This window comes from Capricornis sumatraensis, chromosome 5 (assembly GCF_032405125.1).
Source record: "Capricornis sumatraensis isolate serow.1 chromosome 5, serow.2, whole genome shotgun sequence".
In the NCBI taxonomy this organism is placed as follows: domain Eukaryota; kingdom Metazoa; phylum Chordata; class Mammalia; order Artiodactyla; family Bovidae; genus Capricornis; species Capricornis sumatraensis.
Window position 1 is genome coordinate 75420672 of NC_091073.1, and position 144179 is coordinate 75564850.

General features: G+C 41.3%; 3 protein-coding genes across 3 annotated transcripts; all 3 read left to right on the plus strand.

The window, feature by feature from the left end:
- The first annotated feature begins 39824 nt into the window (after window positions 1-39824).
- On the plus strand, window positions 39825-43132 carry NPVF (neuropeptide VF precursor). Its single transcript, XM_068973403.1, has 3 exons — window positions 39825-39962; window positions 41354-41754; window positions 43081-43132. Exons 1-3 carry the CDS (start codon window positions 39825-39827, stop codon window positions 43130-43132), a joined length of 591 nt encoding a protein of 196 aa, XP_068829504.1.
- A 21817-nt stretch (window positions 43133-64949) lies between these two features.
- On the plus strand, window positions 64950-105637 carry SPMIP4 (sperm microtubule inner protein 4). Its single transcript, XM_068972310.1, has 9 exons — window positions 64950-65083; window positions 74931-75107; window positions 81222-81293; window positions 83388-83417; window positions 90968-91149; window positions 95381-95469; window positions 100683-100857; window positions 101153-101244; window positions 104834-105637. Exons 1-9 carry the CDS (start codon window positions 64950-64952, stop codon window positions 105635-105637), a joined length of 1755 nt encoding a protein of 584 aa, XP_068828411.1.
- Window positions 105638-113309: 7672 nt separating this feature from the next.
- Window positions 113310-118879, plus strand: CYCS (cytochrome c, somatic). Its single transcript, XM_068972350.1, has 3 exons — window positions 113310-113424; window positions 115153-115329; window positions 115440-118879. Exons 2-3 carry the CDS (start codon window positions 115161-115163, stop codon window positions 115586-115588), a joined length of 318 nt encoding a protein of 105 aa, XP_068828451.1. The 5' UTR covers window positions 113310-113424; window positions 115153-115160; the 3' UTR covers window positions 115589-118879.
- The last annotated feature ends 25300 nt before the right edge of the window (window positions 118880-144179 follow it).

A 144179-nucleotide genomic window follows, 5' to 3' on the forward strand; every position in this document is an offset into this window, starting at 1 on the left:
CCTCTTTATTCATAAAATGTTTACAGAATTAAGGTATTCACATGTAGCAATTAATTAGCAACTAATGAGGCACCAAAAAACCCACAAAATTTCTTTCACCAGTAACATAATTTCATGGCTACATAATTCAATTCAACATTTCTTTGTTTACTCAGACTCAGGAATGTCCTTAATTAAGATTTGTTATCATTTCCTGCCTTGATGATTCAGTATCTAGAGTGTCACCAGCCTAAATCAGCACGGGAGTGAAAAGAACACTAGATTTCAAGTCAAAATGCAAATATTAGTTCCATTTGTTACTTTTTAGTTTGAGCAGCTAAGGAGGTTAATTAAATTCTCTCCATCTCCATCTCTTCATGCACAAAATAGAGTAGATAACTTACCCTGACTATTTAATAAAGTTAATTTGTTAAATATGGACATGGATTAGAAGGTTTTCTCCATATGTGTAATGTGTTGACTATACAGAAAAAGAGTCAAAATATACTGTTGCAGAAAAGGTTACAAACCAGTGGTAATTTTTCTTAATTTTTCTGGAAGAGACCACACAAAGTTTAATAACACTAAAGTCCTAACAATGATCATCCCTGTATGGTAGAATGATAAGTGACACTTATTTTGCTCTTTTTTGCTTATATGTAGTTTGTATGTTTTCTATAATAAGAAATGCTAATGGTATAATAAATAAAAAGCCAAATTTTTTAATAATTATTTGTTGAATTATAAAAAATACTTGTTAATTCTAGAACATTTGGAAAATACAAAAAAGCATAAAAAGATTACATATATTAACATGCATTTACCAGTGTGTTACTATAATTCATAAAAGGAACTGCAAGAAACCATCCTTAAGCTTGAGTCCCCATATTCCTTGTTCCTGGTACTCAGAGTTAGACTAAAAAGCAGCTGAATACCTACATATATCAGGCAACATTTTTAGTATGTAAATCTCCATAAGGAACTCAAATTGCTTTGTCCCATGTAATGAGAAGTGAATCATGAAAAGTCATTTCAGCTGGCACTGCTAAAACATATGATGCTGTCAAAAAAGAGCTATATATAAAGCTTGTTTGGGGGACCTTGATTTTAAATAACTGGAAATAAATACATTTTCTCTAAAAGAATAAATTGAAGCAACAGCGTAAATAAGACTTTTAATTCCTTTAAAGGGAAGTAAGTTAAGGGTGAACTTTGGAAAGGGCTTACATTCAGTACTAGAATTCTTTCAAATGCCTCTCGAATCTAAAGCACGAAGTCTAGCTGTTCCATCAGAGTGGCCCTAAATCAGCTCCAAAACTTGGGGAAATGCACTAAGACTAATGTAGACTATTAAGAGCAATACATGGTGCAAACAAATTTCATCCCCTTCTTGTATTACCACCAAATGGGAAACAGAAGGAAATTCATGACTGACTTCGTATGCAGCAAGTATATTTTACATTCTTTCTAAACCTAAAGCCACATATAAGAATTGCATAGTGATCATAGATATAGCTGGTGTCCCAGCAATTCTCTTTCATTCTTTTCAAAAGGCTTTCTGCAGTGGCTAAAACTGTTTACTAAAAATAAACCCAGAGGGAGAAAATAGTTACAAATTATACATCTGATAACAAACTTCTACCTCTTAATAGGCTGTATACAGAAAACCTACAACTAAATGATAAAAAGACAAATAATCCAGTTTTTAAACAAGCAAAGGATCTGACTAGACATTTCTCCAAAGAAGATACACAAACGGCCAGTAAACACATGAAAAATGCTCAATACTATTGGTCATCAGTGAAATACAAATTAAAGTCACAGTGAGATACAATTTCACACCAACTAGGGTGACTATAATCAAACACGTGGAAAATAATATTTTGCCAAGGATATATAAAAATTAGAACCTTCACTTATTGGTAGTTAGAATGTAAAACGGTGCAGCTAGTAGGAAAATAGTCTGGCAGTTCCTTAAAAGACTAAACACAGAATTACCATATGATCCAGCAATTCCACTGTTACACATACACCAAGAGAGATGAAAACATAACTCCGCACAAAAATGTGCACACTGTTCATAGTAGCATTACTCATAACACCCCAAAAGCATAAGCAACTCAAATATCCATCAAGTGATGAATGGAAATATATGGTCATACGACGGAAAATTGTACAAAAAGGAATGAATGCTGACAAGCGCTACAACGTGGATGAATCTTGGAAACATTCAATGAAAAAAGCCAGTCATGAAAGACCACATATTGTATGACTTCATTTTTATATAAAATGTCCAGGGATAAGCTAATCTACAGAGAAAGTCGATTAGTGGTTGCCTAGGGCTGGAGGAGAAGGCGACTGAGGAAAAAACAGAAGTGACTGCTGAAGGCATACGTTTCTTCTTGGAGTGAAAATGAAGTTTTAAAATGAATTGTGGTGATACACGAAAAATACACGAAAAATCGCTGACACTTTAAATTCTCCTTCCTCGATAAACAACCTTTCTGTGTGACTTCTTACTCGGTCCTGCTTCCTCTGATTCTTAAAAGCAAAGTCCAGGAATACCTCTGCCTCCTAGATATGCATCCTGCAATGAGGGTTTGAGGGTTTGCACATCAAGGAATGCCCACTTTACCTTTGCTGGCTCTTTTGAGACTTACAGTCTCTACATTTTCATAAATTCTCCTCCTTTCTGTTACCATTGCCCAGGGAATTTATAGTACCTTGAAAGTGAAAGTGTTAGTTGCTCAGTCACGTCCAACTCTTTTGTGACCCCATGGACTACAGCCCACCAGGCTCCTGTGTCCATGGAACTTCCCAGGCAAGAGTACTGGAGTGCGTTGCCATTTCCCTTCACCAGGAGATCTTCCCGAGCCAAGAATCAAACCTGCATCTCCTGCATCTCCTGTATTGGTACCTTAGTTTCATCAAAACTGTTGCTTGGGAGTTTGTGGGAGTTTTGTGTGTTTTTTTTCTTTTTTTTCTTGTGCTCATTTTGGTGGGGGGATGATTTCTAGAAAGAGCTAGAGGGGCAGTTTTTGTTTTTCTTTTTTTTTCTTGTGCTCATTTTGGTGGGGGGATGATTTCTAGAAAGAGCGAGAGGGGGAGTTTGTTTTTTTTTTTTCTTTTTTTTCTTGTGTTCATTTTGGTGGGGGGATGATTTCTAGAAAGAGCCCAATTTATATTGTAATATTCATGGCAGAAGTATGTCTCTTCATACTTTCTCTGAAACCTTGCTTCATGTGTATTTTTCAAGCTCTTGTCTATTTTTCCTCAAATTTAGTAAAGAAAGTAAAAAGTTTCCATCGTCTTTTATGACCCTTATCTACCACTGTTCTCTTTCTTCTCATTCACCAAATATTTATTAAGTGGCTGCTATTAAGTACTGAGCTCAGTACTACAGTTATAATGTTGACCAAGATCACTGATGTCCCTGCACCCCTGGAGCTTACAATCTGGGAGCAAGAACTCAGATTTAAGTAAGCAACATAAATAATCTGACTTCAATATCTCTATTTTCCCACCCTCCATTCACTTTTCAGTCCTCAGTCCTTCTGATATTATTCAGGCAACATCAGTGGAGAAATTTTCATGGACAAATCCAGTGACCATCTGCTGGTCTTCATCTCACCTTCCTTCTCCACGGCACAGTTCACCATTCCTTTCCATTTAAAATGCACGCTACCTGTATTTCTGTGGCCGTACGTGCTCCTGGTATGCCCTTGCCCTCTGTGTCCTCTGACAGTCCCTGCCGATTCTCATTGAGAGCTGGAGTTCTCCAGGGCTCGGTCCTTAGCCCTCTTCTCTGGTCAGTCCGCATGTCTGCCCTAAGCAACTTCACACACGCACACATACACACAGTTTAGTCACTCTTTCTATGGCAAACAACTCTCAAATGTGTATCTTTAGCTCAGACTTCTCCCTTGAGCTCAAAGTCCATATATCAGCCACCTTCCTAAACATCTGCACCTGGATATCCCTCTTCAATACCAGCTGGAGGGATGGAAAACTGAGTTGATACCTTAATCCCCAAACCTATTAATAAAGCTATATTCCCCAGACTGTTCAATGGCTTTACCATATACTCCATCACCCAATATTAAAACCAGGCATTTATCCTGCCATGTCTCTGCCGCTTCCTGATATCTTCTAATGTATTGTGTTTTAAATCGTCTCCTTCCCTCCAAGCCCATCTTTACTTCCCTTGTTCAAGCGCTCACTGTCCCAGACCCAAACTACTGCCATAGCTCCTTAGCTGGCCTTGCTGCCTCATTGTCTTCTCTCTCATACTACCACTAGCACCAGAGTGATCTTCCTAAAATGCAAACCTAACCGTGACCTATTCCTTTTAAAAACCTTTTAATGTTTCCCCCTTCCACTGGATAAAATATAACCCCCTTGATATAACTGAAAACCCTCCCATGATTTGGCCTCTGCCTGCCACCCCTATGTCTTGTTTCTTTCCTCTTTTCCCTGCCCTATACACTACAGTCTGTGGTATCTCTTGAAAAAGTGAAAGTTTGTCGCTAACTTGTGTCCAACTCTTTCCTGACCCTGTGGACTGTAGCCTGCCAGGCTCCTCTGTCCATGGGGATTCTCCAGGCAAGAGTTTTGGAATGGGTTGCCATGTCCTCCTCCAGGGGATCTTCCCGACCCAGGGATCAAAGCTGCATCTCCTGCTTGGCAGGCAGATTCTTTACCACTGAGCCACCTGGGAAGCCCACTGTATCTCTCTCTCAAACATGTCATGCTAGTTGAAGCCCTATGTCATCCAACATAATCCTTCTTGGATCCCACTCCCTCCGTGTTTCCTGCTTATTCTACGAGATTCAACCTAAGGGCTGCCTCCCCTCTGAAGCCTTGCCTGCCCCCCGCCCACCCCACAATATCACCTCCTCTGAGCCCCTGTTTGATGCCCTAGAGGTACCTAAGAACATCTATTCCATCCTGTTCAAATTCTGTGTTTATTCATCAAGACTTTGGGCTGACTTTGACTAGGCAAGGATGAGGTCTTATTTAATTTTGCACCCCGAGTGGCTTTCCAAGGCCTGACACTCGAATGTTTGTGAGTGAATGAAGGAGGGTGTGAATGAAAGAAGTGTGGCAAGATCAGAGGGTATGGAAAAACACATATACCCCAGTCAGTGGGGAAAGGCATTTTACAGCTATAGTGGTGTTGAAAGACAGGAAATACAGTCCTTCCCCCTGGCTATTAAGTGTTTTACATCAGATCCTTTCTGAGGTGTTAAAAGTTAAATCGATTTCCAGGAAACCATGATTGCTGATATAAAATATGTCCTGAGAGGAGTATTTCCGTCCTAATACTTTCTACACACACGAAAGGGAAGAGTGCACCTTTAGCTCATGTTCAATGTTGTCATCTAGAAGTTCATGCCCTCTCCATCCTCCAGGGCCCTTGTTTGAAGGCTAGTAAATAAGTATGTTGGCCAAGCAGCAGTCTGTGCACAGGTTCTTTGCTGAGCTGCAAAGCCGGCAGATTCTTTGCCATGTAATGAGCCATCTCCCCATCAGTACCTGGTAGTACCTGAGAAAGAGCAGGCCAGGTGGCGCCAAGAGGGACTGGACCAATCTGACCAACATGAGGAACAGGGCTTCAGACATGCAAGGGTCATCACCAGAGCAAGGACAGAGAACCACATCCACTCTAGAAGACAGGTGCTGGATTCTGGGGGTGCCCATGATGAAGCCAAAGCAGGTCCTGGGCCACCATTTAAGGAATCCACAAGTGTTAAGAAGTGTAAGAGGAGCCTTATGTGTTATGTGGTAGCCTGGATGGGAGGAGAGTTTGGAGAAGAATGGATACATCTGTATGGATGGCTAAGTCCCTCCGTTGTTGACCTAAACTATCATAACATCATTCATCAGCTATACCCCAATTCAAAATAAAAAGTCTTTTAAAAACAGAGAGAGGAGCATTGTGTCCCGTGATGGAAGCTCCATGTGAGGGCAGGGGCAGAGGCCAAATGTACAGGTTCAGACTAGACCCAAGTGAACAAAGAAAAGCAAGCAGCTCTACAGTTTCCTGGAAACCCAGATTAGCAATGGCAAGATAGTATTGCTCCCTGAAGCAGTGGCATTCTTGATATGTATAAACAGAGACATGTAATGGACATTTTTTAGTGTTGGGTGCCTAGAATCACGTCCCTATATGTTTTTTTTTTTTTATTAGTGGACACTATCTTTCCTGCAGAAAGCCCATTCCTTGCAGTTTGGGTGGCGCTAACCTCATGCACCCCTGGCTCCAGGGTGGGCATGTGACCCTGACCTGACTTCACATCCCCTCCCCAGCCTGCTGGGGTCCCTAATGTGGTCGATTAGACGTCTCAAGCATCTCGCAGCCATGTTGCCTATCTGACTGAAGAATGAACAAATACAAATGAGAGATGCAGAGAAAATCCATAACATCATTTGATCCCTAAAGCAAGAGGTATCCCTGGGGTTCCTTTCAAGAGAAGTCTGAATCGGGTCTCTATCACCTGCTGAAACGCATTTCTGCCAAGAGCAAGGAGGACTTGCCGAATCTTGGGGCTGGGTTTGCAGTCTGAGCAGAACACCTGGTCTTCAGAGAACTTCTCATACTTCTTTATGTGACTCAGATTTTATGCTGAGATTTTTTTCAAATGAAAAGAGAAGTCTGTATTTTGGGTGATTACTATTTTTTTCTGTCTTTTTGTTGCTCATCTTCTCACACCCACACTCAACCTCCTGGCAGAGGTGAAGGGAGGGGTTGATTGTGAAATAACACTAGACCACATGAAACCACCTATCTATGAGATACTAGAAGCCGTCTTCTGGATACCTAGGGCCCTCCTGTTTAGTGGGCAGGAAGGACACCTAGATCAGAATTACCTGCCAACAGAGAAGCCGGCATAGGCCTGACCTCCACTCAAGTTTAGTTTCCCCCTTAAACTAAAGTGGAGATGGAGGTTTGCTTCATCCTGGTCCCTGCAGGATCCCGTAATGGTCCCATATAATTAGCCTAAAGACATCCCCTGCTGTTTGCCAAGAAAACAAGCAGAATGTGCTAGGAAAATAGAGGAGCTATTCAGCGGTAGATAGCAAGGAAAAGGTGGAAATGTTTGATCTCGTATATAGATATGGCTTTTGTGTTCTCCAAATAATTACTTTTGGTTTACTTTTCTAAAAGACTTGACGGTTGGTTAAGAATGAACAATAAAATTAGATACTAAAAACAAACAAAGCTCTCAGGGGATGGAGCCAGTATAAGAGAAACCCGAAGCCCTGGTGCTCACACTTAGTTGAAAAAAACAGACCTGAGTTTTGTCAGCCCTTCTGCATCTATCAGACCTTCTCTCTTAACACCAATTAACTGAGAGAGGTAAAGCCTTTGATTTTCAGATAAAAGGTCACATCAACGTTCAGAGGAAATTTCAGATATCATTACAGGTCTTATTGGAACTTCTTCCCAGTCTGTATCCCAGAAAAGTTTGAATCTTGTTTCTGCTAGATACAAATCAACAGCCCTGACGAAGACTGTGTCAGAGATGTCATTTAAAAACACTCATATTAAACCAAGAAGGTAGTGGCCAAATTAGAGACAATGTTTGATCCTCTCTCAATTTTCCACTTCTGTAAAGACAGAAACTAATAGCAAATCCTTCTTTATCACTCGTTCTCCTGTTTTTTAAGAGCAACAACTTATTTTAGCAGGTATTTCTTTCTTTTTTCTTGCAAGGGTTTCAGAACATTGGCATGCAGCTGGTAACACAGAAGGAGAAAACAGAAACCACATCCGGAAGTAATCATCTCCCAGTCACTTTAATGGATTATAAATGTTAAAGAGCCCACCAATTAAATTAGCGTGATGGTGTTTCATAAAAAGTTCCATAAATCTTAAATGGAGGTAATGCTCTTCTCATTATACTTAGGGATGAGGAGATAGTAAGACCCAAGACCTTACTACACAACAGTAGCTTTGCTTCATTTCTTCTTGTGCCACCAAATTTAACAGACAATTTGAATAAAGCTATCGCCTCGCATACTCACATAAAATTGAGTTTTATTGCTAACTGGGGCATATTGAAAAGCGAGAGACTAATGGAGCCAAACTTCCCACAATGATTCAATCAATTTGATATCCTTTTAATTTTTAATTATTTATTTATTTAGGAGAACAAGTCGATCTTCCTCTGTTCTTATTCAACCAGTTGATAGTGGAAAGTTCTTATTCTTCCTCTTAAACTTGCAAATGGGATTCTTTTTCTCCGAGGTCCAATCACCATTTCAAAGAGATTTTTATTTTTAAGAGATTCTGTTTTTAATTGGCTACTTAGAAAGCCTATTTTGGAAAACATTGTTTCTCACTGGAGTTAATTTGATCTGTATGGCTCAAAAAAGGGCAAATTCTACCAGAAGGAAAAGAGTATGGACCCTGGAATGCAGTTACTTGGGGCAATAATACTTAGCAACTCGGGGCAGCAGAGGAAGTAGTTCCTCTTTAATATCTCAGCTCAGCCTGCCTTTTGTTATCACTACGCCAGTCTCATTATGTTCGGAAGCAATCACGTGCATCGGACAATTGCTTTTTAAGCACTAAGGAACTTGCTGCAGTAATTTGGTTGTTTCCAATCCTTCTCCAAATAAACACATTCCTCTAACTTTATGAATTTTTATTTAAACTTAGAAACACATTTCCATGGACTCGATCAGCTTGTAGTGAAAATGTAAGAGAAGCAAAGACTGCAAAGGAGTTGGAAGAAATAAGCCCTTTCCAACCTTTTGAAACGCCTGCAACAATAATGAACATATAATGCACAGGCAATAACCCTTCAGTCAAAAAGAAAGACAAACAGAAAAGAGAGCCTTGCATAAAACTTGGGTGATTCTACACTTTAAATAATAAGGTGAGATGTCACAAAGTATTTTGTTATAGGTGATATCTGTTTAATTATAATTCTGTACACTACATTATGTGAGAATCTGAGCAAAGTTGGCTCTCTTTTTCTCTTTTTTTGCTTTAATCCACCCAGGTGTTGTGTTCAGAGATAGGGCTCTAAGTTGTTGGGGGACGTGAAGGGCCGCAGGGAGTGAAGGGTGAGGTCAACACTGAATCCTCTGTAGCAGAGGATCGTATTTACTCCGCTGCCTTCCCACCTTGTTGCTCTTTCCTGTAAGTCGAGTCTGCCCCCTCGTGGTGAAAGTGAGAGGCTGCGCTCACTTCCCAGGACGCCTTCCTCTTCCTTTCTAGGTCAGTGAGAGGGTATTGGGAGCAACTGGTCCCTTCATCACCATCCTGTCCTCGAGCTGCTTTTCATTGCTTCTCCCCACTCTGTTCTCTGTTCCCCTTTTCTTCTCTTACTCCTTCCTTTTGTCTTCTTCCCTCCCCTTGCATTCCAGAGCCATCCACAATATTATTTACCAGCCCAGGCATGAGAGCTAAAATTGCTGCAGACCTTCTGCCTAGGGAGAGGATCTGAGCTCTGATTTAAGGAATTCAGACAATTTCAATAAATCATTAAATAACCGTCACCCCAAAGAGTAATACCATGTCATCAAGAGCTTAACAGACACTGAACAGGAAATTGGGAGACATGGATTTCTCTGGCCTTAGCCTTATCCCTGGAATATGATATGGATGTAACATGTTTGTATGAAAACCAAGAAACCTGGACATAAGCACAACTTAATAGAGAAGCAGGAGGCAGGAAGATAAAGGGGGTTTCTCTGCCCTCGGCACAGAAAAGCAAAAGGGCACATATCTGTCAAGTCCACCCGCTCCTCAGCAAACCACCCCAAATACACAATCTAAGTAAACAAAAGCAATGTTCACTACGTAAAGGCAGCCTCGAGATAAAGCTTCTTGTTCCCCTCATGGACCTGTTCCAATCAGCCTGCCACCCATGGGGCCATCCTGAGCAACCAATCCATCTGGAGTATCATTTCCATCCTATTTCCATCCATTTTCTACACAGAAATTTTTAAAAATTACATTTCTTCAAATATACCTTCAAAGGTGTGAATATTCAAAGGTATATTGCCTTCATTGTCTGTACCTTGTACATTCAGAATCTCTCTCTTTCTCTCTCATACACACACACCCACACACCCTCAAGTTCTCTACTCTAGCCACACTTCTCTCCTGGGTTTCCCCCCACAGCCCTCTCTTTCTCTCCTCCATGTTTTTTCATTTGCTCTTTTCCAGCTTAGATTGTTCTGACTCAAGGCTCATGGCCTTTTGTGAAGTTTGCATCAGTGCAAGGCCCTTTTTATTTTATAAAACTGCATTAGTGCACAGAACAGGACGTGTCACCCAGGGAGATGTAAGTTGAGGGCACTTCCATACCCATAGAAAAGTCTCATGTTGAGGTAAAATACATATATTTTAAAACAACTGTAATTTATGCAGCTATTAATCTTCCAAGGCAAGCGGTAGGGTACGGTGAAATGTTCATAAGCTAACAAGAAAAAACTCAGGTGGCTTATGCCATTGCCAGAATCCTGAGATGGAATTACAGCCCCATAACTCAAAGTTGCCAGCTCTTTCCATTCCCTAATGGAGGTTCTGAAGGACGGGACTCCTGTTCACTTTCCCTGTTTACTCTCTAGCTTCTGCTCTCTCCAGTCACACCAAGAAGCCCCCTACATACTTCCTGATCTACCTTGGAGGCAAAAAGTGTGACAGTTATTAAGCTGCTTCTTTGTTGAAGAAATGCAGAAAGAGGTCTCCGTAACCTCCCAATCCAAGAGCTTGGTATAGGATCATGTGGCAAAACCTCTCTCACAGCAGATATGAATACAATAGAATGCCCACCTGTTGCCTCCAGATCTAGCCAGCATTGACCACTCCCAGGAGCAATAATACGTGGTGCACAAAGCACTCACAGGTGAGGGAAGACCTAAATACCACTCAAGGATTACACTAAATGCCAGTTATTCATCTTTGGTTATTTCTCTAAGGGTAGTCACCAGCCCCCTGCATCAGAATCACCAAGCATGCTTTGTCCTTCCCTCTGCCCAACTTTAGACCTGCTACACCAGGTGGATGTGGCCTACTGAGGGTCGCCCAGGGAGTCCCACACCCTGATTTTACGAAAGGGAAACCACGCCACAGAAATGACGAGAGTTCCGAATGGAGACAAGACTGGATTTTCTGACTCTCCATCCAGCACATCACACTGCCTTAAAGTCAGTTTCCAAATGCCCCTAAAGATGGCTTTGAGAGTTTCATAGTCCTTTGGGACGTACCTGTCACCCGCAAAGCCCATTAACAATTTCTGGGAAATAAAAATAGAATCTGGGTAATAAACTAAAATCTAACCTTTTTTTTTTTTTCCTTTGTGCTTCATCTAATTTCACTTGCTCACTGGGCGCCTGGGGCAAAGGCCTCACACCTGGCCCTTCAGACCAGAGCTCCAAGTGAAGAACCGCCGTGCTGACACCTCAGCTTGGGGACCGTGTGCAGAAGCATCACGTATAGGACAAGATTCAGGATGGCGGCAGTGCCCCTCGTGCAGTGGGGCTGCACCCGGCACTGAGGTCTGAAGCCTGAGCAGCCCAGCTGCACCTGCCCCGGGAGAGATCCGCCCCCTCCTTGAAGAGCCCCTCGGAAACCCTGTAAAGCAGCCCCGCCCATGGCCCGGCCTGGAGGGTGGCTGCCCTAGAGCCCAAGCTGGCCCCTCTGCATTTCTCAAAGCATAAAGCTTCACTTCGCTCCTGAACCAAACTCGGTTTCTCATTCTACTGACTCAAAGAACAACAGGCAGGAGAACCCTTGTTGCGTGCACGCATGCTCAGTCATGTCTGACTGGTAACAATGCCTCTGTTTATGGAATTTTCCAGGCAAGAATCCTGGAATGGGTTGCTATTTCCTTCTCCAGGGGATCTTCCTGACCCAGGGATCGAACCTGCATCTCCTGTGTCTCCTTCATTGAAGGTGGGTGCTTTACTGATGAGCCACCAGGGAGGCCTGAATCTTTGTTGAGACCCGATTCGAAAGGATCAGCAACAAGCCCATATGACCTGGCCCAATACTTTGCTTTCACCCATTCCCCTCGCCTCTGTGCCTTTGACCAAACTATCCTCTCCAGAGTTTTTCCTAGAAAGCATTTCTTTTCATGTGAAAAATATCTTGCAGGAGTGACATCATACACCCAGATGCTGAATGAACAGAACCCAGACCCTGTTTTGCTGACCCTTATCCAAGAAGACTAGTGTTCTCTCTAGAATTTGATGCCATGTTGACATTTGGCTGCCAACTCACTGCTGAAAGCCTTTCGTGTGGAAAAATACATATTCCGAATCGGGGTGATGGATGAGTTGTTAAACTGTCATATCGTCTGTTCCATACTAAGCTAGGTTCTCACTAGGACTATGGAAAGAGAGGGGAAGGATGGAAAGAGATCTTAAAGTCATGACTGATTCTTCCAAATATATGGACAAGAATGCCAACAGGGCATGTTGTAATATGTTCAAGGAAGTTTTCTAATTCTATATTTCAAAAAGCTGAACTCAAGCTGTTGACCTTTCAGCTACATCAGAGCACTGAAATGGGCTCTGTGGATAGCCTTTGTGCGTGAATTGCATACTAGTGTCCTCAGCCTCAGAACTCCCTTGAATTCTGAGAAGTGCTAATTGAAATGCAATGCACATGTTCTTTAGCCTGAGCCTGAGAGAGAAATGTGAGCACTGGACAATGCTGTCAGATAAATATGATGCACAGTAGCAACAATGGTCATGTGTAACCAGCCTAGTGAGTTTGCAAACCAAATCTGAGAGCATTTGGTAGCTCGATTAATTCGCTTTGCCCATCCACCATCTGTTGTTGACTCCAGGAGGCCAGTGTGGGCAGCCCTGCTTGTTTCTGCTGACTTAGGCCAGCTGGAAACTGTCCTTCTAGAGGGATTGGAGGGTGGGGTCTGCAAAAGAACAGAGGTGCTTGGTCCCTGCTCTGATCTCACTCTGTAACTGGGAAATCAGGTTTTATATAAGTACCTCCTTCTGTGTGCTTCAAAACTACTTTTATATCCCTTACCTCTGTTTAAAAATTGTGTAAACTCACAGGTCCACCTGTTTTATATTCTCCCTTGCTGATGACTGAGGGGAGAAATGAGGTCACCTGGTCACAATCAGGCAATTGTTTCTTTTGAGTTGAGCTATAAAACATCACATTTGAATTTTGCTTTATTTTTGGACTGAAATAGTTCATTCTTTCCATAGCAAAGCTTTTCATAACTTGGAGTGCAGTGCCCTAGATAAGCCACATTTGCTTTCTGAATTAGGTAATGAAAGTATTGCTCATCTTTCCCTTGTTCTGCTCCCCCAAACCTATACACTTCACTTGCCTCATTCATTCTTCAATAGAAATGAAACTAGTGCTTCATATAAGAGGGGCTGCAGCTGCTGCTGCTGCTAAGTTGCTTCAGTCGTGTCTGACTCTGTGCGACCCCATAGATGGCAGCCCACCAGGATCCCCCGTCCCTGGGATTCTTCAGGCAAGAACACTGGAGTGGGTTGCCATTTCCTTCTCCAATGCATGAAAGTGAAAAGTGAAAGTGAAGTCGCTCAGTTGTGTCCAACTCTTAGCAACCCCATGGACTGCAGCCTACCAGGTTCCTCTGTCCATGAGATTTTCCAGGCAAGAGTGCTGGAGTGGGGTGCCATTGCCTTCTCCGATAAGAGGGGCAGTGAACTAAATACTGGGGATTCAGAAGTGAAAGCACAGGCCTTGGTTCGTAAGGCACTCACAGGCTAGTGCAAGAAGATAAATAAAGCTATGCTACAAATATTATGATAGAGATTTACACAGGGTACTCATGGCAAAGATTTATAGCTGCCCACCAAAATCGATTCCACTCTTCTTCCCCAGTAATAGAATTTTAGCTGAGTGTAGAGCCAGCTCCCCACCCCCTAGAATTCTGTCCTGAGCAACTAAGCACAGTAACATGACTGAGGTCTCCCCATCAAAAATACAAGTTGGAAGTGTGTGTCACTTCCACAGCTAGGCCTTACATGTGCTCTACACTTTCTTACCATTTACTTCTCATGAACTGGGACATGGATTTATCTGCAAATTCAATTCAGCTACGTAGAACAAAACAGTGCCCTAAGGAGGAGAAACAAGATAGGAGGAACCCTGAATGACTGCACAAAGCAAATGGACCCACTCATCCATCCTGGACTGTTCTGTGAATGAGAAAAAAAAAAAATCTTGGGACTTCCCTCAAGTGGTTAAGACTTCCCCCTCCAAAGCAGGAAGTGTAGATGAGATCTCTGATTAAGGAATTAAGATCCCACATGCTGTGGGGCCAAAAAACCAAAACACAAAACGGAAACAATATTGTAACAAATTCAAAAAGACTTTAAAAACCACCCACATCAAAAAATCTTTGTCCGATAAGCCACTGTTTAGTAGGGCCTCTTTCTTACGACGGGCTTCCCTTGTGGCTCAGCTGGTAAAGAATCCACCTGCAATCCAGGAGACCTGGGTTCAGTCCCTGGGTTGGGAAGATCCCCTGGAGAAGAGAATGGCTACCCACTCCAGTATTCTGGCCTGGAGTATTCCATGAACTATATGGTCCATGGGGTCGCAAAGAGTTGGACACAACTGAGCAACTTTCACTTCACTTCACTTTCTTAGGACAGCTTAGCTTTCACTCTAAGCAATACAACTCTGTGCTCTGTACCCGTAGGACTGAAATGCTGTCTGTAATGGGAATAAACAATTCATCTGAGATTATATCACACTTTGAGTCAATCCACTTTCCCAGCACCTAGCACAGGCTCATAACTGCTTATGAAGGCTGACTACAGAAGCACTATTCTAAAAACAACAGATACACCGAGTGTTAAGGGTCAGAACCAGAAGCAATATTTGAAATGACCTAGAAAGCACTGTGTGGTGGAAAGGGTCTGAGTAGCAGCATCAGAAAAATCTGGATTTGAATCCTAGATCTGCTTTTCACTGCCTATGATCCTTGGGCAAGAATCTTAAGGCCTTTAATCCTTAAAGAAAATTTCTAAATAATAATAAAACAGAGGAGAAGCAAAGGAGTATCTGTCTTGCAGCATGGTTGAGGAATTATAGTAGACATAAGCCAAGCCCAGTGTTGGGGAACCCAATAGCTTTCTATAGGTGATTATTCTTATTAGCATTTTGCAGACCCTGTGAGAAAGGATCTAAATACTCCCCCACTGCAAAGATCATCCTTTCCTGCACTCACTAAGCCTGCTACTGGAATTTGCCTGTGCTAAAAAAATGGAGAATTTTATTTCCTCACCAAGACAGAAGCACATTTTGCTTTGAATCTTCTGTACCCCTCTTCAAATCTAGAATTGTGGACCAAGATAACTTACACCAAGAGAGCAAATACAGTTAATAAAAGCAGAGGAGAAGAGATCTGACTCCTACGTTAAATTTATTTCAGTGCCAGATTTTGCATCACTTTTTCCTGGAAGCCTGTTTCACTGGATTTTAAATGTGGCAAAAGCAGAAACCAAGCCTCATTCATGCCATCCTCCTCCAGCTTAAAACATTTCACACCCTGGCATGCATTCTGCAAACATTCAATAAATACTAAATGAGTCATATAACTTTAGACCCATAAAAGTCTTTAGAGATTATCCAGTCTTGCTCTCATCTTTCAGATCAATTTCATCATCCACTCATTCAGTCAATATATATTTATCAGGCACTATAATGTGCTGACAAATGGGGCTGCACAAGAGAGGTGGACTGTGACATCACAATTGGGTAAAAAGACTTGTTCAAAGTCAAGCTATTAGAATTAGGAATAGCATGTAGGTCTCCCAATGGCAGTGGTCTTTTTATAGAGTCTTGAGCATACTAAGATCTTGCTCAGCAGGGCCCTTGGCTCTCTGAGTTCCCCACTGCCCCCAGATCTTTACAGGGCTGTCTCTTTATCCCTCAAGGCTTTGGCCAAAGAGACTTTGCTTGATCATTCCAATTAAAACTTTTAACAATCTCCTTTCCACAGCTGATGACAAAATCAGCCTATTCATAATGAAAACAAATACGTATCTAATATTCTAAAAGTTAAAAACTCAGTGAATAAAAATATCCTTCATGTTTTGCCCCCTTGAGGTCCTACTCCCCTGAAGGATGACCAGGAAGACTGTGACCTCCCTCCTTTCTTCTTAAATTGTGTCTAAATCTTTTTTCAGTGGATATTTTATCTTGTCTGAAATGATTCCTCATTTTTTAAAAACTTTTTCCATGAAACGTTAATGCTTTTCAATATGTATTTATTATGCTGCGTGTGTATGTAAATATATATGTTTCCCCATGAACAATGTGTGGGAAAGTTAATAAATACATATGTATTTCCATCAAAAAATCAGGAACATGCTCTCTCATAACCACAGTATAGTTATTAAAATCTGTAAAAGTAACATTGATATCCAGATCTCATGCATCCTACAACTATCGTTTAATTTTCATCAGTTGTCCTAACATTTTCTTTTATAGCAAAAGGCAAAAAAGAATTTGTACTACTCAAGAATCCCACACAAGATCATAAATCTCCTTTAGTCTGGAAGAATTCTTCAGTCTATCTTTGTTTTTCCTGACCTTGACATCTGGAAGAATAGAGGTCAATGATCTTATGTAGTAAGTCTCTAAATTCAGGTTGGTCTTCTATTTTCTCAAGATTAGAATCAAGCTATATCTTTTTGACAGGAATCTCACAGATACCGTGTTCTTCTCATTGCATCTTTTCCAGTAACACACAATTTCCATTTATCCCATTTCTGATTATGTTAATTTTGATTACTTGGTTAAAGAGGCTAGATTTTGCCACAGTGGTTACTATTCTTTTCTCGTGTGCTATTAGAGAATACAAAGACATAACATACCCAGAAAAAGCCAGGATGGAATCCCATTATTTTCAAAATAGCACTATATAACTCTCTACTCCTGTTGTCCCGATCACAAACCAGGAGTGACCAAGAGGAATAAATCCTTCTTGAAACAGCCACCTTAAGTGACCAAATTGCCTTACTAAAGTGTGTGGACCAAGAAAAGGTAAGGGACAAAGAATCATACACTTTTCTTAGTTGATTTTTAAGATTGCCATTCCAGCACTCAACAATACTGCAGATGACAGAGAATAGGGAATGTCCACTAAATTCTTTGACTATTAGCCCATTGTTATATGGTCTTTGCAAATGATCCAGAAAGCCTAACAGAGGACACAGTTTAGCTGTAAAGGCCACAATGATGTGGCTAGAGTGGGCTATTTGGATGGAATAGTAGTACCATACCCTGACAAAATGTCAAAGCAGAGGCAATATCAATTGTCCCCCAACGGGATCAAAATTCAGAGGAGTCAATCTGCCAGAAACAGATAGAGGTAATGTTCCATGTAATGCAGCCTCCTTCACCACTGAACAAATAGGCCAACTTTTAGCAGGAGTCGCACGTGTGGTATGCAGTGAAAGACTCTGTATCCATGAGAAGCATCCTTTACAGTGTGCCCAGTCTGTGATGGTGGATGTGTTGCCATGCCCCGTACGATGATGAAACCAGATGGTAATGGTGGCAGTCTTGATCATCGCCTAATTCTAGTTCTTCGGAGCAGAAAACGGACCTTTACCTTTATGTAACTCAAGTGAATTCTGATGGGCAGACACGATGTGTTTACCCAGTTCATGACACAGAGAGGAATGTCTTTAATCTACCAGTCTTAGTCTTCCAAGTGGCAGACCGACTGGCCAGGCCCTTGGTAAACCACCCAAGAGTCAGTAGAGGTCCTTAAGAGTGTTGTCCAAGGCGAAGGTGATTTAGTCCATTGTGCAGAAGTTGGTCTTCCAGAACCGTCTTTGGGGTTGGATGACTGCTGCCACCTAGTGAGTGAAGTCGCTCAGTCATGTCCGACTCTTTGCGACCCCATGAACTGTAGCCTACCAGGCTCCTCCATCCACGGGATTTTCCAGGCAAGAAAACTGGAGTGTGTTGCCATCTCCTTCTCCAGGAGATCTTCCCAACCCAGGTCTCCCGCATTGTAGCCAGACGCTTTACCGTCTGAGCCACCAGGGAAGTCCTGCCACCTAGTGGACACCATCAACTTCCAGCATCAGAGAACTTGGCAAATCTAGGTGAGACCACAGACTTGATTACTCACAGCACAGCAAGCATGACAGGCATTAGCATGCTTACATTGGTTCCTACTGCTCCCAAGTCCTATGAAAGCAATGTGAAGGCCCCAGATAGGATCCCATATGAAGTCACAATTCATGTATATGAACCATCACTACCCATGAGGCATCCAGCAGTGGAAACCATGGCAACAATACACTGAAATGACCCAGGAGCCCCACCCACTAGGCCACTTTAGCTTTGCTTCCCCACTTCAAATAGTGTCCAAATAATGAAGAATGTTGCACTATGGGAGAGAAATACTTACCTTTAAGGATCAACCAATTTTACAGCAACTGGCAAGCAAGCTTACTTTTTTGTCCCAGAGGGAGATATTACCTCGTCCCTCAAAGCTGTTCACTGCAGATACGACTCTAAGAAATAGCCTGGGTTAAGAGAGGTCAGAACATTACATTCTTGAAATATTTAGCAAGATGTGTAGAGAGGCGGGACAGGCCTATGCAGGCATTTTCCCTCTGGAGAAAAGTAATCATTATAAAGGTCTGCATTGTAGCATTCACTTACCAATTTCCCGGTTTAAATACTCCCACCATGGCTGACTTCTAGAGAAGGAAATGGCAACCCACTCCAGTATTCTTGCCTGGAGAATCCCATTGACAGAGGAGCCTGGAGGGGTACAGTTCATGCAGCTGCAAAGAGTCAGACATAACTTAGCAACAAAATGATAACATGGCTGACTTCAAGCTACTATTATGACATTCAAGTCAGAGTTGGGAAGAGATGAACCACCACTTGCTGAACTGCCCATTGGTGATTCTAACTTTAATCAATTATTACTGTGATTATTGCCCTTGACTTTGAAATGCCTATTTGAACCTTTTATTGATATTTTGTTTAGTTCTACACCTGCTTTCACAGACTATTATTTTCCCTACTTTCAAATGTATTCCTGCATAACTTTTCAAGAGTGTATCATTAAATTTTTATAGTTTGTTTACATGTAGTACAAGAGCATCCCTCCTCTTAGGATCCTGAAATAATTTCTGGAGAAGTCTAGCAGGGGGAATATTAAATAATAGATTTAAAAGAACCCATAAATTTGAAATGTTGAGAAATGGGGTGTGAAAGTTCCACTCTCTGGCTGATAGTCAAGCCCTTGCATTTCTTGCTGAATCTTCAGTAAACCATCAAACCAAATTTATACATTTCTGAGTCTGTGGTCATTTCTCCAACATTACCTGATTTGAATTTTCTTCCTAGTATTTATTACTCTCTTAAATTTTCTGCTTTTATTCACTTTGTTGATTATCTTACTGCTTTTAGAGGGCAAAAACAAGGATTTTGTCCATGCTATTTACCATTTTATTCCCAGCACCTAGAGTAGTGTCTAGTATGTAAAAGATACTCAATAAATACACAATAAGTAAATTAATTCTGCTTCCTGTTCTAGTACCTATCTCACCTCATTGGCTGCCTCTGCATTCAGTCACTTTTTTGAATGGTGCTCATGCAAATAGCAATCAAGATGGCAAATAGAAGCTCCACATTTTTCCTCTTATAATTAAACCTTGATTGGGTGTCAGAACATCTGATATCTCAGTGCTGCCATTTATACACCATGTGCTTTATTTCTCAGTTGTATCAGACTCTTTGCGACCCCATAGACTGTAACTCTCCAGGTTCCTCTGTCCATGAGGATTCTCCAGGCAAGAATACTGGAGTGGGTTGCCATGCCCTCCTCCAGGGGATCTTCCCAAATCAGGGATTGAACCCAGGTCTCCCACATTGCAGGCACATTCTTTACCATCTGAGCCAGCACAGAAGCCCGTTTATACACTGTCAAAGCAAACAAGTCATTCAACCTTTCTGTGACTCAGTTTCTCCATCTAGAATGCTCAAGGATCTCCTGAAAGAATGGTTTCAGTTTTCATTGTTGTCTCTGGGGCCATGCAGTGCTGAGTCTGTATCAGTGGGTTTTTATCTCATTCTAGTAACATCTTTGGAGAAGGCAATGGCACCCCACTCCAGTACTCTTGCCTGGAAAATCCCATGGATGGAGGAGCCTGGTGGGCTGCAGTCCATGGGGTCACTAAGAGTCGGCCACGACTGAACAACTTTACTTTCAATTTTCACTTTCATGCACTGGAGAAGGAAATAGCAACCCACTCCAGTGTTCTTGCCTGGAGAATCCCAGGGATGGAGGAGCCTGGTGGGCTGCCATCTATGGGGTCGCACAGAGTCAGACACGACTGAAGCGGCTTAGCAGCAGCAGTGACATCTCTGTGTCTGGAGGGTGGTGGAAGAATAGAGATGAAAAGTTGTAGTCTTGCTTTTCTGTCACCAGTAGAGTGATTCAGAAATTCTGAATTTTCTTTGAAGGCAGTTTTTCAACTTCCCTTTAATCAGGATCCAAACCATTCTTCTGACATGCTTCCCAAATTCATCCGTTATTTCATCTATAAAATGGGGCCAATAACACCTACATCACAAGGTTGTGGTGATAGTTAAATCAGACAACCTAAACTGGTAGTTCTCAAAGTGGGGTTCCTGGACCAGCAGCTCCAGCATCACCTGCCACTAGCTGCTTAGAAATGCACAATCTTGGGCCCTACCCCATTTTCTGAAGCAGAAACTCTGAGGCTGCTGAGCTGCATTGGTTAAAAATCCTTCCAGGTGATTCTGGTTCACATTAAAATTGGAAGAAATGAAATCAGTTAATGCTTGTTTGACCATCAAGTGTCTGCTTTTCACTTATTCATTCATTATTTGTTAGCCACCCAAACCCAGCCCAGCTAAGCTGCAGAACTGTCTGTCCTCACCCCATTTGGCAGATGTGAACAGTAGTGAAGTGAAGTGAAGTGAAAGTCGCTCAGTCATGTCCAACTCTTTGCAACCCCATGGACTGTAACCCACCAGACACCTCTGTCCATGGAATTCTCCAGGCCAGGATACTGGAGTGGGTTGCTGTTACCATCTCCAGGGGATCTTCCCAACCCAGGGATTGAACCCAGGTCTCCCACATTGCAGGCAGCTTCTTTACTGTCTGAGCCACCGGGAAAGCCCAGGAATACTGGAGTAAATCCTCTCTAAAGCCCAACTATCAACATTTGCTTGGGCTGCTTTTGCTCTTGCCCACAGTTACTGCAATTTGACAAAAATTTACCTCCATGTTTATATTTTTCTTTCTTTTATATATTATCTTTTTATTTGTCAGGGAGTTGGTTCAGTAGACAGTTTGTGCATCCACAGGTAGCTAAGTGACTGTCTGCATGGCAGATTTTAGCAGTTGGTGGGACACAAGTTGAAGAACACAGTGTCCTGAATCAAATGGCTCACATCATCTGGGTGACACTGGATAATTAGCCTTGATGAAGCCTGAGTTTTTCTAATAAAAAATGGGGTTAACAACAAGAAAAGTCTCCATTTATTGAGTATCTCCTAGACGCCAAGCACTATGCTGGCTATTTCATATATGATGCATATTACCTAAAATTGGGCTTCCCTGTAGCTCAGCTGGTAAAGAATCTGCCTACAGTGCAGGAGACCCCAGTTCAACTCCTGGGTTGAGAAGATCACTGGAGAAGGGATAGGCTATCCACTCCAGTATTCTTGGGCATCCCTGGTGGCTCAGTTGGTAAAGAATCCACCTGCAATGCAGGAGACCTGGGTTCGATCCCTGGATTGGGAAGATCCCCTGGAGAAGGGAACAGCTACCCACTCCAGTATTCTGCCTGGAGAATTCCATGGACTATATATAATCCATGGAGTAGCAAAGAGTTGGACACGACTGACTGACTTTCACTTTCACCTAATTTAAACAAAAGCCATGAGGTTTTTTTTTTTTCTTTAAACATATCTTAAATACTTCTAACATTTTCAACATGATTTTGCAACATTCAGGGCCCATCATTTCCTTTTTCAGTGTAATTAAATGATAGTAAAGACATTTTGTGGGAAAACAGCACCTAACTGATAACTAGCATTTCAGCAAACTCTGCTAGAATGCCTCAATTCCATTAAGTGAGTGATATCAGTTGGAAAAATGAGGCTAATTTTGCTGCAGGTTTAAAGAAAGAGGAAATAACCTTTAAATGGTAGTCTATCTGCGCTTTGCAGTAGAAGTTCTTAGTTCATACCTAATTGAAAAGCAAGTTGCTGTTGAATATTGAAAATCCTGGAAGAGTTTTTTAAAGTAATTTAATGTAGCATTTTATGGTTGCTTTTGTAGTTTAGAATTTGCGATGGATATCGAGGGATGTATATGCCTTCTGATCCCTTAGATTTAATCAGACTTCTCGCTTGCTTGCTTGCATAATGGTTTATGGTACCTTTGATGATTTGCAGCCAACCTAGCACTTTTAATAATTTACTGTAAAAGCATTTAATTTTTAATGGACAAGAATGGGTAAGAGGTAACTTTTGCATTGGTAAGTGCGCTCCTGAAGACTAGGAAAAAGGAACAGTATATTTAAATTCCAAACATTATTGAAAAACATGAGTCTTTTATTACCAAAATCAAATGCATAATTGAAGAACATACCTAACCCAAAATTATTGTTCATGCCTTATTTAACCAGAAGATAGCACTGCTTTCATGATGCTATCATGAGGATATTTTTTCAAATTCTCATTTTTTTTTCTTATCTTCCATGCTGTTTCAATATTCTGTTCCACTAGATAAAGCATACCTGCCACAGAGTGAGAATATACGTCATTTTATTACATCTTGCTAACCAAGAAAAGCCCAACAAAAGAATAGTTTGTAATGTCTGCTACATAAAAGAAATATCATTTTATATTCATTTTCTTTCAAAGTTTTTCTAAGATCTCAATGTAATGTGCATACCTAGGAATGATTTCACAACTAGTCTTAAAATATCAAGAGTTTCCATGTGGAGAGAAAAATGGGAAGATGCCAGGATAAATATTTTTTAAGACTTGATGGAGGACAAAACATATCTTGCCTTCGGAGGCACATAAAACAAAAAATGCTGCAATAGCCGAATAATCCCTTTTTCAGATATGCCATATGTAAAAATAAGAATGGCTTCACAGGAGTGCTTTCTGGGGAATCAACTAACAGCCTACAGCCCTGGAAATTTACTCTACTCTTCTAACATTCCACAGCTGACTGTCCCCAGGCTCACCCTGAAATGGACTACAGGGAGAACTCTGATGGTCAAGGGTCCAAGTCTGAGCTCTGTTTCTGGACTGCCTTTGGAATTCAGACATCAGAGCAGTTGTGTGAGAATGTGAAACTCATTCTCTTTGTTTGGCCTTCAGTCTTGAGTGTAAACCCTGCTACAGAAGATTGGTTCCCAGGAACCCTCGGTACTTAGCCAAGGAGTCTGTGCCCATCGAAAGTACCCCATCTAAAGAGGAGCATTTGAAGATTCAATCACCATTTCCATGCTTGGTTTCCTGGGATGAAAAAGCAGGTGCCAGCTTTTAACTGGTAAACTAGGACTCTATCTATAGCCCACCATCTTTCGGCTTCCTGGTCAAGGTTATATATAAAACAGCTCTTTTATTAGCCAGATATCCTTACATCCTTATCTCCACTCTACCTAATGAACAGAAACTTCTAGGTCTAATCAGTTGTCCCCCCAGATTTGAGACAGTAGGAATTGCTCCTGAGCAAATTCAGGGGCACCTGAGTTGGGTGACTTTAACAACCCCATGCACACATACCTTTTTCTTCTCTCCAGCTCTCTTAAATTCTTTATCTCATGTCATCAACGTAGGCTTGCTACCTACTTTTAGAGGTAGAGAGCCCTTAGAGATTAGTGGCAATCCACAAACTTTTCACCTGAAGAAGAAACTCTGAACTAGCTAATTCGCCCAAGGCTACATGGAAACAGGGAAACTGGAGTTTACTAAACTGACTGCTTTTCCCATTACATCATATGGTCTCACTCCTCTCTTCCTCTGTCCCTTTCTCCCTCCTCCCTCCCCTCCCCAACTACTGTCATCTCTTCTCTTTTTGTTTTAGGCTTCCTCATGGTGCCAACAGTACCAACGAATGTCACTTAGCTGCAATGGAGCCTTCGTTGCTCAAAACAATACATGGGGAGGTGGGGAGAGAGCAGGTATGCCTCACCCTGCTCTAACAACCTTTCTGGATTAACTCTATTTTTCCTCCTCCTCTTCCAATCAGGTATGCTGCCTCTTTTTTACATTCTGACAACACTTCACAATGAGCAGTTTAACCCCAGCTAATTTGCCAGCCTATTCTCTATGACAGAAACATTATTAAGTTTCCTGGCATATTAATTCCTTTTAATGTCCTTAGTAAGGTTAGGGCTTTGTGAAACAGCTTCAAAAGAGAAAAGGGTAATGTAGAAAAGAGTGTTATAAATGTAGCCTTTTGGGTCCTTACATCCTCCAAACTTTATGGCAACCTAATAAGCACAAGCTGGAATCAAGATTGCCAGGAGAAATATCAATAACCTCAGATATGCAGAAGACACCACCCTTGTGGCAGAAAGTGAAGAGGAACTAACAAGCCTCTTGATGAAAGTGAAAGTGGAGAGTGAAAAAGTTGACTTAAAGCTCAACATTCAGAAAACTAAGATCATGGCATCTAGTCCCATCACTTAGTGGGAAATAGATGGGGAAACAGTAGAAAGAGTGTCAGACTTTATTTTGGGGGGCTCCAAAATCACTGCAGATGGTGACTGCAGCCATGAAATTAAAAGATGCTTACTGCTTGGAAAGAAAGTTATGACCAACCTAGATAGCATATTTAAAAGCAGAGACATTACTTTGCCAACAAGGTCCATCTAGTCAAGGTTATGGTTTTTCCAGTAGTCATGTATGGATGTGAGAGTTGGACAGTGAAGAAAGATGAGCACCGAAGAATTGATGCTTTGAACTGTGGTGTTGGAGAAGACTCTTGAGACTCCCTTGGACTGCAAGGAGATCCAACCAGTCCATCCTAAAGGAGATCAGTCCTGGGTGTTCATTGGAAGGACTGATGTTGAAGCTGAAACTCCAACACTTTGGCTGCCTCATGCGAAGAGTTGACTCATTAGAAAAGACACTAATACTGGGAAGGATTGGGAACAGGAGGAGAAGGGGACGACAGAGAATGAGATGGCTGGATGGCATCACCTACTCAGTGGACATGGGTTTGGGCAGACTTCGGGGGTTGATGATGGACAGGGAGGCCTGGCATGCTGCAATTCATGGGGTCACAAAGAGTCAGACACGACTAAGTGACTGAACTGAACTGAACTGAGTACCTAAAGGGCTTCTCAGGTGGTGCTAGTGGTAAAGAACCTGCCCACCATGGCAGGAAACATAGTGAGACGCAGGTTCAATCCCTGGGTTGGGAGGATCCCCTGGAGGAGGGCATGGCAACCCTCTCCAGTAGTGTTGCCTGGAGAATCCCATGGACAGAGGAGCCTGGAGGGCTACAGTCCATAGGATCACAAAGAGTCAGATATGACTGAAGTGACTTAGCATGCAGCACAAATACATTAAGTGATACATCAAAGGATTAACATCGGCATGGAACTAGGGTAGGGTAGAGGGCTTCCCAGGTGGCTCAGTGGCAAAGAATCCAGAGATGAGGGTTCAATCCCTGCATCAGGAAGAGCCCCTGGAGAAGGGAATAGCAACCCACTCCAGTATTTTTGCCTGAGAAATCCTATGCATGGAGGAGCCTCGTGGGCTACAGTCCATAGCGTCGTAAGGAGTCAGACACAACTGAGGGACTGAAAAGCAACAGAGCAGGGTACAGTCCAGGAGGGAGATCATTAATTCATTTTAGCCCGTCTTTTCAAAGATGGAAAAAATAAATAAAGCAAGAACAAAGGCAGGAAGGAAGGAAGGGAAGAAAATATGCCTAAGCCACAATAAAATTTGTATGCTTGAAAGTTAGAAGTATATCAGAAAAATGTTTTAAATATTGTAAATAAAAGGGCTAAAAGTATAATACAGCCTAGTTTGCAATTCTTCATAATGCTAGGTTTTGGTGAAAAGTAAAAAGGTCTATAAATGTCTTTTTTTATTCTTTTAACAGTTAAAGAGAGGAAAATTCTGAGTTATGGACTGCTAGTGAGTATAGATAAGAAAAATATCTCTGCTATGAACGGGTGCTAGAATTGTTCATATACAGTATATGATTCATGTCTATATAAGGGGAAAAAAACAGACTAAATACCAGTCAATCTTGTATTTTTGGCAGACCAAATGATTAACCATTTCACATCAGAGTCAATCTCAATCTAATCATCTGTCTGGGAATTAGTCACTATAATGGAAAAAAGTACTTAACTCAGAAGGGTTCATTCATTAATCACATATCAACACCCCAGAGAGGTAATTCTTCTGCTGAAGTTCCCAAGCTTTCATTCATTTCTTCAGCAGTTATTTGTTGAACTCTTACAATAAGCCGGGTGCTCTGTAGGACACTGAGAATAAAAACACACTCCTTAAAATAAAGGAAATTGTAGATTAGAGAGAAATAAAAAATAAATAAACTAGCTCATGATCTAAACCTGATATGGACCTGAGAAAAATGCTATGGGAGTAGGGGGTGAAGAGAAGAACTACAGATCCACCCTAGGGCAAGCTGAGAAGCCTTGACAGAGGAAGTGACATCTAAGTCAGACTTAAAGGATAAATTGAAGCTCATCTCAAAGTTCCCAATGAAAACCAAGGCTTAAAAATCGAGGAGCCCCAGTTTATGAACACCTCCATTAGGTCAGTATTTCCCACTATGTTCTTAGATCCTATTTGAAAAAACAGGTTTTCAAGGTCAAAAGAAACTTAGGAATGCTAGAGTCTACCCATTAAATAATTTTCTTTACAGCAGGACTTCTTAGAACCTTCATACAACAAAATATGTACCAACCAAATACATGAAATGACACCCCAAATGTCAACGCCGGTCACTCTAAGAGCAGAGAACTGGAGTGGAGGGAATCGATCCACATGGAGAAGAAAAGGACACAGTGCGGTGATTCCAGCCTTAAGGAAAACCCTCCTCCTTGTAGAACTTGAGGGTCTACTTGGCTATGTAAACATTTTGTCTTATTTGCAGTCTGTTCTCATCGATTTATTTTCATTTTCATTTTGGACTAAGATAAGAAAAGGTGTTTATATGTTCCACTAACGAATATTTGAATCTCTGCTGAAAGAAGCAGCAGATGAATCTTAACATTTATTACTACTGGCATTTATTATACTGCTATCAACACTGCAATCATTCTCATTCCACAAAGACCATCCTTGTCTGACAGGATCCTGGAGAGGCCCTGCCACCATTTTGTTTGGTATCAGTGCTATAAAACTAGGAAACCCAGAGTAAGATGAATGATATACATGCATATGGTTGAAAATTATGTACTAATAACTAAGTCAAATAGAAACCCAGAAATCACTTTTCTTCTTTGTATAATGATCCACCAATAGGTAAAGAATCAGATCTTCCCTTCCTGCTCACTGCATGTATATGAAATAATGTGTTGAATTATGCTTTTTCTATTTGCGAAAAAAGTACAATGTAAGTATATTTTAAGGAACACTAAATATTAATAAAAAGGAGGGAAATGCAAATGTCCTAGATAGCATAGTGAAAGATGGATGACTCAGTGGGTCACTATTCCTGTGAACAGAACTTCAGAAACTACAGATAAAGACAGACTTCAAGCCTCTTATATGACACTATTTAAAGCATTTGCTACCTGTATAATAGGCTGGAAAGGGACTATTCAATTGATGAAGGGAGATTTAGATCTATGACTTACATTATCATGATGAATCCTATATTAATATTAAAGTTCTATCCATCACATTGGAAATTTCCCCCAGAGGGTTTTTAACATTTCCCTGGTGACTGCCTCAATACGTAAATCAATGCCATTCTGAGAGGCCAGAGAAGACTCTCTGCATATAACTTTTTCTACATTACATTTTTTCCCATTTTATTTCTGTACACATTGAGTCCATTTTTGTCTTAGAAAAAAGACACCCTGTCTTCAGATAATCCAAGTTCATATGTCTGTCACAAATGCTCTCGTTGAGCCATTCCATACTATTTCCTATTTCCCTTTTGTCTGCTGATAGTAAAATTAGCGGCTATAAGAGGTCTGCTCCATAGGCTTAGGAAACTTGGCACAAGCTGTTAGTACAAGCAGTAAATGCTGGCCAGCTTATATTTTGTAGCTTGTAAAATGTTGGATATAGTGGCTCAGATTCTTTGGTTGGTGGCCACAAGCCTGCAAATGTCCCATTTCATCAAAATCACTTCAGCAACTGCTGTTCACATGTCCGTCCAAAGAGAGAGAGAGGGTGATGCAATTGGGTCATGTGGGAATGAAGCTGGTCTTTTGATACTAATTTGCAGTGTATTAGGAGCAATGCTGCCCCAGGTTCTCGGGTATATTAGTAACCTGGGGATCTCCTTGACCCTAATTATAAGATGCTCCAAACTGAACTGCAGATGAGATTTGGAGTGGGGGTGAAAGAAAAGCATAACAGGCCAAAAACCATTCACTGATTCCTTCTTCTGCACCAGAAAGAAAACTTGGAAGATAAAAGTCCATCTTCTCTCAGCCTTCCATTTCTGCTCGCCTCTCTCCCAGCCTGCATCCCAGCACCTCTTCCTCAAGCCTACAGTGAACTTTAGAGGAGAGTATAATAAGAATAATAGCAGCAGTGATTGCAGCAACTTTTGAGGGAACTTGCAGGACTGATGACTCAGCCAGCCCTGCAGAGCATTTGCTCAACTTTTTCTCCAAGTGGGCTGGTCAGAACCTTTGACTGGTGGAGCACTGAACAGAGAGAAGAGGACACAATGAGAGGATACCCTTTACCCCACAGCTTAACTTTTTTTCCAGATGTAGCCAACCAACATCACCGTCCCAAATTCCCTTCTTACAATTTACCCCTCGGAAGATGTCCCAGAGGACGGTGTGCATCCTCCGCCCAGGCTCTCACTTGGGGTCAGCATAACTCAGAGCATCCTGAACTCCGTTTGTGGTCAGAGGAAAGGGCTGTGGGACGCAACACTCAGCCTCTTAGATGGAGAGCATCTACTGCCAGCAATGGAAGGGAGAAATTACCTGGCAGATTTTTCATTTGAAAAACTTAATAAATTTTTAAATCTTACTCTTTCAAAAGAAGCCATAAATGGGTCAAATGATACAGAATAGTAAAATGGATGTGATATGAATTCTTTATAATTATGGAAATGGCAGCTTCCTTATTGGTTACATGAGTCATGTAACATGTAATTCCCCATCTTGGGTTATTAATAATGGATACACAGTTATCATATTGTTTTAATGAACACTTCTGAAATACTTTCTGCCACTAAAAGCAAATATTTTATTGTAGACAGATATGGTTGTAGGATTGAACTAGGATGTCCCATTTTTACTACCTCTAGTTTAGTGTAAATACTGTCAAAAACAATGACAGAGAGTGATGAAGCTAATTACCAAAAGAGAATATATATCTATATTTGGGATTATACACAAGAGTCTTATTTTTACTATCTCCAAAATAAACCCTCCTTACTCATCTGTACACAGTTCATTACATAAAGAGAGGGAATTTGGGATTGTTCCCAAGGAAGACTACCCAAGTATCAAGCAAAGAATGGTAAATCTGCCAATTTACTAGAAAAATAAACTTTCTTGCTCAAAAGGCCATGAACCATTCTATTCTGGGTCACAGAACTCACCTGATCTTAGTAAACTCAGTGCAAAGAAATGAGGCAAGCCAGTATCACCACATCTATATAGAGTGTGCGAAACATTTAGGAAACATTTAGGAATGTGAGGCTCAAGTTGAAAAGAGCGTAGAACCGTTAGGGACCAAACCACCTGGTCTTAAAATTCTCAGGATAGACCTTCATATCTGGTGCTAAGCATAATGCTAGAAACGGGAACACCTCCAAATGCCAAAGAGGAACACCTGAGCCAGGGCTCTCACCTGCCAGGGGGAAAAGGGAATCTTACAGGCTCTCAAAGTTGGCATCGCTTTTGATGGATATATGGAGAAATAGCTGGGAACTGTGCCCTTGGCTGCCCCTGGGGAAGGGAGATCTACAATTTATTTTGTTTTGTTTTTATCATCAAAGCCCCACATGAGCCACAAAAATATCACACAAGAACACCTGCTTGCAAAAACAAAGAGACCCAGATGGCACCAATGAAAGCACTTGTCTGCTGGTATCACCGGGGCAGGATAGAGACCTCCTCAGCACCTTTGGAGAGAATGAAGAAATATCCACACCAACACAGGATGGTTCAGATGCCCTTTGATTGCACATTAGAACTTAGTTTTTCACCAGCTTAGCAAGTAGTTTTCCTCTGCACAGTGAATTGGATTCAGGGAGAGAAGAATTCAGGTTCTCTCTAACACTCTGTCTTTCTTACTGTTTTGAATAACTACAGTATTGTCTTCCCAGTAGCACCACCCACCCCCAACTCTTCACAGGTTTGCAGTTGGATCTTCTTTGTTGCTGCAATGGACACACCTTGGCTACAGGTTCAGGATGGGGCACCTTAACTAGACTGGGCCAATCAGAATCCATCCCTGCACACTGAATCTGGAACTGAGATAAGGCAGTTTTTCACAGGGTGGCTGAAATTGCAAAGAGGTCAAATCAGTCAATCCTAAAGGAAATCAACCCTGAATACTCCCTGGAAGGACTGATGCTGAAGCTGAAGCTCTAGTACTTTGGCCACCTGATGCAAAGAGTTGACTCACTGGAAAAGCCCCTGATGCTGGGAAAGACTGAGGACAGGAGGAGAAGGGGGCAACAGAGGATGAGATGGTTGGATGGCATCACCGACTAAATGGACATGAGTTTGAGCAAACTAGAAGACAGTGAAGAATAGGGAAGCCTGGTGTACTGCAAACCATGGGGTCACAAAGAGTCAGACACAATTTAGCAACTGAACAACAACAACAAAACCAAAAGCAAACAGAGAAGCAGAGAGATCAAGACAGCAGTAGGAGGGAATAATGAAGCTGATGCACAGAGAGAAGAAATGAGAATGCAGGAGATGGTCCCACTGGGTGATTAGAGTCCTAGGCTCTAGGTGTTTCATAGATCCCAGTCTCATCCATAAGACATCCCAGTATCTTTCTATTAAATTCTTCATTTTGTTTAAACACATTAGAAATTTCAGGAATGTACAGTCAGGGACTTGAGTACTCTGTCAGGTAAAGGAGAGCCTAGTTTTACAGCTGTGCCAATAATGAAATCCTCAAGCACAAAACATTCATACAAACAGGAAACTGCTCAAGAGGCAAGGAGGTCCTTTTTGAGCTCTCAGGGAATTTTTCTCTCCTTCATCTCTCACCATACCCTGCTTAGCCTGGGTATCAGAACTGTCTAGGGTTCTAGGATTCCTTCTTCCTGGATATTTTAATCCAAATGAGATCAAGTTAAGATATACATGAAGGAAAGTTTTAAAGTGGTAAATTTAAACAAACAAAGCAGCCTAAAGTATATGAAAACATAGGAAGGGCCATTTCTCTGCCCTTGACCTAAAGGTTGGAGAATAGGGTGCAGATAGATGTGGTATTTACTGGAAGATCCACACTGATCTCCTGGTCTGATGCCTCCTGGTCTGATGCCTCCAGGTCAGGGATCATTGGCTACTGCTATCATTAAATCCAGGGATTCCCTGGTGGCTCAGATGGTGAAGCATCTGCCTGCAATGCGGGAGACCCAGGTTCGATCCCTGGGTCGCAAAGATCCCCTGGAGAAGGAAATGGCAACCCACTCCAGTACTCTTGCCTAGAAAATTCCATGGATGGAGGAGCCTGGTGGGCTACAGTCCATGTGGTCGCAAAGAGTCAAACACAACTGAGCGACTTCACTCACATCATTAAATCAGAAGGGGCTCCACCAGGGCTCATCAGTCAAATACCACTATTCTTAGACTTCTCTAGATCATTCAAGACTGTGTTTGTAACCAGCTATGGCTTTCCTGGTAGCTCAGATGGTAAAGAATCTGCCTGCAGTGCAGGAGACCCCAATTGGATTCCTGGATCTGAAAGATCCCCTGGAGAACAGGTAGGCTACCCACTCCGGAATTTTTGAGCTTTCCTGGTGGCTCAGATGGTAAAGAATACACCTGCAATGAAGGAGACCTGGGTTCGATCCCTGGGTTGGGAAATTCCCTGGAGGAGGGCATGGCAACCCACTCCAGTATTCTTGCCTGGAGAATCCCCACAGACAGAGTAGCCTGATGGGCTACAGTTCATGCGGTTACAAAGAACCAGACATAATTGAGCGACTAAGCACAACCAGCATATTGTTCCTAGAAGAGATACGATAGCTTATGCACCTAAGTATGTTCTGAAATGTTTACTAGCTTTGTCTATTTTCTTTACTGTATGTACTCAAAGAGGAAATACCTGATTTGTTAAGTTCACCTGGCACAAAACCCAGTACAGAATTAAATCCAGTAGATATTTAATAGGATTACATTAACACTTACTCAGTTCATTTAACCTCCATTAGTACAGAATTTTCTGTCTAGCTCCTACCTTTTACAATCAGGAGATTACCAGAAAAATCTTCTCCTTTAATTAAATTTATACCCAAATCACTGTAGGTTTAAAGGTATGTTTTTAAGTGCCTCTCCAAATACAACTCTTTGGCTGTGGGCTTTTCGGTTTGCTTGCTCAAAACCGGTTGAGCTTTATATGTCATTGACTTGACTGAGTTTAGCCAGATGCCATGCTGTCATCTTTGGCTATGTCATGGACATGCCTCTTTGGGGGTTCAATAAAACCAGTATTGAAGAGAAGTGTAACCCCCTCATCAGTGATGAAGTCCGGCTGGGTAAACCAAAGACCCACTGCTATGAGGTACACACATGAGCTCAGATCTAGAGCTGAGAGGCAGAAACTATGGCCAAAGCCAAAGCGCTGGAAACAGAAAACAACAAAGTCCAAGTGCCCCTGTGTTAACATAAGTGTGGTCAGAGCCAGGCTAGCTTCCGCTCAGAACCCAAGGCAAGTGCATGACTGCGGTAGATCTGTGAGAGCTCCCAACAGACCTCAGGAGCACAGAAACCACGTGATCCCCAATCAGAAAGTAAAAAAAAAAAAGAAGAACAAAACCACCCATTTGTATGTATATTTCAATTCACCTCCTTTTCTTTTTTTTTCCATCAGAGATAAAAGAGCATCTAAGAGGGTCCATTTGAACAATAAGGCTAATTTTTATTGGTTACCCCTTTGTCCTTATATTCCTCTGTTTAAGATGAGAAATAGTGTTTTAAACACCCTCCAAAACCCATGTCAGCATAGGTTTAAGCAACAGATTTCCTCCCCAGTGAAGGTGTGGCCAGGAAAGTGGGAAAAGTTAGCCTAAGGATTAGGCTCAGTACTTCCTAAGCTGTCTCAAGCTTTCTTTTTTTTTAAAGCAAATGATAATTTGAAGAACACAGTCCACATTTTGGAGTAGAATCCTTCAAAACAAAGATAAAACAAACAAACTCGAGATATTGAAGAAGCACACATCTAGTAAGAAACTAAATTCCTCTGCTCAGGTTGGAAAAACAAGATGGCTGATTACTTATTTTAAAAATATCAAAAGACAAGATCGGCCAAAAACAGAGAAAAAAAAAATCCCCATAAAAGTCTTGGTTTCCATTACCTATATTTGTATAAAAGCTATGTGTTGTTTTAACCAAACATCTGGTCTTTGTCCCTCATGTAGAGAATTCTGAGTTTTCTTGACACTTTGGCAAGAGGTACCACAAACCCCTGCCAGGCTAGTAAAAATCACACATTTTTCCTGCAAGGGAAAAAAATGTCACTAAAAATGAAACATTAAAAAACATAAAAGCTCGACTTGGAAAGCCTTGCTGTGGAGATTCTGCTTCCTAATCAGCCTTGCACAATTGCCTTAACTTCTTTTTTAAACAGTACCATACCATATCATTTGAAAGATCTAATACTAATACTTCAAGTTTATTCAATACATTGTTCTAAAAAATGTCCTTCAGATAAAGGGACCTTGCCATTTAATCACTTTCTAGAATAAATAATGTGAATTAATTTTTATAAATATTTAATGTCTATTCTTATATTGTACAAATTGACTCTTTAAGTTATTTCAACCAGAATTGAATTTCAACTGCTTTTGCTACATAAAGGAATAATCTTCGTCTCACATTCACATTGGCACCTTCCAAGGCCCTGACATTGTAATCTGTCATAGTAAAAAGCACAGAAGTAAATACAACCCTGCTAATATGACAAGCTCATTATAACCAGCCACTCATAAATCTTGAAACAAAGGCACCACCACATATTTTTTTTTAAAATAATTTTATGTAATTTGCATAAGGATATTTTTGTTTGGAACCAAGGCAGGTATTTCTTTCTGTTTGCACACATAATACTGGAATAAATTATTCAGAAATACCACTACCTACCTCTAAAGAGGGCCAGAAATTGGTTAACAAATGGTTGCAAAATACTCTGTAAACATAAAATGCAAAATAAGACTGTAATGGCCATCAATTCTTCTGCACAGCATAACAACTGGATTATGCTTAGAGAGAAAGGAAGGAATAAACTGGAAAAAGGCAAGTGTCTGGGAAGTAAATGGCTGGGTTGAGGGTAAGGAGAAGAGCTCTGTAATGAGGTTCCTCTGGATGTTAAAATTCATCACCTCTTTGATAGATCTTGCCATGGCCTCAGAGAGACCTTCTATATAAAGATTTAAATAAAAACATACAGCCCATGGCACAAAAATAGCTTCTTACTTGAAATGTTTTACTTGGGGTTCAGATAAACCAGAGCCTTACAAAGTCCTAAACCCAATCAAATTGGCTCAGTTCCTGATTGGCAGAAATGGTTTGTCCTCCACTTAGCTGCCTGACAGAGGGGCTTTCCTGACGGCCCAGTTGTAGAGAATCTGCCTGAAATGCAGAAGACAGACGCAGTTCCAATCTCTGTGTCTGGAAGACCCCCTGGAGAAGGGAATGGCAACCTACCCCAGCATGCATGCACGAACTGCCCTCCAGAGGTTAGGATGCAGCTAGTGGGTATACACAAATACTGTGCAATCAGAATCCTCTTTCCTGTGCTCAGCCAATGGGCCTAAGAAGTCTCCCTAGCGAGAAACCCTGAAGCATCGTCAGGAAGGTCTCCTTGGGGCAGTGCAGTCCCCTTTCCTACCCTTCCTGGTGTTGGTGCCCATCAGCGTGGCAGGATCCATCAGGATATATTTGAACTTACCAAACTAAATGCTCCACTACAACAGAATAAACCTAAACTCACATTCAACCTACCTATGCCTGACTATCCATGTAAAGGTCTCAGTCTGCGAAAGTCTTCAATGTAAATCTTCAACAAGGCAAGGTGAAGATGTTATGATTTCAGAATAAGCACAAATTTAAGGTCTAAAAATGTGTAAGTCTCAGTAAAGAGAGAATTCTGATTGGTGGCCAAAACTGGAAAAAATAATTACCAAGCAACTTTGGTTTTAACTCCTATTTCCAATACGAATGAAACATTTACTCATTTATTTAGAAAGAAAATTTCCTGAGCATCTGTGAGATAAACAAAAATACCCCTACGATCTATACAAGCAAGGTCCTGCCCTCACACGATTGACAGAGGAGTGGAAGAGGAAACAAGGGAAGAGGACGAGTCAATGGGAAGCGCCATGATAGAAGGACGAAAGCCATTGATTGGAGTGTGAAGTCAGAAGGGACTTCCCGTGACACAGGATGCCTCAGCTGGAACCCAAACCATGAGTCAGTGTAAGGAGAGTGGGAAGTGGGTGCGTACCCCATGCACAGGAAAACCATGGGCAGAGGCCTGGAGGCAAGAGAAAGCTCATCTCTTTGGAAGAACAGAAAGAAGTCTGTCATAAGACAGAGTTGCTAGGAACTTAATGAGAGATAGTGCCGGAGAAATAAGCAGGAAACAGATCCTAAAAAGTGGACGTAGGGATTCCACTGAAAGGTATTAAGGATAGGGAAACCACTGAAAGGTATTAAGGAAGATATCATAAATATATTGTATTTTATAAAAAAATTTTCTGAGTGTATGGTGGAGCAAGAACTGGAGAGGATCAAGACAAAGGTCTAGACAAAAGAAAATGAACTGAGTTAAAAGCAACACAGACAGAGAGCAGTGAAGAGAGGTAAGAGCTATTTAGAAGTCAGAGGAAAGCAGACTTGACTGGGTAGACCAGCACAGGGAGCAAGTGTTCAGACAGCTTGGGTTCAAATCCTGGATATTCCACTTATAGGGAAAGTTACTTCCTCTTTCTGCATCTTAGCTTCCCTTTCATAGAGGATGAACAATGATGGTACCTGCTTGTGGAGTTACTATGAAGGATAAACAAACTAATTCCCAAAGTGCTGGACTTTAATAGGACAGTTCCTGGCACATGACTAGTAAGTGGCCAAAGATATAGACCATTATTATTGAGTGCAATAGCTCAAAACTAGAAACAATGCAATTGTTCATTAACTATAGAATATGATGCAGAAGAAAAGAGGAGGAAGTAGCCAAGGATCTCACAAAGGATTTTGACTTGGATAAATGGCTGGATGACTGTACCCATTATTTATTTACTGCCTTTCAGCTCTTGATCCACCCTTTGTTTCTTCACTGACAATGGAGATGGACCCAGTTGGCATTTCCCCTTGGCAGCTGGCACAGTGCTTTCCCAGTGGAAGGCACTCAAGAGATACTGCAGGAGGAAGGATTTCTCTTCCTGGTTCTGGTTTGCTTCTTTGAGGTCCTACACATGGACTGTGCCAGAAATCCGTGCAACAGACATCCATTAGCATTCACCCCCATCAAACTGCAGAAGCAGATTCTATGTGAGTCTCAGAAATGTCCCAGAAGTTGCCTTCCCAGCACTGGCCCATCTGCACCACAGAAGGGTGTCTCATACCTGTGATGGACAGCCACTGGCCCGTGGTGACCCAGCAGACACTTCTCCACCATCCACACCTTCTCCCAGTACAGCCTGAATTTCAGTTTGTCCTCTCCTTGGATCTTTTCCCTTGGCCCTCATGTATTCCTTACCCCTTTAGAGTTAATCTCCTGGTACAGTTAATAATTCCTTATATGAACCATTTCCTATTCAAATTACTGTGTGCTTTCTGCCTTCTGATCGGACCCTGATCAATACTGTAACTATTCAGTGAAACGGAAAACAGGAGGAGAGACAGGTTATTGAACAGATAAATTCCATTTTGGACATACTGGACTTGAGATGCTTGTGGGAATCTCAACAGCACTGTCTGGTAGGAAGCTGAGTATCTGGGGTTTCCAAAGCTTAGGAGAAGTGTCCAAGATGAAGAGAGACATTTAGAAGGGAGTAGCCTTAAGGTCTCTAAAATCTTAGCTAATGAAGCATGTGTGTAAATGTCACATGTCGGGGAGACAGATCTTATTTTGTATGCTTGTGTGTCTCATTAAGAATCCCTAACGGTGCTATGTATATGGCAGCACATTTCATCAAAAGATTTATGGTCATTTTGTACTGTGTATGTTAGGTAATGTTGTTTTATATCTGTTAACATTTTCCAAGCTAACAGAAGATGTAGTTGAAAAGAGCCAAGCCCTATATTAATAAGATCAGAACTCTAATTACACTCCAAACTTGGAAGTTTAAAATCTGGTTGAGGCTAGTGGGTAATTAATCATATCAGCTACTTTGGATACTGACTTCAGCCAGAAAAATCAGTGGATGTGCCAAAACCCCAAAGAGCAGCACTGAAAACTGGGGAACTGCTCAAGACTGAAACAACTACAGACAAGCATGTTTTGAAAGACCCAGGCTGGTTCATTCTGCCTTTTCCAAGGTCAGAGCTCAGCCGACACAACTTGTTCCTTGCTTCACCCACTTAAAAGTTTGGAGCTACTGACCACAAAAAAAAAAAAAAAAAAAAAGGGAGGGGAGTTACATCAGCAGTTTACAAAGGAACAATTTGGAAGAGAAATGTATAAAACCCTCAGGGAAATTAAACCCGATAATCCAATAACAGCATTACAAAATTAACATTAGACTATGAATTGAATTAATTGCCTCCTACTGTGGGGATTCTTGGCTACCCACAGTCTGAAACAAATGAGACCAATGATCAACTGCCATAAGAGAGACCAGAGGAAAGTATAATCTTGGGATACCCAAGAGTGCCTCACAGAATTGTTTTTCAACTTTCTGATTTATCCTGGTGGTCTTTAATACGGAGAAAGGTCTTCACCTCTGCCCATCTCATACCTCAGATTATGGTACGTGAGCGAGAGAAGCTAGGGGTATTTTTTTTGTTGCACTGGGTCTTCTCTGAAGAGTGGGGGCTACTCTTCATTACGCTACACAGGCTTCTCATCGTGGTGGCTTCTCTTGTCAAGGAACGTAGGCTCTAGGTGTGCAGGCTCAGTCGTTGTGGCACACGGCCTCAGTAGTTGTGGCACAAAGGCTTATTTGCCCCCTACTTCCCCGGCCCAACCCCCACCCCCAGTATGTGGAATCCTCCCAGACCAGGGATTGAACCCATGTTCCCTGCATTGGCAGGCGGACTCCCATTCATTGTGCCACCAGGGAAGTCCCAAGATAGTACAATTCTTGATATAAAAGGTGCTTTTTTATGACTTGCTTTTTTGGGAATTCGCCTCTAAGTGCCTATATCTAGAAGTAGCTGGAGTGTTAGAAATAGATCACCCTTAAGGTCTTTTTCTCCTAAGAGGGCTAAATGGGGGGGAACAGGTAATGATTTCGCTAGAATCTAGGCAGGAATATAGGCAGTCCGGTGATAAGGCAGAACTTTAAGCATACCAGTCAGCTGTTCTGAAAGACTTGCTTTGGCATTTCAGTAAATAAGCGTTTATTTCTGTAAATTCTTTTCTGATGCCATGATGTCAGTGAGCCTGTGGCAGGGCAAGATTACCTAAACAATACAGGTCGGGGAACAACAAAATTACCATGTGTGTGATTTACCAGTCTTCTGCCAGCATTCCTTAAGGGGTTTGAGGTGGAAGGTAGGATGTGGCATCATCATAGAAATAAAATTCTGGTGATTTACACAGTTTTGCCAAATAAGGCCCTCAGGGCAGATGCAAAAGGCCTTGAACTGCCTCCAGCCTCTCCCGAGACAGCCAGTTTGTCAAAATGCCTATTGCTTGGTCTTATGCACACCCTTCAGGTTACAGCTGACATTTACTCCTGAAGCTTTTTAATAACAAAGCAGCATTTTACAAAAAGTTAATTAATGGCATTTTATTTCAGTCTTATGTGATTTGGAATTCTTTTGACACTCTTAATTTTGTCTGACATTTTGAAAATACTGTGCCTAACTCTTATGTGAATAAAAAATTTTTTTCAAACAGTTAACACATATTGAACACTCTTCCTTTCTCCCAAGAATTGACGCAAACACCAAAGACAAAATACTTCTTTTTTGAGCTCAGAGAAATGAAGCATTCAGTTTGTTTGGAATCTTAATGATGATGGCCCCAAACTTATCTAATTAAATACTCCTTCATGATGAAGGAAATTATTTTCAAAGTTAATGAATTTGCAAGCAGAAATGTTGCTGTCTTCCTAGAATGAATTACCCACATTCCTTACATACATATTTCAGTTAAACACTAATTAATGTTGGTGCTTAAAACACGTGGGATTGATTTCCCAATGAAAGCAAACTTTGTTTTTAGACAGTATAAAAAGACCACAATTTCCTTTTGTATAGACATCAGGCTGCACATATAAACTTAATTCTAGATTTTGGACAAAATGGAAATTATTTCACTAAAACGATTCATTTTATTGATGTTAGCCACTTCAAGCTTGTTAACATCAAACATCTTCTGTACAGATGAATCAAGGATTCCCAATCTTTACAGCAAAAAGAATTATGACAAATATTCCGAGGTAAGTTTTTTAACTCTGTCTAAAATGACTAGCATTCACCATTGAATATTTGTTCTGAGACTAGTGCTTTTGTAAAGAATAAGGAATAAGTTTGCGGTTTGCTTTTTGTCACACTTCAGCCCATCCAGGGCAGTGTATTGATGCAACTTGTATTTTGTAGCAAAACTGCACAAAGCCTGGTCTCATGACCATTTTAGTGCAGAGTATGATACTTAGCAAGGATAAGGCGCATTAATAAGTGTCAATTGACTCAGAAGTGCACAGTTGAAGTAAAGAATTGCAGAAATAAGTACTGGTTACATTTCAGCTGAACATTTAAATTATATTTCTATATCTAAGAAAAATGTTTACTCCTAGATGGTGGAATTCCACTTTTTTAAATTTTCTTCTCTATGCCTTTATGTAAATTCCCACGTTTGCTAAAATAAGTAGGTATTATTTTCTACAATAAGAAAAGTTACTTTAAAATCTTCATACGGACAGACTTTCATGGCAAAACTAAATCTAATTAAATCTTTGCTATATTTTAAATGGTCCCTTTAACGTGGGTATGGTCATGCTGTAGTAACCCACAAACCAATCAGTGTTTTACTAACGTAATTTACATACTAATAAAATATAATCAGTTTCTTGAAACATGCTTTTCGGTAAAAAAGAAGTCTCTGCCAATTGTACCCCAGAACTTGGCTAGCATGCTCGCCCACCACTTTGACTTTTAAAGAGGAGGGAAACAAGAGACACGGAGAGGCAGTGGAAAGTGTCTCTAAAAGCAATATATAAAAACATATGAAATATTTTATAAACAAAATGAAGCAAAAACTGAAGGAGGGATAGTTAGGGAGTTTGGGATTGACATGTACACACTGCTATATCTAAAATGGATAACCAACAAGGACCCACTGTACAGCATAGGGAACTCAGCTCAATATTATGTAACAATCTAAATGGGAAAAGAATTTGAAAAAGAACAGATACATGTATATGTATAGCTGAATCACTTTGCTGTACACCTGAAACTGTCACAACATTGTTGATCAACTATACTCCAATAGAAAATAAAAAGTTAAAAAAAAAAGAATAACCACAGTAAAATAAACTTTCACTTCATTTCAATACTTCATTACGTTCCTGCTCCTCGAATACATTGCTGCATTCACTATATATATTAATATTTTATAGTTGTCTTGTAATAGTCCAGGGATGGATAAACTAGATTGCTTTAAGAAGCTTAATATAAATTATCTATTTTAAAAATTCTGTACATGAAAGCACAAACTTTGTTCACAGCTTTAACATGTCTATGAATTAAAGTCTGGATTTAACATAATTTAATAATTTAAACTATTGCTTACAACACTAATAAATTATTTAATGGTTATTTCTAATTATAGCCTAGAGGAGATCTAGGCTGGGAGAAAGAAAGAAGTCTTACTTTTAAAGAAGTAAAAGATTGGGGTCCAAAAATTAAGATGAATACACCTGCTGTCAACAAAATGCCACCCTCTGCAGCCAACCTGCCACTGAGATTTGGGAGGAACATGGAAGAAGAAAGGAGCACTAGGGTGATGGCCCACCTGCCTCTGAGACTCGGAAAAAATAGAGAGGACAGCCTTTCCAGACGGGTCCCAAATCTGCCCCAAAGGTTTGGAAGAACGATAGCAGCCAAAAGCATCACCAAGACCCTGAGTAATTTGCTCCAGCAGTCCATGCATTCACCATCTACCAATGGGCTACTTTACTCCATGACCTGCCAGCCCCAAGAAATCCAGAATCCTGGTCAAAAGAACCTAAGGTAAATATTTGAATGCCAATTAAATGCACATGCAGTTAGCAGAGCTAGTCTAGAAATTTTTAAACCACTTACATTTTTTCAAAAGAAGTTTGTAAGAGTTTTTAAGTTTCTTAGGACTTCCTTGGTAGTCCAGTGGTTAAGAATCCACCTTCCAATCCAGGGGATGAAGGTTCCATCCCAACTTCACTAAGATCCCACGTGCCGCAGGGCAAGTAAACCCATGCACCGCAATTACTGAACCTGCCTGCTCTAAGTCCCGTGCTCCCCCTACCTTGAGCTACAACTAGAGAAAGCCTGCATGCTGCAATAAAGACCCATCACAGCTAAAAAGTTTTAAAAAGAGAGAGAGAAAAGAAAAAAGCTAAGTTTGTAAGAAGGAAAAGGCACAGGGAAATGAACACCTATACATTGAGAGGTCAGTTCCTATAGCTCATATGGTAAAGAATCTGGCTGCAATGCAGGAAACCAGGGTTCAGTCCCTGGGTCAAGAAGACCCCCAGGAGAAGGAAATGGCAAGCCACTCCAGTATTCTTGCCTGGAGAATCCCAGGGCTAAAGTCCATGGGGTCACAAAGAGTTGGACATGACAAAGAGACTAACACTTACACACACATACACACACTGATATTAAGTTGTGAGTTAGCTTCCCCTAAACCACATATGGGTATCCCTCACATTTCTCTACAGCCACACTCTAAGAAATAACAGGCAATGATAGAATGAGGAATTCATGCCTATGAGGTATCATCCAACATTTGACTTCTCTGACATGAAAGCTCCCCAAGAGGGAGTTGTCTGCAAGTACAAAGGACACTATTTCAAAAACCCAGGTTTCAAATTCAGATCTTCTTCCTCAACTTTAAATCAAAAGTTCTTTTTCCAGAATCTCATGTTATAAATAATTCCTGTTATTATAATCATTCTTTGTATTGATATGTATTTATTGAATATCTATGAGTACAAATCCTAGTATAAGCTACTATAAGAAGTTCAAAATTTTAATAAGCTACCTACATATTATTTTCTAGTAGAGCAAATGTTTAAAAAAAATTTATATAAAACAGAACATGACTCTACCGGTAGAGTATGGCAATGAATCAGATGTCGGGAGTAGGGTGGCAATGAGGAAGAGAGATAAGTCCATGGTAAGTTTGTCATTCTAAGTGTCCATTACAAATTCAGGATCCCATCAATGTCTCACTCATTTCAAGTGCAGCACAATTCAACTCAGGTATAATTAGGCAATTAGGATCATGGCCTGCATTTGTATGTTTTCACATGCTATTGTTGTGATGGATGAGAACATTTTGCACTGCTTACATTTTAGGAGACTGGGATTCCAGAAAATAGATGATGCAGAATTGAAACAAGAAAAATAAGAAATCTGGAGCCTGTCCCTAAAGACGACTTAAAGCTATAACCTGTAATCTGCAAAGAAATCTATGAAGAATGAAGTCACTGTTCTCTTGTAATAATTTATCACTCACAGCAATTTCTCCTTCTTAGTACAGCTAATATCTTGAAAGTTAAAAAATGTAAAAAACACTGTAATGTAAAGATGAAATAATTTTGTCTAAATAAAAAGAGCATTGCATACACTTAAGAAGCCTTTGGTAATGGGGAGAAGAGAAGAGGAGAGAGAGACTGACTTAAGCCACAGCACCATCTTATGAATACAGTTACCCTCCTTAAGTAAAAATTTAAACAGAGGAGCAGCCTGGCAAATTTTACAATGAATATTAAATAATTTAACAGAATAACATGTTTGACAATTAAATGAACATGAATAGTAAATCATTTCCTAACATTTTTATACACCTACTTTTTCATTGTATCAGCTGTTAGTAAATATATGATAGATTGAAAATCTTTTTTAAAAACAGATAAAAGAAAAAAGCAATTATTACACACCTCTTTAAGTGTCTCTTCTATCCATAACTGAAAATTTGCCTTCTGGTATGTTTTTTTCCTCCTCATTTACTATTTCAAGTTTTTGATTTGTAGACAAAACCTAATTATTCTTAAAACTAACAATTTATGAACACAATATACCACCACCCGGATGTTCAGTGATTCAACTTTAGTCATAGAATAAGAAGTCCTTAATCAGATTTATTAAGCAATCTTAATTCCTTAAGGTACAAACCAGGAGTGGCAGTAATTGTCTCCTATCCTGCCCCCAGCTGGGCTGTGTTGAATCCCCTTTCCCTGCTGGGCAGAGATCTCTTAATAATACCCCACACTCTTCAGCTTCCTCGTCACTGCTTGATATTAAAAAACTCAGTCAACTCCAGCTGAAGATGGCCGACTCATAGCCAAATCAAAGTTTCCCCTCCCCCATGGCTGGGGGCTGGGGGCTGGGGGCTGGGGGACGTGAAGCTGAAAAGAAACAAGGCTGCTACTTCTCTCTTCCTCTTCCCTCCCCTTTCTCACCCCTGAGGTAGGGTGGTGGGAGGGAAAAATGGTAGGCCTCTGGAAAACAGTCTTCTCTTCTGATTTCTCCAAGTTGGGTGGGTGAGGGAGGGGGATGGGTATTTTTGAGTAGGGGTGGAGAATCAAAAGTCCCTGTCTGGTCTTTTCATTATAATGTTACTTTTTCCACTTTTTGAGTACTTTGGGATGCACTCAGGGAATGTCACACTGCCCAGGTCAGTGACCTAAGACACCTGGATGCTGTCTGATCTCTTCCAGTCATGCTCATCTCATCTGTACTCTTATTGCCAGAAAGAAAGACTGAAGGCAGCTATCTTCTCAGTGTCCACTTGATTTACAGAAAAGGCAGAGGTCCTCGTCATGCCACGGCAGGACTTAAGCTGCTTCTGGGATGCCCCACCACTGCCCCCATTTGTCTCCAAGCCCCTCTGCCCCACTTGGGGCAGAGGCAGGCCAGCAAGCCTACTGCCTACACACGCTACCTACCAGAAATGCGTGGCCAGTACCCGCTTCATGACTCACTCTCTGACTTTCTAGAAACCTCTCTTGTTTGGTTTCAGGGTGAGGGACAGCTGTAGCAGCCCTCCCAGTCAACCTCTTGCCCACCGCCAGGAGACTGAAGGAGTGGGCGACGGGGATGGGGCAAGGCAGAGGCTGATGAGACTCTGCCATCTCTTCATAAACCCTGAAGGGGTGTCTGGCCCCCGCCATTCATGACTTGCATTATAAAAGTATTCAGCACCTCTGGACTTCCAGATTTGGTCCCAACTGCACATCCTGAGCAAAGTGAAAGTACGAAACATCCTGCTGCACTAATAAATAAATAAACAGAAAGCCACTTGGTCCCTTGATACTCCATGATACAAGAAAATTTCTTGTCCTAGAACATGGGTTCTTTACCTAAACCCTTGAAATTTATTGAAAATAAATATTAAGTGAATTACCAACTGTCAGCTGCCCCCTAACCCACAGAGCTTACTCTGTTTCAGCCCCTTGGTACCCACTTCACCAGCTTCTACAAGAAATCCATTCACATAAGGAAGTCTGCAACCTCTCTGAGGACTGGAGGGATCTCAAGGAGGAGGTCACACTGCATGCGATTTCACTGAGAAAAGTCTTGAATAGACAAGCCTCTGTCCCAAGTCTCTTTTTAACTGGAACCCTAGCAGGGTCTCCTCCTTTTCTGACCTCTGGCATTCACCAGGGTAGCTTTATGCCCATGTGACCCCTGCAGGTACACAGGGCCCCACATTTGGTTAAATGTTTTATTGTCACTGTCCTGAAATTCTCAATACATTTGAACAAGGAGTTCTGCATTTTTTATTTTGCAGTGGACCCTGCAAACTATATAGCCAGTCCTGCTCCTCCTATTTCAGCCCTGTTGGCACCTCTGCCTTTTGTCACGATGCCCAGTGCTGTTTTGTTTTGTCTGATGTTTGTTTATCTGACTGTCCCAGTCTTAGCTGTGATATGCAGGAACTTTAGTTGTGGTATGTAGGACCCAGTTCCCCCTGCATTGGGTGTGCAGAGTCTTAGCCACTGGACCATCAGGTAAGTCCCCTCCCCCTCTTTATTTATGAGAACAGCTTTTGTTTTCTGGGCTTTCCTGATAGCTCAGGTAGTAAAGAACCTGCCTGCAATGCAGGAGACTCCAGTTTTATTCCTGGGTCGGGAAGATCTGATTAAGAAAGGATAGGCTACCCACTCCAGTATTCTTGGGCTTCCCTGGTGGCTCAGCTGGTAAAGAATCCACCCACAGTGCAGGAGGCCTAGGTTCAATCCCTGGTTTGGGAAGATCTCCTGGAGAAGGGAAAGGCTACTCCAATATTTTGACCTGCAGAATTTCATGGACTATATAATCCATGGTGTCACAAAGAGCCGGATATGACTGAGTGGCTTTCACTTTCACTTTTGTTTTCTACATGAAACTCAAGGGCCAGCTTATCACACAGGCCTGAGAATTCTGTTTACACCCCACAGTAGGTAAAATAATATAACTGCATGACTCATGAAACGTCAAAATGCAAAATTTTTTGTGTGTGACCCACCACCCCCTTTAAAATGTAAAGGATGGGGAACAGGCTGTGCAGAAATCTTTCACTGGCCCTGGATAGAAACTTGGGCAGATACCATGAACTTCACTGTTGCTCTTAAGTGGTTCTTTGGCCTAAGTCAAAACTGCACAGTCTCAATTCCATCGTAATCAACAATTCAATCTGCATTCATTCATTCATGTTCAACTCTTCCCATGTGAGATCCGAGCTGGGCGACAGGAATGAGACTGCCTTCTGCTTTCTTTTCCAGCCTCAATTGCTTCCTCACTCTCTGGCTTTGTTGGACTCTTCTTGGATGGAAGATAATTTGAGAAGAGATGCAAGGAATACAGGACAGTTCTTGCCAGGGTGAATGGATTCACTCTCAGCACCCAGAGGATGGTCCGTCCACCATAGCTGGGCTCAGCCCTCACCGAGGGACACGGGCACCCACTCTATTCATGCCCATTTCTCTTCCTGGGGTCCTCTTTAGTAGGGCTCAAAGCAACTTCCACAAATCTCTCTTTCCTGCAGCTCATATCTGGTTATCCACAGCTCACTCTCCACACTGGCTGTGATCCCAACACACCTCTTCTATCTTGCTGCCCCCAGACTCTTCAGCTGTGGGGCCTGGAGTTGAGCACCAATTTTTCATTTCTCTTAACCACATGGAGCGCATTTCCTCATCATATGGAAGCCTCTCCCTGCTGAAGAGTAATGGGCTCAGTAATCCCTAGCACATGGGCATCAGTAGGGGGCATTCACAGCAGGGTAACAATGCTCTCCAAAGAAATCGCTTCACAAATTCAGATCTTATCCTTTCATGGTCTCCAAGTGGGTGAGAAAATTGAGGACTTAGTAGAACCACTTAACAAGCACTTCCTTCATAAACTCTGCATATAGTGATCTGGCTTTGTAATTTTCCAATCTATCAGATTTTGGCATTTTGATTAAAACTTCACTTTTGCAACAAAGATGGAGTTCTACTTGTAAGGTATGCTCACAGCTGTTAAAAATGACATTGTCTGTGCATCATTACATATATATGTGCATTTTTCTGGGGAGAGACTTCAGAGTTCTTGGGTAAATTCTCAATAGACCTTGTGATACCATAAAGTTTAAGATGATGTTTATTTCTAGAATTACCTTAAATTAATATCTAAGTCAGTTTATTAAGGAATATTATTATCTGATTGGTTACTTAAGTGCTGAGAACATAACACCCACTCAATCAGAATCACTCAAGTGGTTTAGCCTGATCTTCCTCCAAATATTGGCTTTTTAGAACAGCAGACAATAGAAGCAAGGTGGTTAAGGGTGCTCTTCTCCTCAGCTCTTCTCCTGTGCTTTACCAGGCACATCCCCTCAAATAGTCCATTCTCTACCCTGCCTCCTCTCTTCCTACACTTCACTTCCTCAAAGAAATCCCATTTGGACTCACCCTAATATAAACCTTAGCCAGCCTGTAAAGGTAAGGGGAGTGTGGGGTTTCCAGGGAAAGTTTCTGATGACACATGCTACATGTCTATGATTTTCAGGGAAGGCAACTTCCATGAGATCTCAGGTCCACATTTCATACATCATACTAGGACAATGACCTTGAGAAATAGAAAAGGAAAATAAAGTATTGACTCTGGGGCCAGTTTCTCAGTGAGAAAAATGAAAGGTCGGCGTTCATCTAGGTGTGATCAACAAAATTAAATAGCCAAGAAAGGGGAGAGTGCCAGCCTCTACTTTCTTCATGTGAGTCTTCTCTCTTTCATTTTATTTTCTCTAAAGACCTTCCTGCAAACATTACTCTACATTCTTCCAATGCAACTTATCATGCTATTTAATAACCATACCAAACTACACGTTATGCCCTAGAAATACGCATGTTCACAAAAACATGCACATTCCTGTGCCTTCCTTTGCACTAATTCCTTCAGCTCAAAGGCCCCTTTAATACTTCTCAAAATCCTTCAAGGCCCAATCCTGGTCAAATTTGGATGCAACTGTATATAAAAGAAAACCTAAACAGCATACTTTAAACCAAGAGACACTTGTTCCCCCCACATTTATAACAATGTCTGGAAGGAAGCAGTTCTAGGCTGATATGGGAATTCCATGGTCATCAAGGACCTGTCATTCCAATCACATGACTCCCACCAGGCCATCTCAACTCCCATGAGGCCATTTCACAGCTAAAAAAGGGGGCAAAGCATAGAGATGCTCTTTTTCTAAAGGACCCCATCCAACAGCTTCCTGTTTATGTCATTGGTTGGCCCAATCTGCAAGGGAAGCTGGGAAATGTAGTTTATCCTTTGGGCACACTGCATTACTGACATTAGGACAGAAAAAAAAAGCATGGATATTGGACAGGCAATCAGACAGGTCTGCCCAGCCTCTCCTCAAGCTCACTTCCTTGAAATATACATGAAATATATATCACATAAATATATATTTATATTACTAAAATATATAGCATATTTTAATGTTTTTCCTTGACTCAACCAAGGTCAACACTTACTGACATTGTGGGCTGCATAATTCTTTGCTATGGAGTCTGCCCTGCACATCATAGGATGTTTATCAACACCAGTAGCCTCTACCCACTAGATGCCAGTAGCACCACCCAATAAATAAGACAACTAAAAACGTCTCCAAATAGTGCCAAGTGTCCCCTCGCAGGCAAAATCATCCTTAATTAGGAACCATTGCACTAGCTTGTTCTTCTTTGTATCCCATCCCCAGCTTAATAATAATAGTGACTGTTGATTGCCATGATAACTCTGTCTGTTTCAATTTAATACTGTTTTAAGCATTCTTGTTATGTTCATTTTTACACATGAGAACTGAGCTCGCAAAGAACATTCTGAAGAAATGAGAACTAACAGATGGACTCGACCAAGGTCTGTTTCATGTCAAAGTTTGTGCTTTTCCTCCTTCATCCACTGTCCTGTCCACCACCCCGTCAATCACCTCCCATCCAGCCCGCAAACATAGTGAGCAGTCAGGAAACAGTTGTTGAATGAAGCTCTCAAAAGAAAACATGAGCACACTGGAGTCCAGGAAGAAAGCCTCAATGCTTTAAACATCATGCACAGATTTTTAGAAAGAAGGAAGGAAGGAGGAAAGGAGGAAGAAAGAGGAAAAAAAAAAAAAAAAAGACCTAGATGCTTGGACAGCTTTAACCTAGCCATTTGTTAAGGTATTTACCTTAAGAGGAAGTAAGGAATTATCCACCTTAGTAATGAATGACCATAAAGATTTAAAACTTCACAGAAGAAATGCTCTACCATTTTTAACTTAGACTCTAAAGAAGCAACTAATGATTTTTTTTTTCTATAGCAAAGAAAGTGCTATAGTTGGTGATGAAACTCAAGTATCATCAATTATCAATTTCATCAACTATCAGTTTCTGCTTCAGTGGGAGAACCAAACTGGTCAAGAGAGGCTTTGAAATATGCAGTCATTGGCCAGTGGAGCTGGGAAAGGTATCAGTAAGTACGCCTCTGCCTGGATACGTCTCTCACGCCCTGGGTTATTTGCAGTCTCTTACCAACCCCATTAATGAAGTGGGACAAAGCAATAACGGAATTAAAGCAAATCCGAAGTAAGCCTGTCCCAGTCCACCAATATGAATTGCGGGAGTGCTGGACTACTACAGCCTTTCCCTGCCTTTCACAGATTGATGTTTGTTACTAAATGCCCTGTGGAAAATATCACACTGCTGCTTGGAGTCAAATTGAATTAGGAAAATATTATCTGGTGAACATAATACCCAATGTTTATTTTAACTTACTAGTTATTAAGTGGCCTTGCGTTCCTAAAACATTTATTAGATGTTGTATATTTTATTTGCTGTTAGAAGTATGAAAACAACCAGGGAGATTTCATTTGCCTTGTTTATGTATTCTATTCTGCTGTGGTAAAATACACATAACATAATATTTACCGTTTTAACTGTTTTTAAGTGTACAGTTCAGCGGCATTAAGTCCATTTCACTTGCCTTTTTACAAGGTCTAGTACTATTCTCTAATTATACTCACACTATTAATATTTAAATAACCATACTCAAAGCTTTAACATTATGTTGCCTACAAGAAAAAAATGCCTCTGACAACAATAAAGTTGACGCTTTTTAGAGACGCTCTGATTCTAACAAGCTTATTTAGGAATATTAGATTTTTCACCAGAACATTAAATTTTTCCTATATTCCCTGGAAGCTTATTTTGAAAGGAAGTAATTGTTGCTAATCTTTTTTTTCCCCAAACTATTTTATCATCTCACTAGTTTATATGGCTTTGTATTCACCTGGGGCAGAAGTTAGTGCTTCTTTAGAAATATCTGGAACAGCAAAAGCTTCTGTTATCAGTCAGATATGAGAACACAGTGATTTCAGAATAGTAATGAAGATGAAGCATTTGATTAGTTTAATTTCCCAGGGAAATGGATAATGGACAATAGTCATATGCATACTATGTTATAGCACTTCTCTTTGAACTTCAGGGCACTATCACATTCTTTCTAATAGCCCATTTTTGTTTTTCCCTATATCATGAAATTTCCCTCTTAGAACATAACACAAAGGCAATGTGTACTATCCTATGTGTAGGTTAGGAAATGAGAAGTATTATCCCCCGTTATTCTCTTCGTAAATGTAGGAACTAAAGTATGAAAGGAGTTGAACTGGAAAATCACTATAGAATGAGCAGTAGAGTAATACTTTAATAAGATTAATGTGGAATTAATAGTCTCTTTGTAGAGATGGAGAAATATTATTTTAATCCTGAAGAAAAATTATCTCAAAATTTATTTTATCTCTTGCTGGTTTCCAGGCATTAGTATATTGTTATTAATAAAACATAAAACTATTGTTTCACTTTCTTAAAATATGTAGCAATACTAATTAGCTATGGCAATATAACTACATAATTTTTAACCTGCTTTTAAAATGTCACACAGCTTTTCCCTTGTAATTTAAAGCACTGAATTGTAACTGATATTGCAAAGTTACTTTTAACCACTAGAGGGCAGAAAATGCTCCACATTTGTACATAACTGATTTTAAAATCTTAAACCAAAAACAATAATCACCACCCCACCACAACAGAAAATCTTTACGATCCTCTTGCTTTATATTGTACAATATACTGCACATGAAAGGCTCACTTAATAACTAGAATTTTAAACTAATGCACAATCATTTCAATTCAACAGTTTATAGTAGACAAAAGTAAACATTTTTACAGCCAGAGGCTAGCTGTGAGTTAAGGCTTATTAGCATTAAGGAATCAGCACATCTTTAAGGAAATTCAGAATACTTAACAAAACATGCAGTACCCATTAAGAATCAGCAAGATTCTTTCTACATTAAAACACCTACAATGGAATGGAAAGGTTGTTTATCATAAAATTAAAATAGTAACAAGTTATAAATTGATCAAACACTAAAATATTTACATTTGACTCTAATTTCTCTACATACTTTCTTTTACCACAAACCAAATGTATTTCTAATTGTGACAAAGATGCTTTAAGTTTCCTCTTAATGTATCTTTTTGACCTCATTAATTTTTGTTAATTATTTCTATTAATTTTTGTCCCTCTCAATTAAGGCATTTGCATTTCAGTAACTAAGGCATTACTGTCTTTGATTAGAAATCACAACCTCTTCACTTTCTCACTCTCATTAATCAAAACATATCATGGTGAATTAAGGCATTTGGATTTCAATCTGTCTGGGTAACATTTTAACAACTGCCCCCTCTGCCTTCTCTCTCTGTCAATCCTGGTCATGTCCTACATCACAGGACAGAGAGAGGGCAACGGTGGCAGCCCGACAGAAGAAGAGAACAGGAATGAAGCCAGAGGTTATATCACTGGAGTCAGCGACTTCTCTGATGCATGAGCCTTTCACTTGCCAGTCAAACCTGACAAGGCTTTTACCTTGTCGGGTTATTGCTGACCTTACCCAAGACACCAAATCATTTCTGCAGTCTTGTTTCTTAGCCTAAGCAAACCTGATGCCCCCGCTTTTCAAGTCTGCGGGCACTGTTTACTCTAATACCAATAAACACAGCACAGTGGTGTAGAAAAGCTAAGGAGGGACAGCGAGAGGCGTCACTTCTCTTAGACTAACGAAAGCGACGCACATGTAAAACCAGGGCTAGTCAAAGGGAACGGCTTCTGTGCTATGATTATCGATATAAAGTTACAAAAGGTTCTAACAACGGTTGACTACCCAGTAATAGATCTGACTCACATGAGTCATGGAAAGGTGTTTAAGCAGAGACTGGATGGTTTTCATCAAATAGGGGTATCAAAAATGAATATCACAGATGTCACTTCTGCTTGTGTGAATTTGTACTAATTAACTTCCAAAACCTTATCAATGTTCTTTTAAGATTTACTTTATGTTTAGCAAAGAGATATCTGCACAAGTTTAAAAAGTCAAAAGAATTCTGCAAGGCTTTTAGTTAGGGTGACTGCAAAAACTTCCAATTTCCCAGGGACAGTTCAGATTTATGACTGTTACCCCAGTGTAAGTATTAATAGCCCTCCCTTTTACTCTCCAAATTGTCCCAGTTGGATGAAAAACTAATGTCCCAAGCCCCAACGACATCCACCCCCAATTTCTATTCCCCAGAAGCAATTAATTTCAATATGCTTAGAAATTTTTCTATATGGATTCAAATTTCTAAACAAACAAAACATGAAAATACTACTTGCATCAGTGCCTTAGAATGCAAAGGCCAGGTGGGGGTGGGGGGGCGGGGTGCGGCAGGGAATCATTGACTTAAACAGATAGAAAGAGTTGTCTGGAAGCTATATTGTCTGAAGAGTTATTCATCTGAAAATGACTTCCTCCTTTACACGCTGGGATTTTATATCCATTCAAATTTTCACAAAGCATAGGGATAGGAAATGTAATGTCATTGCTGAGACACACTACCTAGATCTCCCTTCAGAATAAGACCTGCCACTCAAGCTGTCAACCCTTACGGGGGCTGACTCAGCTGCAGAGAGCTAGCTATCTGGCCCCACCATAATACCCCTCCCAAATCAGAAGGAGTCAATGCCTGACTGAGTCAGGGGTGAAAACAATTTTTCACACCCAACCTAGGGCTGCTCTGAGATGCCATCAGTGCTCCAGGGCTCCACGGAAGGTTAGCCAAGGTTTTGTCAGGCTCATATCACTGACGGATTTGTCCCTCTACCCAATCTTGCTTCCTTTTCTTCCTTTCACAGGTGCTGATTTTTAATAAACAGCTTAGACCCCAAACGCCGTCTCAGCATCTGCTTCCAGAAAATGCAATCTGCAACAAATAGGTACTATGGTTCAAACTCAAAAAGTGCGAAATAGGAATATGGTCAAATACCTTCCTCTCACCACTGAGGTCCAGTTATCAGTTCCCCTTCTCAGAGGCAACTAATGTGGCAGGTTCTTGTGCATATTTCTAGGAATAGTATGGATATATAAGAAATGCTTATATAAATATATATACACACACACATTTAAACACATAATTTATAAGAAAACATATAATTTCATTTGCTATACAAATAGCACATACTCCACAACTCTTCAGTACTTTGACTTTTTTCCATTAAAATATATCTCAGAGGTTGTTACTAGACAATATGTAAAACATGTCATCATTCTTTTTAATAGCTGCCTAGTATCCCATTGCATGGAAATAACAATTTATGTGGCAAACAATTATGTCAAATCTTTTCCTATTATGCACAGTGTTACACTGAATAATCTCTGTGTGCATTAGAGACCTGTTATGCATGTTTTCAAACCCTATGTGTGCCATGCATGCATGCTCAGTCGCTTCAGTTGTGTCCATGCTACAGTTATAATTTTAACAGATGCTGGTAAATTGCCTTCCTTTTCTATCATACCAATTTGTACTCGCTTAAGAAGAGGTGGCAAGAATACACAGAAGAACTATACAAAAAAGATCTTCACGACCCAGATAATCATGATGATGTGATCACTAATCTAGAGCCAGACATCTTGGAATGTGAAGTCAAGTGGGCCTTAGAAAGCATCACTACAAACAAAGCTAGTGGAGGTGATGGAATTCCAGTTGAGCTGTTTCAAATCCTGAAAGATGATGCTGTGAAAGTGCTGCACTCAATATGCCAGCAAATTTGGAAAATTCAGCAGTGGCCACAGAACTGGAAAAGGTCAGTTTTCATTCCAATCCCAAAGAAAGGCAATGCCAAAGAATGCTCAAACTACCGCACAGTTGCACTCATCTCACACGCTAGTAAAGTAATGCTCAAAATTCTCCAAGCCAGGCTTCAGCAATACATGAACCGTGAACCTCCAGATGTTCAAGCTTGTTTTAGAAAAGGCAGAGGAACCAGAGATCAAATTGCCAACATCTGCTGGATCATGGAAAAAGCAAGAGAGTTCCAGAAAAACATCTATTTCTGCTTTATTGACTATGCCAAAGCCTTTGACTGTGTGGATCACAAGAAACTGTGGAAAATTCTGAAAGAGATGGGAATACCAGACCACCTGACCTGCCTCTTGAGAAACCTGTATGCAGGTCAGGAGGCAACAGTTAGAACTGGACATGGACCAACAGACTGGTTCCAAATAGGAAAAGGAGTACATCAAGGCTGTATATTGTCACCCTGCTTATTTAACTTATATGCAGAGTACATCATGAGAAACGCTGGACTGGAAGAAACACAAGCTGGAACCAAGATTGTCAGGAGAAATATCAATAACCTCAGATATGCAGATGACACCACCCTTATGGCAGAAAGAGAAGAGGAGCTAAAAAGCCTCTTGATGAAAGTGAAAGACGAGAGCGAAAAAGTTGGCTTAAAGCTCAACATTCAGAAAACGAAGATCATGGCATCCGGTCCCATCACTTCATGGGAAATAGACGGGGAAACAGTGGAAACAGTGTCAGACTTTATCTTTTTGGGCTGCAAAATCACTGTAGATGGTGACTGCAGCCATGAAATTAAAAGACGCTTACTCCTTGGAAGAAAAGTCATGACCAATCTAGATAGCATATTCAAAAGCAGAGACATTACTTTGCCGATTAAGGTCCGTCTAGTCAAGGCTATGGTTTTTCCTGTGGTCATGTATGGATGTGAGAGTTGGACTGTGAAGAAGGCTGAGCACCGAAGAATTGATGCTTTTGAACTGTGGTGTTGGAGAAGACTCTTGAGAGTCCCTTGGCCTGCAAGGAGATTCAACCAGTCCATTCTGAAGGAGATCAACCCTGGGATTTCTTCGGAAGGAATGATGCTAAAGCTGAAGCTCCAGTACTTTGGCCACCTCATGTGAAGAGTTGACTCATTGGAAAAGACTGATGCTGGGAGGGATTGGGGGCAGGAGGAGAAGGGGACGACAGAGGATGAGACGGCTGGATGGCATCACAGATTCGATGGACGTGAGTCTGAGTGAACTCCGGGAGATGGTGATGGACAGGGAGGCCTGGCGTGCTGTGGTTCATGGGGTCGCAAAGAGTCAGACATGACTGAGCGACTGAACTGAACTGTACTGAAAAAAATAGAAGAGTCTATTTCCTCATCCCCTTCCTTTATTGTATCACTGAATTAAGAGTCCAATATAAAATATAACAAAAATAGACATTATAAATATCTGACAAAAATATATTTATTATATATCCATGAGACAGGGGGAGTTGTATAAAATTTTTTGCCAAAAATTTGAATGGTCACTTGAGCAATTTTAAGTGTTTGAGAGGTGGCTGGAGTCTGCGTATCAGGCTTGTTTACAAAGGGCAGCAGATTTGCACTTACTAGCCACCATATTGCTTAAGCCAATTTCATATAATAAATATCATTTCATATATGTTCAGAAAAAAAGAATTTGAATAGATACATGTATATCTGAATCACTTTGCTGTACACCTGAAACTAACACAATACTGTAAATCAACTATACTCCAATATAAAATTTAAAATGTTTTAATGTTAAAAAAATTTTTTAATAAAGTATTCAGGGGCAGTGCAGACAGTTTCCCAGGAGTATGCACAGGTGGGATAAGCAAAGTAGGCACTTCATGAGGCCTTATTAATATTTCCTCACCAGTATTGATTCATAAACATTATTATTTTATCCACAGACCAGTGGTTTAATACATGTACAGTTATCAGTAATGAAGAGCTTGAAAGTTCCCCATAGTGACCACTGGAGTTCTAAACTATTTTTTATTAAGTTGGTCCATTTAGTTGAAAATATGCAAAAGAAGGGACCTCAGTTTTTGAACCCAAAGTAAGCCGTGGTCCCAGAAGGAGGACTCTCCTGAGAGAATTTAGAGAATTGGGATCCCATATGTCAAAACCAGAGGTTCAGAAAACAAATGAGTGTTCACACAGAGGGCAATAGTGTCACGAAAACAAAAACAGATCCCCCTAAAAAGCTGGAGAGCTCAATCAAAAGGAATGAGCTTGAATCTGAGAGGAGACTTACCAGACCAAAAGAGTGGAGAACACAAGGAGATCAAGTGGGTACCAGGCATGATTCCCAGGATCATTAGTTCTTTAGGGATTCAACTCCTTCGAATAGCCCTTTTGACACCAAGTAATGCGAACCTTTAAAAGAAAACTGGAGTGAGTTGCCATTTCCTTTTCCAAGGCATCTTCCTGACCCATTGCAGGCAATCTTTACCATCTGAGCCACCAGTGAACCCCATAGTTTGGAGACCAAAAGGAGGAGTATTCTTTTACAGAAGAATAGTGGAAAAGTGGAAAGTGGGAGGTGCTGTTTGTTTAAAAGTTCACTGGAGAAGATTTCAGGGTTGTAACAGTTTCTCATTGGCTGGATTATTTCCAGGCAAGAAGAAAATCTTCCTTCTTCCTGCTGTAAATTAAGCTTCTTCTGGCTGGAATGTATAAACTGTGATGAGTGGTATGTGTATGAAAGCTCCCCCTTAGGTCTTCCCAACTCCATTTTGAATGAGGCTTTCCTTTATTCATCTTCTTTTTCAAAGTATTTATCTATTATCTATTATTAATTGAATATTTGGCTGTGCCGGTCTTAGTTGCTGCATGCAAGATCTAGTTCCCAAACCAGGGATCAAACCCAGGTGCCCTGCATTGGAAGCTCGATGTCTTGGCCTCTGGACCACCAGGGGAGTCCCTCATTTTCATAAAACATATCATGTCATTATGCTGTACACCTTACAGTGGTGGTGGTAGTGGTTTAAGTCGTGTCCAACTCTTGTGACCCTATGGACTGTAGCCCACCAGGCTCCTCTCCTGAATCCTTTTTGCCAGGATTTCCCAGGCAAAAATAATGGAATAGGTTCCCATTTCCTTCTCTACGGGATCTTCCCAACCCATAATTGAACCCAAGTCTCCTGCATTGGTGGGCAGATTCTTTACCACTGAGCCACCAGGGATTCCCAGTTTATACAGTTAGTATTAGTTGCTCAGTCGTGTCCAACTCTTTGCAACCCCATGGACTGTAGCCTACCAGGCTCCTCTGTCCATGGGATTTCCCAGGCAAGAATTTTGAAGTGGGTTGCCATTCCCTTCTCCAAAGGATCTTCCTGATACAGGGATTGAACCCACATCTCCTGCATTGCAGACAGATTCTTTACCATGTGAACCATCAAGGAAACCTCAGTTTATATAGTGCTGTATGTCAATTATATTAACAAAAGTGGAAAAATGATCAAAATAAAAATATTCATATCTGCCAAGGAGTACTAAGTCTCTTAAAGTTTTATTCATTATCAAATGCCACTGGGTTAAAAGTCTCTATAACATCCTTTAAAAAGATTATAGAATATAATCCATGCTTTACATTATTATATATTTCCTACATATTCTTTTCTTGACAGTTAAAGGTCTAGTTTTAGTAGTTTGGAATTTCCATCAACTCAGATGCAATATTCTATGCATACTTTTTTTTTTTTTTTTTCATTTCAAATTTCACCTTCCCTGCTGGAAGAATTACGAGTGATACAAAAGGTAAACAAAATACATTAAGGGAAATGAGGTAGTGAAAGAGAAGTCAATATGGCAGGCCCAAAGGGGATTTGCTCAATCATGCTGCACACATCTAGATAGGAGGCTACTGCTGGCTCAGCAGTAAAGAACCTGCTTGCAATGCAGGGGGTGCAGGTTCAATCCCTGGGTCAGGAAGATCTCCTGGAGAAGGAAATGGCAACCCACTCCAGTCAATAGGGATTTCCATACAGTCTATAGGGAAAATCCACACAGAATTTGATCCAGAGCTTTTTTCCTTATGGTAATTAATATCTTTGACCCACTCTAGGGCAGTAAAGGAGTTTCCCTCGTGGCCCAGATGGTAAAGAATCTGCCTGCAATGCAGGAGACCTGGGTTCGATCTCTGGGTTGGGAGGATCCCCTGGAGAAGGAAACAGCAACCCACTCCGGTATTCTTGGCCCAGGAGATTCCATGAACAGAGGATCCTGGTGGGCTACAGTCCATGCAGTTGTAAAAGATTCGGTCACGACTTAGCGACTAAACAACAATTATGACATATATCGTTGGGGGTCACATACATATCACCAGATGGCTGAGACGGTGTGAATTAAATCATAAAAGCCTAGATTAAAGTGAAAGTGAAGTCACTCAGTCATATCTGACTCTTTCCGACCCCATGAACTGTAGCCCACAAGGCTCCTCCGTCCTTGGGATTCTCCAGGCAAGAATACTGGAGTGGGTTGTCATTTCCTTCTCCAGGGGAACTTCCCCACCCAGGGATCGAACCCAGATCTCCCCCATTGCAGGCAGATGCTTTAACCTCTGAGCCACCAGGGAAGCCCCTAGATTAAAAAGTGTTGGTCAAATAATAGACCCAATTCTGACATCCTTTAGAATCTTGCAGATGTAAAAACATTTCCAAAGACAATAACTGTTTTTTAAAAGATCTGGCAAAAAAAAACCTTATTCTTGCCTGTAAATTCTATTTGAAAATAACAAAGGCAAAAATAATTAAAATTTCCTAACTTTTACACGCTGGCTTCCCAGGTGGTGCTAGTGGTAAAGAACCAACTTGCCAATGAAGGAGACATTAGGAGACATGAGTTAGGTCCCTGGGTTGGGAATATCCCCTGGAGGAGGGCATGGTAACACAGTCCAATATTCTTGCCTGGACAATCCGTGGACAGAGGAACCTGGCAGGCTACAGTCCTTGAGGTCGCAAAGAGTGCAACACAACTGAGTGACTAAACAGCAAAAGTCATTTGACAAAAATAAAATTTCAAACCCACCAGGAAGCTATCACCACATATCCTGGTCAACCAACTTAGAGTTTCCCCAGCTTTCCTGGGATCACAAACACCCATTACATACTAACATGTGGCTAGTGACACAGCTTCATCAGATGTCACTGATTAAACCTATGACACTCAGTTATTACCTCCCAGGAAGTATCAAGCCATGAGGAAATCTGGACAAAGGTCAAGCACGGGAGAAGATGACGTATGTAAAGTCCTGGGAGGCCAGGCACATAAAATAGGCTGGGCTGACAAGATAGTGTCATGGGTATCCTGCACAGACAAAGCAGCGAAAAGGCTGAGGTGCACTTCTATGAGAAATTTTTTGGGTAAAAAAATGTTAATGGGGTCAAAAAGAAAGTCGAACTTCACCTAATTCACAACTCTGCCTCCTGAAAAATCTCTGTTTCCTGGTTTAGTGGCTGGTAACTACTGGACTCTGAGAAAGGTGCAGGGATAAAGAAACAGACCAGGATTACAAAATTGCCAGCTGGTCTACTCTAACGCAGCTTTCTTTCCCTCACACCAGCTAACACTCACCTGGAAAGCACAGCACAAAATGAATACCCACTAGTGGGCTGATTAAAAAGTTGGGAAACAGGCAAAGAACAGCTCTGTTACACCTCCCTTCTGAGAGGTGGTCGTTCTTGCCCCCACCTTCCCCTGTGTTCCTGTGGGTTCAGTCCCAGCCTCTCTCCGCTAAAGTAACCAACCTTCCCACATCAGGGTCCTTCTCAGCGGTTCTTTCCTCAGGCCATCACAGAAACTCATGGTCCTGTAGGTGCAGAATTGTGGTTCACATTCGTTTCTTCAGGGAGGCCTGGGGGCGGGGAAGTGGAGGGGGGGGGGGAGTAACAAAGGTAATGGAAGCGGGGCGAGGTCTTTGCTGATCGGGTAGACCACTGCAGGCACACTGCCTGTTTGCCCTATCCACACCTACCTAGAAGAGGAAGAGCCTCGGCCTGGCATAATGTAGGGGCTGCACGTGCTGATTGACGAGATTTACTAGTTTTCTCTGATTAGGGTCAATCTACTCACAGCCTTGTCTAACTCAATCAAACTAAGCCATGCCCTGTGGGGCCACCCAAAACAGGCAGGCATGATGGAGAGTTCTGACTGGTGATAGAAGCAAGGTCCGATGCTGTAAAGAGCAATATTGCATAGGAACCTGGAATGTCAGGTCCATGAATCAAGGCAAATTGGGTGGTCAAACAGGAGATGGCAAAGTGAACGTCAACATTCTAGAAATCAGCCAACTAAAATGGACTGGATTGGGTGAATTTAACTCAGATGACCATTATATCTACTACTGCGGGCAGGAATCCCTCAGAAGAAATGGAGTAGCCATCATGGTCAACAAAAGAGTCCAAAATGCAGTACTTGGATGCAATCTCAAAAACAACAGAATGATCTCTGTTCATTTCCAAGGCAAACCATTCAATATCATGGTAATCCAAGTCTATGCCCTCACCAGTAACACTGAAGAAGCTGAAGCTGAATGGTTCTGTGAAGACCTACAAGACCTTTTAGAACTAACACCCAAAAAAGATGTCCTTTTCATTATAGGGGACTGGAATGCAAAAGTAGGAAGTCAAGAAACACCTGGAGTAACAGGCAAATTTGGCCTTGGAATGCATAATGAAGCAGGGCAAAGACTAATAGAGTTTTGCCAAGAAAATGCACTGGTCATAGCAAACACCCTCTTCCAACAACACAAGAGAAGACTCTACACATGGACATCACCAGATGGTCAACACTGAAATCAAATTGATTATATTCTTTGCAGCCAAAGATGGAGAAGCTCTATACAGTCAGCAAAAACAAGACCAGGAGATGACTGTGGCTCATATCATGAACTCCTTATTGCCAAATTCAGACTGAAATTGAAGTAAGTAGGGAAACCCACTAGACATTCAGGTATGACCTAAATCAAATCCCTTATGATTATACAGTGGAAGTGAGAAATAGATTTAAGGGACTAGATCTGATAGATAGAGTGCCTGATGAACTATGGAATGAGGTTCGTGACATTGTACAGCAGACAGTGATCAAGACCATCCCCATGGAAAAGAAATGCAAAAAGGCAAAATGGCTGTCTGAGGAGGTCTTACAAATAGCTGTGAAAAGAAGAGAAGTGAAAAGCAAAGGAGAAAAGGAAAGATATAAGCATCTGAATGCAGAGTTCCAAAGAATAGCAAGAAGAGATAAGAAAGCCTTCTTCAGCAATCAATGCAAAGAAATAGAGGAAAACAACAGAATGAGAAAGACTAGAGATCTCTTCAAGAAAATTAGAGACACCAAGGGAACATTTCATGCAAAGATGGGCTCGATAAAGGACAGAAATGGTATGGACCTAACAGAAGCAGAAGATATTAAGAAGAGGTGACAAGAATACACAGAAGAACTATACAAAAAAGATCTTCATCACCAAGATAATCATGATGGTGTGATCACTCATCTAGAGCCAGACATCCTGGAATGTGAAGTCAAGTGGGCCTTAGAAAGCATCACTACAAAGCTAGTGGAGGTGATGGAACTCCAGTGGAGCTATTTCAAATCCTGAAAGATGATGCTGTGAAAGTGCTGCACTCAATATGCCAGCAAATTTGGAAAACTCAGCAGTGGCCACAGAACTGGAAAAGGTCAGTTTCCATTCCAATCCCAAAGAAAGGCAATGCCAAAGAATGCTCAAACTACAGCACAGTTGCACTCATCTCACACGCTAGTAAAGTAATGCTCAAAATTCTCCAAGCCAGGCTTCAGCAGTACGTGAACTGTGAACTTCCAGATGTTCAAGCTGGTTTTAGAAAAGGCAGAGGAACCAGAGATCAAATTGCCAACATCTGCTGGATCATGGAAAAAGCAAGAGAGTTCCAGAAAAAGATCTATTTCTGCTTTATTGACTATGCCAAAGCCTTTGACTGTGTGGATCACAAGAAACTGTGGAAAATTCTGAAAGAGATGGAAATACCAGACCACCTAACCTGCCTCTTGAGAAACCTATATGCAGGTCAGGAAGCAACAGTTAGAACTGGACATGAACCAACAGACTGGTTCCAAATAGGAAAAGGAGTACGTCAAGGCTGTATCAGAGAAGGCAATGGCACCCCACTCCAGTACTCTTGCCTGGAAAACCCCATGGACAGCGGAGCCTGGTGGGCTGCCATCTATGGGGTCGCACAGAGTCGAACACAACTGAAGCAACTTTGCAGCAGCAGCAGCGGCAGCAAGGCTGTATATTGTCACCCTGCTTATTTAACTTATATGCAGAGTGCATCATGAGAAACGCTGGGCTGGAAGAAGCACAAGCGGGAATCAAGATTGCTGGGAGAAATATCAATAACCTCAGATATGCAGATGACACCACCCTAATGGCAGAAAGTGAAGAGGAACTAAAAAGCCTCTTGATGAAAGTGAAAGTGAAGAGTGAAAAAGCTGGCTTAAAGCTCAACATTCAGAAAACGAAGATCATGGCATCTGGTCCCAACACTTCATGGGAAACAGATGGGGAAACAGTGGAAACAGTGTCAGACTTTATTTTGGGGGGCTCCAAAATCACTGCAGATGGTGACTGCAGTCATGAAATTAAAAGACGCTTACTCCTTGAAAGAAAAGTTATGACCAACCTAGATAGCATATTCAAAAGCAGAGACATGACTTTGCCAACAAAGGTCCATCTAGTCAAGGCTATGGTTTTTCCTGCGGTCATGTATGGATGTGAGAGTTGGACTGTGAAGAAAGCTGAGCGCCGAAGAATTGATGCTTTTGAACTGTGGTGTTGGAGAAGACTCTTGAGAGTGCCTTGGCCTGCAAGGAGATCCAACCAGTCCATTCTGAAGGAGATCAGCCCTGGGATTTCTCTGGAGGGAATGATGCTGAAGCTGAAACTCCAGTACTTTGGCCACCTCATGTGAAGAGTTGACTCATTAGAAAAGACTCTGATGCTGGGAGCAATTGGGGACAGGAGGAGAAGGGGACGACAGAAGATGAGATCGCTGGATGGCATCACGAATTCGATGGACGTGAGTCTGAGTGAACTCCGGGAGTTAGTGATTGACAGGGAGGCCTGGCGTGCTGCGATTCATGGGGTTACAAAGAGTCGGACACAACTGAGAGACTGAACTGAACTCCACGTGCTGAGTCCTGCGGAAGCCACCCTAGACAAGGCCGCACTGTTCCCCATTGAGTGTAAGAAACGTATGTGTTGGAGGCTCCCACCTCATCAGAGTCTCCCTGGCACCGCACTCCTCCACCGCCCAGTGCACAGCAGAGAACGCGCGGGCCCCAGGGCCAGGAGCCGCCTGGACCAAGCAGCCCTCCAAGGAGCATGTGATACCGCCTGCAGAGGGCGCCAGGGGGCGGGGCCAGGGGCGAAGGGAGGGGCGAATAAAGGGGCGGGGCCGAGGGACTGGGGTGCCGGAAGAACTTTCGCGCGTGGACTGGGAGTTCCTCACCTTCCTTCCAGCTTCCAATTCTTACCGGTTCCAAGAGTTCGTGGGCTGGCTTCTTCTGAAACTTTTATGAGCCCACCGCCGCCCCTGCTCTCCTCCCCGAAGCCCGCCGCTCCGCAAGCACGCATTACCTATTGCCACGGTCACGGTCGCCGTCACAGGCACCCTCAACCCCACCCCTGGTCTGCCCGCCGGCCCTCTCTCTCCTTCACCCGCACCTGCACGCAAGCTCCCTCGGGCCGCAGGTGCGGACGACGGCGGAATTCCACGCCCCGCAGAGGCCCTCCAGCTCTAGAGAGGGGAAAGGGAGCTCTGCCGCCTAAGGCCTCCAGGCTGATGTCCCAAGGTGCGTCGGAACCCCGAGGCACCGATCGGCAGGGCGTTGATGGCCCTGGAGGCTAGGCTTAGGCCGGTCCTGGCCAAGGCGCATCTTTTGCTTCCCTGGTCAAGTCCTAAGGAGGGGTGGAATTCTCGCTTTGGGGTCTCGCTTGTGCTGCACCGCTGATTCTCCACCTCTCTGCAAAGAACCTCTCGACTAGAATCCCTGAAGACTTTAGAAGCCCAGGTGTTGATTCAGTTGAATGCCGAGTCGCCCTGCTTTAAAAAAAAAAAAAAGACCAGGGCAGGGGGAATCAGCTGAGTTTTCTTGAATAATTACGGTTAAAATTGAGGCAAGAATCGAAGGTCAGTCAATGCCCGCGAGGTAGATGCCTTAAATGAGTTGGCAAGTCACCCATTTATCATTCATACTCTACTTTAGAACCTCTTCCACTCTGTGGGTTTGTTTCAGTTGAAATTCGTTTCCATAGAACTTAAGTTGCTGTTACTGAAAGGACACCTGAGGTCCCACAGATAGGGCTCACCCCAAGGATAGGAGCCCATGATTTCTAAGCAGACTTGGGTTGAACTACCCGGCAGTACAAAGCAAGTTTCCTGCTTGCCCTGAGGGAGGGTCAGTGTGACAGAAACTAACTCAGTGACTCTTTAACCAGGTGTGCCCTCCTTTTCTTTTTCCAGGTTGTGCCCTTTTAGCCAAGAAGCATGGAGGTAATTCATGGCCAGCCCTACTACTGTAGGGAGCTTGAAGGAGCTGACATACTGTCAGACACCTTTTACTCTAATGAACTGCACACTCCACTACAAACGGCTACTCGTCCAACTGCCTCAGGGGACAGGTAAAACAAAGACTGGATAATGCAAACAATTATAAAAGGTTTGAATATATTACTGTATTTTTGTTTTGTGAGGAAAAGCATTTAAGGTTATGGGCCTCTTCTGTGTATCACAGCACCGGCAACCCATAATATGACAATGAACTAAACTTTGAAGTGTCCATATCTATTAGTCACTTGGCAAGAAGTAAAATGTTAGTGTATATTTTTAAAAGGCAAACATCAAATTCATCTACTGCATTCTAGAACTCTAGAATGATCTGTTCCTTCATTTTGAGTTAATTTTGTTTCTTTGTTTTTGGCTGTGCTGAGGCTTCATTATGTGTGGGCTTTTCTCTAATTGCAGAGAATGGGGGCTACTCTCTAGTTGCCATGCTGAGGCTTCTCATTGCAGTAGCTTCTTTTGTTGCAGAGCATGGCCTCTAGGGTGGGAGGGCTCAGCAGCTGTGGCTCTTGGACTCTATAGAGTACCGGCTCAGTAGTTGTGGCGAACAGGCTTAGTTGCTTCTTAGCATGTGGGATCTTCCTGGACCAGAGATTAAACCTGTGTCTTCTGAATTGGCAGGCAGATGCTTTACCACTGAACCACCAGGGAAGCCCTGTGAATTAATATTTGAATCGAACTTTATAAAGAGTAGTATGTGTGTTAGTTGCTCAGTCATGTCCAACTCTTTGCAACCCTATGGACTGTAGCTTGCCAGGCTCCTCTGTCTATGGAATTCTCCAGGCAAGAATACTGGAGTGATTGCCATTCCCTTCTCCAGGGCATCCTCCTGATGTAGGGATTGAACCCGGGTCTCCTGCACTGCAGGCAGATTCTTTACCATCTGAGCCACCAGAGAAGCCCAAAGAGTAGCATAGTGGGTCCTTATAATTCTCTAACACCATCTGCTCAAAAATACTCCCAGAATCTGCTATTCAGACTTTATTTATGCTCTACCAAGTTTTCTGTAATGCAATGCAGATTGTTTAAAATGTCATCTAACATATATGAAAGAAAGTGAAAGTGAAGTCGCTCAGTCGTGTCTGACTCTTTGCGACCCTGTGGACTGTAGCCTACCAGGCTTCTCTGTCCATGGGATTCTCTAGGCAAGAATACTGGAGTGGGTTACCATTTCCTTCTCCAGGGGATCTTCCCGACCCAGGGATTGAACCCAGGTCTCCCACATTGGAGGCACAGGCTTTAACCTCTGAGCCACCATGAGGATTTAACATATATGAGTGATTACTATGTGCTGGCACTAGTATCAAATGTTTTACTAATGTGGTAATTCTTTTAATCCTTACAACAGCCCTATGAGATAAGTACTATTATTATCCCCATTTTATGTATGAAGGAACAGAGTACAAACAAGCAATTTTCCGAGATATTGGTGCCAACTTTACTGTATTGTATCAATATTTATTTGAATCATTTTTAGGAAAGAAAAAAAAACTCAAAATCATGGGTGAGAAATAACCTGTGTAATTGTTTTCTTGCTTTTGCTTGTTTGTTTTATAATTTCACGTTGTCAAATCTCTCATTTAAGAAGTCTTTCTCATATAAGAAGGTAGTCAAAAGAGTTAGACATGACAGAAATGACTGAGCACGCACACACATTATCTTTATAATAGCAACCCCTCAAGAGTTTGAAGATTCTTTTGACTGTCTGAGTTCTTTTTGCCAGATGAACACTCGTTTTCAACAGACTTTACTCTTCTTTCTTCCTGTGTCTAGACTTTCACTGTCTTGATCAGACTTCCACAGATCTATTCCAATTTGTAAACATACTCTTTATATGAAAAAATAAAAAGAAAGCTTTTTCTCCCAATTAAAAACTAACACACAAGAAAAAAGAAAAAAGATATAAAGAAAAAAAATTTTAACTGAAAAAAAAAAACAAGTGACATTTCTGTATGAATAACTTGGAAATCATGAAAATCCATAAATAAAATAAAATTCCATTTTTCCAATGGAAGAAAAAATGAAATTAAAGCACAGGAAGAAAACCTTCTGTACTTTCTTTATCCAGAAACAGTAACCATTGTTAATATTTCAATATTTGTCCTCCATTTTTTTAATTTGAAGATTCCATTCAACATATTTTTTGTAAACTACTGTTCTTTACTTAATGCAAAGAAATGTGTTCATATTTGTGGGAAAGTGTGTTCAGTTCACATCTACAGACTCATTCCTTGGTGCACCTGCTTTGTTATCTGATTCCCAAAAGTGGCTGTGAGCCCCAAATTCCTGCTCATCTCCAAGGATCATAAGATCAGACAGGGCTTTCCTGGAGCCAGAGGAAACTCTTAGCAGATCGTGTGTGATATGGGGATAGGCAGTGGTCCCTGGATCAAAAGCAGCAGTGTGAGGTTTTATGTTGGGCCAAAAGGGATCTGAGTAGGAATTTAACGCTGCTGTATCTGATGGAACTCACTGTGCCCGCAAAAGCACTCACAGAGGCATTTAACTGAAATGTTGATACCCTCTACCTAAATGGTCCTATGGTTTGGTTAGTAATTGGCTCCAAAACCCTTAAACAGACTTGAAATCTAAGAGAAATGTCAGAGAAAATATTGCTTTTCATTGCTGTTTTCAGTCACTCATTCGTGTCTGACTTTGAGACCCCCATGGACTACAGCACACCAGGCTTCCCTGTCCTTCACAGTCTCCTGGAGCTTGCTTAGACTCATATCCATTGAGTCAGTGATGCCAACCAACCATCTCATCCTCTATTGTCCCCTTCTCCTCCTGCCTTCAGTCTTTGCCAGCATCAGGGTTTTTTCCTATGAGTAGGCTCTTTGCATCAGGTGACCAAAGTATTGGAGCTTCACCTTCAGCATCAGTCCTTCCAATGAATATTCAGTGTTGATTTCCTTTAGGATTGACTGGTTTGATCTTGCAGTCCATGGGACTGTCAAGAATCTTCTCTAATACCACAGTTCAAAAGCATCAGTTCTTCAATGTTCAGCCTTCTGATGGTCCAACGCTTACATCCATATGTGACTACTGGAAAAACCATAGCTTTGACCATATGGACCTTTGTTGGCAAAGTAATGTCTCTGCTTTTTAATATGCTGTCTATGTTGGTCATAACTTTTCTTCCAAGGAGCAAGCGTCTTAATTTCATGGCTGCAGTCACCATCTGCAGTGATTTTGGAGCCCAAGAAAATAAAGTCTGTCACTGTTTCCATTGTTTCTCCTTCTGTTTGCCATGAAGTGATGGGGCCAGATGCCATGACCTCAGTTTTCTGAACGTTGAGTTTTAAGCCAGCTTTTTCATTTTCCTCTTTCACCATTATCGAGAGGCTCTTTAGTTCCTCTTCGCTTTCTGCCACAAGGGTCGTGTCATCTGCATATCTGAGGTTATTGATGTTTCTCCCAGCAATCTTGATTCCAGCTTGTGCTTCATCTAGTCCAGCATTTCTCTTGATGTACTCTACATATAACAAGGTGAAAATATACAGCCTTGATGTACTCCTTTCCCAACTTGGAACCAGTCCATTGTTCCATGTCTGATTCTAACTGTAGCTTCTTGACCTGTATACTGGTTTCACAGGAGGCTGCTAAGTTGGTCTTCTTTTGCCATCTTTTTTTTTTTTCTTTTGCCATCTTTTTAAGAATTTTCCACAGTTTATTGTGATCCACACAGTCAAAGGCTTTAGCATAGTCAATGAAGCAGAAGTACATCTTTTTCTGGAATTCTCTTGATTTTACTATGATCCAGTGGATGTTGGCAATTTGATCTCTGGTTCTTCTGACTTTTCTAAATCCAGCTTGAACATCTGGGAGTTCTCAGTTCATGTACTATTGGAGAATTTTGAGCATTACCTTGCTAGGATGTGAAATATGTGCAATAGTGTGGTAGTTTGAACATTCTTTCACAATGCCCTTCTTCGGGATTGGAATGAAAACTGACCTTTTTGAGTCCTGTGGCCATGGCTGTTTTCCGAATTTGCTGGCATATTGAGTGCAGCACTTTCACAGCCTCATCTTTTAGGATTTGAAATAGCTCAGCTGGAATTCCATCACCTCCACTAGCTTTGTTCGTAGTGATGCTTCCTAAGGCCCACTTGACTTCACACTCCAGGATGTCTGGCTTTAGGTGAGTGATCACACCATCGTGGTTATCTGGGTCATTAATATTTAACTGACTACAAAATTAAACACAGCATATACTCAATTACCTATAAATATAATAAGGTATTATTTGAAGCAGTATCTAGGTACAACCATGTTCCTAGTTCCTAATAAATAAAATTTGCTTTTCACTTTATTCCACGTGAAGTTTTTCCTTTCTTAGTCCCCAAATGGGAAAACCAGGATGATCCTATATTCTCAGAACCTCCCCTCTCATTTAACTCCCTTTTAAATAGTACCTGGGCAGCTTACAGAAATAGAAGTTCTCTTTTCTTTCAGTAGTATTCCTCAACTTCTCTAGAAGGTATCATCAGGGCAACATTGGTAACTCTACCGTATCCACACTGAGGCTTACTTCTTCCAAACCAGATTCAGGGTATATGGCTCCCAACTCAAACCTCAAGGTATCTCAAAAACAGAACAAAACAATGAAGAACAAAAATCTGCTGGCTTTTAGGGATTACTCTTCATAATGGTAAGGATGAATACAAGTCGTAATGTATTAGCTCTCAGCAGCTTAATTTTCTAAGTGTGGCTGTACTTAAAGGAGTGGCTTTTTAAATATTATAATGTATTATTGTATAATTTGAATTAACTCAGCAATTTAAACAGGGATGAAAAATTGTTTCCTCTCATCCACCTATTTTTTTTTCTTTCCAGAATAGGCAGCACTGTCTAACTCATCTGTTACCCACCACTAGTCTGGTAACTGGGCACATCAAAATAACATGACAAGTGTTCTGAAAATACAGATTCCCAAGCTCTGTCTTTGGGCTTCCCCAGTGGGTCAGCGGTAAAGAATCCACCTGCAATGCAGGAGAGGCAGTAGACAAGGGTTTGATCCCTGAGTCAGGAAGATCCCCTGGAGAAGGAAATGGCAACCCAGCAACCCACTCCAGTAGTCTTGTCCAGAGAATCTCGTGGACAGAGGAGCCCAGAAAGCTGCAGTCCAAAGTGTCGCAAGGAGTCAGACGCCACTAAAGTGTCTTAGCCTGCACTCAAGCTCTATCTGTAGAGACTCTGACTCACTGGGTCTGGGTTGGATCTAGGGGATCTGCATTTTTAGTAGTTTTTCAACTTGTTTTGAGAATCACTGGCCTAGCAGAAAGCACTGAAACACAACATGAAAACCAGGATTGTAGTCTGGCTTACCCAGTGACCAAGGGCAAGTTAATCTTTGTACATCAGTTACTTTCTTCACTGGTATGTTGTGGGACCATTATATTAGTCACGATTATGTATGATTACTTGATCTCCTTAAAAAAATATTAATAAGTAAGTGGCATTCTTCTGTGTTTTTTCCACTGAAAATTTAACACTGGCAGGTACAGATACTCAAAATCACAGATGCCTACCTCCTTTTTCCATTCAGCTGACATCTCTTTCCTAGTCCATTAGGAGGATAAATATCAATTAAGAAAGTGTCTTGAGAATTGCTTAAGATTTAATTACAAGTTCCATTTTATTTCTGTGTTTGTCTCATTGCTTTCTGATTCCTGAGGTTTGGGGGTTTGTTTGTTGTTTTGTGTTTAACTGTTAGCTTCCTGTCAAAAAATAAGCATATGTTTGTTCTAGCCTTTCCTTTAATCATGCCTTGCAATCATTATTGGCTAAATTCAGTCCCCCAAATCAAAATCCTGTAAGGTGACTCCAAAGAAAGATATCGGTTCATCTACAGGGAATATATCTTTCTCTTAAACAAGTAAACATTAATTTTATGTGGCTACAGATTTCAGCACTAATAATTTGTTGTTATTTGCTTAGGAGACATGTATTATTTAAGCTATAAAATTATTTAATACTGAAACTTTAATATTTCATTTAATTAGTTCCTTCTATAAATTCTGTTAATATTAAAGCTAAGGGGTAGGGATATGAGACCCTACAATGAAAGAGAAATATGACTTCTTTATGCTCTGCCTTTTATTTTAAATGGTTTCCTACAACTTACTGGTTTTAGATGAATGCCAACCCAAATGATTGATTAACATATTCTACTGGCTCATCTTCCTAGGCTAGTGTAATATATGAGGGTCAGATGCTGAGAAATTGACTCATCTAATTTAAATGTAACTTTTAAAAACTTAGATATTAAAGCTTAGGTTGCCATTAATCAAATGTATTTAAATATTTTTCACTTGTCATGCCCCCACCCTGTGTCTATTGATTATAGTCATAGATCATAGCTCAGAGGTCTGAGAACGGAATCCCTTCATCCCTTCTCCAGTACCCCAAATCAGCGGACACCAGATTCTCCTTGACTAGCTGGTGCAGGGGGTGGCAGACTTCTTCCTTAAAGGACCAGATAGTAAATACTTAAGGCTCTATAGTCTCTGTCAAGGGCTTCTCTGGTGGCTCAGATGGTAAGGAATCTGCCTACAATGCGGGAGACCCTGGCTGGCCTAGAGAATTCCATGGACAGAGGAGCCTGGCAGGCTGCAGTCCATGGGGTTGCAGAGTCAGACACGACTGAGCAACTAACACTTTCACTTTTTTCACTTTCAGTCTCTGTCAAACTACTCAGCTCTGCTGTTGTAGCAGAAAAACAGCCATAGACAATAGCCAGTATACAAATGAATGGTCATGGCTGTATTCCAATAAAATTTTACTTACGAAAACAGCAGTAAGTTGGATTTGGCCTGTGGGTCATAGTTTGCCAACCCCTATGTAGTGACTTTGAGATAATACATTCCATGTATGACAGTCCCAAGTGTTAGTTCTTCTTTCAGCAAATTTGTGCAGGAGGTTGACACTAAACCAGTGCATGCAGATAAAAAAGTGGCTCCACTGTCCACATCTGTATCTCTGAGTTCCCTTCCCATGTTTCTAACTGGGTCCACATGGCTCAGAAAGTATCATCCAAAGGGCCCATGAGATCATGCAGGGTGTTACCCTTGTCTTCCTTACTTGCTTCCCCTCTCAAGCAGCTCTTCTCTACTGTGCCTCAAATTTCAATATTCTGTATCAGCTCTTCTCATATAGCCCAAAATTCAGCTGTCTTTTCAGCCCTTAAGATTCAGCTGAATTCCACTCAAATCTTTATTCCATACATTCTGGTAACCCAAAGCCTTCCTCAAAATGTACCGAAATTCCCAGGATGGGATGGGGATGGCCGTAACTGACTTTGGGTACCTGGCTCCACGTATTCTGCTTCTGTTCAACAACATTTTGACCCAGATGTGAAACAGTCATTTTTTAGTTTCCTCCAGAGACCTCATCCACATAGAGCATTTGTGAGGCTGGTAAATGTCACTGATCAGGTAAGGAAGGATCTGAAGGAAGAATCACATCATACCATATAATATATAACTAAAAGTTCCTTACAAGCCATAGCTTCTGTATTTAAAAGTTCTTTATCCCAGCTACCATCAGAGTTCCCCCAATGGCTTTCACTCACCATGATCCCTGAGCATCCTGCTGGTCTCTTTTCTTCCTCTCCCCCTACTTCCCTTTCCCCTCATCTTCCTCTCTCAAGAGTGAAACACCAAATCCTTTCCATTGCTGAGCAGCTTAATAAATCTTGGGTTGCTTGAGTCCTTATCAACACCTGTACTTGCGGAGTCTCTGTCTGTTCTCCAAGTGGCCTAACAAAATAGTTGATCAAACAAGCAAGTCTTGCCCAAGAAGGATTCTGGAGCCAACACTGTCAGGAATTTTCAGTTCCATAACCTTTCAACCCTCGAGGCCTTCTTCCATGATATTGCCCCTGCTTAGAGTCCTCCCTCTCTTGCACCCAGAAAAGTCCTACTCATCCTTTAGAACTCATCCTAGACAGTGATTCACCTAAGAATCCTACCTCCAGAAGGGAATCCTGTTGGTCTTGCATATTTATGAATAGGGGGTATGCTATCTATCTCTGACCACTTAAATTCAAGTTCAAGTCATGGGCAAGGGCAAATTTGGGGAGAAAATGTGAGAGCTGGTTTTTCCTGACTCACCTTTAACATGAGAGGGCAGTCTTTTAGGGTCCCAGTTTACGGTAGGGATGGCTTCCTTTAGATTCCTCACCTGGCTGATTTCTGTGCTTCTCCGCCTGCAGTGTCCTTAAAGCAAAAACGAAATCTGCCAGAATTAGCACTGCCTTAAGGGCAAAAGTGGCTTCTGTGCTTGTTTACCTTTCCAGATTCCCTTTTCCCCTCTTAGGGAACCCTGGTGTCTCTTTCTGTCTTGTTAACAATGAGTTGCTTTTAAGAAGATGCTTTTCTTTTCAACATTTTGTGTTGTTTGCTCAAGGAGAATTGAAGCAGTCTAATAAAAATAGAATTCAACTTCTTCAAGAAAATTTGACTCAAAGTTCAATGGGTCCCCTTTCTAAAATTATCATGTTATTGTCTGCTCTCAAGGAAAACCAACTAGTCAGTAAGTATTTATTGAGCATATATTTGCAAGGCACAGTGCCATATCCTGGGGATTCCATGGTGAGTGTGCCAGAGTCTTGTCTGCAATGACCTGTCCTCTTTGTTGTGCTGTGGAAACTGTGATGAATCATTGTTCTTTGTTCTCTAGAACATTGTGCTGTTCATTTCTTGGTGACAGATTACTGCTTTATTTTAAGAGGATGTAACTTAAGAACACCCAGGTAGAAGAGGTACATAGGGCAAGGTATGTGGATTGGGGCACTGAACTTCCATGAAGTCTGAGGGCCCCACTCTCCCCCCACCGCCACCTCCACATGGTCACCAACACCAAAGCTCTTTTTCCAGCATTTTAATTTATTTTTAGTGGGATGGTTAGTCTAAATAATTGACTGCCATTAGTGGAAACTGGAAGACCTAAAATCCTTCCTCATTAGGATGCAGGTCTTTAGCCAGATTAAGAGTTTTGTGAGGGCTTCTCCCTAGCCTAAAGTTTTCATATTGTGTAATAAGTAGCAGTCCAGGAAACAAATCAGTCTCTTTGGCCTTTTTCATTCGCTCAGGCATGCAGTTCATTTCACAGACATCCATTGAGTACTTCCTGTGAAGCATTTTTACAACAGTGAATATGTGTCCTGGCCCTTCACTCCCTTGTTGAGAAAGAGCAGAGAAAGTCATCTGAACTACCAGTTTTTAAGATGAGACTAGCCCTACCAGCCAATTTAGGAAATTTCCATGTCTTCAACCTACTGAATGGTATAGTTGTAAAGGGTGGAACAATTGAAGAACTATTTTCTATGGAAGGTAATTTGTTGAATAGGGCAGTACTTCTAAAGTTTAGCATGCAAAGGAACCATCTGGAGGGCTTGTTTAAAACAGATTACAGCTTAAAGAGGTGGGATGGGGAGAGGAAAGGGAGGGTCAGGAGGGAGGGGATATATATATATATAATTGTGACTGATTCACACTGTTGTATGGCAGAAACCAATGCAGCAATTTTCCTCCAATTAAAAGATAAATTAAAGAAAAACAGATTATAGGGCTCAACACCTCACTGCACCCACTAATTCTGATTCCTGGATCTGGGATGGAGCCAGAGAATTTGTATTTCTAACAAGGTCCTTCTCACTCTAGCTCACTTCCACATTGTAGAAGTGCTAACAAGCTCTCTGGAATCTCTCTTACAGGAGCATTAGTCCCATTCATGACTGCTCCTCCTGACCTAGTCACTTCCTGAAGATCCCACCTTTTTATATCATCACATTGGACATTAGGATTTAAATACATAAATTTGGGGGCAGGAAGGACACAAACATTCAGACCATAGCATTCCACTCTGAACCCATTAATATTTCAAAAATCTCTTTTTATGCAGGTATCAGACATTAAGACAGTCACTCCAACGATGTAGGCTTCCATGGGGCGCTGAAAGGGAATATGGAGGGATGATACCCATTTCGCTCCCTGAGGAACACAGGCCGAAATGTGAACCTCCTAGAGTCATGGGCAAAGGACATCAGCATTATGGATTTGGTGGAGAAATCTGGCCAAGGTAAATAAACTCAGTCCCTCACATAGAGGTCATTGTTATTCAATTTTCTGTATTTCTGTTGTGAGTCCTTTGTTAACTTAAATCTACTTCTAAACTTATTATTTATGAAAAGATACAGATGGGAACACTAATTATATAATTTCTAATTGTGAAGTCAGTAAAAAATATAAATACCTTTGCTCTCCTTAGAGATGTTTATGTGATCAAAGAATTTGATTAATCTAATTTCCTTACTAACCATATTTTATCTAAAACTAAGTAACATTCCTGAGAGAGATTAATTTTTTTTGGCTTGAGCAAATAGATGGCCTAATTTCTACAAATGTTGTTGACTTTTGAATTCTATTTTTTTTAAAACCATCTATAGTCAGTCATTAGAATCTAATGGGCATTGTTTTCAAGTATTAAAATATTTCAATCATCATTTATGTCTTAAAGTTACCCTTTCGGCAAATTTATTCAAAGGCCAGTTAAACCTGAAGATAAAACACACACACACACAATCTGAGCAGTAAATTAAATGTCACAACATTAACTACTAAGTATGAAATTTATTCAAAACAAAATCCATTGAAGCTTCTCCACACAGAGCCCGCTTACTCCTATTTTATCTAACAATCCTGGCTACCTAGTTTACTGACAATCTAGCTAGCTAGTTTTTTATTCTAAAGCAGTTAAATAAATAGGCCACAGCTAAAGAGGAAAGCAATACCAATAGAGACATGTGGTAGCCTTATGAAAGCCTCAGTAAAGTAATAAAAAGCAGACAAATGAAAAGTCCAATTGGAAAGATGCAAATATTGACACAATGAAGATAGGACCTCAAGTTCATCAATTCATTCGACAGATTTGTTTAAGCCCCCACTCTCGTGGAACTTGCTTTATAATATAATATAGATTTTTAATATCTTAGTAAAGTGGAAATTGTGATCCTGGTTTTACAATAGAGACCCAAGAGGCTCAGTACCTTTCCTTGGGTCAGACAATATGAAGTTTCAGAATGGGGATTTGAATCTGGGTTTATTTAACTCCATAGTCCACATTCTTTTCATTTGTTCATTCATTCACTCATTCCAGCCATTCATTTATTCAGTCATTTGAATATAGCAAGCATTGTTGAGATTAAGGTATAGCTCCTCATGGAGTTTATAGTTCTGGTCCCCAGAATTTGTATATTAAAAAATGTACAATATTCTAAAAGACTTAGAAGTATATTCAGAATTATATTGTGTAAAAAGAAAGCAAAAGACTAGCCTCTTATGAGAAAGAAGTCTTAGTGTCTTACGGAATGCAGCCCTAGGATACTTGGGAAAGGAAATATTTGTTCCAATTAGAATGTCAATCACTCCTGACTCAGAAATGCAGGTTAATATATTCAGTTCTTGTCACACCCTTTTGTGTTAAACGTTATCATTTTTATCATTTAAATGTTATCATTATCATATTTATCTCTTAAAAATATTTCAAGTTCCCTTGCCCTCAGCCCACAGGAATTTTTTACCTGGTGTGTGTGTGTGTGTGTGTGTTAGTCGCTCAACCGTGTCTGACTCTTTGTGATCCCATGGACTGTAGCCCACCAGGCTCCTGTGTCCATGGAATTCTCCAGGCCAGAATACTGGAGTGAGTTGCCATTCCATTTCCAAGGGATCTTCCTGACCCAGGGATCAAACCCAGGTCTCCTGTATTACAGACAGATTCTTTCACTGTCTGAGCCACAAGGGAAGTCTTTACCTGGTGGGGCAAACCCAAATTTTGTTCCTGAAAGATTTATAACCTTCCCTTGGGGCTTCCCTGGTGGCTCAGTGGTAAAGAATCTGCCTGCCAGTGCAGGAGACACGAGTTTGATCCCTTATCAGGAAGGAACTAAGGCAGCCCACCAGGCTCCCCCATCCCTGGGATTCTCCAGGCAAGAACACTGGAGTGGGTTGCCTTTTCCTTCTCCAATGCATGAAAGTGAAAAGTGAAAGGGAAGTCGCTTAGTGACAAGCGACTCATGTGACAAGGAGGAACTAAGCCCATGGGCCGCAGCAACTGAGCCTGTGCTCTAGAACCTGGGACCCCCAAGTACTGAAGCCCACACACCCGAGAGTCTGTGCTGTGAGACAAGAAAAGTGACTGCAATGAGAAGCCCGCCCGCACACCACAACCAGAGAGTAGCCCCACACGACAAAGACCCATCACAGCGAAATAAATAAGTAAATCTTAAAAAACAAAACAAAACAACTAAGCTGTTAGCGATTCTGCCTTGTGCAGCTACTACTCTATTCTATGAATTTTATGCCACTGGGAGCCATGTTGCTGCTGCTGCTGCTGCTAAGTCGCTTCAGTCGTGTCTAACTCTGTGCGACCCCAGAGACTTCAGCCCACCAGGCTCCCCCGTCCCTGGGATTCTCCACTGGAGTGGGTTGCCATTTCCTTCTCCAATGCATGAAAATGAAAAGTGAAAGTGATGTCGCTTGGTCTTATACGACTCTTTGTGACCCCATGGGCTGCAGCCTACCAGGCTCCTCCGTCCATGGGATTTTCCAGGCAAGAGAACTGGAATGGGGTGCCATTGCCTTCTCCAGGGAGCTATGTTAGGAGGTGTCTAAAAGATCCCGGTTCTAGAAATACTCCTTTTCCCCAGCATGGTATAGCGGCAGTCCTGTTGCCCTTCACATTTAGGATCTATAATCCCAGCCTACTTGGAATAATTCTTCCTTGCCTGTTTTCTCCAGAGTCATAATGAGCCCCAGATTACATCATCAGTTCAGTTTCCAGTTCAGTGGGACCATTGTTCTGTTGTCTGGTGGCAGCATTTCTCCCTTAACCTCTAAATGAGCAAAACTCAAGGTGGCTGGGGAGGAAGTAAAAGTTTTCTCAAGTGTAATAAAAACAGTGAGGGGCATCACTCCCACTTCCCCCTGTACTTTTTAGACCATGCATTCTGGTTACAGAGGAAAGTATTTATTGATGACCAGTTCAGAGCATGTGCCACACTCTTCAGGACAACACTGAGCCATAGCTGAGTCATCAATAGGCTATTCCAGCATTCTGTAAATATGACAAGGCCAGTGAATCTTTTCAATTCAACCAATGCCTTATTTCTTTTTGTGGTAAATTGTCAAGAGTATTACTTAGTGAGGGTTATTCTTACCCCACAAGAACACTCACCAACAGAATCTCACAACTGAGGATGTTCTCAATTAGGTAGATACTCTGTGGGCATCCATCAGGCTTTCTGCAGTCACCCGGTGGCTTCATAAACTAAATAACCCTTGACTAATAGTACTCTCGCCTGGAAAATCCCATGGATTGGAGGAGCCTGGTAGGCTGCAGCCCATGGGGTCATGAAGAGTCGGACACGACTGAGCGACTGCCCTTTCACTTTCATGCATTGGAGAAGGAAATGGCAACCCACTCCAGTGTTCTTGCCTGGAGAATCCCAGGGACGGGGGAGCCTGGTGGGCTGCCATCTATGGGGTCGCACAGAGTTGGACACGACTGAAGTGACTTAGCAGTAGCAGTAGCAATATACCCTTAGTCAAGAGTAATACTGTTTAAGATATCATGTAGTGAATAAGGCCTTCAGTTACATTCCATTGATGATGTAACTGGCAGCAATGTAGTGAGGAGGAAAGGGAAATCCTTAATTAGAGGTTCCTGTGAGGATAAGTCATCTTTCATGATGCAGGGGTCTAATGTAGTCAACCACCTACCAGGTGGGTGACTAGTACACCCAGGGAGGTTTTTCTCTATGAATTACTTAGGATTGGTAACTTCTTCTGGTAAACTCAAATGTAGCCAGGCCAGTTATGATGAAGGGGAGTTTCATGTTGCTGAGTTCATACATGAAAACTTCTGTTCCTGCCCCTGTAATAATTTAGTTTATGAAGCCACTGAGAAAGCACCAGGTGACTGGAGAAAGCCTGGCGGATGCCCACAAAGTATCTACCTAATTGAGAACATCCTCAGTTGTGAGATTCTGTTGGTGAGCATTCTTGTGGGGTAAGAATAACCCTCACACTCTAGGACCAATCTCAAAGACTGAGAAAGCGAGTATTTTGGAGTCTACATTGGATAGATGAGATGTAGGATGGGTGTTCACAAGAAACTGAGTTCAGCAGTACAGTATATATTAAAATATCACAAGCACCAAGAATGAAGGCTGCAGTAACTATGGACTTCAGGTGATAATGATGTGTCAGTGGAAGTTCATCAATCCTAGCAAATGTACCACTCTTGTGAGAGATGTTGATAATGGGGGAGGCTAAGATCCAACCAGTCCATCCTAAAGGAGATCAGTCCTGGGTGTTCACTGGAAGGACTGATGCTAAAGCTGAAACTCCAGTATTTTGGCCACCCCATGTGAAGCATTGACTCACTGGAAAAGACCCTGATGCTGGGAGGGATTGGGGGCAGGAGAAGGGGACGACAGAGGATGAGATGGCTGGATGGCATCACCGACCCAATGGACGTGAGTTTGAGTGAACTCTAGGAGTTGGTGATGCACAGGGAGGCCTGACATGCTGCGATTCATGGGGTCACAAAGAGTCGGACACGACTGAGCAACTGAACTGAACTGAACTGAACTGAAGCAAGTGTGAGTTAAAGAGTATTTGATAATCTCTCTACCTTCAAATCTCTCAACCTTGCCAAGAACCTAAAACTGCAATCTAAAGATTGTAAATATGGATATAATCTGATTCTTTAAATTTCTCATAGTGTTCCACAATATGGATGTATTAAATTATTTAGCCATTCTTGTATTTTCTTTTTCTTCTTTTGTATTAACTAAATGTATGAATATCTTTATACAGGCTTCCTTGAACTCAATACACAAAGTTTCTCCAGGGAAAATTCTAAGTAGAAGTTATAGATCATGATATATGAATTATTTTTAATTTTAGCCCCCAAATGCTTTATATTCCCAGAGTAGTATCTAAAAGTATCCATTTTGCCATATTCTTAGCCAACTGTAGTAACATTATCAAACTGTATAATTTTTGCCTATCTAAAGAATAAAAAATTTATCTTGATCATCAGAATGCATTTCTCTGATTAGATTGAGTACTTTTTTCTTACATTTGTTTTCTTATTTTTGACCATATTTCCTTTCTGTTCTTATCCTTTGCTCATTTTTATTGCTTGTCTTTTAGCTATAGATTCTTACAGGTTCTTTATGTTCTGGATATTAGCTATATATGTATCTATTATAAATATTTTTTCTAATCTTTGTTTTATTTGAGCTTTTTTATACTGTCTTGTCTTAAATTTTTTAATAAATTCTCCTTATCTTAAAAAATTTTTTTTCTATTTATTTATTTTGGGCTGTGCTGGCTGTGCTGCACAGGCTTTTTTCTACTTTTGGCAAGTGGGCACTACTTTCTAGTTGTGGTGCATGGGCTTCTCATTGCAGTGGCTTCTCTTGTTGCAAAGAATCCCATGGACAAAGGAGCCTGGTGTGCTACAGTCCATGGGGTCGCAAAGAGTTGGACACAACTGAGCAACTAACACATACACACTCTTGCTGTGGAGCACAGGCTCTAGGGCACGCAGGCTGCAGTAGTTGCAGTATACGGGCTCAGGAGTTGCGCCTCCTAGGCTCTGCAGCACAGGCGCAGTAGTCGGGGTGCGTGGGCTTAGTTGCTCCTCAGCATGTGGGATCTTCCAGATCAGGACTCGAACCCATGTCACCTGCATTGACAGACAGATTCTTTACCACTGAGCCACCAGGGAAGCCCTTTTCAAAAATTTTTCATTTGATGTTATCAAATTTCCTTTTGATTTTTGAGTTTTTAAAAATCTTATTTAAAATGTTTTCCCTACCACCAAGAAAAAAACATATTCGTATATTTTTTTTAATATTTGTATGCTTTTCACCAATTCCTTAGATTTTTAATCCATCTGAAATTATCTCTTTGAATAGTATGAAGTTGAAGTCTTTTTTTTCCAAATGGCTAGTGAATTTTTCCTGTGTTGTTTATTAAAAAATAAGCCTTTTCCCACTGATTTAAAATGCCATCTTTTCATATACTGAATTAACGTATATTGTATTCATCTGTTATTCTTTTACTATCTCACATTACACTGCTATTAAAAAGACGTTCAATTTAATGTTTTCTTTCTTTTCAGAAAGCTTCCTGTTGAACAATTTTATTATTTGTCACAGAACAAAAAAAGTGACATCTACGGAAATGATTCTTTGTAAGTTTGAGGTTTCTTTTTCTTATGTGAAATCAAATAACATTTTTAAGTGGAAATGAGTCATATGCAAAATTTTAATAGTCCCCAAATTTTCCTCAAGTCTAGGGAACTTCTAGGAAAACAAAAGTCTTCCTTTTTTTACATAGAGATCATTGACTATAGAAACCAAGACCAAAAGAACAAGAATAAAATAAATAGACTAAAACCTACTAATAGTTTTTTGCATTTAAATAAAAAAAATTGGAAAAATGGAATAGTAATGTTCAAAAAGATTCATACAGGTCCTCTTGACCCATTTCCCTGCCTTTGACTTTGTTATTCAATCTAATAAGAATCTGTTACATTTCTTAAGAGGGTCATAGAAAAAGCCCCAGTGCCCTCAATAAAAATTTTAATCAGAATTTTATGAAAGTAGTTTGTTATGACAATCTACAAATAACTTTTAATAAAATTACTCTGTAAGTTTCTCTTTTGGATAAAGAATACTTAATTCACTCTTTTCTTAGAGGAATTATTTTCTAGTGTATTATTTTTTGCTCATTGAAATAGTTTGTTGTATATATTACAAAGGCCTGCTTTGTAATTTTCAGAGAAAATACTGACAGCACTGATGTAAAATGAAAATACTAATATTAGTTCTGTTTATAGGGCATAAATTAATATAGAGTTCAGCCACAAGAGGGAGCCAAAAAGTTATGAAATGTGTGGTTGCTAGGCCTTTTTCCCTTTGGGATTAATAAACTGAAAAGGAGAGAGTGGCAGTAAAACCATGGATAGGTTCAGGTCAAGGAATTCGTGTCTCTGAGCATTTTTTATTTTCACTTTATCCTTTCAAACTTTGAATTTTTGAAAAAGCTTTTCTTTAAAAATTTTTATTCTTATTTTTCCATTTTGTTTTTTTAATTGAAGTATAGTTCATTTACCATGTTGTATTAGTTTCAAGTGTATAGCAAAGTGATTTCAGTTATACACATAAACACACACAATTTTTTCCATGTTGAATCAAATTAATTTTAGGTAAGTACTTGTCAAAATCAGCTAAATGAGAAAACTCTTAAATGCTGATTTAATGTTTCATATATAATAGTCAGTCTGGTAGCGCTCAATCTCATAGATTCTTATATTCATTGCTTTCCATTCCCTACTCAACCAGAAATTTAACTGGAAGACATGCTTTTTTTTTTTAGTTCCAACAAACTTAGAGTCCAAATAAAGATATAAACCTTTTAAAGTGCATGTGGATTTTGTGTTTACAATACATTATAGACTAATAAAATTATATGGCTTGTGTACCACTTTCTAAATAGAGGAACATATAAAAAAGCAAACAGTATATTCAATTTTACTGCCTTTACTATTGACTGATATCATTCTGTTCATTTTTCATAATTGAAATATTTCAAAAATATTTGTATAGGCTGAAACTAACTGCTGAAATCCAATGAAAGTTGATGACAGTCCTTCTCTAGTGTGGACTTTGTCCCTGGGCTGTAGTGTCATTTCTTGGCACGTAGAGCTCAGAGCAATTAGTGAACATACAACCTTCTAATAGTGAAGTGATTCAGAAAAGGCATGCCCCTGAGAACTTGATCAGTTTTGTTCTAGCCTCTCTGCAACTGGGCAACATTTACTGTCATGAGAGGTGAGCAATCCTGGGCAAAGGGGCAAAGCACACACTACTTATATGTTTTCTCCAACCAGGCCACACTCAGGTCACTTTAGGTCATGTAATTGCACCACATGCGTGGTGTCAGGCTACCTCAGAGCACTTCGGTGCTCTGCCTATGAGCATGAAGTCAGTAAGAACTAAAGCTCTATTATCATTAGAATAAGTTAGAAATGCAGAACAAGTGGTGAGTGGGGCTGAAGTTAGAATAAGCGTAATGGAAAAAATTGACCAAAAGACAACTGAGATATGATAATATCATATCTGTCTGGTTAATACTCAGTGTTCCAGAAAGTCAATCAGTATCATAGAGACTCTGTAGTTTGCAAATGGGATACTTCTTTATTCTTAAGCAAGTTGCTAATAGAAATGTGAGCTTTTAAAAGTCCTTAATATAAATTAGGATTTGTTTCCTGGTTTTATTCTAGGCTGCCCAAACCACCTAATTCAACAGTAGGGTAAGTAGACAACTGTATTTTCCTTCCCTGTTATAATCTAGAAAAAAATATTGGCCATCTATATGTCTTAGACAGTGTAAGGACAAGCTATATTTTTCATAGTTTTTTTTTTTTCTTAATCAGGCAAGAGAAGAGGCTGATAAAAATCCAAAATAACAGCATTACTGATTTCCCCCAATTATATTCCTGACTGACTTTTTAAAGTAAACTTTTAAATTTAGTACTATTTTATACTGACAAAATTATTGGGAAAATAGTACAGAGATTTCCTATTTACCTCAGATCCAGTTTCCCCTATTATAATACCTTATATTAGTATGGTACCTTTGTCCTATTAATGAGCCAATAGTGGTGCATTAGTACTATGTAGATTTCCTCAGTTTTCCCCTAATGTCCTTTTGCTATTCCAGGATCCTGTCCAGGACACCACAGTACCTTTAGTAGTCATGTCTCCATAGGCTTCTTTTGGCTTTGACAGTTCCTCAGACTTCCCTTTTTCTTTTTTTTAATTACCTCAGGGGACTTTCTTAGTGGTCCAGTGGCTAAGACTTGGTGCCCCCAGTGCAAAGGGTTCAATCCCTGGACTGGAAAACTAGATCCCATGTGCTGCAACTAAGACCTGGCACAGGCAAATAAAAATGAATACTTTAAATGACCTCTAGTTTTGATGATTATCTGTCAGGTATTTTGTAGAATGTCCCCCAGTCAGGACTTGTCTGGTGTCTTCCTCATGATTAGACTGCAGTAGTATGTCTTAGGGAGGAGGACCACAGGGGTAAATTGCCATTTTCATCATGTCCTATCCAGTGCGTAACTTATCACTGTTGATGGTAACCTTGATTACCTAGCTGATGTGGTATTTATGAGGTTCCCCCAGTGTGCAGTTAACCTTTTTTTCTCCTTTTCCCATCCTATACTCTTTAGAAGAAAATCACTATGTGCAGCCCACACTTAAAAGTCTGGAATTAAACTCCACCTCCTTGAAGGCAGGGTATCTGCATAAATTATTTGGTATTGTTTTGTAAGGGAAATGTGTCTATTCCTCCTCATTTATTTAATCACTTATTTAGCCAGTATAGACTCATGGATTTATTTTGTACTCAATACTTGAGTAGCAATACTGTACTACTTTATTTTATCATTCAAATTGGCCACAAGAGCTCTTTCAGTTGGCTTCTATGCCCATACCCCTATCACTGGAGGCATTGTGTATGAGGGTTTTTGGTTTATTTTTCTGTTGGTTTCTTTGTTTTTAAGTAGTTCGTCACTTATCACTGTGGGGCTTTTTCTTTTAGCATTTCCTTACTTTCTGGCAGTACAAGATGCTCCAAGATGCTTCTGGAGTACAAGATGCTCCAGGCTCATCCTGTTTCTGTCCTGCCCCAGGTCTAGAACCAGCCATTTCTCCAAGGAGCCCCAGCTCCTTCCACTGGAGAATGGTATTAGAATCCACTGTCTGAGTGCTTGGTGTCCCTGATGCTGTTAGAGTTCCTATCAATGTTAGCTGGAAATACTAAGCTGGCATTTAAAAATTGCGTTCCAGTTAAAGCAAAGATCTGCTCAAAAGGCTATTAAAAGTGAAGTCTAGGCTCTTTGGGGTTTTCTTTTTTAAAAAACAACTATATGAAGACCTCTGTTTTGGACTTTTCAAATTCTCTTAGTGACAACATGAAAAATAAAAAGTAGTCCTCTTTTGTTGGTTTTATTTTTTTCCTCATGACCTGCAGTTCAGTTCAGTCACTCATTCGTGTCCAACTCTTTGCGACCCCATGAATCACAGCACGCCAGGCCTCCCTGTCCATCACCAACTCCCGAAGTTCACTCAGACTCTCATCCATTGAGTCAGTGATGCCATCCAGCCATCTCATCCTCTGTCATCCCCTTCTCCTCCTGGCCCCAATCCTTCTCAGCATCAGAGTCTTTTCCAGTGAGTCAACTCTTCACATGAGGTGGCCAAAGTACTGGAGTTTCAGCTTCAGCATCATTCCCTCCAAAGAAATCCCAGGGTTGATCTCCTTCAGAATGGACTGGTTGGATCTCCTTGCAGGCCAAGGCACTCTCAAGAGTCTTCTCCAACACCACAGTTCAAAAGCATCAATTCTTCAGCGCTCAGCTTTCTTCAGAGTCCAACTCTCACATCCATACATGACCACTGGAAAAACCATAGCCTTGACTAGACAGACCTTTGTTGGCAAAGTAATGTCTCTGCTTTTGAATATGCTATCTAGGTTGGTCATATCTTTTCTTCCAAGGAGTAAGCGTCTTTTAATTTCATGGCTGCAGTCACCATCTGCAGTGATTTTGGAGCCCAAAAAAATAAAGTCTGCACTGTTTCCACTGTTTCCCCATCTGTTTCCCATGAAGTGATGGGACCAGATGCCATGATCTTCATTTTCTGAATGTTGAGCTTTAAGCCAACTTTTTCACTCTCCACTTTCACTTTCATCAAGAGGCTTTTTAGTTCCTCTTCACTTTCTGTCATATGACCTTATAGCCCGATAAGTTCCAAAGTCTCTTCTTCCTTTGACCTCAGCTCCTCAAACATCTCCTTGGAAGAGCTGTGTAGTGTTTTGATAAAAATCTTCGTAGACCTGCTCAATAGGGCAGAGTCCAGAGATAGCTCATGCCTCTAACTGAATTAGTCAAAGAGAAACTGAATCCCTTTATTTAAATGTGTATGTAGTTAAGCGAGTGTTTGATATTCTGCCTTTTCCTTATTATTTCTTCTCTATTTATGGACGCAAAATGAAAAGTAATATTTATAAATCATTTAATGTAACAGGAATATAATTAGTTTCTACACAGTCTTAGTTTAAAGGAATAAATATACATTCTGGTCATTGGTACTCAAAACTTGAATGGGTTACAACTTGAAAATTTAGTTGAGGGTATAATTTGCAATTTTTTAACTAACAAAAATAACATATATACAAGATATTAAATGAAATTCCATAATATACCTCGACTCAAGAAACACAGAGTCCACAGCTTTCAGGTCTTAAAAGTAAAAAACATTTTCTTAAATCATTACCAGATATAACTTAATACTGTTTGCTAGGAAATATATATTACTAGAATCTGATCAGGAAAAAAGTTTTGCTTAATCCTAAGTGATGATAATTAATGGGGGCCCCTCGCTGCCTTCCTAGTCCTACTTTTACCCCTTCTACACAAAGCCAAAATCCAGGCCACACCCAAGACCAGAAGATCCTAAGAACTACAGATATACATTCTGCAATTTTACCTTCTATTAAGAGGACCAATCTCAGAAAGAAAAAGCTTATTGAATTCTTGTGATTCTTTTTTGTGATTTACAGTCCATAGGGTTGCAAAGAATCGGACACAACTGAATACACACACAGAGCACAACAGCAAACTCTTGGCCTTTAGAATTTACTTTCTAAATTAACAAGTTAATCTCTGCTTTCTGGTGTCTCTGTGACAAAAACAAGATATAATGAAAAGAAATGTAATGACTTTTGTTCAGGAAGTTCTTACCAATATCAAATTAGTAAAACATGGGGTCACCTTGCCCTGGCCTCTGACCTGGAGCTAAATACTTATCAGCAGATTATTCTCTCAGGAAGAATGTAGATAAAGCAGTTAGCAGAGGGCCTGGCATGTGTTTTATTGTCATTGTAGTTAACATTTAAAGGCAGAGTTCTCTGAGCGCAATTCCTACTCATGTAGCAGTTACAATGTCTGAGGACCTTCCAACATTGCTTACTGGGATATTTTCTAGGAACAGGGAGCAGATAGGACCATTTATTGAAATATTCATAACCACATTTCCTTAAACCACATCAAGTCCATGGGAAATGGTAACAGAAGTTCCAAATTTAATCCCACTAATTCCACATTCCCACTGGTTCTTACACCTTAGCTCAACCTGGCACATCCTGGAAAGAACCCAGGAGAATCAAAATGAATTTTCTACCCAGAAAAGTTGCATACATGAAAAGTTAATTAGCTCTAAGACAATTACTGCATTCAATTTACTCCATTAACCATTCTTACCAGTATGTTTTATGACTCAGGTCTCCTGGCTGTTGGACAATATTAGAAGCCCAGCCTTTCTCATTCATTCCTCACTTTCCCTAGGATCTCTTTGTTTCTCATCCAGGTCCCCTGCTTCCTGAGTGCTCTACCTGAAGGTGAATGAGCCAAGCCCTCAAGGCTTTGCATGTGCCTTGAACAAAATGCTCCCTTAGAACGTAGGTTTTACTAGCCTACAGGAAACTCCAGCCTTACCTGACTCAAGCAGACTGGACACTCTCCATGAGCACAAACATGTTTGTTCCTGCTTTATTTGCTCAAACTTTAAATGCTCACTTATTTTCAAGCTTAATGGTAAGAAATTAATTCCTCTTACAAAGGGGACACAGTTCACTATAGAACCATTGAAGCAGGCACTGGAAATACTTATCTAGGAGAAATGACAATCATTGCATAGCATATTAAATGAAGTACAACCAGTATTGCTACAGTGAAAGAGCAGTCACTACTTCTGAGTCTTCATGACTCCCAGGGACATCAGTTAGCTGGGATCCAGGAATGTCCTGATTCTGTGTTCTCATGTCATCATAGAGTTGATGATGTTATACCTTGTTCCAAGCTGTCCAGTAGATGATGTGGCACTTACAAACTGGAAAAGGGTTTAGTGGCTAGCAATAAAATAATGCTATACCAAATTCAAAAGTGTGTTCAAGTGGGAGAGCCTGCCACAAGGGCAAGAAAACCAGATCACTTTACGCAAAAACAAAAATAGCTGACTGGCCTCAGAAATGATTTATGCCTGAAGTCCAGGCTTCTTCTCTTACAAATCAATCTTAACTTCTTGTGGTGTCTGTAAGAAACCAGGAACTTAAGAATCTTAAGCTATGAGGTATTTCAGAGAGCCCACCAAGATGCCAGGGCTGCTGAATTCAGTACAGGTTTGCATCAGGGTGATGAGAACAGATGGCCAAACTAACCAAAAATGACTGCTATTGAAAAATGTCCTATGATGCAAAAGCAATGAGACATTTTAAAATGTTTCTTATAGAAATTATTCTCATTCTTTCATAGTCACACCATCCATAGGAACTTGCAAAAGCTATTATATAAATCCTGCCAATACTTAGATGGAAAATAGTGATAGAAAAATTTCAGTAACAAGACTTTCACATAAACATTTGTGGCATAACCTATACATTTATTTCAGCCTGGTAAATACAGACATCACACAGCCTTCCCATAATTTCTGTGAGTTCTCACTGTGAGCACTAGAAATGCAGTTCAACTTTCAAACCCTTTCCCTAGCCCTTGTCCCGTGAAAGCCCAGAGCACCTGTACTCCTGGAGCGTGTTTTCTATTCAGTTTGCATACGCTCTATTGGAGATCTGAATTATCTGGTTATATTTTCTGGGGAAAAAGCAAACAAACAAATTTATGGTCTCAGTTCTAAAGACTAGAAATTTGAGATGAAGATTTCAGCGTGTTTTAAAACTGTATTTTCTACTTATATATAACACTTCTCTGTTCCTTGGACTTCCTAATTTTGATTCTCCTCTAATTTAGATAACTCTCAACAGTTTTTTTTAAACCTCTGCTAGTTCTTTTTAAGAACTCTGCTTGTTCTTCAAATGAGAAGAAAATTGTATCCCTGTTGTCTTTTTAAATTGTTGAGTTTTTTTTTTTCATTCAGTATACTAGCTATTTTTGGCTCTTTGATCTCTAAACAGTACTGTGTACACTGTGTAGATAAACAGGCAGTATATTTTGTTGATTGATTGCTTAAAGAAACAGATGGCCTGGTTGAGTCCAAGATGGTAAGGGATCATTTTGCCCGTTGAAATTGAATGCCTAAAAGGATTCCATAAAATGAAGTATGGAGATTCTTTAAAAATAAGATGCAGAAATGGAAAGCAACTAGAAATTCTCCTATAGTGTCCCAAAAACTACAAAATCCATATATCTTCCACTTCATATTTTTATATCAGTAGCAAAATATATGCACTGATAAAGAATTCACTACAGTTTATTTATTTTTTATTTTTTTAATATAAATTCATTTATTTTAATTGGAGGCTAATTACTTTACAATATTGTAGTGGTTTTGCCATACATTGCCATGAATCTGCCACGGGTGTACATGTGTTCCCCATCCTGAACACCCCTCCCCCTCCCTCCCCATCCCATCCCTCTGGGTCATCCCAGTGCACCAGCCCCAAGAACCCCATCTCATGCATTGAACCTGGACTGGTGATTTGTTTCACATATGATAATATACATGTTTCAATGCCATTCTCCCAAATCATCCTGCCCTCGCCCTCTCCCACAGAGTCCAAAAGACTGTTCTATACATCTGTGTCTCTTTTGCTGTCTTGCATATAGGGTTATCATTACCATCTTTCTAAATTCCATATATATGCGTTAGTATATGTATTGGTGTTTTTCTTTCTGGCTTATTTCCCTCTGTATAATAGGCTCCAGTTTCATCCACCTCATTAGAACTGGTTCAAATGTATTCTTTTTAATGGCTGAGTAACTCCAATACTTTGGCCACCTCATGCAAAGAGTTGACTCATTGGAAAAGACTCTGATACTGGGAAGGATTGGGGGCAGGAGGAGAAGGGAACGACAGAGGATGAGATGGCTGGATGGCATCACCTACTTGATGGACATTATTCTGAATAAACTCCAGGAGTTGGTGATGGACAGGGAGGCCTGGCGTGCTGCGATTGATGGGGTAGCAAAGAGTCGGACATGACTGAGCGACTGAACTGAACTGAATATTCCATTGTGTACATGTACCACAGCTTTCTTATCCATTCGTCTGCTGATGGACCTCTAGGTTGCTTCCATGTCCTGGCTATTATAAACAGTGTTGCGATGAACATTGGGGTACACGTGTCTCTTTCAATTCTGGTTTCCTCAGTGTGTATGCCCAGCAGTGGGATTGCTGGGTCATATGGCAGTTCTATTTCCAGTTTTTTAAGGAATCTCCACACTGTTCTCCATAGTGGCTGTACTAGTTTGCATTCCCACCAACAGTGTAAGAGGGTTCCGTTTTCTCCACACCCTCTCCAGCATTTATTGCTTGTAGACTTTTGGATCGCAGCCATTCTGACTGGTGTGAAATGGTACCTCATTGTGGTTTTGATTTGCATTTCTCTGATAATGAGTGATGTTGAGCATCTTTTCATGTGTTTGTTAGCCATCTGTATGTCTTCTTTGGAGAAATGTCTATTTAGTTCTTTGGCCCATTTTTTGATTCAGTTGTTTATTTTTCTGGAATTGAGCTGCAGGAGTTGCTTGTATATTTTTGAAATTAATTCTTAAAATAATGTTGTTTTATTCATTTAGCAAAATTAAGAAAATTTCATATGTTTTGTGATATCTATTCCACCAGAATGCTAACTCCATGAGGATAGGGACTTTGGGTCACTGTCATACACCAGGGATTAGAACAGTACTGCCACAAGGAGAGGCCCAATAAATACTGGATGATTAAGTGTTTTCCATTGCACTTCTTTCTATTCTGTTTTGTTTTCTCAACTAAATCTCAGGGAAATCTGCTCCCCGTATCCAATTGAACACCCCTACCATACACACATCTCCCGTGGAGCCATGTTCCCGACTTTTACATCACCCAGGGATCTCTACACTGGCATTAAAGCCCGAACCCAACAGCCGTTCCCTCCCACGGTGCCAACAAAGCCTTATGATACAACAGTTTTGAAGACAAGAGGTAACATGATTTCAAATCAGAACAGTATTCATTCTTTTTATATTTGAAGTTTATTCAATAATAAAATTAAACAAAGGACCCCATTATAGACTAAATTAAATTCTCTGCAGATGCTCTTTACTTTTCTTTACAGAGCTTCCTATGATATAACCAGAAACCAAATGTAGAATTAGTTGCTTGTATTCTACTTGTATTTTCAATGTTTATTTCCTTCCCGTTCTCTCTATGGTTTAGCTTTGATAAATTTCATTCTAGCTCAAGTGATCAGCACAAAGGACAACATTTGGCTCAGAGGTTCAGTCTAGACATGTGTGTAGCTGTTGGGATAAAATTGAAAAGATCATTATTGGAATAAGACTCAGGAAGTAATAAGATCAATTTAATCAATTCCTTTGAACACTCTGGAGGGTCTTTTCGCAGATGCAAACCTTGGGGTCTTCCCAGATATGTTTCACTAAAGAGGATAGTAAGCTCATACACTAGCCATCAATTCTATCCCATACTAGACGCCTCAAAGCAGAATAAATCTATGGAGAAAGACAAGATACTAGAGGGCCAGTAACTGAAGATGACAAAAGAGGTACATGGCAGACAGAGGTAAATATTTGTTGAATGAACTTTGGTAAGACCCAAGAACTACACTATAATGCAGTTTCTCTACATGAATATTTGGACCCAGTCTAAGAAGAGAATACTGCCATGATCAGTATCAACCTCAGCATCATATTAGGAGGCAGTAAATTTTGAAAGATATGGTGGAATGTTTAAGAGCATGGACTAGGGAGTCCAACTGCATGGATAGCATTCTGGCTCTGCCATTTACTCACCACGGGCCATGGGAAAGTTTCTTAACTTCTCTGCCTCCACTTCACAATCTGTAAAATGGAATAGTCATGCTTACTTCATAGATAATAGAGATTGTGTTAGCAGCCACTATTTTTATTACATACTTTGCTATATATAATGATTTTAGTATGTGTATAGCATGCTGAATCATTCCATAAAAGGTAGTGAAAGCTATATCAAATATATATAGAGATATTTATCTATATACATATATATACACACATGTATCCAACAAGTCCATTCTGAAGGAGATCAGCCCTGGGATTTCTTTGGAGGGAATGATGCTGAAGCTGAAATTCCAGTACTTTGACCACCTCATGCAAAGAGTTGACTCATTGGAAAAGACTCTGATGCTGAGAGGGATTGGGGGCAGGAGGAGAAGGGGACGACAGAGGATGAGATGGCTGGATGGCATCACTGACTCGATGGACGTGAGTCTGAGTGAACTCCAGAAGTTGGTGATGGACAGGGAGGCCTGGCGTGCTGCGATTAATGGGGTCGCAAAGAGTCGGACACAACTGAGTGACTGAACTGAACTGATGTATATATGTATAGGATATCTAAGCAGTTGAAATTTTTATGATCCCATTAGGTAAATCATCAAAGTAAATTTTTTTCAATCCCTACATTTCATGCAAAGATGGGCTCAATGCAGGACAGCCCAAAGATTGGCTCAATACAGGACCTAACAGAAGCAGAAGATACTAAGAACAGGTGGCAAGAGTACACAGAAGAACTGAAGATCCATTCTGAAGAAAAAAGATCATCATGACCCAGATAATCACAATAGTGTGATCACTCACCTAGAGCCAGACATCCTGGAATGTGAAGTCAAGTGGGCCTTAGGAAGCATCATTACAAACAAAGCTAGTGGAGGTGATGGAATTCCAGTTGAGCTGTTTCAAATCCTAAATGATGATGTTGTGAAAGTGCTTCACTCAATATGCCAGCAAATTTGGAAAACTCAACAGTGGCCACAGGACTGGAAAAGTCCAATCCCAAAGAAAGGCAATGCCAAAGAATGCTCAAACTACCGCACAATTGCACTCATCTCACATGCTAGTAAAGTAATGCTCAAAATTCTCCAAGCCAGGCTTCAGCAATATGTGAACTGTGAACTTCCAGATGATCAAGCTGGTTTTAGAAAAGGCAGAGGAACCAGAGATCAAATTGCCACCATCTGCTGGATCATTGAAAAAGGAAGAGAGTTCCAGAAAAGCATCTATTTCTGCTTTATTGACTATGCCAAAGCCTTTGACTGTGTGGATCACAATAAACTATGGGAAATTCTGAAAGAGATGGGAATAACAGACCACTAGACCTGCCTCTTGAGAAATCTGTATGGAGGTCAGGAAGCAACAGTTAGAACCGGACTTGGAACAACTGGTTCCAAGTAGGAAAGGGAGTACGTCAAGGCTGTATTTTGTCACCCTGCTTATTTAACTTCTCTGCAGAGTACATCATGAGAAACGCTCGGCTGGATGAAGCACAAGCTGGAATCAAGATTACAGGGAGAAATATCAATAACCTCAGATATGCAAATGACACCACCTTTATGGCAGAAAGTTAAGAAGAACTAAAGACCCTCTTGATGAAAGTGAAAGAGGAGAGTGAAAAGTTGGCTTAAAGCTCAACATTCAGAAAACTAAGATCATGACATCTGGTCCTATCACTTCATGTCAAATAGATGGAGCAACAGTGGAAACAGTAGCTGACTTTATTTTTGGGGGGCTCCAAAATCACTGCAGATGGTGATTGCAGCCATGAAATTAAAAGACTCTTACTCCTTGGAAGAAAGGTTATGACCAACCTAGACAGCATATTAAAAAGCAGAGACATTACTTTGTCAACAAAGGTCCATCTGGTCAAGGCTATGGTTTTTCCAGTAGTCATGTATGAATGTGAGAGTTGGACTATAAAGAAAGCTGAGTGCCGAACAACTGATGATTTTGAACCATGGTGTTGGAGAAGACTCTCGAGAGTCCCCTGGACTGCAAGGAGACCCAGCCAGTCCATCCTAAAGGAGATCAGTCCTGGGTGTACATTGGAAGGACTGATGTTGAAGTGGCCACTTGATGCGAAGAGTTGACTCATTTGAAAAGACCCTGATGTTGGGAAAGATTGAGGGCAGGAGGAGAAGGGAACAACAGAGGATGAGATGGTTGGATGGAATCACCGACTCAATGGACATGAGTTTGGGTAAACTCAGGGAGTTGGTGATAGACAGGGAGACCTGGCATGCTGCAGTTCATGGGGTCACAAAGAGTCAGACACGACTGAGCAACTGAACTGAACTGAAATTAGTTAATTCTGAAATTACGTGAAGTGCATACAATTAGGAAGAAATCACACAAACGTGTTAAATTTATAAAAACTTTTCAGTGCAGTTGTAGACCAGGGATTGAAGAAATAAGTTACCACCTTAATCTTCTGTTTCAAGCATCTATCTGTCCTTGACCAGTTAGTCATCTTTGGGGGATTTTAAAAAGATGAATATATTCTAATAACCCTAATAAAGTAAACCTTCCCAGGAACTAGTACTACTTTGGGTTTTCTACTCTTTCACTTATTTTAACTCTTCTTTTTTAGAAATAAGTAGAATCTTGGTTAAGAGAAGCTCTAGAACCAGATTGCCTAAATTTGAATTATTGCACTTATTCATTGTGTGACCTTGAGAAAATTGCTTATTTTCCTTGTGCCTCAATTTCCTCATTTGTTAAAGTAGAAATAATAGTACCTTCCTCATAGCACTCAGTACAATACTAGCAGTATAATACTAACATTATAATAAATGTTCAATAAATGCCAGCCTTTGTCCTTATTACATATGGCGATGGGTGTTCAGAGCATGCTTTAATGTGGAGTTTATCATGGGACCAGAGGAAGCCAGGCTGTATTTGGTAAAGCTTCTCCAGCTACCACCAATACCTAAAAAGCTGTATTCCTTAAATGTTCTATTTAAATACTTCTTTTGGTAAGCACATACTAACTCCATTTCTTGATATTTAAACAGAGAAAACCTAAAACAGGTGGTATAGAAATGTATTTGCTGAGCCTTCAGAGACCAAAAAGAGTATCTAGGAAGAGATTTATGATTTACCTAAGAATCCCTTTACCTATGATTTACTTAAATCACCTTTTTAAAAAAACAAAGAAAGGAGCAGTACTGCTGCCCCCTCAATCTGCTGAAGGCATCAGGCTTAGAGACTCATTCTTGCTCTGTGTGGCCCACATGCTGTTTACTAAGGGCAAGAGTTCAAACAGAGCTATAACTATAAAGCTCAAATGTGCACCCGAATTCCTCTCTCCCTCCTATTATCTTGTTTGTATTTATTGCACCCATAAATCCTATTAATTAAAAGGCTGCTTTTCTGGAAAATTTCAGGTAACCCATACAGATATGAACTGCTTGATTTTCCAATGGATTCCAAGAAGAAAGCATTGGTTTGGCCGGGTCAGCGTGTGTATTTTGATGTAAGTATCTTTTTAAATGTGTGTTTAAAACAAAGTAAAAGATGCTTTTGCATTCTATGTTTATAAAAATCCAAAAGATAGATTACTTTTATCTTCTATACAGATGGAAACATTGAGATTTTGACCATGATTCACATTTTTTGTTTGTTTTCTTAAGTGATTTTGTGTAATATTTCCATATTTACAAAAAGTTCCCCACAAAATGAAGTAAACGAGGACTGTAGATCATTCACTGTCTCTGCAACTCTGTTCTTATTATTCATAATATATCAAGTAACTTCGAATATACATAGAGTAAATGGGAGGTTTACAGAAAGATTTGCAATTTAATGTGCCAATTACAGTAGTATCTTTGTGCAGAATCAAAAATAAAACAGTAGCCACCATTTATTAAGAAATTGCTACACCTTAACTTCTTTATATATAGAGTGTCATTTGGCCCTTACAATACACTCAAAAGGTTAGTATGATCATTCCCATTTTATAAATGAGGAAACTGAGGCTCAGGGAGTTGGTAACTATCTCACAATCATAAAACTCAGGCTCATGAGACTCCAGTCTCTGTTCTTAACCTCTCTACCAGGACTCCACATAATACAAAGAGAACACTTTTAAATCATGAAGGAAAATATCTATTTAAAAATAATAATAGCTGACATTCACTGGCCAGTTAGTTTGTGAGAGGCAATACCAAGTGTTTTCCATATATTATGTCCTTGCATCTAATAGTCTGTGAAGGAGGCAAGAAATAATGATGGAAACCTAGAAACATCTGAATTTCTCTGGGAAAGACTACTGTGGCAGGCCAGAGTGTGGTCACTGCAATGTCATACAGTCATCTATGAAGCATCTGTTTGTTTTTTGTAAAGTTATATGTCAAGAAAAATCCTCAAATAATCATCTATCTGACTATATGACTTTTATTCTTTCAAGCAAAATCTATATCAAAGTAACCTAGAAATATGAGAAGTTCTTTTTCTTCCAGTTCCTCTCATTTCTACCTGCTGGTTAAAATACTGCTGTAACTCGTGTCACCCCCCCCCTTGGTGATCTTGATTAGCACCCCTTTACCCCAGTGTGAATTCCGGTGCTTTGACTGAGCTACACTGACCCTTTGCTTCTGGCCTCCCTCCTCTCTTCCTTCTCACAGCCTGGCTCTGTTCACTGGTCCCTGAGCAGGTTCATGGCCACTTCCTCTTCCTGAAATGCTCTCCTGTCTGTCATCTCAGACTTGCTCTTTCTTCAAGGCTCAGCTCAACCCTCATTGTTTCTGTTGCATAGCAGAGAGCGGACCAAATTAGGAAAACTGTGTTCCAGTTCCTGCTGTATCTGCCATGTGTCCTCTAATGGGCACGCTCTCTGTTCACCCTCTTGCCGCCTTTGCTTTTCCTCCATTCTGTCCCAGGCAGCCTTCCTCCTACCATGCATCCTCTTCAACTTTCTCTGTTCCAAAGTCCTAACTAGATACCAAAGAAACGTATCTCTGCCACTCTCTTACTTGCTCTCCCTCCTCTATTCATTTCATATGCAAATGACAAATCATGGCTTCTTAATGTAAAAACAGTGCTGACACAATGACATGAAATATGATCCAATAAAGATCCGATGTGTCCCCAGTGTTAAGGTCTCTCCAAAGAGCAAAGTGGTCTCCATAATAGACCTCTTCTCTCCATTAAACCTTAGTAACCCCCACCACTCAAGACTAAAACAACACATTATATTTAGTGCTTTGTTTTACCATGTTATGACTGTATTAATTCCTGTTATTTTATGGCAATTTATGGAGTTTTTGGTGCCTGGCCCAGGGCACTTAAAAGCTGGCACGTGGTTTTGCTTGTATCAGGTATTCAGTAAATGTTTATTAAGTAATTTACAAGTTTCATAGATTTTTATCAGCTCTGCTGAGAATGTAACAACCATTTATATAGCACTCCTCCTCTGAGAATGTATTCCAAATTCTAAACAACTAACAAGGCTATGGTTTTTCCAATAGTCACATATGGATGTGAGAGTTGGACTATAAAGAAAGCTGAGTGCCGAAGAATTGATGCTTTTGAACTGTGATGTTGGAGAAGACTCTTGAGAATCCCTTGGACTGCAAGGAGATCCAACCAGTCCATCCTAAAGGAGACCAGTCCTGGGTGTTCATTGAAAGGACTGATGTTGAAGCTGAAACTCCAAAACTTTGGCCACCTGATGCAAAGAGCTGACTCATTTGAAAAGACCCTGATGCTGGGAAAGATCGAGGGCAGGAGAAGGGGACAACAGAGGATGAGATGGTTGGATGGCATCACCGACTCAATGGACATGGGTTTGGATAGACTCCGGCAGTTGGTGATGGACAGGGAGGCCTGGCATGCTGCAGTTCATGGGGTCACAAAGAGTCAGACATGACTGAGCGACTGAACTGAACTGAACTGAAACAACTAACATACTCCGTTGTAGACTTAGAGTGTCTGCTGAGAGGTTAACATCTCAGAAGTTGGAATTCCTTTCTACTCTGTACTTACCTTCCATATTAGAGCCTAACTTTCACCTGTTAATAGTATATTCAACCTAAAGTGAAAGTGATAGTCACTCAGTAGCATCCAACTCTGCGACAGCCTGCCAGGCTCCTTTGTCCATGGAATTCTCCAGGCAAGAATACTGGAGTGGGTAGCCATTCCCTTCTCCATGGGATCTTCTTGACCCAGGGATCGAACCTGGGTCTGCAGGTTGATCTGCCTGCATTGCCACCATGTAAGCCACCGGGAAGCCCCCACATTCAACCAATGAATACCTATTGAGTGAATGATCCCCAGCAATCCCTCTCTCACTGTCCTGCCAGTATTACATTACCTAACACACTAAAAACTGGCTAACTCTCCACTCTCAAAAGTTTCCTGACCCTTTAAATTCTTCCCAAGATTACTCAGGCTACAATGAAATTTTACATTCCCTATTTTCTTCCTCTGTGCCTGTGATTGCATTTCAGTAGATCTCTGCTGTTAGACAGACTAAACTGTTGTTCTTCAGTCACTAAGTCATGTCCGACTCTTTGCGACCCCATAAACTGCAGCACCCCATGAACTGAAGACTTCCTTGTCCTTCACTCTCTCTTGGAGTATGCTCAAACTCATGTCCATTGAGTCAGTGATGCCATCCAACTATCTCATCCTCTGTTGTCTCCTTCTCCTCCTGCCATCAATCTTTCCCAGCATCAGAGTCTTTTCCAAAGAGTTGGCTCTTTGCATCAGGTGACCAAAGTATTAAAGCTTCAGCTTCAGCATCAGTTCTTCCAGTTAGTATTTGGTGTTGATATCCTTTAGGATTGATTGGTTTGATCTCCTTGCAGTTGATCTCAAGAGTCTTCTCCAGCACCACAATTCAAAAGCATCAACTCTTTGGGCCAGATTAAAACACAGAATTAATCTTGCCCCTCAGAACAATATTTGAAACAAACTGGCTTTGCAAATCATGATAAAGAAATAAAGAGGGCTTTATTTAGACCTGGATAAGCAGGCCACATAATCGTGAAACGTTTATAGAGCTGGTTATTTAATACTTCTGGAGACAGATTTTTACCAAGTGACTTTTATCATAACTACTTTTAAGTATGTAAATGGGGCTCCCTCCAATCTCACAGGATTGCGGTGAGCAGCAGCCCTTAGGCCCAGGAACTTTAGAATGCCCATGCTTTATAAGGCCCAGTTCTGGCTAACTGTGCCTCTCCTTGTGGGGCAGAAAGTTTATGGGGACAAGAGGATGTGTCCATCTAAACCCATGCTCCCCAGTCTCTTGCCCCAGATTGATGCTGGACTGCACATTCCCTGACAAGTGGCTTTGAACCCAGTTTCAGGCCCTTTATGGGGTCTCTTCCCCAGGTCCATCCTCCCAGGGGTTGACAGTGCTACCAAGCTAGTATATCCCTCTAGGCCAGACGGGTGGCCAAGAGGTGGCTCTGTGCTGGAAGGGGCGGTAATAGGTATATGGAACTTGAACTTAAGGGATAGGTACCCTCGTATAAAAGGCACCTCATAGTTTGGGATGGAAGTGGGGGTAAGAAAGTGAGGTAAGAAAGCAGTCGGGCCAGGGGCTAGCAGTTGGCTCTTTCTGAGCCACCATGTCCCAGTGCAATACTTGGGACAGCCTAAGATTTGAAACAGTCTAAGAAGTCTAAATTTGAACTGGTCTTCCAGGTAGTTATGAAAGTATCTTATCAAGGTAGGAGAATGAAACATACTTACCCGACAGTTTATTTGCTTGATTTACAAATTGAACTATTTAGACTAATGGAATGTGGGCTCTCATTGTACTAAAATCCCAGGACCTGCAAGTGTTAAGGGTGGGCCTGGCTGTAAGGACAAGTTTACAAGGTCCAAGAAGTATTTATTCCATACTTCTCACCACCACCCCATCTCTGCTCTTGCTGTTCCTTTAGCCTCTCCATCTCTGCGTGCCACTCAAGCCCTACTTTCTGCGGTGTCACCTAACATGGTCTCGTCTCCTCCCACCCTGTGCTTCCAGCACCACTTCCCTATTCAGCCGGAATCAGTTTCTCCCTCCTCTGAACTTCCAAATCATTTTGTCTTAACTTCTCCTGTAGCAAAGAGTTACTGTCCATCTTATAGTCATTTATGTTCACGCCTTATCTCCCCTTCTAGCCAATATACTCCTCGATGACAAGATTTGTTTCTGATCCATCCATGTGTCTACCACTACCTTACACATGTAGGTGCTCTGTAAATATGTATTGAGAATCATCAATCTGAGAAAAAGTGAATTTCTAAGTAAATAAAAGACTACAGTGAAACCCATTCATTCACTTTTATTTGCATACCTCCTTTTGAAAATATAAAACTCTATTTATAAAGCAGTTATGTCTACAGAATGAAATTTTTATTTGAATTTCAGTGAGTTAGCCTTCATCAGAAATTCATAAATGATATCATATGGTGTCATTTTAGGCCGGGAACGAGAAGTAGGAGGCACACAGTTTTGGCTGTACCTCAGAGTCCTTTATTTCTCTAATAAAATTTCATTGCATTTCTCCACAGTATACTTTCAGACACCCTGCTAAAGTAAAGGAATTTTCAAAAAGACCTCCTTTGATAAAAATACTGTGTTTAACTCCAAATACAGATTAGGTTACAGTTGCAGAATTTTAGTAATTAATGAAGGAAAAGTATTATGATCTTTTCTAACAGCAATGACCTTTTATACTCATATTCTAGCTTCCTAAATGTGTTGAGAAAAACAAGCCAGTGTTCTACCCAAAACCACCTAAAACCTTCGCTCCTAACACTTCTTTAAATTCATGGGACACTATTACTTCTCTAAAAGAAGGCAACATACAAAGAAATCTCGAGAAGTCCCACTGGATCACTTCATATAATCATGATTTTACAGGTATGAGTTCACTTTAATGAGTAAAAAAAGCAAACTTAGAATATTTAACAAATGCTATTACAGCTTTATCTTCTAATATTTCCCCCTGTTTTCTTAATCTAAGTAGCAATAGGAATAAGGTGGGTGGTAAGTTCCTCTTAGAGGGTAATTGGAAAGTTAAGTTTGTTTTCATTTTTTATCATTTCTAATTATATTACAAAGGGGAACGGGTAAGTGTTTCTATAAAAAGGTCTGAATTTACGTAGCATTCTTCATTTACTTTAACAAAATAATAAGATGTGATGTTTCCATTAAGGTCTGGGGCCCATGAATCCCCTTGAACTGGATGATTACCATGAAAAGAAGGTAGCCGAGTTAACTGGACAGATAGGATTTGACCCAGAGCCTGTAAGTAATTGCAGTCAACCCTCAGTTATTTAGGGGGAAAGTGTCTAGATTTGGGGGCTTCTCAGGTGGCTCAGTGGGTAAACAATCCACCTGCAATGCAGGAGACTTGGGTGCAATCTCTGTGTTAGGAAGATCCCCTGGAGGAGGGCGTGGCAACGCACTCCAGTATTCTTGCCTGGAGGATCCCATTAAAAGAGGAGCCTGACTGGCTATAGTCCATAGGGTCCCAAAGAGGCAGACACGACTGAAGTGACTGAGCACGCACGCACACACGCATCTAGGTTCTCGGCTCCTTCTTGCTTTACTCACTTTTTATTTGCTTCCTGAACATTAGTGACCAAGCCAGCAAAGGGAAAATTTAACTCAGTTCAGAAGTTAATTCTGAATTGATTCAAACTTGTCCACTATTTTGAAGAATAAGCAAGTTTTCTTATCTTCATCACATGGGTGCATGCTACATCACTTCAGTTGTGTCCGACTTTTTGTGGCCCTATGGACTGCAGCCTGCCAGGCTCTTCTGTCTATGGGATTCTCCAGGCAGGAATACTGGAATGGGTTGCCGTGCCCTCCTTCAGGGGACTTCCAGACCCAGGGATCAAACCCATGTCTCATTATGTCTCTTGCACTGACAGGCAGGTTCCTTACCACTAGCGCTAGCTGGCAAGTTCTTTCTTCATCACAGTACTGGGTTATTTTTGTTTTATTTTGTTTTACAGATTTTCTACTATGCTACTGTTGCTAAAATTTACAAAGGAATTGGTTTATGAACATTTACCTAGTAATAAATGTGATTCTTAATAAATTCTGTGAATCTTTGCATATTTTATATCTTGTACATTTTTGCTGCTTTTGAAGAGAGAAAGGCTTCCTCCTGATATCCACAATCACTGAGAGTTGGCTGAATTACAAACAAAAGCCGATAAATTCTCTGCAAATAACAAGAGATTTCTTAATTGATTATGTGAAGTGTCCTAAAAGAGATGATCAAGCCCTTTAGTGATAGAAGTTATAATCTCTTAGCTTAATTATGCAAGTGAAATAAAATGACCTAATAGGATACATTTATGTTGTTTTATTTGGGCCTAAATTTTATCCTCTAAAACTCAGTTTTTTAAACAAGATTAATATTTCCAAAAATGTAGGTTGTAGAAAGACACGTAAAAAACAATGTTAAGGTATTTCAACATGAACTCTTTTTAGACTGAATGAACAAATTTATTTTATATACCTTCAATATTTCTCAGGGTGATATAATAAATCATAACACTAGAAGTAGTTCCACGGACTGTGCTTTATCATTCACTAAAAGGTCTTTAATTTTCTCTATTTTTTACCTGTAACAAACATTCTCTAAGGCTAGAGAAGACTATACATATTCTCTGACATTGTCAGGTATGTTCAACAGCCGTCCAGATTTCCACAGATTTAAGCCTGTAGAGTCCAGTCCCTCTGGAAGCAGCTTTATCATTTTTACCTGGAAATACAAGTACAGTTATACAAAGGATGTTTGTCAAGTATATTATATGCAAAATTATCATATAAGTAAATAACACCTAAATTTTTTATTAATAACAAGATAAAATATGCCTTAAATAGTTGGAAGTTTAAAAGAAAGTTTCAGTGAATCTTGCTGGTTTCTAATTAAAACATAAATAATGGAGTCTGAGAAGGCTTGTTTTACTGGTGATAAATATATGTATGAAATATTTTGTTGTAGAATAAAGTAAAGGTATAAAGGCTGTTTCTCACATATAAGGATACCATCAAAGTAAGATATATACTTTTTTGTTCATGATAAATTTAACAGTGTATTTCAAAGAATTTTTTTTCTTGTTTTCATAGTATCTACTCAAACAGATTAGGTTTCAAAAAGCTGTTCCCAAGTCCTTTTTTTTTTTTTCCTAATTCCAAACTAGAGTTATATTTTCACCACTCTTATTTTTATCTTTGCTATCAATTCCATCATTGTCACACATTCATTTTTAGTTTTCTTTCTTAAACAGATTATAAAAATGTTCAAGTGTTCAATGTTAACATAAAGAAAAGTCTAAGTAACTTTACAGTTAAGACCTGTATACCCATGGTTTAGATTTTACCGTAGCATTTTACTGTACTTATTTTATTACACATCTATCTTGCCATCACTCCAAACATTGATAAATTCACTTTATTTTTTCTGCATTTCAGTGTAAATCACAGATTTACACTTAATCGTAAACATTCAGCATGTGTGTGTGTGTATGTGTGCATGTGTGCTCAGTGGACTTTTTGGGACCCCATGGACTGTAGCCTGCCAGACTCCTCTGTCCATGGGATTTTTCCAGGCAAGAGCACTGGAGTGGGTTACCATGCCCTTCTCCAGGGGATCTTCTTGACCCAGGGATCAAACCCAAGTCTCCTCCTGCACTGTAGGCTGATTCTTTACTGCTGAACCAACAGGGAAACTCAAAAATGCATACTATTAATTGGACTTAAATTAGTTTTTTCTTTTAAGGTGATAGCTCAGTTGGTAAAGAATCCTCCTGCAATGCAGGAGACCCCAGTTCAACTCCTGGGTTGGGAAGATCCAATGGAGAAGGAATAGGCTACCCACTCCAGTATTCTGGCCTGGAGAATTCCATGGACTGTATAGTCCATGGGGTCGCAAAGAGTCAGACACAACCCAGTGACTTTCACTTCACTTCACATACATTCATTACAATTACACAAACCTTAAGTGTACATTCCATAAGTTTTGACAAATGCATACACCTTTGTAACCCAAACCTCTATCAATATATTCAACATTACCATCCTCCCAGAAAGTCCCCTCATGCCTCTTCCAAGTCAACTCCTCTCTCTTCCTCTTACCCCTCCCCCCAGTCATATATCTATTAATAACCCCTTAAACACACTCATTGCTTTTGCAGTTACCAGACATGATTAAGTTCACAATATCTGTCAAACATCTCAAAAAAGAAGCACAGCTATGACAAACCCCTGTCAGACCAGTGTTTCTCCAAGCATAGCATATCACTGGCCTTAGCATCACTCGAGATGCTTATTAAGAGAGCAGATTCCTAAACCCTACTGCAGACCCTCTGAATCATAATCTCAGAGGACCAAGCTTGGGAATCTTATTTCCTGCTAACTGCAAAGCTGATTCTGAGTCAACCAACCAAGGTTTAAAAACCCTTGCCTGAGTCTAATAAAGAAGGCTTTGGCTGAGATTTAAATAATTGCACGTAACTTTTAATTAACATCGTCTGTGTTGGTGACAGACATCATCATAAAATATGACCTGTTTTATTCCAATAAGTTCTTTTATATCTTGGAAAATCTGAAAGCAAAGAGTTCCTACATGGAAAAATTTCTCTATAGCCAAGTAAAAATGTGCCCTTTCCTTATAAAAACATGTGTTTATTAGGACCCAAATTTCAATGTCTTTAAATAAATATCAGTAAATATTGCAGTGTTTACTCCAACCCATCCTGTGTTTGCTCAGATAGTGAAAATGGGTATGGATTTTGACCTGCCATTTGTGGCAATATCCTGACAATGCTAGATCTGTTAACTAGTTGATTTTCTCTTTTTTATCCTACCACCACAGCAAGAAAAATTCCATCCTGCCTTAAAGCCCACCAGACCCTTGGAAGGACGAATTGCCCGACTGATTCAGAACCAACGTCCTCTGGAGGCTATTCTTGAGCAAAGACCATCTTCCTGTCCAAACTGCACCCCTAGAGTTCTGTGTACTTTTCATACCTTTGTGCCCAGTTCTACAGAAATGATGGCCCTGAGTGATAACATACCCGCAGATGTGACACTTAAAAACCAGGAGATCGAAGAAAAGATTAAGGAAGAACAAAGCTTGCTATCTACCTATGCACTCCCATCCTGTTACCCAACAAAAGATCTGGCTAATACGTGCGACATAAAACCATTTCCAAAAATCACAGATACTAAAAAGACAGAAGATTTGTACTGGAGACAGCTGTCTCTGAAACCCCAACTTATGCCTTACTGTAGCCCGGATCATTACATTCCCTATGAACATTTAAATCAGTATAATGTGTACCAAAATCCTGTTAGCCTTAGTAAGCCTGGTATTTTACAAAGTAAACCAGACTTGAAAACTTTTGATTTTGAACACTTTTTAAGTAAGCCAGAACAGTTGACCTTGAATATGGAGGATGATGAAGAAACAAAACCTATCCTGGGTTGGATTCCTAGAGCTGGAGTGGCCAAACCTCAAACGGACCTGCTGGAGCTTAAGAACACTTTTTCAAAAACTGGTGCACAAAAACGTTTCCATAAATCAGTTCTAGAAGACTATAAAGACCTCAGGGATAAAGAGCACTTGGGGAAGAAACACCAATTCTATGGCTATAATTCCTATTATTTCTATAATTGAGCTATTCATCCTTCCCTTCAAAACCCATCTTCTTGCAAGAAAAGAAAAAATATAACAGAATTCCTTCCTCATTGCTGGATTCTGTTTTCTGGAGAAGCCATAATGAGCTTGTTGATGAGGTTTATGTTTTCAGGTATTTAAGTTAGGGTCTGGTCAGAAGAACCCAGAAAAGGTGATGTTCTGACTTCCTCGAAAGTTGAACAATTTGGCAATAAAATAGAACCAGAAAAATTTATAGTCTTTAATCTCATTTTCAAATTATATGCCAAGGGATATTTCCAAAATCATGATAAACAATATGTATGACAAAATTTTACAAAAAATATTTGAAAAAAACTCAAATTCCCGATAATTGACAAATGTCTATACAAACTGTAGTAGTACCTTAATAAAATAAATATATGGACACTGTCCCTATAGGCAAATGTTTGTATAAAATAACACTAGGTACAAAGACAAAATTCAAAAGCCCAGTTAACTGAGGGACTGACAGCTCTGCAAACTACATTACCTTAATAAATATGTGGGCCCCGTTCCTTTATGTAAACACGTAGACAGAATAAGTTAGTAGAAAAGACAAAACTCAAAATGCCCTGCATGCGCACACATTCTAAGTTGGATGTTTCTTTTCCTTTCACCTTCTGATAGAGAAACAACCATTTCTTTTATGAAGAAAAAAATGATTTTATTGCAAAGATCTAGAAATGGTTTTAATTAGTAACTGATGAACTCTATGGCAAGAAAGGATGGTGCCTTAGTCTGTTTGGGCTGCTATGACAAAATACCGCAAACTAGGTGGCTTATGTAAACAACAAACACCATTCTCACAGTTCTGGAGGTGTCTGGTGAGGCTCTGCTTCCTCACTGACTGCCATCTTCTCACCACAACCTCACTTGATAAAAGCAGCAAGGAATCTCTCTGGGCTTCTTTTAAGGGCACTAATCCCATTCATGAAGGTTCTGCCTTCATGAACTAAAGTGAAAGTAACTGAGTCGTATCCGACTCTTTGTGACCCCGTGGACTATACAGTATGTGGAATTCTCCAGGCCAGAACTGGAATGGGTAGCCTTTCCCTTCTCCAGGGGATCTTCCCAACCCAGGGATTGAACCCAGGTTTCCTGCATTGCAGGCAGATTCTTTACCAGCTGAGCCACTAGGGAAGACCAAGAATACTGGAGTAGGTAGCCTATCCCTTCTCAATTGGATCTTTCCAACCCAGGAGTCGAACTGGGGTCTCCTGTATTGCAGGCAGAAACTAATCACATCCCAAAGACTCCCACCTCCTAATAATCTTGGGGGTTAGAATTTCAATATATAAATTTTCAGGGAGGGGGATATAAACATTCAGACCATAGCAGATGGCTTGCTATCTATTATTCTAAAGCCAAATATCATGACTTGTAGAAGGTGTCCACCAGGAGTTTATATGATTGCTAAATGGAATCAACTCATTTATTGATAATATGCCAAGAGGTATGTTTTAGACAGTTTACCATGGAAAGTTCATGAGGAATTTCTGAGTGTTTTTTTGAGATTTAATGTTTGTTTTTGTTTCATGACCAATATGTCATTTGGTTACACCCTCTTTAAAAACTATTCTGGGCTAAAATTATGGAATTTTTTCCAAATTTTATTCTGTAGCACTAGTTATATTTGTTAAATTAGGTATTGTGGGAAGCAAAAAGTCACATGGTAAAATAACGGGGAAAACTGGGGGCAAGAAAGTCAATCACATGTCTTAATCACAAGACTCTCCATATCTTCTGACATGTAAACATATTGGGGTATGCCTAAGGTGAGGGGGATGGGCTTCCCTGGTGGCTCAGTGATAAAGACTCCATTTGCCAATGCAGGTTTGATCCCTAATCCGGGAAGATCCCCTGGAGAAGGAAAGGGTACCCCACTCCAGTATTCTTGCCTGGTAAATCTCATGGACTGAGGAGCCTGGTGGGCTATACAGTCCATGGGATCACAAAGAGTCAGACATGACTTAGCAACTGAACAACAAGGCAAAGAAGTCGAGGTGGTGGGGGTGGGAGTTGGGGGGGCGATTGGACAGTGACTCTAAAAGAGTTTACTCTTCAGTTACTCTACTGACTTCTGGTTTCCATTGTTGCTACTGAGAGATGTGATATATATCTATTTGTAATTTTCTTAAGTAGATAATCTCTTTTACATCTATTTTAAATACTTTTTGTCTAGAGAGTTCTGATGTTCCATCACCAGGTCTTAATGCTGATTTTGTTTATCCTGTTTGCATTCATGTGCTTCCTGAATCTGAGACTCATGTCTTACATCAGTTTTGGAAAATTCTCAGATTTATATTTTCAAACACAGGCCTCTCCCTAATTTTCTGTATTTTAGTCTTCTGAAACTCTAAACAGACCTCCTTATACTATCTTTCTTATGTCTTAACTTCTGTAATTTCTCTTTTATGTATTCTACCATTTGTTCTCTAAATTACATTTAGTAATTTCTTTGTATCTACCTTCCATTTCATTAATTCTTTCATTTGTACCTTTTTTTTAAAACATGCTTTAAAAATGCGCTCTGTGGCTCATCTTTTGAGTTTTTAATGCAGGACAACTGGCCATATTTACTCTGTGTGTGTGTGTGTGTGTGTGTTTAGTCGCTTCAGTCATGTCTGACTCTTTGCAACCCCATGGACTGTAGCACAAATACTGGAATGGGATGCCATGCCCTCCTCCAGGGGATCTTCCAGACCCAAGGATCAAACCCAAGTCTCCTGCATCTCCTGCATTGCAGATGGATTCTTTACCACTGAGGCACCGGGGAAGCCCATATACTTATTTTATATTTTTTTTAAATCAATTAATCTATAATACAGTCACTAAAATATCAAGAACTCACATGCTATGTTCCTCCTCATTCCATTTCCCAGCCTGTCCTCTCAGAATCACAGTAGGCATTATCCTTTCCTTTAGTTCTAGCTATGGCTTAGTCTTTCTTGTCCTTGAATTCTGTATAAAGCTTACCCTATATATGAAGTTTATTTCAGTGACTTTTTCTTTGGCAGAATTTATTTTTGTCTCGTTTTAAAATCTGCCACATTATTTCTGATAGTCCCTTGTTTGTTTCACGTTTTTGTTTCCTTCTTTATCTAAGTGTTTTCAAATATCATTTCACATTTTATATTTTAAAGGTAAATAAAATTTCTCTGTTTATAAAGGAAAAAGTCGAGAAGGAAATGGCAACCCACTTCTGTATTCTTGCCTGAAGAATTCCATGGACCGTGCCTGGCAGGCTACAGTCCAGGGTGCCAAGAATCAGACGCGACTGAAGTGACTAACACATAATGGAAAAAAAGACCTTTCCCCTCTCTCCCACCTTCTAAGAGGAAGGAGGAAAATCTAAACCGCCTAAACCTTCACACTAACCATTTGGAATGTAAATAGGTCTCTCAAAAAATGTAAACACCTAGGTAGATAGAGCTTCACCTTGGGAGCTTAATGCAGGTGTAACCATTTACTTCTCAGGAAAATAAGTTTTATTTTTCTTTTGGATGAGGACAACTCATTAAACAAATGGCTACCATAAATTCCCAAGTGAACTTAGGGTGAAATAATGTGAAAAAATAAAAACTAGGAAGGATCTGGCCACAAACGGTGATGTCAAGTCCTCTGTGGAAAACAGGTCACCGTTAATCCAAATAATAAGTGACCACTGTGCTGCCAAATGGAAAATAGGGCACTGACTTCCCTGGTGGCTCAGACGGTTAAGCGTCTGTCTACAATGAGGGAGACCCGGGTTCGATCCCTGGGTTGGGAAGATCCCCTGGAGAAGGAAATGGCAATCCACTCTTGTACTGTTGCTTGGAAAATCCCATGGACAGGGGAGCCTGGTAGCTACAGTCCATGGGGTCACAAAGAGTTGGACACAACTGAGCGACTTCACTTTCTTTCACTGATCCTAAAGCCTCATCTTATATGCTAGCTAAAAGCAGCATGAGATAAAAGGATTATTAGTTTAGCTGTATAAATTGTGTGAGGTCTTATTTTGATTTGGTAGTTTCTTCTATATTACCTATATATAGCTATTTTATATTGTGCTTATTCAGTAATAAATGTGTTTGCTTTCTTTCCATAGTGATGTGAGGTCTCTCTTTTTCAGTAAGGTTTTTACTTCTCCAACAGTATCTAATAATTCCAACACCTGTGGCCCTTTGTGACTGTAATTTTGCTCTTTGTTGGTTTTCATTATTATCTTCATGCACAGCATTTCTTAAACATGGAACCTGGGTTGATTGAGATATTTCTCTGGAGATCTGAGTTTGTTTTTGCCAGACACCAGAACACATCACCTACCTACAAATACTTTGTTCATTTTTCTGCTAGAGGTTCCTTAGACTGTGCAGGTAATAAAATAAAGCAAACCTTAAACCTCCATGTGGGCAGACCTGTGGTTATGAATTATCAGAGGATACTTTTTCCTCCCATCCAGTACCCAAGACCAAGCCAGACAAGACTAATTTGGTTCTTCCCTTTGCTAATGAGCAGACTATTTTATCCTTTAGATTGAAGTGCTTCAGCATTATGCAGGGGTCTCAGCCAACTGAGACCCCCTCCCTACTCCACTACTCGTCTTTTGTATGAGCTTTACTTCCATTCTGCAGTTGTTTAGTGGGTACGTCATATCCAAATCTTTTACAACCCTGGACTGTAGCCTGCCAGGGTCCTCTGTCCATGGGATTTCCCAGGCAACAATACTGGAGTGGGTTGCCACTTCCTTCTCCAGAGGATCTTCCCAACCCAGGGATCGAACCCACAACATCTCCATTGAAGGAGTCACCAGATGCTGAGCCACCAGAGGTGTTCCTAAAGCCTAAGGCTCTTTCACTTCAGCAGTCTTCCACAAGGTGTCTCTAGAGTCAACTTATGCTTATCACAGTTTTCAGTTCTTGCTGCCTGCCTCACCCCTGCCTCCAACTAGACTTCTTTTCCCTCATTTTCTTGCAACCTCATTAGATGTTTTGGTTTGACAGGGTGGTATTTTACTAGGTTTTTTCTTATCATGAACATTTAAAAAAATATATCACCCATTGTGCTGCTGGAAGGAGAATTCTAAGGCATTTGTTTTATAATAGTTATACCCCTTACCAGCCACTACAATAGGAAAAGATGGAGATAGATATACAAATATGGAACTGGGCAACTTGTAGAATAGTACTGTTCTCAACTAATTCTCTCTGGTATCTTGAATACATGGTAAGCACTATGAATCTCTTTAGAACCTGAATACATGGATATTAAGCACAAATGCTGTAGTATCTACTACAGGAATGTGCCAAGTGTTCATTTTTGCTCTTGTTTGCTGTCTCATTTTCCTACTACTTTCAATAACAAGAGTCTTTATCCCCAATTTCCTTAGGGAAAGGTGTTAAGGATTTCTGATTTTCTATTCTCCCCCTCATAGAAATAAATTTGAAATGTCAATCAATTCACTAGGCCACTTGATGTATTGCTAATTCTGCATGGCCTGCAGTACCAGCACATTGTCGATACTCCCCATCAGTCAGCTGAACAAAGACTAGTAACTTCTAATACCACAAACACAGAAGATTTGAATTAGGGCAAATACCTATTTAAGGCCCAAGTATTCCTTGAAGAGATATGGGTTGCAACATTAGGACTTGGCTTCAAACGTATGGACTGAATTTGCAAGGTGTTAACTGAGCTCGGTTTTTCAAAAACTTGGATAGCTAGTCAAATGAGCCTACTTCAGTATTACAGTTAAAACACTATCTTGGTCCACTCCAAAAGCCACAAAAGGTCTTGAACATTCAAGTGCTGTGACTTCTCTGTTTTACGCACACTTCTGTGGCAGCACTGTGTGAGATTAGAGACAGGAAAATGGGAAATCAGGACACAGAAAGCAATCTATTCGTATAAGGAGATAGATGATATGGAGAAATTATAGGACCAGTGGTTTAACAGGGATCTGAGGTAATAATCTAGGTTAACCTGAAATGAAGTGAAGCCACTCAGTCGTGTCCGACTCTTTGCAACCCCATGGACTGTAGCCTATCAGGCTCCTCCGTCCATGGGATTTTCCAGGCAAGAGTGCTAGAGTGGATTGCCATTTCCTTCTCCAGGGGATCTTCCCAACCCAGGGATCGAACCCGGGTCTCCCGCATTGCAGGCAGACGCTTTACCGTCTGAGCAACTTCAGGCTCAGTAGGTTAACCTACTACTATCTATTCCTTGGGGCTTCCCAGATAGCTCAGTGGTAGAGAATCTTCAAGATCCTGGAGGAGGAAATGGCAACCCACTCCAGTATTCTTGCCTGAGAAATCCCAAGGACAGAGATGCCTGGCAGGCTACAGTCCATGTGGTCCCAAAAGAGTCCCACGCACCTGAGCAACTAAACAACAATCTATTGCTTAATTGGAGGGAGGAGAAAGGATGCTAGAACATTAGCTCCGCCAGAGAAAAAGTCCTCACTGATTTACTCCACCGTCCTAGACAGTGCCTGGCAAATTGTATGTATTCAATAAATACTTGACTGAATGAATACAGCACAGTCTGACAGAATATGGGTAAGGAGGAAAAATTCAAACTTGGGGGCTGAATTTGAAGGACAGGAGTCGAGAAATTTCCCAGTGACAAAACTGCGCATGTCTTGAATGAGAGCTTGTGGTGGAGGAAAAGTATGATTACTGGAAGCTGTAGTGATCAAACTTGGGTTTTTTTTTTGTTTGGTTGGTTTTGGCTTTGCTGCGCAGGCATGTAGGATTTTAGTCCTCCCCACAGGGATCCAACCGCATTCCCGGCGTTGGAAGCGCGGAGTCTTAACTTCTGGACCGCCAGAAGTCCCTTGCATTTCTAACGACTCCAACCACATCAGCTTCACCTAGGTTAGATGGAATAAGAAATCCTCTATAGAGTTAAAGATTCGCTAGCCATGTAAAAATGTTTCTGGATGCTGGTCGCACACACCCCTTGCTCTTTTCGCACACAAACGCGAGAAGCACGTGTAGAAAAGCACGTGGTAAAAAAGCCAGCAGGTGAGGGGCCAGAACTATAATCCTGTCTCTGCCTCAACTGCAGCAGCTGCTCCATCAATGGAAGAAGATAACTTAAAATTACAGCGGGTAGGCGAAACAAGAACAAGGTCAGGAGCTCGTGTCCAACTCTTCCTGGTTGCGGGCTATTTCTGTTGGGTGCAGCTGGCGCCAGCGGCGGAAATACGACCGAGTCTGGGTAAAAGTCTCCAGCTGAAGGGATGACAGCCAAGAGACCTCTGCTCTGTCCAAGTCGATCGTTTCCCTCCGAGCAGACAAAACATACTGCTCAAAGAGCATTACGTCAACCAGCACGAGACTGGTTACCTTACAAGAAGATAACGCTATCGATTCACCGCTCGACTCCGCTCCACTCTCCCCAGCACACGCAAGCACACCAAGGCCAGGACTTCTGACAGCCCCTTCCGGCACAATCTCGGTGTCGTACCTCTTCACGGCCTGTCGTAATTGCCAGGAAGGAAAGGCCGGGAGAGGAAGGGCACTCAACGCGGTACCCCCCAAGCACGCTAGTCGGCATGCGCGGGCCTAGAGTCTGGACTCAGCCCTGGAGACCCGAGCCAATGAGGCGCGGCTTCGTCACTGCGTATCCGGTCGCCGGGACGCACGTCAGGGGGCCGGAGAGCGGAGCCAGTTTGGTTGCACCAACACCGGTACTTAGGCACGTACCGGCGTGTCCTTGGGCATAGAAAGCGGGACGTTCGGCTTGTGAGCGGGAACTTCTCGGTCGCGCACAGAAAAAGAACGGTGAGCGCGGGGCGCGGAGGCCGCAGCAGGCGGGACACTGAGCCACGAATGCGTTCGCCTGCATGGGGGCCGCGTGGGTGGACTGAGGCCCGCGCGCGGGGGCCAGGGAGCTGGCAGGGAGTGGCGACCAGCTAGACTGCGCCGGGCCAGAACCGGGTGGGCTACGGCTTGAGACCCCAACTAGGTAGTAGGGTCTGTCAAGGTTCTGAAAACTCGGAGGCGGCTTGGTCCCGATTCTTACCAAGACGCCGGTTCTCAGTTATAGGGACTGCTGAGCTGGGGCAATGGTAGACAAGACTTCCTCCGAGGTAGGGCGGGAGTGCGGGGATGGAGCGCAGCGCTTCACGTCCTCCTTCCAAAGGAGCAGAAACGATTGCTTCTCCAATAAGTCATTTCTTGGCCACCTGTCGCTTCCCTCCTTAACCTGCTGAGGAACGTCCGAGGGGGTAGGTTTCATCACGGTCTCCTTGAAACAAGCCTGGATGGATGACCTCGTGGTCACTTCCGGGGATCCCAGAGCTGGAGGAGGGGGGTCCCTGGGTGACCGCAAAGCCGGCTGCTGACCTCCTACCCACAGCAAAGCAATTTAGAGTGACCTGAACGGACTGAATCAAGAAAGATTTCTCTTTTTGTAAAAGTGTATTTTGTCTTCTCTTCAGAGAGCAAGTGGTTTTAAATTGTATGAACGAATAATGAGGCCTTAAAAGTTGGAATTTTGGTCGCTTGGATCTAATATCGCAGTTCAACTTAATTGGATTTGTGACTTTGCGTGACCTTGGTCTCATCTTTTGAAATGGCTTTGAACTAGATTCCCACTTTGCTTTCCTGACCTCTAACCTTTCATCACTTATGTCAACTGGAAAAAAAAATGCACAACATGAGAGTAGTGAGTTAAGTTTTCTTTGGGGCAAAACGATGAGTATGTCCTAGAAGATGAGAAACTGCTCTGAAGAGGTAGGGGGGGATGTCAGTATTGTATATGATTTTCATGAATGGGAGTACTATGCAGTCTAACCCACTTTTACCAGAGGTTTGCTGCTAGTCAGCAGGAACAGGTACCATCGTTAAGGATTTTAGTGCTTTTCTAGAAATAAGGAGATGGAAGAATTGGGCTCATAAAATCTTAACCTGAAAAGATCTACCTGAAGGCCCGTTTTGCCAGTTTACTCAGAGCCCGGAGTGCCTCATTCCTGCTCCACCCTGAAATCCTTTCAGAATGTGTTGAGGGTCAGTGACTGCAGCTGCTTGTGCCTTAATCCTTGTATAGGCTGATGGCAAGTGCCAAGTTTTAGTTGGCATTTATACACACAGAGGGGCTTCCCAGGTGGTTCAGTGGTAAAGAATCCGCCTGCCAGTGCAGGAGACACCGGAGACGTGGGTTCAATCCCTGAGTCAGAAAGCTCCCCTGGAGGAGGAAAAGGCCCACTCTGGTATTCTTGCCTGGAAAAACCCCATGGCTAGAGGAGCCTGGTGGGCTACAGTCAATGGGGTCATGAAGAATCAGACACACTTAGTGACTGAGCATGCAGAGATATTCACAGAGGTGTTTTTTTAAGGAAGTTCTTACAGATAGTGTTTTTGATATTAAAGAATCTGTTGCAAGTGAACTAAGTAAAACAAAATTCAACCTGTTATTTAAGTTTGGTGTCAGAGACTGGGGTTGATGATTGGAATCTACTGTCCTTTTACTTGGAGAAAATATTACCAATCTGAATCTTTCATTTTTAGATTTTAAAATGGGTGATGTTGAAAAGGGCAAGAAGATTTTTGTTCAGAAGTGTGCCCAGTGCCATACTGTGGAAAAGGGAGGGAAGCACAAGACTGGGCCAAACCTCCATGGTCTGTTTGGACGAAAGACAGGTCAGGCTGCTGGATTCTCTTACACAGATGCCAACAAAAACAAAGGTAAGGGGGGAATTGTTAACTACCCCAAGCACAAACTGTATGAATGTAACCTATGGTAAACACTGTTTCAGGAGTATGACATGCTCAACAATATTTCCTTCCTTGTTTAGGTATCACCTGGGGAGAGGAGACACTGATGGAGTACTTGGAGAATCCCAAGAAGTACATCCCTGGAACCAAGATGATCTTTGCTGGCATTAAGAAGAAGGGAGAGAGGGAGGACTTGATAGCTTATCTCAAAAAAGCTACCAATGAGTAATAGTCGGCCACTGCCTTATTTATTATGAAACAGAAGTGTCTCATGACTTTTTATGTGTACCATATTTAAATTGATCTCATACACTAGAATTCAGATCATGAATGGCTGATGGAATAATTCTGTTGGACAGTCCTGATTTAAATAAGATTGGTCTGTGGCTAAACAAATATGGTCAGCTTTTTTAATTTTGATAGTAATTCTGGTTCAACAAGTACTGTCACTTTTCCCATTCTAAAGAGATGATTGGACTTGAATAAGGAATATGAAACTTTTTAGGGAGATGGTGCATTCCTTCTCAAAACCTATAAGAGATTGGTTTTATATTTAGATTTCTATAACTGGTTATATTAATATATTTAAATACTGAAAAGGTCCCTTCACTGTCTCATAAAACAGAGGAGGATTCACACACACGTGTTTCAAGTTGTGTTCATTAGCCTGTTAAGGCAAGGATTGAAAATACACTGACAAAGTCCACTTTATCTGTTTGGTTTTATAAACTATGCCAATTTAATTAAAATTCTCTATCTAAAATTTAGCCTTCTCCTTAATGAAAGGCATTTTAGTGTGGTTTATGTATAGCATCAAATAAAGAGTATTTAGCACCTCACATTTTGTAGATGATCTTTAAGATCAGATGCTTTTTAAATTCCCTGTGACAAGATATGTTAACAAACTTTGCTTGTTAATTCTTCACAAAGTCAGACTAAGTTATAATTCAGGGTTGTCCTAAACAGGAATTCAGAAACACAACTGTAGAACTACTTGTATATGGTGATTGGTAATCGTGCTTTTGCCAACTCAGCAGGATTAGAGAGGCTATATCATTAGCTCAAATTTGTAAACTGTCTGATATAAGGCTTAAGAATTAAAAGACAAAGTCACAGATCATGATTTTTTTAACTTGATTTAATGGCATACCAAAATGGTTGAAAAATACAGTGGCCCAAACAGGCAGCACTGTTACTAGCCATAGTAGTAGATTGTGTTTACTTGGTCTTCTAGGACAGCCTGCCCTAGCACACCACCTCAGTCATCCACTCAGTTTCTCTGGCCAGAATGAGCACTGCAACATGTATGCCAAATGCAGAAAGAAGACTTTCTGATCATAGTGTTAGGGTACGTACAGTGTATGGTTATAGTTTATTTGCTAAATTGTTCATACACAGTTTGTGCCATACATGTTTAGTGTAGTCGCTAGAAATTTTATGGAGTGGTGAACTTGAACTAAGCCATAATGAATACTGAGAGAAATTCTCAGTGGGAGAAGTAAGTCTGTACCAGTGGTGAGAGCCATTTCTGTGACAGTAAGGGAACTGGGAGAAGGCCTTGTCAAAAGTGATGGGGATGTTTATTTAGGTCTGTAAGGCCTGATAGAGCACTGTGTAACTTGTGAATCTTATTTTCAGTCTTTGGAGAAATGTGAAAAAGCAAAGAAGATAGTCTGAAAACATGGGCAAAAACAATTTGGGAAGCAGAAGCCTGCTATAATTCAGGTGGTATCCAGGTCAGTGTAGCAGTTAGCTTCTAAGAGAGTTCTGCACCAGTGTGGGAACACATGGAGACCAGGAAATTGACTGATTTCTATGCTTCCTAAGTCAACTAAGGCCGGTGTTGGCAGAGAATTGTTGTGTTCTAGGCCAGTTATATTCAATAAGGGCCTCTAGTTATAAGTTCCTATAGTTAATTCAGGGCTTCCCTGGTGGCTCAGACGGTAAAGCATCTGCCTGCAACACAGGAGACCCGGATTCAATCCCTGGGTCAGGAAGATCCCCTGGAGAAGGAAATAGTAGCCCATTGCCGTATTTTTGCCTGAAGAATTCCATGAACAGAGGAGCCTGGCGGTCCATGGGTCTCAAGGAGTCAGACATGACTGAGCAACTAACACTTTTCAGTGCAGAAATACACACTGATCTTCTTTGGCTGCATTTCTTTTTGTTCCCCAGACCATTGTCATGGTGTTCACATACTCAGAAGTATAATACAAAATGTTAGATTTCCACTAGGTTATCTTATTTGGAGATTGAGTTATTTGGAATAACCTGGTCATAACCCCAGGCTTTCTTGGTTCATTCAGAAAGCTAAACAGGTACATTCTATTTCTCAAAAGGTAAACATGTCCAGGATTTTAGAAACTTGACTAGTAGTCTTGTTATAACACATACATAATGAGGCCAATGTGTGGTAAGTGATATATCACTGACAGTTTTTCAAAACAGCAAGAGATTGACTTGCTCAAGCTTTGGTTAAGTTGGCTATTACAGGCAGATTCTCTACTGTCTGAGCCACCAGAGAAGCAGAAGGTCACCCTAGACCCTTCCCAAACCACACCTGCACCTCACTCTCTATTTCTTATCCCCACACCTACATTCCTCTAGTCCCCAGTTCTCCCCACAGTTACCCCCACCTGCTCCCATCCCTTCCTTTCCCCCCTCTTTCAGTATTGGAACTGGAAGAGATCTCAGAGATTCTTTGATTAAAACTGAACAGATGAGAGGTGAGATTAACTAGGCTCAGGGAACTATGGAAACTACTCACTTGGTTGAGCTGGGCCCCTTGCAGGACCTAGTAGTCCAACCTTGCAGGTCACTGAGAGGAAGGGAACTGAGGCATATGGCAGATACCTGTGTTTGGAGGGGGTAGGCTTGGCCCAGTTCTTTTAACACCCCTACACTGAGCTGTGAAGGTTTTTGAGGTATAATGTGGGTAGGGGCAAGTATCTGGACTGGGACACAGCCAATACCGTTTCCAGAGTGTTGCTTTCTTTCCACATGTTGAAAGGAGTTGTCCTGCCTGGGAGCTTTGAGGAGTGCTGGGCCCAGAGTGGCCAAAATCACATGCTCTTGCCCTACTGACCTGATTACAAAGTCCTCCTAATTAGGGGAGGGGAGAATGCCCTGTCTTCTTTTCTAGCCCCTCTGGATTTGTTACCATTTTTCTTGTACTCAACATCTGCCAGTAAATATTGTCTATACTGGAAAAAAAAAAAATCTAGATGAGTGACAGCTGAAACCACAACCAAGCTACTCTGACCATAGTTTGGCCTTAGTCTAACTCCATTTTACCAGAAATATTAATGAGCTGCTTCCAGTTTTCTTTTTCTTTACTCAGAGTTGTGCCTGTGTTCCACATTGATGCCATTAAATATGTGTGTGTAGCTTGAACAGCATCCTCTGAAGAACAACCACTGGACTAGTTAATTTTATTTGTGTTGTAATGAAGAATGGTGGGTTTTGGGAATGGAAAAATTGTGTTCAGAGTGGGGGTTAGTAAGCAGTCCCAAAGCTTTTTGTAAATAAAACTATTGGCACATGGCCACTATATTCACTTGTCTTATCTAGGGCTGCTTTTGTGCTGCAACATCAGAGTTGAGTAGTTGCAAGAGAGACCGAATGGCCCACAAAGCCCAAAATACTAACGTGCTTCACAGGAAAGTTCTTGGCCTCTGGTTTAGAGCTTTGCATAACTGCATTCTTTTGCCATCTGGAGAATAGGAATAATCTCTACTTCATAAGCCTTGCTATAATCATTCACTGAGTGGCATCTGTGAAAACTCTTTAACTGGTAAGCATTGAAAAACTATATCTTCATCAAATTCCCTCAAAGTCACCTGTTGGAAAATTACTGCTTCCAAGGTTAGTAATTACCTAATTGTCGTTCCTAGCTTTCTGTTCTCAAGTGGTCCTGACAACTCTAGGAATTTGATAACCCTTGACTGCTCTTACTTTTTTTACCTCCCTCATTCAAATTTCACATATTCATGGAACAAAATATTTAGGCATCCTAAAATCTTCATGCTCATAAAGCTGTAACCATCTGTTAGTAACCCACGTCAGCGTGACATTGCCTAAATGCTCATACAACTATCACCAAATTGCTTTATAGTTAAGGTGTATTCATCCTCACTAACTCATCGGGAGAATTGTCCCTATGTTATAGCTAAGTAAACAGGTTGTTACTTCCAAAGGTCAGAGACCCGGGTACATTACCTTGGTAGTATCACATGTACTGACACTGCCTTCTCATGATGCCTTCGAAAATGCCGTATAGTCATCTCTATCAGCCTCTTTATGGAACTCCCACACTTCCTTTTGTTATTAAAGACAGCTTTCTCTGGCTCCGTGCTTCTGCAGTCCTCAACAAGTGGAGTCTGCTTGTTCTTCCACACTGTCCCAAGTTTCCACATGCATCTGAGTACTGGTTGAGAAAATCACACAGTTCTGTGGATCGATACACCTGTAAACTTATATCTGATTCAACTAAACCATCAGAAACCCTATATCTGTTCTCTCTGCATCTTGTTAATTTAGAAGGTCCTCAGGCTTCTTATCTCACCCAGCTGCCTGCTGTCACAGCAGATGACCTTGCCTCCTATTTCAGATAGGAATTTACTTCTTGAATACAAGGAAGGTTTTGGTCACCCCCCATCCCTGTCTTCAACAATGTTGTTCTTAATTCAGCTATGATTTGGAATGTTCAATTACATCAAAATATAATTCCAGATACTATAGATGCTCCAGCATGGTCAATCTAACACCCATTCCCAGCCCCTTTGTCCTGTCCCTTAGAAAGTAAAAGAAACACTGATTCTCATTGAGGTGCAGGAACTTTGCATTGGGAGCCACACTCCAACAGAAAAAAGATTGCCCAAGTTCTGGAAATTATGGCTTTTCTTACTCAGTTTGTAAGTTTAATGAAATTGTGGCTATCCCTACCTGAACTGGACAGGGGTCATAAATCTGGACCAAGAGATAACAAGTCTTTCCAGTTTGGGGATGACAGGGAAAATTAATTTTCTTTAAAGTCACCTGCCTATGGTATAAATTGGGGCATACCATTTTGTCAGTAAGACAAGAATTTCTTACTTTTATTGATGAATGGTGGAAGAAGACAGCCCAAGAGTTCTGATTTCTCTGATAATGCTTCCTAACAGAATCTTAAGACACATTAACTCTTCTGTGCCTTTAATTTCCTCAACTGTGAACTGACATTAATTATATTAATCCTTAGAGTTGTTGTGAGGAATAAACAAGAGAACATTGGTGTGTTGCCATGCATTCAGTAAACCCTTAAAGTTAACTAATTTTGAACTGGCTGGATAGGGCAATTTGTCAAATTAGCAGTTGGGCAGATTGCATGGAAGGGATAGGACACATTGGGATGACCTTTTTAACTGAAGTGATTTAGTGGGAGAGAAGTACTGGGAATTAGTGATTTATATCTGTGATTCAGGTCCAGAATTCCAATAACTCACTCATTAGGTGATGTCTCATTCTCTATTAGTGGCCAGGACCAAGAATCAGTGAAGTACAACCCCCAAAGTAAATGGAGAGCTATTTACCTTGGGAGCTATTTTGAGGGGGGTCTGAGACATTTGGTCAGAAGGTTAAATGGGCACCTAATTTTCATACATTCATTGTCTAAGTATGTCTAACTTTTACAGTAACCTAACAAAAACATAGTTTTTAATACAAGGATTGTGCCAGCCCTCGCCAACTTCTCCTGAACCTGTGAGGGTAATCTCAACAAAAAAGGAGACAAATCAGTATGGACATAGCATGCATTAGAGGCAGTTAGAGTAGGAAGTGTGTAGGAGGCTGGCCCCAGCCCACCACTGTTCCCTGTTCCAGAAAGACTTATCTGGAGACTTAATCCAGGTGACAGCAGGGTCCATCTGCAAGGTTCTTGCCTCACAATGGTTGCTAACTTGTCTTGAGCAATATTCAGTACTTACATGGCTAGAGAATGTAGGTTCTGGAAACCAGCACCTCATACAATTCTTGGATGGGGCATGTGTGATATAAGAAAATATGGACTTCCCTGGTGATCCGGTAGTTGAGAGTCCACCTGCCAATGCAGAGGACACAGGTTCGATCCCTGGTCCATGAGGATCCCACATGCCATGGGCAGCTGGGCCCACGCATCACAACTGCTGAGCCTGTGCTCGGCAAACAGTGAGCCCACATAACATAACTGCTGAAGCCTGTGCACCCTAGAGCCCGGCTCTGCAACAAGAGAAACCACTGCACTAAGCCAGCAACTTGAGAGTAACCCCCACCAGCACAACTAAAGAAAAGCCCATGTGCAGCAAAAAAGACCCAATGTAGCCAAAAATAAATGAATAAAGTACATAAATAATTTTTTTAATATCACCATGCTAGTCAAACACTGTGTGCTATGTACACAGGTTAGAGACTGAGAAGGGATCTATGAGATAGATTTTTAACTTTCTAAATCAGACTAGGTTAAGAGACTAAATTTTTCGGTATGCATATAATAATATTAAGGAAGGAAAAATAGTTAAAGAATCAATGCTTACAAATAACCTAAATTTACACCAAAAGGTACTAGAGAAAGGAAAACAAACAAGACCCAAAATTGGGCTTCTCACATAGCTCATCAGGTAAAAAATCCGCCTGCAATGCAGGAGACACAGGAGACAAAGTTTCGATCCCTGGGTCAGGAAGATCCCCTGGAGAAGGAATGGCAACCCACTGCAATATTCTTGCCTGAAAAACCCCATGGACAGAAGAGCCTCGCGGGCTACAGTCCAAACAGTTGCAAAGAGACATGACTAAGCACACACAAAGTTAGTAGAAGGAAAGAATACTAAGATCAGAGCAGAAATAATGAAATAGAGACTAAAAGAAAGAAAAGAGGACCTCCCTGGTGGTACAGTGGATAAGAATCCACGTGCCAATGCAGGGGACACAGGTTTGATTACCTGGTCCAAGAAGATTCCACATGCCACAGAGCAATTAAGCCTGTGTGCCACAATGAGAGAAGTCCCTGCAATAAGAAGCCCAAGCACTGCAACAAAAAGTAGCCTGGCTGGCTGCAACTAGAGAAAGCCCACATGCAACAACCAGGACCCAGCGCAGTCAAAAAATTTTTTAAAAAGAAAGAAATGAAACTAAGAGTTGGTCCTTTGAAAAGATAAGCAAACTCGATAAACCTGTAGCCAGACTCATCAAGTAAAAGCGAGGGCCCAAATAACATCAAGAATGGAAGATGAAGCCTCTTTCAACTGACAGCACAGAAATACAAAGGATCGTTAAGAGATTACTGTGAACTATACACCAACAAAATGGACAATGGAGAAGAAATGGATAAACTGCTAGAAACACACAAATTTCCAAGACTGAGTCAAGAGGAAATATGGATAAAAAATATGAGCAGACCAATTACCAGTAATGAAACTGAGTCAGGCCACAGCCACAGGCTCCCTACTTTTGGTTCCTCTCCTATTACACTGACCATTCTTTCTTAACTTCATTTGTAGGTTTCTTTTTGTCCACTCTGGAAGAAACTACTGTTTGCCTACTTGATACACATTTTCCTCTTCACTGTTAGTAACAGAACCTTATTTTTTAGAGTGGTAATGGACCTATAAAAGGGTACACTGTCCCACTTGCCTAGGTGTGGTCAGTGGATCAAGTAAAAGTGAGTTGAGTGGGACTTCTGGGAAGAGCTGACTCAGCTAGAACTTCCCCTTTGGTCCCTTCTTCCTGCCTGGAACTTGGATGGGATTGCAAAACTGCTGGCAGCCATCTCAGGCTTGCATCATTGAGGATGGAGCCATGCGCCTGAGGATGGCAGAGCAGAAAGACAGGTGGAAGGACTAAAGTACTGGTGAAGCTGTCACACTAATTCAGACTTCTTGAACAATTTAATAAACTTCTTATTTAAGCCACTGTTGTTTCAGGTTTTGTTACATGCAGCTGATTCTAATCCTAGCTGATACATCCATCCCTTATATTACCATACCAGGTTCGTTTGCCTAACTCACAACAAGCCAAACCCTGAGACGCCAAGGTATGCAGCAGAGAAAGGGTTTATACACAAGGCAGCCAAGCACAGAGACAAGAGAACAAGTCTTAAGTCCACTTTCATGAAGGTGAGAGGCTCAAGATACTTGTGGGATAAGGAAGCAGGGTGGTCTGAGGTGTGGGGAAAGAGGACTGAAGTTAAAAGGTAAAGTAATTGGGGTTCTGCACAGATGTATCTGAGTTACATGCTGCTTCATGAGATGTATGTTCAGAAAATGGTGTCATTAACATGATCTGCAGAGAAGGCAATGGCACCCCACTCCAGTACTCTTGCCTGGAAAATCCCATGGACGGAGGAGCCTGGTAGGCTGCAGTCCTTGGGGTCGCTAGGAGTCGGACACGACTAAGCGACTTCACTTTCACTTTTCACTGTCATGCATTGGAGAAGGAAATGGCAACCCACTCCAGTATTCTTGCCTGGAGAATCCCAGGGACGGAGGAACCTAGTGGCTCCCGTCTATGGGGTCGCACAGAGTCGGACACGACTGAAGCGACTTAGCAGCAGCAGCAGCAGCAGCAGCAACATGATCTGAGGGTGACGTTTTTGGCCCTCTGATGTCAAAAGGTCATCTATTGAACAGTCACTCAATCCATGGTCTTGACTGGTTTAATTTGGGTAAGACCAGCTCCATGTTCCTGGAAAACAATTAGAGCAACCATTACTATAAGTGAAGTGGCTCAGTCGTGTCCGACCCTTTGCGACCCCATGGACTGTAGGAGCCTGGTAGGCTCTTTCTGTCCATGGGATTTTCCAGGCAATAGTACTGGAGTGGATTGCCATTTCCTTCTCCAGGGGATCTTCCCGACCCAGGGATGGAACCCAGGTCTCCCACATTGTAGACAGACGCTTTACCGTCTGAGCCACCAGGGAAATCCTTTAACCATTACTATAGGGACACAATTATGCCAGTGACTTCACAACTATAACTATAGTCCAAATACCTCTTGAGCTCAAAAGTCACACACTCAACTGCTTTTTAGACATCTTTATCTGGGTTCTGTCCCCCTGCCCACACACATCGTGAATAAGGGCCTCCTCCAAATGTGTCTGTCAGGCGAGTGTGTGCGCCTCGGTTTTTGTCTCGTCACAACAAAGGTTTGGAGTGACGGACATTAAAGCCCCCTCGGCGTGTCACAGCTCTCGGGTATCAGACAGACCGTGTTATAGCTCTTAGACAAATCAGTGTTACAGCTCTATTTTACTTAGAGGATAGCAGGAAAATCCATCTTCGAGATGTGAGGGCACGCGAGGACACGAAGAGAAGAGCGCCCCAGTGTGGGGCAGCGGGGGGAGGGGAGGGGAGGTGGGGCCCTTTGGCTCCTCTTTTTGTTTTTTCTTCCCCCTGGGCCTGCCCTATGCAAATTGGGCTTAGTCAGGAGTGCTGTTCTACCTGAAGTCCTCACTGCGGTCCTCAGACCTTCCTTTGACCTTCCTCTGTTCTATTTTCGTGGGCTTTTCCCTTCCTTTTCTCTTAGCCACCGCCATCTTGGACTCCTTTTCCCTATTCTAACTACCTAACATTCCCCCCTCAAGAGACGGGAGGCCCGATTCTTCGGGAATAGGGGCGCGAGGTCTTTCTGGCTACTTTCTGCTGAACTGGGGCAGCGAGCGGTATTTGGCCTCCCCCTCTTGCTAGTCTCAAGCCTCAGAGTCCTTATAGCGGTGTCCATCTAAGGGTGAGTGATATCTTCTGTGGTCGGCTGTAATATCTTTGTTGAACTGGCGCTGCATGTTATAATTGTTGACCTGGTCAGAGACAAAACAGGTTAGACAATTGATAATACATGGAGCAATCATAAGCAGCCCAAAATGGCATAACAAGGACTAGTAGGCGCTTTAGCCAACTCCAAATTCACATCGCCAGGATGGCTCAAGTCCCTTCTTGTTCAGGGATCAGAGTATCTATCTCTTGCCTGTTTTGGAGTACAATCTCTGCCAAGCTGCTGGCTCTTTAGAGCTATCCAGAGAAATCTTATCCCCAGAAACCAGATTTTGGGAGTATTCATTAGAATGGCACTCGTTGGTAGTCCTGAATAGGTAGTTGAGATCTCCCAGGGACTCACAGGTGTATTGAGTGTCCTGTTTTCTTCCACAGCTTGACTCATGAGCAGTGAATCCAGGAGTCATGTCCTGGTACCTTGACTGCTGGGGGGGGTAGAAAGTATTACAGGGTAGGGGCCCTTCCATGTGGGCTGGAGTTGAGCTTTTGGGGACCCATCTTTCCAGACTTTAATTAGGACCTGAGTCCCTGGAGCATATAGTGGTGACTCCTTAGAATCTTTTGGGTCCTGGTTGACACCCCACAAGCGTATATCCTGTTGGAATTGCCCAATGGCCATGGCATAAGACTGGAGGGTCTGAGCCTCTGGATCTAGGAAGAGGTCATTGACATAAACAGAAGGTCTCCCATATAGCATCTCATAAGGACCAAGACCAACCTGTTCCTTAGGGGCAATGCGGGTGCGGAGGAGAGCTGTCAGTAAAGCCTCCTTCCATCCCAGGGAGGTCTCCTGGGTTATCTTTTTTATCACTGATTTTAAAAGTTGATTGGCTCTTTCTACTTTTCTCAAAGACTGAGGCCTCCAGGCACAATGGAGATAATAAGTAATGCCCAATGCTTTAGAGACCCCTTCAGTTCAGTTCAGTTCAGTTGCTCAGTCGTGACCTTAAAAGTAAATGATGTCCCATTGTCACTTTGTAATGACCTGGGCAGACCAAATCTTGGAATGATTTCATGAAGCAGTTTTTTACCACCTCCTCAGCCTTCTCAGTCCTGGTGGGAAAGCCTTCAATCCATCCTGTGAATGTATCTATCATGACTAATAGGTATTTTTACCCTTGAGAAACTGGCATCTGGGTGAAGTCCATCTGCCAGTCCTCTCCTGGGTAGGTCCCACGTCATTGGACAGGCTGGGCCAGCTGGGGTCTTCGAGCTCCCTGGGGGTTGTTTAACTGGCAAGTGGGACAAGAGGAGACCACTTGCCTTACAGTTGTTTGGAGGCCTGTTCCTCCAAAGGACCTTTCTAGTAATCTTTGGAGGGCCTTTTCCTCTAAATGAGTGGTGGCATGTAAGGAGTTAACCAACTTCCATTGGAGGTTCCCAGGCAGAAAAAGGAGTCCCTCCTTTTGGAACCACTCCATATGATCTTCTTGAAAGCCCTCACTCTTAGCTTTAAGAGTCTCACCTTCAGTATATGAAGGAGTTTCTGGCAAATTAGTTTGTGGAACTAAGGTGGCAATCCCTATTAGGTCATGCATGGTTCTGTAATGCGCTCTCCTAGCTGCCTGATCAGCTAGCTGCTTGGTTCCCTCGTGCCACTTCTGTGCTCCCTTTTTGGTGTCCTTTACAGTGGGAGACTGAAACCTCGGTGGGCAGATGGACTGCCTCCAAGAGTCGAAGAATTTGATCACCATATTTGATTGGGGGCCCTCGGGTGGTCAAGTGGGCCCTTTCTTTCCAAACAGCAGCATGTGCATGTAGCACCAGAAAGGCATGCTTGGAGTCAGTGTAAATGGCTATTCTTCTTCCTTTTCCCAGCTCTAAAGCTCGAGTCCGGGCTATGAGCTCAGCTAATTGGGCTGAAGTACCTGGTGGCAGAGGCTTAGCCTCTATGGTCTCAAAATTGGAGACTACTGCATACCCAGTTCTTCTCCCATCTAAGACAAAGCTGCTTCCATCAGTGTACCAGATTTCCTCAGGATTGGTCAGAGGATCTTCTGACAATGCTTCTCGGGGGTTTTGTCCAGTGGTCCAAGGTTTCTAGACAACAATGAAAGTGGACAGTGTCCTCAGGGGTAGGCAGGAAGGTTGGCTGGGTTAAGAACCTCAAAGGGGGATATAGTGAGGCCTGGATTTTCCATCAGCATTACTTGATATCTGAGGATTCTTTGATCGACATCCATAAATGGCCTCTCCCATTTAGGAGTTGTTTTTCTTGGCAGCTGGTAAAAATAGTTAGTTTGCCTCCAAAGGAGAGTTTTAAAGCATCTTCTATCATGATTGCAATAGCTGCAAGATTTCGAAGGTGGGGGGGGCCAGCCTTGAGTGGTTGGATCTTACTCTTGGATAAGTAAGATACAGGCTGGGGCTCAGATCCCAACTTTTGAGTTAACACACCCAAGGCTATTCCCTCTCTTTCATGGACATAAAGTTGGAATGCTTTTTCTGGGTCTGGCAACCCAAGGCAAGTGGCTGAGTTAAAGCCTGTTTTAGTGTAGCCTCTGCCTTCTTTTGAGGAGTTCCCCACATCAGTGGGATTGAATCATCTCGTCCCTTTAAGCTTTCATATAAGGGCTGGGCAATTAGACCATAGCTGGGTATCCAGATTCTACAATACCCAGTTAGCCCCAGGAAAGCTCTCAATTGTTTTCGAGTCATGGGGGAGGGCAACTGGAGGATTCCTTGTACCGATCAGAGGACAGCCTCCTAGACTCGTATGTAATCTGAACTCCCAGGTTAAATGACTTTTGTCTCAACCATTTGTGCCTTAGCACGGGAGAATTTATATCCCCTTTATGCCAAAAATTTTAGAACCTGAATTGCATGTTGTTGGGCATTTTCCTCATCTGGAGAGCAGATTAGTAGGTCATCTACATATTGTAATATTTTCCCATTAGGTCCCAGGTCCAGATCTAGGAGATCCTGGCTAAGGGCCTGTCCAAACAGGTGGGGGCTATCTCTGAACCCCTGAGGTAATACTGTCCAAGTCATCTGTTGGTGTTTTTCTCCTGGGGCCTCCCACTCAAAGGCAAAAAGATATTGGGATTCTTTAGCCACTGGTATGCAAAAAAAATGGATCTTTGAGATCCAAGACTATAAACCACATGGCACTGGGTGAGATTTCTCCCAAGATTACTTAGGGATTGGGTACTGTGCGATGGAGGGGGACCACCGCTTCCTTTATGATCTGGAGATCTTGAACCATTGCCAGGTTCCATCCTTTTTCTTTACTGAGAGGATTGGGGTGTTACATGGCGAATTGGTGGGGACCAATAGCCAACAAACAAGGAATTTATTTATTAAAGGCTGTAGTCCCTCCTGAGCCTCTCTTTTGAGGGGATATTGTTTCCGGTTAGGAAACCGAGTGGGATCTCAGAGGACAATGATGACCAGTTCAGCTTGGTGGGCTTGTCCAGGAATTCCCAGGTCCCAGGGGTTAATTTTGTCTTCCCATAATTTTTGGTCCCTCTCTATTGGAGAAGGTATAATGGGTTCTTCAGTAGTAACCAGGAGCTGTAGAGCTCCAGGGGCTGAAAAACTTCCCATCACAAGGGTGGTCCCCAATTTAGTGAGTATATCTCTTCCCGATAAGGGAGTCGGACACTCAGGGACCACCAGAAACTGGTGGGAAAATATTTGTCCATCCCAGCAACAAAGAAGTGCTCGGGTGAATCTTTTAGTAGTTGCTTTTCCTGTAGCACCCAAAATGGTACAGGATTGGGAAGAGAAGGCTCCAGAGTAGGAGATCAAGACAGAGTAGGTAGCCCATGTGTCAACCAAGAAATTCTCGGACCTACCTGCCACATCCAGTTGCACCCTTGGCTCCAGCCCCGTGATGGTTATCTGTGACAGGTAGACTGGCCGGAGTGGGCCTCTTGAACCATCTTCAGTCCTCTTGAACCATCATCAGGGAAGGCTTAGCACTTGACCTTGAGACTCTTGGGTCCCAAAGGCAGAGTGCCGCCCAGTGTCCCAGTTGATGGCATTTGCGGCAAGAGACTAGGAGACTTGTCACAGTTTGGACACTCTTTGGCCCAATGCCCCGCCTTGTCTACAGATTAGGCATTTGCCTCGTGCCTTGTCCTTCAAGGACTTGGGGGTTTGCCATAGGGCTTCTCTGGAGGGCGGCCAGCATCTAGACATGGCTTGTCTCTTTTCTTCTCTCCCTCTCCTGGGCCTTGGCCTCCTTCTCCTGTTCTGTTATAAAAGGAATTGGTGGCTGTCTGGATCATCTCATCTAAAGAGGAGCAGAGTCCTGCTGCTGTAGCTGTTGTAACTTAATTCTGATATCTGATGCACATTGGGACAGGAATTTGTCCTTTAAAATCGCCTGTCCCTCGTAAGAGTCTAAGTCCAGATTGGTAAACTTTTGGAGGGTCTCTTTCAGCCTTTCCAGAAAGGCAATGGGGTTCTCATTGGGCTCCTGAGTTATTGTTGAGACTGGGCACAGTCCCACAAGAAATAGGCTTCCTTCTGTTTCCATGGGTGGACTTCTTTAGGGGTGAGTCTTTCTGAAGCTTATCCTACCCAGAACTGTTGCAACCTGAGAGCCAGGCATCCCCGGGTCAGGGTGCAGATCCCCAGGCAGGCTGAAGCGTGATGGGCCTCCCGAGAATTGGGTCCCTGGGCAGGTCGAGGTGTGACAACCTCCTGGGACCCCTGGGACTGGCGGATCCCTGAGCAGGTTGAGGCGTGACAACCTTTCGAGGACTAGATCCCTAGGCAGGTTGACCTCCTGGGACCCCCGGATTGGAGTTTGGGCATCCCCAAGATCTCCAGTGTGACCAGTGCTGGATAGGATTAGGGGGTCGGATATTATATAGTATTTTCCTCCCAAGGCCAGCTATTTTCTGGTTGTCTCTCCAAAATATTGTAGAGGCAACATTGTGGGCCCAGATGGGGCTGAGGAAAGGAGCGTGAAACAGGAGGGAATGGAGCAGAGCACAACCTTTGAAAAAATGACATAGCACAAGGGCATAAAGTAAACCAATTAAAATTAATTGGGTCCAAGATGACAAGTCAAATTCAAGTAAACCTTAATCCCCAATCTCTAAGCTAACAGACACACCCAGAGGTACCAGCAGCTCTAGAGCACTGTCAAAAGAGGGAGGAGTGGGTGGTACCCCGATGGCTGGGATGATCCTCCCACTCATTAGCATATGAATTAACCCCACTTGCAAAACCTAGCCTAATTCCATGGCCTCAGCCCTTGCCCTCGGCAATGGCCCACACCCTGAAGCATGGCTTCTCTCTGAATCTTAACAAATCCACCTCTTACTTTTTGGCCAGGCTGGAGGCCCGGGATAGAGCTGAAGGACAGGAGGAAAAAGCAGTGGGAAAAACGTGCCAAGGCACCCCCTTCATAGCCTGCTGGAAAACCTGCTAAATTTCTAACCTGTGCTAAGGACAGAAGAAGCGTAAGGACAGAAGAACCCCCACCAGTTTGGATAACAGCTACTGGGGCCCAGCAGATAGTGCCTTTGCTGCTTCTGCTAAGTCACTTCAGGTGTGTCCGATTCTGTGTGACCCCACAGATGGCAGCCCAGCAGGCTCCCCCATCCCTGGGATTCTCCAGGCAAGAACACTGGAGTGGGTTGCCGTTTCCTTCTCCAATGCATGAAAGTGAAATCACTCAGTCGTATCCGACTCTAAGTGACCCCATGGACTGCAGCCTACCAGGTTCCTCTGTCCATGGGATTTTCCAGGCAAGAGTACTGGAGTGGGGTGCCATTGCCTTCTCCAGATAGTTCCTTTGGGACATACCAAAGAGTAGCCTCTCCAGAGTCCCTCAACTGCATCCACTGCCGCCCACCTGTTCACGGAGGGTGGGGGGTGGGGTTCAAGGAAACAAGAAATGAGAGATTGTAAAGGAATTAAGATTTTGTTAGGCATGTCCCTCCAGCCATAGGAGCAAGGACCTCCTACCTTAACCAGAGGTCTGGAATCTGAGACTGAGCCGCGTGAGCTTTCTGCTCAGTTCATTTTTCACTGTCCCGGTTTCCAGCATGATGGGCCTTCCCCTGCGCTGGGTTTTCTTCGCGTTCCGCTTCTACCATGGGAGCTTTGCTGAGTTGGGGTCCCGCTGTGCTTGGCCTCTTCCGCGCGGAGGTTGTTTCAGCCAGGTTAAACCCGAGTCACAGCACCATAGACGTCAGGCGAGCGTGTGCTCCTCGGTTTCTGTCTCGTCACAACAAAGATTTGGAGTGACGGACATTAAAGCCCCCTCGGCGTGTCACAGCTCTTGGATCTTGGACAGACTTTGTTATAGCTCTCAGGTCTTGAATGGACCATGTTATAGCTCTTAGACAAATCAGTGTTACAGCTCTATTTTATTTAGAAGATAGCAGGAAAATCCATCTTCAAGGTGTGAGGGCGCGTCAATCCAAAGACACGAAGAGAAGGATCCAAAGACACGAAGAGAAGAATGCCCCAGCGCGCGGGGTGGTGGGGGGAGAGAGAGGGAGGCCCTTTGGCTCCTCTTTTTATGTTTTTTCTTCCCCCTGGGCCTGCCCTATGCAACTTGGGCTTAGTCAGAAGTGCTGTTCTGCTGAAGTCCTCACTCTAGTCCTCGGACCTTCCTTTGACCTTCTTCTGTTCTATTTTCATGGGCTTTTCCCTTCCTTGTCTTTTGGCCACCACCATTTTGGACCCCTTTTCCCTGTTCTAACTGCCTAACATGTCCATGAGCCGATCCCTCATACCTACGACAAAAGCGAGTTTTAAAATATGATGAAGTTAAGGATGTTGAAATGGAGAGTTTATCCTGGATTGTTCAGGTAGACTTAATGCATCAAAGGAGGCAATGTGGCAGTAGAAGCAGAGATTGGAGTGATGTGGGCGCAACCAAGACTGCCGGTAGCCTCTGGAAGATAGAAGAGACAAGGACAGGACTCTCCTTTTGAATCTCTAGAAGGGACTAGCCCTTCCAACACCTTGATTTTAGCCCACTGAGACCCATTTCAGACTTTTGATGGCCCAGAACTGCAAGACAATACACTTTGTGGCAATGACAATGGGAAACCAATACAGGCCCTTCAGACCTAACATATGTAAAATCATATCTCTCAGCAGTGCCTGGGGAGTTGACTGGACTCATCCCAAGGTGAATCTTGACTTCTACCCTTGTCTCCTCAACAGTGCAAGACAGATGCAAACTTGAGTCTGTTCTTCAGAGTCTTCCTGCTTAGCTTTCCTAGACTCCTGCCTTGTTCAACTTGAAAACTTGGTAGATGCCTTAAGGGCTGGGTGTTGGGCACAGATTTTACCCCTTCCTCCTAACTGAGACCTTCACCTTTCAAGCTTCTACTTTTCATTTATTCCTCCCTGAGACTTTTCTCTGCCTTTGAGCAGAGGTCCTCCAAGCCCTTTTGGTTCTTAGGCTTTTGCACACGGTTAGCTCTGTGCAGCTAACAGAGCTGGTCACCTCTCCCTGCAGTTCTCTCTTCTCCAAGATTTTGTCTTATCAACTTCTAATTTCTTCTACATTATCTTCCAAGAGGAGTTGCAGGCAACTTCATCTTAGGCCCCCACACAAGACACAGGTGGATATCAGGGCTCCTGGACTGCTCCCCTCACCTTTTTTACCCTGGACCTGCAAGCAAAGCAATTGCTTGGTATCTGCATGCATGCTAAGTCGCTTCAGTCATGTCTGACTCTTTGTGACCCTATGGACTGTAATCCACCAGGCTCCTCTGGGATTCTACAGGCAGAGAAAATACCAGAGTGGATAGCCATTTACTCCTCCAAGGGATCTTCCCGACCCAGGGATTGAATACACATCTCTTATGTCTCCTGCCTGGGCAGGCAGGTTTTTTACCACTAATGCTACCTGGGAAGCCCTGCCTGGTATCTGAGCTCTGCTTTAATACTAGAGGGATGACTTTCTTTCTTTCCTCACAAGCTAAACAGCATCTTGGTCCTGTTTATGTCCCAACCCTCAAACTAGACTCATTCTGCATCCCAGGTCAGAGTGAATAATACTTGGGCTTTCTTAGTTTTTCTGAAAGTCAGGATTGCCTGCTTTCTAAATTCTATGATTCTATTTTGTGGCTAGCTCCTTTCTCCTTTTTGATCATTCTGGAGTAAGTGTTATGCCAGCTCCAAGTCAGTCGTGAAAGAAGGCTCATTTTTACATTCCCAGGTAGATTGTGTTCTGTTTTTCAATTTATCCCCCAAATACAAGCCTGGAAAGCACTCTTGTAGGTTGTATTCTCTCCTCTGAATTCTAAATGAGTTATTTTCTGTCAACTTTGATAAGCAGGGTCAAAAGATCCTTATTAAAAAAAACAATAATGGTAGCTTTTTATAGCTCTGAAGCTCATGAAAAACGCATTTTCTATGCCTCAGTTCAGTTCAGTCGCTCAGTGGTGTTCTATGCCTGGTCTCATTTAATTAACACAACAATCTTTTGCAAGGGAGGGCGGGGGATGGGCAGCTGGAGGGGAGAGTGGTGATTGTTGACTACAGTGTGTTTATTAGGAAAGAAGTTGAGGGACATTGAATTCCTCATCAGTGAGCAATAGAACTAAGATTCAGAAACAGATCTCTGACTCCAAAGCCCTTACTGTTTGTCATACAGCTCTACTTCCTGACCTGTAACTCTCAGGGTCTGATGCCACAAACAAGTTTCTTTTCTTTCTTTCTGTCTTTTTTTAAGCAGAAAATACATCTATTAAGGGGTGCAAAATAGCTTACAAAGTCTCTGAGAATCAGGCTGGGAGTTGACCAGGGTCATGCAAAATGGTCAAAAATTATTCTACAGACCTGGTTCCATGAGGACACCACCCCGAAGTCATTCCTGAGCCTGGGCAGTGTAAAGTGTGCTGCATGTACTCCTTGGGCAGTTATCACTACTGATTCTAGAAACTAGACTTGCTACTTCATCTAGTACCAGCCTGATCACATTTAATTAAGGTGATTCCTCCCGCTGCTGTCACTGGTCCTTGTGCCGAATTCTGGCACAAAAGCATCTAAACGATAGAGCTTGGGTCACAAGCCTGTGCCCCTGCTGCAAGCAATGCTGAGGACATTCTAGCCTCTGATGAAGACGGATACCCAAACAGAGAGGGAATATTCAGATGTGGGTTAAAAAACATATTTCCTTTTTCCAACCTTAACAACTCCTCCCCTTTGAAAAGCTCTTGTCTACCACAATGCACAACTCAAATACACTGACTTCTCCAGAGGTGTCAAAAAACTCTGGATGGACCCTATTCCTTCTCTAGAAAGTGAAAATCCTCTCTGGTTATTCTGTAACCTGTGGACTAATGTGAATAATGTGTCATCATGAACACATCCAATATGTAACAGAGGGGGAAAGGAGATGAAAGAAGAAAATTACTCCGATATACAAATACACACAGGGCACGCAGAGGAAGAAACAATGTGAAGATACCAAGTCCTCATTTCTGTGATGGGTATTGTGATCACAGTAGTCATGACTCTTCTCCGCCATCTATCTCATGATTTCTTTACTCTCACTCAGCTTCACTGCTTGTTTGATTTTCTCACTCATGCATTCATCCATCTTTTCCTGTGACTCTTGGCCATCTGTATGTCTTTTTCCACAAACAATTTCTAACCTCAATCCCACCTAATCATTATAAGCACCTGTGGGCCCCTGGTTAAAGTGTGGACAGTTCTGGATAGGCCATCACCTTGACAGCAGTTAAAATACAATGAAACACAAGAGATTTTTAGAGTCTCATAATATAAGAATACTATACCTAAGAGCTAGTTAGTGACTGAGAACACCCAATGAAGCTTGGAGGCTCTAACATACCTTGTGGTCTCTAAAAAGAAAACTACAGTTGACCTTTGAACAAAGTAGCAGTTAGGGGTGCTGGCCCTCCAAGCTTCTCAAAATCTGCGTGTCACTTCTAGTTTGCTCTCTTAGTCACAGTTCTTCCGTATCCACAGTTTTGCAATCCTGGAATCAACCTACTATGGATTGAGTAGTACTGTAGTATTTGCTATTAAAAAATACTATTAAGAAACACATATCAGTGAATCCCTGTAGTTCAAATCCATAATATGCAAGGGTCAACTGTATATGGACTGTGTATTTTTTAGCTATTGAGTTGTGTGGGTTTTTTTTTTTTAACATTGAATAGAAAATTTATTACTTTCATTTTCCAAATATTTTCTTTTTCTATCGGGGGGAAAAAAAAAGAAATCTTAAGGACAGTTGTCACTTGCTGCCAAATTGAGGGTAGTTTTTCTCTGGTGGTTTAATCTCTTAAATTGCGTCTGACTCTTGTAACCCCATGGACTGTAGCCTGCCAGGCTCCTCTGTCCATGGGATTCTCCATGGAATCCCATGGAGTGGGTTGCCATTTCCTTCTCCAGGGTTTGTTTTTTTTTTAATATATTTTGGATATTATCTCCTTTGAAAGTATTTTTCCCATTCAGTTTGCTAGAATGATTTGCTTTAAACATGTTCTAGTCAGGGCTCCTGGCAAAGAAAGGAGACTTTATCAAGATATCTCAGAAAAGGGAATTTTCGAAGGCTTATTTTCTTTTTATAAGAAAATACTGTCAATAGTGAAGAGTCAGAGATTTTACCCTACTTGCAAGCTAACAAGGCAGCCTGCTGCTATTTCATGGATGCTGGAAAAAGACATTAGACCTCCAGATTAGAGGCAAAACATAGTTTATTAATTGCAGTAGCAGAAGCTGGAGTGTCAGCATTGTTGTGTCAGTTGCCGAATCCCCGGTTCCCACAGGGCATCCCCAAGAGGGTTGGATAATACCTTCACATGCAGTGGGTTACATTGCATGGAGGAGACAGGACATAGGGAACCCAAATCTTTTATTATGAGCCAAAGCTGCCTAACCTTTGCCCCCTTGGGAGATACTGTCTCTATTTTACTGGTCAGTAACAAACCTGCCCATTGCTTCAGAGGGGCACAGTGTCTTCCAAGGCTGTCTGTCCCCTAGAACATTGCTTTGGATCACAGAATAAGTAAAAACATGAGAGACCCATGGAGAACTGTCTCCCAAAATCCCCAAAGAACTTCAGGAAAGTCTAAGAATGAGGCTGAGATTCACTGTGACTTGAGCTAAAAGATGTTTGAGCTTTGGGATTCTTGATGCTAAAGCACTACCATTATTGGGCTTCAGCTCTCCTCCGCATGTCCTTCTGTCCTGCTACCACCTGGAAATTTTTTTTTTTTTTTTTGCTTTCATTACATAATACAATTGGCCCAGCTCATTTTTTTCATTCCAGACCTTCAGTCACACTTCTGACCAGTTTTGACCTCGGTCTAGTTCCACCAATACTCTAAATAACAGTGGTTGCAAAAGTTTATGAGGTCCTAAAGACCTCCATGTGAGTATTGTTGCCTCCAGGAAGCTTCAAATAATAATTTCTCTTCCCCACACAGGAAGTGAACAAAATGAAACACAAAAGAACAAGGTGGATGGGAAATCAAATATCACTGTATTTGCTGATAAAATGAAATTGGGAAGCTTGGACTAAGAGCCAGTGGACCTACTCACTGAACCTCAAAGTTAGGCACTTAAGTATCACTTGTAGGCAGAGTTAGAGTGTCTGTTTGGGGGCTTCTAGATCCCAAAGGGAAGAAGAAAAGATTTATTCCACACATGCCCATTTTAATTCTTCTTAAGATTAAACTTCCCCAGAAGAAGGGGTAAGGGAATTGAGAGAGGCCATGAGTTATACTAACTGAGCTTTCTCTACATAAACAGAAACATTGTACAATATTCTTTTCTAATATAAAGCAGTAAGTGGATTTTAGAAGCATCTTCAACTCCTTCCCCATTCCCTTTGCATGTTGGACATCCCCTTTGCACAGTCCATTTCCCAGTGGAGTCTCTCAGCCCCTGGAGGACAGGGTCTATGTTTTATTTACTGGCAACCCACTCCAATACTGTTGCCTGGAGAATCCCATGGGCGGAGGAGCCTGGTAGGAGGTAGGCCTTGGGGTCGCTAAGAGACGGACAGGACTGAGCAACTTCACTTTCACTTTTCACTTTCATGCATTGGAAAAGGAAATGGCAACCCACTCCAGTATTTTTGCCTGGAGAATCCCAGGGACGGGGGAGCCTGGTGGGCTGCCATCTAGGGGGTCGCACAGGGTCGGACACGACTGAAGCGACTTAGCAGCAGCAGCAGCAGCATCCCTGGTACCTTACTACACTACTCAGCAGTAAGGTAGGAAATGGCAACCCACTCCAGTATTCTTGTCTGGGAAATCCCATGGACAGAGGAACCTGGCAGGCCAGAGTTCATGGGCTTGCAAAGAGTCGGACACAACTGAGTGATTGAGCACAGTAGTAAAAAACTAATCAATAGTCTATGTATTAATATACATGATCTTCCCAACTACCATTCAGGTTCTACGATAGCAGAGGCTTTCTCCTTTAACTTATTCCCCACACTGCTGCTAATTTCCTTTTATTGCGTGAACCAGAGATCTCACACCCTATCAGATAATGGGGGTTTATTGGAAAAAGTTCATTGCAAAGAGGGAGGCTGGTATTACTTTCGCTTCCGAGAGTAGCTCCTTTCACAATCTAAACCAACTTTAGGGACCAGATTAACATTTGCTTTTTCAGCAGGAGCTGATGGATCTTTAACTAATATGCTGTTATTCATATAACTCCTCCTTTGGACTTTGCTTCTCTTTAATGTCTTGTCTACACCTGTCATCAACCAACTGACTCTTTCCCATTCAACTACCTGAGAGAGAAAATCCAACTGGCTCTATTACTTGTCCCTGATAGAGAGAGCTTTGTAAACCAAGCCACTTCAGAGGTTTCCGGGTGCCCACCTCTGTCCTAATCAGAGGCCTTCTCTTAGTACAAAAACAACCGAGAGATGGCCCATTTCAGTCAGTTTGGGTATCTCAGGAAGGTACTTGGCCTTGGAAATAGTTAATTGGCCTGACAGACCCTGTGACTGGCATGTCTGTAAAGGGCCTTAACGTTCAAAACAAATGATCGTCTTGTTTAGTGTATCCTGGATAACTGTTAGGGTCTTAACATTGAGCCCGGCTATATATGTCCTATTCTTTGATTTGTAGCTATCATTGCCGTTTTGAGATTCTGGAAGAGTCTGAGTCTGTCTCTCTCTCCACAATCAGTTTCATGCCTTTTATTAAAAACCTAACTCATTTCTGAGGGGAAACATTTTTCCCAATGGAGTCTAGAGCTATGACACCTTAAAAGAACGTTTTAATTGAAGTACAGTTGACTTACAATGTTGTGTTAGTTTCAGGTACACAGCAATGTGATCATATATAATATATTCTATAATATAGATAATATACTCTTTTTCAGATTCTTCTCCATTAGAGGTTATTACAAGATACTGACTTGTGCTATGGTGTAGCTATTGTTGTTTGTTGTCTATTTTTTTTTTGTCTATTACTTGTTTATCTGTTTTATACATAGTAGTATCTTTTATCCTTGTTGTTTTTTTTTTCTAAGTGTGTATCTTTTAATCCCAAACTCCAAATTTATCCTCTCCCTCTTCCCCTTGGTAACTGTAAGATTATTTTCTATGTCTGTAAATCTATTTCTGTTTTGTAAATAAGTTCATTCATATGTTTTTTTTAAGATTCCACCAATAAGTCATATAATGTAATATTTGTCTTTTCTCTGTCTTCAGTTACTTTAGTTAATATGATAATCTCTAGGTCCATCCATGTTGCTACAAATAGCATTATTTCCTTGTTTTCTTGTGGCTGAGTAATATTCCATCGTGTGTGTGTGTGTGTGTGTGTGTGTGTGTGTGTGTATACGTCTTTGTCCATTCATCTGTCAAGGGACATTGAGGTTGTTTCCATGTCTTGGCTATTATAAACAGTGCTGCTATCTTTTTCAGATTATAATCTTGAGTGAATATATACACAGGAGTGGGGTTGCTGGATCATATGGCAACTCTATTTTTAGTTTTCTGAGGAGTCCCCACACTGTTTTCCATAGTGGCTGCACCAATTTACTGTCCCCTTTTCTCCATACCAGCTCCAGCATTTTTTTTTTTTTGTAGACTTTTTGTTGATAGCCATTTGGACTCCTGTGAAGTGAGACCTCATTGTGGTTTTTATTTTCATTTCTCTGGTGTAATTGAGTTCTGTTTGGTTCTATCTATCCATCTAAGCAACATATTTTGATGTCTAATGTATTAAAATATTTCTTGGAATCATAAAAATTACACAATTTAAATTTAGATTATTTAATAGTAAGTTATAGTCTCAGATATGATCAAGGAGCTCTAGAGAGAAAAAATTGGGGGAAAAGAAAGTGTTGGATAGAGTAGGGAATCTAATGAAAGAGAAAATAAAAGAGATGAAAAGAAAGAGAAAGTAAGGGATATAAAGAATTTTATGTTCTTTGTTTTTCCTAGAGCTGGCTCTCTGTAATATGATTCTCAGGATGCCAGATACTTTTTGAAACTGAGAGCCAAATTCAGACATCAAGATGCAGTTAAAAATAAACTTGAAAAACCATAGAGCCAGCTACGCTTGGCTTTGTTGTGAACACAAGAGGGCGCTAAGCTCCACAGTGACACACAGGCCACTCAGGCCCACATTTGGCATCACAGCATGCACACAAATTGTTGTTCTCAAGTAATATTTCTTAAAGTAATATTTCTTAAAATTTCTTAAATATTACTCATACAAAATGTTAAAGCAGAGACATAGCTACTCTCCTAGGTAACTCTAACTCTAGAGAGATAGAGATACCTATCACATTTAATTTTGTGACTTTATGTACCTGTAAGATTATCTGCCATCAGTTTGAAGATAGCAATATTTCTAAAGAAATCAAAAGACTGTTTTCAGGTACAGGGGCATAGAAAAAAGGTTGGCAGGGACCACCTAAGCTTCCTCAGGGAAGAGGGAGCTTTAACAAAGACTTCAGGAATTGCAGTCCCATGAGAAGGCCTGTACATCACAGCATCTTAGTTGGGGACATTAACTCTTCAAATCATGTTACCCCCGAGCTCTAGTTCTGTGCTCACAAGTAACCTCTGATGATTACTTGGCTTCTCACGGGGCTCTGTGTCCATGGAGGCACACTTAAGGGCAAAACCGTCTTTAAAAATTTATTATAGCAAAACAAAAGTAAAAATATTATACTGCCACCATTATAATATTGGTTATATTTCTTATTTTAGGAGGGTCACAGGACAGGGGAGATTTTTAAATAGCCCCCAGAGTTTGAATCTAAGTAGACTATTTAACAGAAATAGTCATTATCAGTAAGAGTTTCGAGACAGTGGGAATAAAAGTTAACAAGCACTTAGAGATGAAGTCCTGTACTGGTACCAGCAGATATAAGGGAGAGAAATACATCTTTCGGAGCCCTTGGCATGGGGAAATTATTGCATAGGTAGAATACTGTGGAGGACTGTAGAGAAAGAAGAAATGAGGCCTGAGGACAGCTTTAGGGGGTTAGGAAGGAAGACTCCAGCAGGAAATGGAACAGGATTCTGTAGTGATATCATAGGGAACGCATTTTTGAAGAGAAAAGAGTAAAGTGTGCAGAGAAGAAAAAAATGTTAAGAGCTGGATTTTCCTATTTACACTCACAAATTACAGTAAAGAGAACAAGAGAAGTTGAGGTAGAAGCCAAATTCTACGAGTAGGGGGGCCTGTGACATCTTATCACACCAGAAAGCAAGAAAATTCAAGGAGTGGGAAGCCAATGTGCAAAGGATAACACCAGCCACAGATGGATCAATATGGGTTTCAATAAGGATAAGAACTGTGTTAGTTCTCTGTTGTTGCTGTAACAAATTACCACAAGTGAGCAGCTTAACACCAACGGAAGATGCAGTTATGTAGGTTAAAAGCCCACACTGGGCTCGCTGAGCCAAAACCGGGATGTCAGCAGGACGGCATTCCCTTCTGGAAGCTCTAGGGGAAAATCTGTTTCCTTGCCTTTCCAGTTTCTGGAGACTGGCTGCCTTCCTTGGCTCATGACCTTGTCCCTCTGTCTTCAGATCCAGCAATGGTAGAGTTTTCACATCTCACCACTATGACCTCTTCTTTTTGCCTTCCTCTTCTAATTGTAGGGACCCGGGGGAGGACCTGGGGCCACCCAGGTCATCCAGGATATCTCCCTATTTTAAGGTCAGTGGGTTAGTGAACTTGATTCCATTTGCTGCCTTAATTCCTCTTTGCCATGTATGTAAAATGCTCACAGATTCCTGGTATTAGGACATGAGCAACTTTGGGAAGCATTATTCTGCTTATTACAGTAACTAGAACAGTTGAAACATATCAAATATGGCTTTTTTAAAATGTTTCTTTATTTGGCTGTGCCGAGTCTTAGTTGCAGCATGAGGGATCTTTAGTTGTGCCATGTGGGATATAGTTCTCTGACCAGGGATTGAACCCCAGCCCCCTGCATCAGGAGAGTGGATTCTCAGCCACTGGACCACCAGGGAATTCCCTGAAACACAATAATTTGCTTAAATCATGAGTTCAAAATGATATTAAGACAAACAATACTCACTGCTAGGAAATATGAAATATGAAAGTCATCTCCAACTCTTTGTGACCCCATGGATTGCACCCAGCCAGGCTCCTCTGAACACGGAATTCTCCAGACAAGAATACTGGTGTGAGTTGCCATGCCCTCCTCCAGGGGATCCTCCCAACCTAGGGACTGAACCCAGGTCTCCCACATAGAAGGCAGATTCTTTACCATCTGAGCCACCAGGGAAGCCCCACTGTTAGGAAACTGACAGAATTTTGAAAAATGGTAAATAAAGAGAAATTACCAAATATTCTATCCAGCCCTTCCTGTACACACTGTATGTACCTTGATAACAAAACAAACAAAAAAAAAAAATGGGAGGAAAGCTTTTCTTTGTACAAGCATTCCAGCTAATACATGATGAGGGGATGTCATCATTTCCCAATCCTTGCTGAATTAATGGACCTGGGAGACCCATCAATAATTACCGATGATGGTTAACATCACAGAAAATGCCACAGACATCTGGGTATTCTGTGCCTCCTAAGAAGAGGACAGAGCACCACCTTTGACTTCTTACCAAAACAGCAGATCCTGAAACTAGTGAAGCCTCCGGGTTCCACCAGTCTATAGGAAATACACAGGACAAAGAAACATTCCAAAAGAGGCAATGAGCAAAATCTGAACTTTGCGGAAGTCTGCAGAACATATGATACACATCATAAAACAAAACAAAACAAAACAAAACTCTGAGAACAACAGCTAAAGATGGAGGGGGAGCTTTTTGTTGGAAGACAGAAACGTCAACCACTTGCAGCTTGTAGGTTTTTTATTTGGGTCCTAATTCAAACAAACACAATTTATAAGACAACTGGGGAAGTGTGACTAGTAACAGAATACTTGATGATGTTAAGAAAACATTAGATTTTTTTAAGCGTTACAGTATTTTTAAAAATTATCCTTTTAGAGCTATGCGGGAGACCTGGGTTCGATCTGTGGGTTGGAAAGATCCCCTGGAGAAGGGAAAGGCTACCCACTTTAGTATTCTGGCCTGGAGAATTCCATGGACTGTATAGTCCATGGGGTCACAAAGAGTTGAACACAACTGAACTACTCTTTCTTTCCCTTTAGAGCTATATACTGAAGTATTTACAGATTAAATGACATGATATTTAAGAGTTGCATCAAAATATCCTAGAGCTAGGCAGCGAGGAGGTGAGGGAACAGATGAAACGAGGTTGGCCATAAGCAGATAACTGTTGAAACAGGGTTCAAATGTGAAAGTTCCTTATACTGTTCTCTTTCTTTTTAAGAATATGGGCAAAGAACGTAGGTCCTAAAATCAGATTGCCTGGGTTCAAATTCATCTACTATTTGTGTAACTCATCTTAAAGAATCAAAGCAGAATTGAATGAGAATAGGTTCTTGTGGTAAAATACACATAACATAAAATGTACTACTTTAACTGTTTTTAAATGTACAATTGAGTGGCTTTATGTACATTCCCAATATTGTGCAGTCGACGCTACCATCCATTTCCTAAAGTTTTAAATTATTCCAAACAAAACCCTTATTTAAGTAATAACACCCCATTCTCCCCTTTTCCTGGCCCCTAGCAGCAGCTGCTCTGTTCTACTTTCTGTTTCTGTGAATTTGCCTGTTCTAGGTACCTCATTTAAGTGGAATCATTCAATATTTGTACTATTTTGTCTGGTTGATTTCACTTAGCATAATGTTTTCAAAGTTCATATAGTTGTCACTTATGTCAGAATTTCTTACCTTGTTGAGGCTGGGTAATATTCCATTGTATGTAGTATATACCACATTTTCTTTATTCGTTCATCTATTGAAAGAACATTTTTTAAAGCATTTAGAAAATAGTTTGTCATATGAGCTAACTAAATGGCACCTAGTAATTATTATGGTTGTTATGGGAGAAATGCTAGAAGAAAATTTTTAACCAATGTTTTAACCATGTTTGTTTTTGGGTGGAGGGATTCTGTTTTCTTCTTTTTCACTATAATGCTTTATATTTCTTGGTGATGTGGTTTGATCATTGAAAATCATTTTAAATACACACACATTTTAGATACTCCTATTTCTCTCTTTATTTTTTTTTTAACCAAACTATTTTTAAAAGTTATGTGTGTGCTGCCTCAACCATCTTTTTCAAGGGCTTTTTTTTTTTTTCAAAGAACTTAGACTATTACCCAGCTCGCCCAAGTAAAGAGTTGCATTACATTCTGTGGCCACGTGGTGGCAGTATCGACATTTGATCCAGCCTACTAAATCCATAGAACCAGAGCCCCAGTTAACATGCAGGCTGATTAACAGTCTTAAAAGTGTAATGCAGTAGCTGTCTACATTTATGACATACCGCCACCATTAAAGATACCAGTTCCAGGTTATATCTGTGCCTGTGAAGTCCCACCTATCCTGGCTGTCATCAGTCGCCTTCCTGACCCCCTACCGTGTGAACTATGAAGTTGCCAGGGCCATCCTGGTGACAGGGAGGGAGGGACAGAAAGCACAGACAAGGAAAGAGAAGCTCATCTGCCCTTCCTTCCACAGTCTGGGGTAGAGAAAAGA

Bases quoted from the DNA above. Each gene is read 5' to 3' on its own strand.
- CYCS (XM_068972350.1), top strand. From the start codon at position 115,161: ATGGGTGATGTTGAAAAGGGCAAGAAGATTTTTGTTCAGAAGTGTGCC. The intron at 115,330-115,439 runs GTAAGGGGGGAA...TTCCTTGTTTAG, and splicing joins AGATGCCAACAAAAACAAAG to GTATCACCTGGGGAGAGGAG.
- NPVF (XM_068973403.1), top strand. From the start codon at position 39,825: ATGGAAATTATTTCACTAAAACGATTCATTTTATTGATGTTAGCCACT. The intron at 39,963-41,353 runs GTAAGTTTTTTA...TTCTAATTATAG, and splicing joins ATTATGACAAATATTCCGAG to CCTAGAGGAGATCTAGGCTG. The intron at 41,755-43,080 runs GTAAATATTTGA...CTTACATTTTAG, and splicing joins CCTGGTCAAAAGAACCTAAG to GAGACTGGGATTCCAGAAAA.
- SPMIP4 (XM_068972310.1), top strand. From the start codon at position 64,950: ATGGAGGTAATTCATGGCCAGCCCTACTACTGTAGGGAGCTTGAAGGA. The intron at 65,084-74,930 runs GTAAAACAAAGA...CTTTTTATGCAG, and splicing joins CCAACTGCCTCAGGGGACAG to GTATCAGACATTAAGACAGT. The intron at 101,245-104,833 runs GTAAGTAATTGC...CTACCACCACAG, and splicing joins TAGGATTTGACCCAGAGCCT to CAAGAAAAATTCCATCCTGC.